This window comes from Talpa europaea, assembly GCF_964194135.1.
Source record: "Talpa europaea genome assembly, chromosome: 9".
Lineage (NCBI taxonomy): Eukaryota > Metazoa > Chordata > Mammalia > Eulipotyphla > Talpidae > Talpa > Talpa europaea.
Window position 1 is genome coordinate 16,893,432 of NC_140076.1, and position 142,634 is coordinate 17,036,065.

The 142,634-nt window shown below is 50.0% G+C and overlaps 1 protein-coding gene across 4 annotated transcripts; it reads left to right on the forward strand.

Moving 5' to 3' along the window:
* Window positions 1-6,254: 6,254 nt before the first annotated feature.
* On the forward strand, window positions 6,255-83,367 carry PTPRU (protein tyrosine phosphatase receptor type U; the record flags this gene model as incomplete). 4 transcript variants are annotated; one of them, XM_084243152.1, is made up of 31 exons in its annotated part: window positions 6,255-6,327; window positions 19,470-19,601; window positions 22,361-22,632; window positions 23,142-23,223; window positions 23,315-23,430; window positions 23,787-23,961; window positions 24,511-24,804; window positions 35,638-35,946; window positions 43,138-43,247; window positions 43,571-43,772; window positions 44,298-44,400; window positions 46,510-46,783; window positions 47,342-47,378; window positions 48,153-48,291; window positions 52,332-52,361; window positions 54,939-55,096; window positions 62,412-62,602; window positions 63,251-63,326; window positions 63,845-63,921; window positions 69,175-69,211; window positions 69,846-69,943; window positions 70,028-70,144; window positions 71,174-71,328; window positions 73,671-73,806; window positions 74,295-74,444; window positions 74,583-74,756; window positions 79,268-79,408; window positions 81,489-81,614; window positions 81,752-81,909; window positions 82,937-83,072; window positions 83,305-83,367. In XM_084243152.1, 31 exons carry the CDS (start codon window positions 6,255-6,257, stop codon window positions 83,365-83,367), a joined length of 4,341 nt encoding a protein of 1,446 aa, XP_084099278.1. The 4 variants fall into 4 exon arrangements, with proteins under 4 accessions (XP_084099278.1, XP_084099279.1, XP_084099280.1 ...); XM_084243153.1 differs by lacking the exon at window positions 52,332-52,361 and adding an exon at window positions 65,474-65,491 and having other exon boundaries at window positions 81,758-81,909; XM_084243154.1 differs by lacking the exon at window positions 52,332-52,361.
* Between the last annotated feature and the right edge of the window lie 59,267 nt (window positions 83,368-142,634).

The following is a 142,634-nucleotide window of genomic DNA, read 5'->3' on the forward strand; positions in this document are numbered from 1 at the left end:
GACTGATTTAAGCCGTGCCCACAATCTGCTGTTCGGTGTTTGATATGGAGGGAGTCGTTAACCCTACCCTGGCTTCCGAATCGCCTTCTTAGCATTTACTGAGGGCTCACGGTGCCAAGACCTTTAAGACATTCAGGCGTAATCATTTAATGCCCACCATCCTGTAATAGCAAAGGAAGGCAAGATTTACTTCCCTCTACAGTAGAGTGAATGTAGCTGGCGTGGAGGCAAAGGTACTGGGGTTGGATTTAGAAATCTTGGAAGATTTAGAATCAGATTTTAGCCTTGCCATTTCCTGGCTTGGCCACCTTGGGAAAGTGAAACTGAGTCTGTTTTCTCATCGGTACAATGGGGATAATATACCTCCTCTAACATTGTTGTAAGGATTGGATGAAACAATAGAATACTATTATTGTGGATGGGAAAGCACGTTGTAAAAACAAGTGTTCTCAGACAAGAGAGGATCACAAGGAGAGTCCCCTCTCAAAATGCTCACAGAAGGTGACTGAGTGGGACAAGCACGGGGGAAGTGCTTTGTGAAAAGATGTAGCCCAGAAGAGAATTTAAATCTATTTTTAGTGGAGGGGAGAAAGCAACTATAACTAGAATCCCAGAACCCCAGTTGGAGGGTAGAGCATGAGAACAATTTTGGAGTCTGGAGGAGAGAGGTGCTCTGGGATGGGGGTGGGGTAGGGGCTATTGGAGGAGGTGCTATTGGATCCAGTCCTGTGACTCAAAGTATTCAATGTGCATAAAAATCACCAGAGCTCCCATCTCAGATTTACTGAATTAGAATCTTGGGAAGGGGTCCAGGAGCCTGCATTTCTCACAAGCTCTCAAGAATATTCTAATGCAGGTGGCCCAAGGAATAGGTTTTGAGAAACACTGAGCCAGGGCTTTTCAGGATAAGGAAGAATTCTTTCTCTGGGTTTAATTGACCCAAAGCTTGCCTCCCAGCCTTTGCTCTGAGGAAGAGAAAAAAGCAAAGTCCTGGGATAAAGGATGAAGGTGCTGCATTCTGGCAAACCTGGCTTTGACTCTATTTTCCAGCCATTTGATTTTTGGACAAGTCACTTGGCCTCACTGTGTCTCTGTTTCCTTATCCTTAAAATGAAGGAAATAATAGTTTTAAGGTGAGATATTATCCAGTGAGATATTACTCACTTGAAACACTATAGCACAATGCTTGGCCCTTGAAAGCATTTGATAAATGTTATTAGAAATTATTGTGAAGATTAAATGGGAATGGTCAGGCTCATAGTATATGCTAAGAAAGCATTTGCACTTGTGTTCATTAGAAAAAAAACTGGTGTCCCATTGTTAGGGGGAAAAGGATGTCCCAAAGCTAATTCCATACAGGCTTTGTGGACTCCACCCCCACCCCAGTTCAAAGCCAAAGACACTGGAAACTCCAAATCCCATCACCACCAAAGGGAAGGTAGCTGGGACCTGAGGGTGGGGTTAAGCAGCCAGGTGGATATAAAAGGCAGACACTTGGGCTTTGGGGGATCCCCCATTTTGGCTCTCCGCCAGCTTGCAGTGCCCGGCCAGCTCTAAGAGTGACTTTGGGTTTCCAGGTCGTCGGATCGGGTAAGACGCATTAAAGACTTTATTTCCCTATTTTCTCCCTGAGTTGTACATTTTCCTTATTTCCTTTTCTCTTGTAAATAAACCTTTTAATAACCTTTTGTGTGTGTCTGTAGTAGAGTATTCATAAGTCCCTTTAAAGCGCGCGGGTGAGGACCCATAGCCAGGAACCCGTTCAATATCGGGGCTGTCCTATAACACCATGATGGGGAAAAGACTTGGTTTTACCCATGTGTGAGCATATGTGTGCGTGCACACGCACACTTGTACACAGGAATGATACCTTGTCCTGCTTACTATCTATTTTCATGGTCATACACAGGCCTACTTCTGTAGGGAGATACAAAGTAATCCTCTGTTGGGAGACTTCCTAGTGATACTGAGCTGTTGACATTATCTTCTCTGCCATATTGACCCCTCTGAATTCCCTGGGCAGCCTGGCCAGGAAGCCTGGAGAATCATCAGCAGGTCTTCCTCCTGGGGGGCCAGATTTAACCCTCAGAACCACCCTTATAATTGTCACTTCCAGTTCAGGTCATCAACTCTTATTTGAACTGTGTCAATAGCCTAACCAAGATCTCTTCTCTCTCTCCTTCCCAATTCTTTCTTCTCAGCTCTCCAGAATGATTTTTAATTTTAAAACACAAACATCAGATTTTGCTTTCCCCTTGCCTAAGTCCTTCCATGACTCCCTGATACTTTTGGAGAACTGGAAATCACAATTTTTTTGTAGAAGACTGTGAACTAATATAAGTTTACACTTATATTAAACCTAAAATGGTAAACAAAACTATGAGTCTATGTTCTATCATTTTCTCATACTGTCCACATGTCTCAGTTTTCAGAAAAAGTGCATGGGAAAAACACCAGAAAACTCTTCACTGTATGAATCTGCCTTCTTGCAAATTAGAAAAATATGACCATGGTTTTCAATCAGTGACAGAACTCAGTGTGGCTTGAAGAATACCTAGATTCCCCCAGGGGCATACTTTGAGAATCATTGATTGAGGGGTTCAAGACTAATTACCCTGCTTTGCATTCAAGATGCTTTGCATTTTGCATCTTCTGACTCCACTCTGTCTTTATCACCTGTTGTTGGACCTCACAGCTTATCATCCTACTGTACCTGAAACTCATCTTTCCCAGCATTTTCATGTGTCATGCCTTTATTCCAGCAGCTGCTCCTGCCTGATGTCTCTTCCCTGCTTTGCCTACTGGGGGAACTTCAGGTGCTGATACCATTTCTTTGATGTTTCCTGAACTCCTTTGCTGCCTTTGTGTTTTCTCTGGGCTGGTGTTATGGCCTTTGGGACCAGGCTATTATTTATTGATGCTCCCTGTCCCCTCCAGGCAAGGGTGGAATATGTTTGGTGCATCTCCCTGACGCCAGCACCCAACATGGGGCCTGGCCCAGGGTAGGTGTCATACATATTCCATGAGTTGACAGTAATTGTATCTCCTGATGGCCTGGCCCTGTCTGTGGTGCTGTCTCCTTTCCCTAGATTTGGGTCAGTCACTCCAGGCCAGGACTTTCCTTCTCCTGTTTCTCTTTTCTCAAAGATCACAGGAGACTGTGGTCTTTTTCAAGTGAAGTGGAATGTTCTCTTTCTTCTGTCTACCTAATGCCTGTGTTCTCTTTCTCCCTCATCATAGTTTCTGCCTTGTAGTCTTCCCTGCCCAAAGAGCAGAGGAACGTGGAATCAATCAGCTCTAGGTTTGAATCCTGGGCCCACCGTTTACTAGTTGTGTGACTGTGTGTAAGTGACTTATGCTTTCTGAGTTTTGGTTTCTGATCAAAAAATGAGACTCCTGCAAGAGTCCTCTGCAAATAGCAGATGGCCTTTTGGTTGCTTCTTCTCTTTACCAGATTTCTCTCCTGGAGTTTCCTTTTCTAGGTGGACCTTTCTGTATCTTCTCTGCTCTAGCACCTCTCTGTCACCTTTTTCTTTTTTTTCTCTCTGTTTAATTCTCTGCTTCTGGTTTTTTACCTGCTGGATCAGCCTGAAGCTCATCAGTATTTATAAGAGAGAAGACCAAGAGCCCAGGAGACCTCAGCCCTCCTCAAGGCCCAGGGAAACCTCAATTTTGCCAGCTGGGGATGGAGGCAGTGTACGAGGAGGACCAACTGCACCCTGAGCCTCTGGACTGTGTCCCACTTAGTTAGATTCACCCGCCCTAAGTCCCTCTGCCTCCATGGTCTGTTCTCCCAATCACCTGTTTGGGGAACTTAAAAAAACAGAGAGAGCAGAACTCTTTACTCTTCTCCTTAATGCTCTTGGAGCTTAACCCTAAGTCCCAGAGTTTCTTATATTACCTACAAGCCCTGCTGGCTTCTCCTGCTGTACCCCACCCACTGTCCCCTCTTCCTTCACTTTATTCAACTTCACTCTGCCTTGCTGTACTTAAACCACCCACTCCTGCCTTCAGACACACTGATACCCTGACCCCACTGATTGCATGAGGCTGACTCCTCTCATACTTCAGTTTTCAGCAAAAATGTCACCATGTCACTTCCTGAGGGAATTCTTCCCTGATTACCTTAATTAAAGTAGGACTCTCCCCCACCATTATTTATCACAACACTCCATCTGTTTCCATTAGAGTACACGCCTCAGACTGTTATTACATGTGTGTTTGCATGTTTGCTGCTGTTCTCTCCCCTTAGAATGTAAGCTTCATGAAGGCAATGGCCATGTTATATATTCATTCATTTATCCATTCAAAATGTATTGAACACTAACTACATGCTAGACATCAAGCACTGGGATACAAGACAAAAGTCTTTGCTTTAGGGAGTTCATGTTCTAGAGATGGAGACAAATAATGAATACATTATATAGTAGGTACTCTGTTTTAAAGAGAAACAGTTAATTCCCTTCCCTTTCATTGTCTCAACCCTTCCCCCAACCCTATCCACTACCATTTCTCTGGCATGTCAATATCTTACGTACTAGAGACATGGCAGAATTCCCCACATATTCGACAACATTCACAGCAATATTATTTACAATATGGAGGACATGAAGGCAGCCTAAATCTCCTCTAGTGGATGAATGGATAAAAAATATGTGGTACATACAAACCATGGAATATTACATAGCCAGAGGAAAGGATGAAATTCAGCCATTTCCAACCAAATTGGAGGGAATTCGAAAAAACTGTGTGCAGCAAAACAAGTCATAATGATAAAAACAAGCATTGGGCATTAATATAACAGAAATTCTACAGGGTAAAACACTTTCAAAAACTACTGGACAAACATACTGAGAGCTCTGAGGTTAAGAGGGAGGGGGAGAGAAAGAGACAAGGGTATACATGGGATGGTTGTGGGGAAAAAAAAGAAATGAACGTCCAGCAGGCAGAAAATTACAAAGGACATAGCTGAAGTTAACAACACCATCAATAAGCTGAATATAATGGATATCTATAGGCCATTTCATCCAAGCATGGCAGAATATACATTGTTTTGAAGCTTATATGCAACACACACCAAGATAGACTATATTCTGGGCCATAAAACACACTTTAATATATTTAAATGAATGGAATTAAACTAAGAATCAGCAAAAAAAGATAGCTGGAAAATTCCCATATACTTGGAGATGAAATAAAACACTTCTAAATAACACATGGGTCAAAAAAGAAATCTCAAAATAAATTTAAAAAATAGGTTAAGCTAAATGAAAATGAAAACACAACTTATCAAAATTTGTGAGATGCAGCAAAAGCAGTGCTTAAAAGTTTGTAACACTGAGTGCATATATCAGGAAAGAAGAAAGAAAATCAATCATCTAAGTACCTGCTTAGGAAGCTAGAAACGTAAGAGCAAACTAAAACCAAAGGAAGCTGAAGAGAAGAAAGAATAAGTACAGCAGAAATCAGTGAGATTGAAAACAGGAAATCAATAGAGAAAAATCAACCAAATCAAAAGCTCATTCTTTGCAAAGACCAATAAAAATGGCATGCCGTTAGCCAGGCTACTAATAAGAGAGAGGACATAAATCATTAACAACAAGCATGAAAGACGGGACATCACTACAGATCTCATGGACATTAAAAGGATAATACAGGGATACTATCAGCCACCGTAAATGCCAGAATTTCCAAAGATTCAGTCACCAACTGCTGGTAGATGATGCGCTCTAAACAAGTCATAATGATAAGTATAAATGTGGCCTAAGTATAAATGTGCATTTGGGGGTCACGCGCACTGAAGAGTCACGGTGGATGGGATTCAAACATCGCATGTGACAGCGTCCTGGAGTCCTTGGGTCTCTGTCTCTGTGCGGGAGCTAGGTGTGGCAGCGATCAAGCTCACCTGAGGCTGTCGGTGGCTGGTCCGTGCGGAGACAGCGAGGCGTCCAGCCCAGGCTGGGGACTTGCAGGCAGGGGTGCGGACGTGGAGGAGGGGCGCGCCCGGACAACGGGGGACCGGAGCAACCTACCGCTTGCCCGCGCGGCTGCCGGCAGGGGGCGCCCCGAGACCGCAGAACGCACGGGCGGGCCTGACGTCAGCGCCCCGCTTGCTTGGGCTCCCGCTCTGGACTCGGCGCCAGTCCCGCTCCGCGCCGCGCCGCTTCGCTCCGGCTCCGGCTCGCCTGCGGCTGGGCTGGGGCTCCGGCCGCCGCGCCCCCTGCGCTGGGCCCCGGGGCGGGCGGCGGCGCACCATGGCCCGCGCCCAGGCTCTGGTTCTGGCGCTCACCTTCCAGCTCTGCGCGCCCGAGACCGAGACTCCGGCAGGTAAGCGCGTCGGTCGGACCCAGTTTGCCCGGCGGAGCCCTCGGGCCCGTGGCGTATCTCAGAAGAAAGTGTGAGTGTCGGTGCCCGGGTGTTGCCAGCTCCGTCCCCGTGTGTGTCCGAATGCTGGATGTGCGATCCTGTGCTCGGGGTATTTTGCGTCTGCGAATGTTGTGTGTCCGCGAGTTTCGCGTGCAAGAAAAGGTGCCGAGTACCGGGTTGTGTGTCTCCGAGTACGTTCCCGTGAATGATGTGTGTGCATCGAGGCATCGCCGAGCGTCGGTGTGTAGTGTCCGTGCGGCCAAGTAGGGTGTGTGCGTGTTGTGTGTGCATGAGTTGGTTGTGTCATCAGAGTTGTATCTGCTAATGTGTTGCATTTGTTTGCCTTTTGTATGCCCCGGTGCTGTTTGTTTTGTGTCTGAGAATGTGTCGTGTGTGCGTTATGCGCGTGGCCGGAGTGTTCTGTGGGTTCTGCCCGCGTGTGGCTCAGGGGATGCGTGTGTAGTGTGTGTGTCGGGAGATCCGTGCACACATGTGTGCAGGCGTGGGAATGGGTCCGGACTGTGTGTCGGTGCGCTGTGTGCACGGTGTGTGCGTGTGGGAGCGTCTGGGGCTGGTGTGCACCGCCGGGCACTGCGTGGGTCCGAGTGGCTGCCAAGTGTGCCAGGAATGCGCGTGCAGGAGCGTGTCTGGAGTGGGTGCGAGTGTGAGTGTGCCCGTGCGCGCTGGCTGCGTGTCCAGGAATGTTGCGAGTGTGGCGCGCGCCTGGGCCAGGGCTGAGTGTGTGCTCCGGGCCCGAGGCCGCCAGAGGGGGCGGTGGCAGGATGTGTGTGTGCGTGTGTGTGTGCGTGTGTGTGTGTGCGTGTGTCCCGCATGTGTGGCGCGCGGGCCCGGAACAAGTTGTCTCCGCGGAGCCCCCTCTGCGCCGGGCGGGCCGGGCCTGAGGCTCCGGGGGGAGGACCGGGGCCCCCGAGGCCGCCGCCTCCGACATGTCGGGCTGTTTGTTGTTTCGCAAGTTCCGCGCGGCGCGGGCGGGCGGCTGGTCCGCGGCGGCGCCGGGGCTGCGGGGCGCCGGGGCCGGGGCGGGGGGCCCCGGGGCGCTCCTGCGGGGCCGCCGCGGGTGCCGGGCGCGGGGCGGGGGTCTGCCCGGCGCGGCCGCGGCGTCTGGGCGCGGGCAGGCCTGGCTCTCCGACGCCGGGCGGCGCCACCTCCGGGTGCGCGCGGGGGGCGCCGCGGCCGCCGGGGTCTCCCGGGACGCTCCTTGGGGCGACTCCGCAACTTTGTGCGGCCTCCCCGCCCCCCGGGACCGCCGCGTGTGCCGTCCGCGTTGTGGCCGCGCGGTCTCTGCGGGTGCTCGGCGTCTGGCGTCTTTTGGGGTGCGTGTGTGTGTGGGGGGTTAGTGTGATCACGTACACAAATGTGTACCCAGAGCTGGCGTCCGTGGGCCCGTCCGTGCTGCGGCCCGCGTGTGCGGCGTGGTGGTGTGTGCGTGTGCCGCTGGCGCCCTCCTTTTCGCCCCCACCCAGGCCCCACATCCCTCGCTGAGCTGTGGGGAGCTGCGCCCGACCCCTCTCCTGAGACGGGGTGGGGGGGCGGGGGTTGTGTGGCCCCCCGGGGGAGGGTTATCACCCCGCCCACCCCCACAGGTTGGGCAGCTCCAGCCCAGTCCTGGGGCGCCGAGTAACGGGGGCAACGGGAGGCGCCCGGGGCAGGAGCCCGGCCGGGCCGCCGAACCGGCTTCCCCCGGATCGAGTTCGCCGCGGCTCCTTCAGCCTCAGATTGCAACTCCCGGGCGGGCGGCGGCTCCCGCGGAAGCCTCGGGCAGGGGCCAGGCCTGCCCAGAGGGAACCCCGAGGCGACTTGCCTCTGTTAACCTCCCACCGCGCCCGGGCCCCCTCCCGCAGCGCGTTGCGTCCTTCCTCCACCGTCGGGTCAGACCCGAGGGGGCACTATGAGGTCTCCCCCCACCCCCACCCCCACCCCCCCATTCTGAGAACCCTGCTTTGCTTCAACTTCTGCAGCAGGGCTGATGGATTGTCAAGAACTGAGGCGTGGGAGTGAGACTTGAGAGAGTTACTTCCATCCTTGGGGGCTCAGTTTCCTCATCTCTCGAATGGGCCTCATAGTAATGGTTTGTGTGTTCGCAGATGGTGAGACTCCATCCGTGAGTGCAGGGGGACAAAGATGTTGGTGAGGACGTTGCAGAGCCCCAGGCCGTGACTGCATGAAGCTGGGGAATCTGGGTTCATGTGCTGCCTGGACACTTGCTGTCCTCGTGGCCTTGGGCAAGTCACATCACTTCCAAAGTTTCTGGTACCCTGCCTTTGCCCCCAATCTGGGTAGAGTCAACCCAGTTCCCTGAATGCCCCCTGCCTCCCCCTCTTCCCCGCCCAAGGTGGTGTGTGATTTCTCTGAGCCTTGCAAATCTGGCAGTAATTTATTTGGCCCTGTTCTAGCTCATTCTGTCCTTTTGGTTGCTGGAGTTTCGAACAACAGGAATGAGGGAGAGGCTGCCCAGTGGTTTCAGGTTGGGCAATAAAGGCTTCTCTGGGCAGCTGGCCCTTCTTCCTGGGGCTGGGGGAGGGGACGCAGAAGGAAACAATCAGAGTGGCCAGAGTGGGGGTGCTGAGCTTCACTGGCAGCCTCCTGCCCAACTCTGGTGTCAGAAAATATGGGGTGGGTGCTGGGCTTGCTGCAGGCATTCTGCCATCCTGCCCCGCTTTTATCAGCTAAGTTAGACTTGTGGGGTTGCCTTTTCATGCCTGTCTGGGTTAGCTAGAGTGGTCGGGGGTGTCTTGCCCCCTTCCTCTCTCAACCTCCTTGCCTCTTTGGAGCCATACATCCTCTCAGGATCTCTCTCTGCCTCCTTTTCTTCATCCTTAGCCATCTCTCACCTTTTCCCTACATTCCTTCCTCCACGAGGCCAGGAATCTTCCTAATACATGTTTGAAACTCTGGTTTGAAGTCCTTTGAAGGATCCCTGTTGTCTTCAGAGTTAAGTCCTGCCTGTTGCCAGTCTAGCCCCAGACCTATCTCATTTGGTGCCACTGACTGATGCAAGGATGCCCTTGCATCCTACGCTCTGTCCAGTCCGATCTGCTCGCCAACAGCCCCTCAGTGCCCATTACCTGCGATCTCCTCTCTGGTTCTTTGCACAAGCTGTGCTTTCTTCCCAGAACTCAAATCCACTTCTAACCCCACTGGTGAACTCCTGCTCCTTCAGCTCTCAGCTCAGACATCATCTGCCCCCTGAAGCCTAGCCTCCCTTAGTTACTCCCTGTTCAGCCCAGGAAGGGAGGGTGAAGGTTGATTGAAAGTGTAATTACAGCCTATAGGTTTGGTCTCCTTTACAGATTGCGAGTTCTCTGCAGACAGGAACTGGTATTTAGTCCACCTCTGAATCCTTAGCAGACAAGGATGAGTACACAAGGTCCCACAAGGTCCCTCCCTGGCTCACTTGTGCTCAGTAAATATGTAGGACATGAAAGAATGAATGAAGTCCAGTGGGTCAGCTTTTGGACTGGAGATGCCAGATGGGGGCGCACTGACTCCACTGAAAGTAGAGATTAAAGAAACAAGTTTTCCCTCCAGGAATCTGGAAAATTCTGCTGGGGGATGGTGTGTTGTGGAAAGGGCACACCAAGAGCTCCTCTGGGAGCTGTGAGTTGAGGAGGTTAAGTCTGGAAGGAACAGGTCCTCTGCCTGCCAGCCCCTCCCCCCAGCTCCCAGCACTGTTCTCCAACGCACCCAGCAGCTGGTGGGGGCTGTCCTGTCCTCAGCCCTTTGTGCCGAGGCCTCAGCAGCTGGTGAGAAGCATCAGTCCCAACCGTCAGGCTGAGCGTCTGGGAAGGAGGGAGGGCGGACCTGCGTCAGGAGGGGCAGGGAGGTTCTGAGCTCACTCTGCCTCAGTCCTCTGTCCCAGGTCTTGGAGCAGGCGGGTGGGCTCACAGCTCTGTTCTGGTGCTTGGGAGGGAAGGGAGGCAGGAAAGGACCTGTGCGGGTGGGCTTGGAGGAGGACAACTGAGGTGTGAGCAGGTGTGATCCCAGCATCTGGCTAGTGTGTGCGCGTGTGTGTGTATTGTGTGTGTGTGTGATTGTAGCTTGGAGCTTAGGGTATATGAGTGGCCTGTTGGGGTGTCTAGCCAACTCTGTGTAGGGAGTTGACTGCTTTGGCCCCTGGGGAGCCTGATACTACTAGGGTGTCTGGGCATTTAAGTGGAGTTTGGGTGCAGTGCTATTTGGGTGGGTGGTCTCTCAGTATCTAGGTGTGGGTGTCCACATACTAGCATGTGGGAAGATCAGGGCATGCAAATCGTGTCTGGAGGTCTGGATGTGGGTGTGTCCTGGTATGTGGGAGTCCTCAGGCTAATGGGCGTCAAGTGCCCAAGTGTTTGTGTGTTGCATTCACATATGGGGCTGTCCAGGAGCCTGGTATCTGGGTGAGGATCTCCCGAGTGTCTGTGTGTGGGGGTACCTGTGTATCTAGCAACAGGGTACCCATGTGTTGGAGTATCTGGATGTTTGTGAGTCTGGTTGTGGGGTGCCTTGTGGTTGGTGTATCTAGTTATGTTCAGGTATCTGTTTCTCTAGGAAAGGGGTGTTGCCTTTGTGTGAGTGTCCTGGTCACTCTGCCCAGCTGTGGACCAGGGATTACAGCCTGTGACGCCTCCTTCCCTGGGGCTTGTATCCTGATCTCCCTTTAGACTTTAGGGGCCAGGAGCCCCACCTGAGTCAGTCTAGAGTTGCATTATCCAAAAGAACTTTCTATATGGATGGAAATGGTCGCTGTCTCTGTACTCTCCAACACTGTTGTAACCAGTTCCCTGTGGCGATTACATTTAAATAGCTAAATTCATTAAGCTAAAAATTGAGTCCCTCATGTGCACCAGCCGGATTCAAATCCTCAAGTGTTGCGTGTTGCCAGCGCCTATCGTATGGGTGGGTGTGGGTAGAGAGCATTTCCATCATGCAGGAAAGTTCTCTGGACACTGCTGGTCTTGAAGTGTGAGGTCTGTAGCATCTTCAGTGAGACCTGGACACCTCAGGGCTTTGAATTGGTCTGGGTGTACCATCACTCAGTGGACTTTGAAGGAGGTTTTGTTGAATCCATGCCCACCTCTTCCCAGCCCATCATTTCTTGCCCAGATTATTGCACAGCCTCCTTTTTTTTGGCCTTTATTCTGCCATCAGCTCTCCAAAACTTACAGCACACTGTGACCAAAATGACCTCTGTCAGGCAGACATAGGGTGCTGCCACTCCCTCATCCCCAGCTGAAGATGCCCCAGCTCCCAGGGGACAAAACCCAAGCCCGAATAAGGCAGGAGAGGCTCCCCTCCCTGCATGACCCACCCCAGCTTCCTGCCACAGCTTCAAGTTTATGCCTCTTCTCCCCTGACCCACCTGCTCCCCACTCTCCTTATGAGCCTCGATGGATGACCAGGACAGTGTTAACCCCACAACCTTCGGGTCCTTTTGTATTCTTCTTTGAACCTCTGTCCCTCTTTCCTCTCAGGGGGGCCTGCCCACGCGCTTCAGAGTCCAGCTCTGAGGTTGCTTTCCTGGCGAAGCCATCCTGACCCTCCTGGTGCTGCTGGCTGGAGTCTCCCAGATACTGCACATCCGTGTGCATTCGGCTGCCTTCTGGCTCCCCTGCTCATTGGCTGGGAACCCCTAGCGCTGGCCTTGGCCTTTGTCATCTCCTGTCCCCAGGGCCTTGTACACAGCAGGTGCTTGCTCAGTGTTGGCATAGTTGTGAACCACTGGCTACATAAGGAAGCCTCACAAAGGATGGAAGGGGGTACCAGGGCTCCCCAGAGCAGTCGGTTCCCTCTTGGCTGACTTAGGGCAGAATGGCTGAGTGGGGGGACACCTGGGATGGAAAACTCAGAAGAGGCTGTTAGTTGGTGACCTGGGAGATCTTGGGCAGATTCCCAGGGACAAGAGGTTGCTGAAGTTTATTCCAAAACGTGGAAAAGCTGGCAGGAGGGTTGGAATGGGGTATCAGAAAGGGTATTGTTGGGCATATTTGATGGGCAAAGACTATGGCTGGGGTGGGGGATGTCATGCTGGGGGCTGGGGGGCTCTGGGGAATGGCAGATAACTAGCAGTGAAGATCTCTCTGGGAATTGGGGTTAGCTGGGAATGAGGCGGTGTTGGGGGAACTGAGGGTTGGGGGACAGAGGGAAATGGAGAGAACAGAGGGATGTGGGACAGCTGGGGGATAAGAGAGGACAACTGGGAGGTGTGAGATTCCCATCTGGACAAGCTATGTGAACTCAGCAGAGAGGGGAATACATTGCTCAGAATGTGTGCACATGTATGTGACTATACGTGAGCTCCCTTGTGGTTGTGCATGTGTGCGCATATGTGTTTTAACAAGTGTGGTGTTCGAGAGCATGGGCTTGGGAGCCAGACCACCTGGGTTCTGTCATTGGCTCCACCCACTTGCTGGAGCAAGTTACGTGACATCTCTAGGCCTTTGTCATCCGAGAGATGGAGATAACAATAGAATATGCTGCCTGGGGTTGCCACGAAGATATAATTGACATAGATATAGTTTAGGGCAGATTCTGGCACATAATAAGCACTAGAGGTGCTGTTATTAAGTATATGTGAGCGCAGGATTCCTGTATGTCAGAGAAGAGTTGTTCTTGGCTTCTGATGAAGTCCTGGCCTGAGAGGGGTGGATGGAGGTGAGGAGTGACCAGCTAGGTTGGTGGGGTCTGGCTCCCCTCCACAGTCTATCCCTGTTCATCCCACTTTCCACCCACCTGGTACCAGGGTCTAATCCAATAGGTCTCCCCCTCTGCTGTCCTCTGTCTTGCCCACATTGCCCTGCCCTGGGCAGGGGGCCAGGGGATGTGCTTTAGTTGTTCAAAAGCTTTTCAGCAGAATCTGAATTCATTGTGTGCCTGCCAGTGCACTGGGGCCCTCTCAGATATAAATACCTGGACAATGCGCTCAGTTCTGGCTGCCTGTCCAGGGGTGGCCATGGCCTTATCCTGTGCCCTTGCAGAGTCACTGGGGTGGAAGATGTTGAGGGTGGGGGTGGAGTGGAGGGAAGCCCATAGGAAAGATGAGGCCTCGGCTCCCCAACCTGTGGGTAACCAGCCCAGCTGGCAGAACTGCACACAGAGAGGGTTTTCCAGGAGTATGGGTGTCTCTGCTTTCAGTGCATGCCAGGGGGGCATGTGAATTCCTCCCTCCAGTGCTTCTGCAGTGTGCCACATCTCTGACTTCACTCTGCAGTGTGCCACACTTTTTCTTCACTCAGTCCAGTCACTCTAGACTGCCCTGGGTGTGTGCTCTTGGGTTCCTAGAACCAGAATAAGCCAGAACTGGCCTACTGCATTGTATCCTTGTGCTACCTGTGTCTTAGCCCTACGCTGCATGACTGTGCTGGATTCTGCATTGCATTGGCTGTGTGGATTCTCTGGGGTGTCTGCATTGCCCCATTGTACTGTACCATCTTGCAGTTGTAACCCCATCTGTTCCTCTTCTATGCTGTGGTGTTGGAAAGGTAGACTCGCACGCTGCCCCACTGCAGGCTTTCTGTGGCCACGTTGCATGCTTGCCCCTAGAGCATTTCTGTTTTAGGCTGTGCTAGCCCATTGGGCAGTCTCCATCACCCAGGGTGTGGACTCTAGCAATGCACCACTGCTCTGTGCCTGCAGATGGCATGCCACTATGCATCGTCGCATCACGTGGCATCACAGCTAGGGCATTGCATTATTGCAATGAGCATCTGCATTATATTGGGGGTTGGACTCAAGTTTCTGGGCCTAGCCCCTCTGCCTCCCACCATTGTTCTGTACCAACACAGTGTACCTCTGCCCAGCAGCACTTCTGTCCCGCTGCTTCACCTCACTGCATCTATGCCTTCTCATGGCCCAGTCCTCCCCATCGCGCTCTCCTAACTTAATGCTGTCCCTGAAGATATCTTGGTCTTTCTTGATGTTTCTGTTGGCAACCCCAGCCGACCAACCTCCTTGCATCTTTGCATCACGGCTTACACCTCTGTCCCTCTTCCCTCAAACTTCCTCTCCCCCTCCACTGCACACTGCACCTGTAGTCTCTCCCTACTGTGCAGCTTGGGGACTGCTTTGGGACTGGGTTTGCAGGTAGCACCTTTGCACAGAATCTAACATTGTATCTGTGCACCGCATGGGGTCACTGCCTGGGCCTCACCCTGCCCGGTACCTGTTCACCATTGGGTTGTGCGTCTCCATTGGATTTCAGGACCAGCCCTTGCCCTGAATTCACTGTTTTGCAGACATCTGTACTGGCCCCTTTTCTGTCACTTTGCCCAATGCCCGCCAGCCTGCATCTCTGCTGCTCCTTGGGACTGTGTTGAGCTTGTATTCTAGACTGGCTTCCCACACCTAGCAGTTCTTCTACACTGCACCACAGGCTCCTCTTCCCTGGATCTCCATTCTGTTGGCCACCTGCTATACACAGACGGGGCTTGGGACAGTCCCTAATCTTAGGAAGGGAGATGTGGGGGTTAGACGGGCCTGAGATGGAGCTGTAGCTGCGGTGGAGCATGTGGGATAGGGCTGGGTTGTGCAAGAAGGTCTGGGGGTGAGGCAATGTTGGCTCCAGGTTGGGTTGTGCTATCTAGGATCAGGGCATGGCTTTGGGTGGTGAAATAGTCCAGTGTTGTCACGAAAGTTGTATTTGGGTTCCCTAAGCCCTGGTTGGGGCTGTGCCTGGGATTGGGTATGATAGCAACCATGAAATTCAAAATTTGTTGAGAGTTTTATTTCTCCTAGGGCCTCTCTGGGGAATGGGTGTTCAGTTGACTAACCAAAGGGAAGAAGAATCTCATTGCAAACACACTGTGTACCTAGGGTCTTCAGAAGACCTTGGTCACTGCTGGCAGCTGCAGTTGGTACAGGCGAAAGGAAGGTCTGGTGTTCATATGCTTGTGCTCACATGTACACACACACACACACACACACACACACACATCCACCCACCCCTGCCTCACCTAACCCGCAGGCACATGCTGACCACTGAATGTGCCATGTCCCTCTGCATGTGTCTTGTGTACCCACACACCCACAACTTCATAGCACACTGCCAGGGAGGCCCACACTCTCATACACCCATACCCACCCTCACCTGCCTCTCCCCATAGCATCACTCTCTGGCCCTCCCATTATTCTGGCTCACATGCATACTCACACAGATGGAATCAGACTTCTAGAGGTAGAAGCAGCTTTAGAGGTCACTTGGGTCCCCATTCTCATTTCATAGGCTTGGAAGCAGGGGTTCAGAGAGGGAGCAAGTCACCTGCTTATGGTCACATAGAAAATTAGAGGCTCAGCAAGAATTAGATCCAGGTCTCCTGCCTCCCATTTGAGTACTCACAAATCAGCACCAGGCTATCAACCCTACAGTCACGTGTGCATGCACATGTGTGCATACGCACCCTCCCCTCCAACATATGGAAACACACATATGGAGGGGTGGAGGCCCTCACACCAGGGGGACCCCCGCCTCCCGCATTCTGGCTCCTGCAGAGGTTGTTTTGCCCCTTATATCACCCCATCCAGACTCCAGCGGATGTGGATAAGCCATCTTCCTGCCTTCCAAAATTGTGGCTGACGGTTGCTCAGGCAACCGCCTTCCTGATTGGGGAGATTAGCTGAGGAATGTAGCTGGGCTAGTTTGTGCTGAGGTTGGGGGAGCGAATGGGGGTCCTGGTTGCTTCAGCCCATTTTCTCTGGGCGTCCTGGCAGAGGTGGGGCTCCCAGGGAGGGTTCTGGTCACCCTGTTCCCAGTCCAACTGAGACTGTGTCCCTAAGACTACTCTGGGTGTGATGGGACTGTGTGTGTAAACATGAATGAGTATGAGTGTGTTGTGTTATGCAGCACTCTGGGTGTGATGGGAGTGTGTGTTTATTGCATGCAGGATGCAAACAGGGGGCACCATCTGACTCTGGACCCCCTGGGGGCTCCCTCCTGCTCCCATGGTGTCCTCTGGAGAAGCCATCTGCCCTCCTCATGGTTTATAGGATGTGTTGCTTTTCTCATCTGAATCTAGACTCTCCCTTGTTCAAACACTGACTGTGTCTTCCCAATTCCAAACCAGGCCACATTCATCCTGACACTTACCGCCCTCCATGGCCTGCTCTCAGCCTCCCTCCTTCCAATCTCATCTTCCTTGTGGACAACCTGGGGTCTCCTCTTTACCCTGGGCCACCTGGTCTTTACTACTGACTTACTGTGCTGCTTCCATGTCTACTGGTCAGATGAACCCTGTCCTTCCAGACTCTGCTCAGGGCATTCACCTCCAGGAAACCGTTCCCCTGCACTCCCCTCCTCCCCAGCCCCTCTTTTGGCTGGGCATTTGTCTCATTCCTGGTCCCCCACCCCCTTCCCCCCCAGACTGGGAGGTCCCAGAGGTCAGAGCAGTCCTAACCATCCCTGTGCCTCTAATAATGCTGGATTGGAACCTGCTTTGTGCTGTCAGTGAGCATGCTTCCTGAGAATGGGACTGAATTTACATGTGGCCCCTGGTACCCAGTATACAGAATTAAAATCATGTGCCATACGCTAGGTTTAATCCAATTATTTACACTTATCAAACTGGTGGTAATATTTAATGGAAAAAGGCTGCTTAAATTCAAGGCTGGAAAAAAACTGAAAGAACTCAAGTTAGGGATTAAACTGCTGAAGTTCATGGTTGAGGCCACGTTTGGGTCAAAACCACACCCACAAGAGCAGTATGCGCGGAGAAAAAAAAAGAAAAGACTTTTCAAGACGTGAAACAAAGAGTTTCACTGCGAGTCCTGCAGACCTAATGCGCTTTTATGGTGACCAACGCAAGAAAAATTACTTTGGGCTGGTCAATCACGGGTGAAACTTGCAAAGCACGTTGGGCGCCAAGCTGTTATAGAGCAGCCCCGATATTAAACGGGTTCCTGGCTGTGGGTCCTCACCCGCGCGCTTTAAAGGGACTTATGAATACTCTACTACAGACACACGCAAAAGGGTTAATAAAAGGTTTATTTACAAGAGAAAAAGAAATAAGGAAAATGTACAACTCAGGGAGAAAATAGGGAAATAAAGTCTTTAATGCGTCCTACCCGATCCGCCGACCTGGAAACCCAAAGTCACTCTCCGAGCTGGCCGGACGCTGCGAGCTGGCCGAGAGCCAAAATGGGGTCCCCCCAAAGCCCACGTGTCTGCCTTTTATATCCACCTGGCTGCTTAACCCCACCCTCAGGTCCCAGCCACCTTCCCTTTGGTGGTGATGGGATTTGGAGTTCCCAGTGTCTTTGGCTTTGACCTGGGGTGGGGGTGGAGTCCACAAAGCCTGTATGGAATCAGTTTTGGGCATCCTTTTCCCCCTAACACCAAGTCTGCTTGAATAAAGACAGGTGGCTTCAGTCCCAGCTTCCAGGTCTTCAGAGACGGCCTTGGGCGAGCCACCTCATCTCTGTGCCTCAGTGTCCATCTGTAAAATAGGAATAATAATAGCACTGACCTTGGGGGTGACTGAGGGCTCACCCACCCGGTGGTCACGGTGGTGAGAGGGAGCCCCTTGGTGGAGGTGCTGAGTGTGTGCATGTCTGCGTCCATGGAGTGTCCTGGTTGCTTCAGCCCACTTTCTCTGGACTGTTCTGGCAGAGATGGGGCTCCCAGGGAGGGGTCTGGGAGGTGCAAGGTCTGCTAGATGCAGGGTCTACCTGCCACCGTTTTTGTCCTAACTGATGTCTGATCTACTGATGCAGTTTCACTCCCACCCCCACTGCCCTCCACTCTCCCTCCAGGGTTGCAGCCTCCAGCAGGGGCTGGGTCTCTAGCAGGAGTTAGGACTTGACTTTGGGGCTTCTGGCTCCTAAGTCATCCAGACTAGAGGTGATGGGGTTTCCCCTAGAACCTGAGAGGGCTGATTATTCCTCTCCTGGGGTGGAGTTCTTCTTGGTGGCCCTGGCCCCAGAGATGTTACCCCTGAGTTTGTAGCTGGAATAATGCCTGACTCAGTGACACAGGGCTGGGGGTGGACAGAGACTAGGGAGAGGGGTCATTCTGGATGGGAAGGTCCATCTGGGAGGCCTCCCTGGCAGTCACCCAGGACAGGGCCCGACAGGATTTGTGCCACTTCCTTGCCACTTGCTCAGGCTTTCTCCTGGTCTCAGATGCTTTGGACTATTCCCAATGGGACCTTAAACAACAAGATTCAGGAGAGAGTGCAGGGACCAGTTTGCAGTTACTTTCTGAACCAGAGGTGTTCTCAGGTTTATTAGCTGCCCAGCTCAGGGCTTTGATGAGCTGCTTTGATGAAAGCTACCTTATGGCCAAAGGACTCACATCTGTTTCGACCCTCTCTTCCCACCTCCCCTTCTCCCCATCTAAACGATAAATATTTGGTTCCAGATCAGAGGAATTTGCTTCCTCTAGTCACAGGTGTGTGCATCACATACACAACTGCTTTTGCACGTCACATTCCTGCAGGCAGACACATGAGTCAGTGACTTAGGGCAGTGACTGAATCCCCATACCCAGCTGCCAAGTGGGAATAATAGCAATACCGCCTCCGAAGACCCTGCACCTAGCAGGCTTTAGCGCTGTGCGGCGCTGTGCAGTGCTGTGTTGGCCTGAGGCCAACAGTGGCAATTGCTGGTATTTTGGGGAGCTGCTGTGGTGTGGCGTGTCTTAGGGCATTCATGACCCCCAGTCCCAAGGCCACTCTTTGTCCTCTCTGTGAAGATGGAGGGGCAGGTGATTAAATACAGACCGGTAGGAAGGGGTGTCTTGGTTCTAACACCTCTTCTCCCCCGACTGCCACTCAGCAGCTGTGTGACCTTAAGGAAGTCACCTGGACTCTTCTCACTTGGCTTCCTCATCTGTAAAGTGGGATGATTCTAATCATGCTCTGATGAGCCGGGGTGAGGCACAGTGATCTAGCAGTAATGATAATTAGTTTTCATTGAGGAGGGTCTTTCATGGTGCTTGAGTGGTGGCGGTGTCCTGGGAAATACTGAGGGCACAGGTGGTGCATGGAGGTCTTGGTATTGGGAGGGGCAGTGTGAGGAGGGCTGGGGAGGAGGAGGGTGGGCCTGGGGTGGGAGGGGACAGTGGGAGCACCTGCAGGCCAGCCGCCCACCCTGGCTCACAGACCCTGCCCTCACAGCCGGCTGCACCTTTGAGGAGGCGAGCGACCCAGCAGTGCCCTGCGAGTACAGCCAGGCCCAGTACGATGACTTCCAGTGGGAGCAGGTGCGGATCCACCCTGGCACCCGGACACCTGCGGACCTGCCCCATGGTGAGCTACTCTCATCACCATTTCCTTGGGGGCCAGCTCTGCCCACTGCTGTGTGACCTTGGGCATACCCCTTATCTGCTCATCTGCTTTCGTGTCCTTAATGACATGTAGACGCTGCTAATGTGGGACTCTGGACCCTGTCCAGTTGTGGCTGGGAGTTTTACTTGTGAAATGGGTGCAGGTTCTGGTAATGAAAGGCCCTCATAGCAGTCAGCTAAAACCCACTTCGATTCTTCCACTTGCTTGTTCAGAATCCACCCTCCTCCTGCCAGGCCCTCTAGATCCTCTACCTGCTGGGAGGTTCTCTCCTCCCTGAGACCTTCTGAAGCCTGGTCTCCTTAGGACTAGAAGATGCGGTGGAGGCTAGACATGTATCAAACCTTCCTTCCTCTGCTCCCTTCTTCCTGAAAGTGCAGATCCTTCCCAACTTCTAATTGGCTCTGGCCCTGTTTTGGGATAGAGCACTTTTGGTGTTGTGCGCACTGGACTGGGTGTGAGGAGATTCATTATGTGGCTTCTAGTGCTGAACTCCTACTCTGCTGATGGCTCCAAGAACACTGGGTCCAGAATCGTGGACACTGGGGCTGAAATCCTGGTTTCACATTACCAGCTGTGTGAACTTGGGCAAGTCCCTTCACTTCTATGAGCTCCCATTTTCCTGGGTGTGAAATGGGAAGAATAATTCACTTCATAGGGTTATAGATAGTAACTATGAAGTGCATAACGTGGGGATGGCGTGCAGGGGTTCAATTTATATTGAGTTGCCATTGTTGGAGGTTTTTGAAGGAATGTCTTGACCAGCACCCCTTTCACTGGGTGCAGAATCAACTGGGAATTAAGAAAAGTACAAGACAGATGGAGGCCAAATGATCAGCCTTATTACTGATAAAGGTTGGGTCAACCTTTAGTTCAGTGTGAGAACCACTTGCTGAGGAAACCCCCAAATTGGGCAGCCTACAGACCACCTCCTAGTTTCTATCACAGTAGTGGGCCAAGACCTTTGTCAGCAACCCACAGCATGTCCGAGGTTGTACCTGCAGTCAAGCGTGTGGGGGTGGAGGCAGCAAAGGTTCTCAGGGTTCAGGCCGCACTTGAAGGGACAGGAGAGAGCCCTCACACCTGGCAGAGGTGGCTTCTCCTACCTATTCACCTTGCCTCCTGGAGGCCTCCCCGCCACCATCTCTGTGTGTTTGCTCACACTGTGCCCTCCTGGGGGCATTTATCCCTGCCTTCTCTGGGCTCTCAGAGCCTTGTTTGACCTCTGTGCTAGCCAGTGTAAAGTCTGACCCATCTGGCAGTGATCTTTCAGGGTGCCCACCGTGGCAGGGATCCTATGTGGTCCCTCTCCATACCCCTAAGGGCCCTGCCTAGGCCTGGTTCACAGGTGAATATACTTCTTATAGCCCTGACCACCCTGTGTGGGCTCTGCCCTCTCCTGCCCCCACACAAGCAGGGACATGCCCAGGAAGAAAGGGGAGAGAGACGTTTAGTATTTGTTTAGTATTTAGTGTGAGCCTCCTGCTGGATCTTAGGGGGTGCATTGGTAAACAAGGTGCAGCTGGGCTTTGCTCTCTTGTGCTCACATTCTGGGGAAGGGAGATGGGGTGGAGAGAGTAGGAGGGAGAGTCACATTCAGAGAGCGCAGGAGAGAGAAGGAAGAGGACATGAATGAAGGCAGTAAGTGTCAGGTTGAAAGGGGGAGAAAGACACACGACTGCTCACAGGGAGAGGAGAGAGGAGGGACGGACGAGGAGTGTGCCAAGAGAGACTATTGAGGGCTGGGATGTGCGCCTTCCTGGGTAGGGATAGGTACCTGGAGTTTTGTTTACTGCCCCACTAGGTCTGGTCTGGGACCTGTCTCCACAGGCTTCTGGCTCAGAGATGAATGAGATCCCTTCTAGCAGACTCCCTGGGGAGCCCTCCCAGAGCAGGGAGCCTCCTGGTTTGGGATCTGAATGAGCTTGTGTTGGCTGGCAGCCAAGCCAGGAGAAGGTGGTGCTGGGTGGCTGCAGGCATCTCCTTAGCAGCTGCAGGGGCCTCTCTCCACAGAAGGGAAGCCAAAATCTCCCAGCCAAGTTGTGGAGTCCAGCCAGCTCCCGCCCCCACCCCCAAGCTTCTGGAGCTCTGGGGAAGGGGCAGGGCTACCTTTCTCCAGGTTGGAAATCAAGCGAATTCTATCCCAGGAATTTATACTTGGCAGTTGGGGTGGTGTGCGGAGGGGAGGGATGGGGAGGGGGGCCTGGAAAGGGAATCAGAATCCTTCATCCAATTTCTGTTCTAAGAGTTCATTCAGCTTGGGTTTGAAGTGTGTTCTGGGGACACAGTGGAGCCCAGGGGCATGACAGGCTGGTGGGGAGACAGACGCACACTTTATTAATGATTCAGGGGCCATAGAGGGACAGGGAGGTAGGGCTTCAGAAGAGGGGGCCTCTGAGGGCCTGTCATGTGTCAGCGTCTTGATTCCTGCAATGAATGACCTGGCCCCACCTCCAAACACAGCTCCGAACTATGGATCCGCCTGGGTGTGGATTGTGCTTGCAGGTGATGAGGATGCCAGAAAGGGTTTCGAAAAGTCAAAACTCTGACTCCCTCCTCTGGGAAACAGAGGCAGGGAGGTGCAAGGACTTGCCCAGTGAGCCAGAACTGGAACTTGAATTCAGAACCCCTGACTCCTCGTGGGTCTGAGTATCTGGAGTCCTTTGTTTTGTCCTGTCCCCCAAGCTCTCCTCAGCTCCTGCCTGTTCCTCCTCTCTTTGCAGGTTCATACTTGATGGTCAACGCTTCCCAGCATGGCCCAGGTCAGCGGGCCCATATCATCTTCCAGAGCCTGAGCGAGAACGACACCCACTGTGTGCAGTTCAGTTACTTCCTGTACAGCCGGGATGGGCACAGCCCGGGCACTTTGGGCATCTATGTGCGTGTCAATGGGGGTCCCCTGGGCAGTGCTGTTTGGAATATGACTGGATCCCATGGCCGTCAGTGGCACCAGGCTGAGCTGGCTGTCAGCACCTTCTGGCCCAATGAATATCAGGTGGGCTGGGTTCAGTCTGCGGTAAGCCTGTCCTGGGTGGGAGAGGGATGTCAGCTAGAGGTCAGAGTAAGAGAGTGGCTGTGATTGGAATTAGGCGGTGTTCAGCCTCAGGAGTGAATGTATGGCCAAGGTCAAGGATCAGTCTGTAGTTAGCCCTGGGTTATTTAGTCTAGGCTCAGCATCAAAGTTCATTGATAATGACCTCCATCATAGCCTATGGCTGAGTTCAAGGGAGTTGGAAGAGCGCTGACTTTGAAAGTGTCCAGGAAAAGATTTTTGCTGCTTGAAGGTAGCTGTCCAGGATTGGGATAGAACCTCTGATCTTGCTGTTGTTAGCTCAAGGCACTGATAGCCCCTTCCACAATTAGCTGGCTTGGTGGGGAGGGCCATTATGAGCTGGGCTGGACTATGCTGGTTGAGAATGATAGGGCTGGAGACAGCTGAAAAGGGGCTCCCGAGGCAGGACTGGAGAGATATCAGCATGACAGGGACCCTCCCGCCTCCCCCAGGTGCTGTTTGAGGCCCTCATCTCCCCAGACCGTAGGGGATACATGGGCCTAGATGACATCTTGCTTCTCAGCTACCCCTGCGGTGAGTCCCAACCCTCTGGGGTGCAAGGCGAGGGGTTTGGGTGGCCACAGTGGGCACAAGTCCTGTTCACACCCAGGCTCTATTCCTGCAGCAAAGGCCCCACACTTCTCCCGCCTTGGGGACGTGGAAGTCAACGCAGGCCAGAACGCCTCGTTCCAGTGCATGGCAGCGGGCAGAGCAGCTGAGGCTGAGCACTTCCTCCTGCAGGTGAGGGGGAACTTCTGGGTTTGACTCCCTTGCAGGGTGCTGTGTCCTTCCTTCATATCCACACCCAAACATACCTTGGGGCTTTCCCTTAGGGTCTGCTCCAGGTGACCCTATTCCCCCAGGACAGACTGTAGCTCCAGGACCCCCCAATCACACTCTCCATAAGAGACAGAGCTGCCACTTTTCTTAAGCACCTTATCCTATGTTTTCCTATGGCAGAGCTGGTTCCAGGAGCCCCATATGCCCCCAAGGTAGGAGGGAGGGCTAAATGGGGCCAGGACATTTACCACTGCCCTCACCCCAGGCAGAGCAGAACCGGAACCCTCCCTCTGACCGTGTCCCTTCTCCCCACACAGAGGCAGAGTGGGGCACTGATCCCAGCGGCCAGTGTGCGGCACATCAGCCACCGGCGCTTCCTGGCCACCTTCCCGCTTGCTGCGGTGGGCCCTGCAGAGCAGGACCTGTACCGCTGTGTGTCCCAGGCCCCACGTGGTGCTGGTGTCTCCAACTTCGCAGAGCTCATCGTCAAGGGTCAGCACGCAGACACTCACAGAGGGCGAGAGGAGGGAGCTGGGTCTGCCTGCATTAAGCCCCCCCCACCCCGAAAAGTCTGGTTGCGGATGGGTTGTGGAGGGATGGGTCCTGGCTGGGTCTGACTGGGGGCAGGGGTATGGTCTGCCAGGCGAGGCCTGAGTCTCTGATGGGAATTGGTCTGATAGAAGAGGTGGGGTCTGAGAGGCAGATGGTTAGGGGGACAGGGTCAAAGTGTGAGCCCGTCTATGGCACTGGAGTTGACCTGAGCTGGCTTTCGGAGGTGCAGAGTTAGGGATCTGGAAGGGAATAGAAGCGTGCTGAGGTGTGAGGGTAGGGTCAGTCTTGGAAGCGGTGAGCTCTTGAGGGCTTGAGGATTTAGTGGGCACCAGAGAATTGGTCTTGCAGGCTTGAGAGCTTGCAGGCTGCATGGGGATTCTGGGAGGACAGTGAAGCTCTTGGGGCTTTGGATTTGGTGGGATGCAGAGTTGGGACCCGGGTCTCTCAGTGCCATCCATCGGTTCCACCTTTCCCCCTTTCATCTGACAGAGCCTCCTACCCCCATCGCGCCCCCACAGCTGCTGCGCGCGGGTCCCACCTACCTCATCATCCAGCTCAACACTAACTCCATCATTGGCGACGGGCCGATCGTGCGCAAAGAGATCGAGTACCGCATGTCTCGCGGCCCGTGGGCAGAGGTGCACGCAGTCAGTCTGCAGACCTACAAACTGTGGCACCTGGACCCTGACACCGAGTACGAGATCAGCGTGCTGCTCACGCGCCCAGGTGACGGGGGCACTGGCCGCCCCGGGCCACCCCTCATCAGCCGTACCAAGTGCGCAGGTGGGTGCTGGACTCACTTCTCCCCAATCCTGGGTACAGGGCTCAGCACAACTGAGGGACAAAGAGCTGCACTTCTAGAAGTGGTGTGGCCTGGATTTGTGCTTCTAAAACAGTGTGAATTCCCCTCAATCCATGCTGTGGTAAAAATATAATAAGGATAGCTAGCACTTATTTTTGTGCCAGACATTTACACGTATGTACATACACACATTTGTTGATTTAAAACTCACATCACCACCATAGTCTTGGTACTCTTGTCATGTCCATTTTACAGGAAGGGTGACTGAGGCACAGAGATGTGAAGGGATGGGCCTGAGGTGGCACAGCTAGTAAGACTGACTTGATTGACTCCAGAATCTGTTTTCCTAATTTTACATGGAATCATCTAGATAAAACAAGCCACTGAAAACCATAAAATAAAGTATGTTATTAAGTTCTAGTTGGATTCTCTTGTGTGGGCATTTGAATGTGAGGCACCTACACCGCAGGAGATTTTTGTTGTTGTTGTTTAATCCGAAGATTAATCGAGAACAGAACAATTTTCTTATTCTGTGATTTCAGTGTTTTTATTGAAATTTTTATTGTGATAATTGTAAATTCACAAGTAGTGTAAGAAAAAACAGATTCCCTATATCCTTCACCCTATTTGCTATCATGGTAACATTCTGCTGAACTGTAGTTTAATATCACAGTGGAGAGACTGATGTTGTACCGTCCACAGATTTTTTTTTTAAAGATTTATTTATCTATCTATCTATTTATTTATTTATTTATGCAAGCACTGGGTACAGTCAGAAGCGTGGGAGGGTGAGAGAATTCACCAGAGCCAGAGCGGGGAGCAGAGCAGGCAGAAGGACCGAAGTACACTGCTGAGGGGAGCAGCGGGTGGCAGGAGAGGTCTGCGCGCCACGTGGGACCCTCCTCCGGTGGCCGGGGAGCAGCCGGGGATCGAACTGGCACTGCAGAGGCTGCGGGCAGCTTCGCAACCCAGTGCTCAACCGCTGCGCCACCGGGGAGGTCCACCGTCCACAGATCTTATTCAGATTTCTCCAGTTTCACTTGTGCTCACTTGTGTGTACTTGTGCATATTCAGTTCTACAGCTTATCACGTGGGTAGGTTCCTATATTTACCACCATGGTCAAGGTAGTGAACAGATCAGTCGCTTGATGCCCTCCTGCCTGCTGCCATTTTATTTTATCCATACTCACCTGTCCCTTCCTCTGCCCGCAAACCCTAGTAACTCCTAAACTGTCCTTCATTCCTAAAATGTTGTTTTCTCAGAAATATTGTAAAGATCATGACATCTTGAAATCATACATCATATAAACTTTTGGAACTGAGCTTTTTATTTGGTAGCAACTTTATTGAGATAGAATTCAACCCTTATACAGTTCACTCATTAGTGTGTACCATTCCATGGTTTTTTAATATATTCCCAGAGAGTTGTGCAGCCAACTATCACAATCCATTTTAAAACATTTTCATCGTCCAAAAGGAAACCTTGTACTTTTTAGCAGACTCTCTCCTCCCCGCCCTTCCCCTTAACACCACCAGCCCAGGCAGCCAAGAATACGCTTTCTGTCTCTCTAGATTTGCTTCTTTGTGGACATTTCAAATGTACGGAATCATACAATATAAAGCTTTCTGTCACTTGTTTCTTTCACTCAGCATGTTTTTGAAGGTTTACCCATTGTAGCATGGTTAGTATTTTATTTGTTTTCATTGCTGAAACATATTGCATTGTATGAATATATCACAAAATTTATTTATCCATCATCGGTTGATGGACTTTTGGGTTGTTTACACTTTTTGGTTATCATGAACAGTATTGCTACGAATATTCGTGTGCAAGTTTTCATGTGGACATGTTTTCACTTCTTCTGGACATATATCAAATGGAAACTATGTTGAACCTTTGAGGAATTGCTGGACTGTTTTCCAAAGTGGCAGTGCCATTTTACATTCCTATCAGCAGTGAATGAGGATTCTGATTTCTCAACATCCTTGCTAACACTTGTTGTTCACTGTCTTCTGATTACAAACCTTCTAAAGGGTGTCTAATGGTATCTCATTGTGGTTTTCACTATTATTTCTCTGATGTTTAATGATGTTGAATGTTTTTTATGTGTTTATTGGTCATTTGTATGTCTTCTATGTATCAAATCCTTTACCATTTTAAGTTGGGTCATCTGTCTTTTGTAAGAGTTGTAAGAGTTCTTATCAGACACACCGGCATCCTTGCTTTTATTGAGTTTTGCTTCACTGTGCATTGCCAATATAGCGCTTTTTATAAATTGCAGGTTGTTTGTGGCAACCCTGAGTGGAGCAATACTGTTGGCACCAGGTTTCCAAAAGCATGTGCTCCCTTCATGTCTTGCTGTCACATTTAATCAAGGTGTAGTCATTGTTTGTCTCCACATAATACTATTGCACACTTAATAGACTATTGTATAGTGTAAACATACTGTAAACATACATAACATGGTATGCACTGGAAAACAAAAAAATTAATTTTATTTCAACATTCACTTTATTGCTGTGGTCTGGAACCAAAACCACAATATATTTGATGTATACTTGTCTTTCCAAATATTTTCTTCTATTTTTGTGGGTTGTCTTTTAATTTTTTTAAAAATATTTATTCATGCATACAAGAGCTGGGGTACAGGCCAGAGATGAGGGGGAGGGGTGGTGGTGAAAGGATTCACCAGAGATAGAGTGGGGAACAGAACAGACAGATTGACCGAATTACACCGCTGAAGGGGAGCAGCGGGTGAGTCAGGAGAGATCTGCTGTGCCATGTGGGTTACTCCCCGCCTGGGGATCGAACTTGTGCTGCAGAGGTTGCAGATTGCCTCTTAGCGTGTGCTTAACCCCTTGCCCCACTGGGGGGCCCCTGTCTTTTAATTTTTTTGATGGTGTTTTTCTAAAAACAAGTTTTTAATTTTGGTGAAACCCAATTTATCTAATTTTTCCTTTGTTGTTTGTGCTTCTGTTGTTATATCTAAGAAACTATTGCTTAATCCAAAGTCATGAAGGTTTACCCTTAAGCTTTCCCTAAGCATTTTATACTTTTAGTTCTTACAGGTCCTTGATCCATTTTGAGTTAATTATCTGTGATGTGAGGTAGGGGTCAACTGCATTCTTCTAAATATGGCTATTCAGTTGTACTGGCCTCATTTTAAAAAAGACTCTTCTTTTCTCAGTGAGAATTGGGGATTCCCTGGAGATTCATCCAGGTTTTTGTGCATATTAGTAGTTCATTCCTTCTTCTTGCTGAGTGTATTTGTTGTGGAGTGTTCCATGGTGTGGATATACCAATTTTAACTATGCCATGTGTTGAAGGACATATGGACTAGTTCTATTTTTTGCCTATTACAAGTGAAGCTACTATGAATATTTGTGTACAGGTTTTTGTATAAACATACATTTTCATTTTTCTGGAGTAAATGCCCATGGTGCAATTGATGGGTCATATGGTAATTATATACTTAGTTTTGTCAGAAACTGCCAGAATGGCTGTAGTGTTTTACATTCTTACCAGCAATGTGTGATTCGTCCAGTTCTCTGCATCCATGCCAGCTTTTAGTGTCGTCATTATTTTTTCCTTTCAGCCATTCTGAGAGCTAGTGATATTCCATTCTGGCCTTAATTTACATATCCTTAATGCTGAGTGATGTTGAAATCTTTTCATGTGCTATTTGCCATCTGTACATTCTCTTCTGTGAATTGTTCATATCTTTGCCCATTTTTCTAATGGGATTATTCATTTCCTACTATAGAGTTTTGAGAGTTATTTACACATTGTAGATACTAGTCCTTAACAAAAACTACCTATACATACCCAACAGGATATGTAGTTTGTAAATATTTTCATCCAGCTTTTAGCTTCTTTTTACCCTCTGCCTGAACCTTTACAGAGCAACCATTTTTAATTTTGCTGAGGGCCAATTTACCAAAATTTTTTATGAATTGTGCCAAATTTGTGCCTAATTTTAGGGTTCCTTGCTGAGTTATAGGCCCCAAAGTTTTTTTTCCTAAAAATGTTATAGTTTTACATTTAAGTTCATGATCCAGTTTGAATTATTTTTGCATAAGGTATGAGGTTTAGGTTGAGGTTAATTTTTTGTTGAGATTTATTAATTGTTCTTAGTGTGTTTAAAAACTGATTGGGGAACCATCTAAAATTCAGTTTACTGCTACATTTGGGGAGATGCATAGGTAGTGGGTGGGTGTGTTCTGGAATGCTTTCTAGTTCAGGAACCTGGGGCAGGTTACTTAACCTCTTAGAACTTCGGTATCCTCATTTTATAAAATGGGAATAATAATGATCTTTGTATTCATAGGGCAGGTGCGACGATTCATTGCTTATTAAGTCCTGTTATGTGGGACTACAGTCAAGACAGAAGAAGGCCATTAGCATGAGAGTTCATGATGCAGGAGCTCTACCTGGGACTTACATTCGGGTGGAAGGAGACAGTAAGCAAGTGAAATAAATAGTGCATGAGATGATGCATACTGTGAAGAATAAAATGGGGTGGAATGGGGTCCAGGGGTCCAGGGGTAGGAAGAGTGCTATTTTTTTTTAAATTTATTTATTGATGCATACAAGAATTGAGGTGTAAGCTAAAGATGTGGTTAGAGAGAGGATTCACCAGAGAGAGTGGGGGGCAGAACAGGGAGATGTACTGAAACACACTGCTGAGGGGAGCAGCGGGCGAGTCAGGAGAGGTCTGCTGCGCCATGTAGGTTGCTCCCTGACTGGCTGGGATCGAACTTGTGCTGTTGTGGCTGGCAGTAGCTTGATAGCATTGTCTTTAACCCCTGCGCCAACCAGGGAGGCCCAAGATTGTAATTTTAAAAACCTAACAAACCATTTATTGAGAAGGTGACATTTGAATAGAGACTTGAAGGAGGTGAGGGACAGAGCTGTGTAGGAAACTGGAGGAATTGTTGAAGAAGAGGCATATGGCAGACCACACAGTAAGTCAGAGGCCTGGAGACTGGAGCGTGTTTGGGTTGGTGAGCAGAGCAGGGAGACCAGGGTGATTGTGATCTAGTGACTGAGAGGGGTGCCAGGAGAGGAGGTCGAAGTTGTGCTGGGGTTGTGGGACTCACCCACCCCAGGGTTTGGAGAGCAGGAGGGACATCATCTACTTTGTTCAAAAGACTCACTCTGGGGCCTCTCCTAGTGGTGCAGGTGGTTGAGCGCAGTGCTGTGAAGCTGTCCGCAGCCTCTGCAGTGCTGGTTTGATCCCAGCTGGCTGGTGAGAATCCCACATGGCGCTGCAAACCTCTCCTGTCTCTCTTGCTGCACCCCTCAGCAGTGTATTTCAGTCAGTCTACCTGTTCTGTTCTCCACTCTGTCTCTGGTGAATCCTCTCACCCTCCTGCGCATCTGGCCCATGCCCGGGTTCTTGTATGCATGAATAAATAAATCTTAAAAAAAAAAAGATTCACTCTGGCCCTTTTGTGGGGAACAGACTCTAGGAGGATGAGGAGATCACTGCAACAACTTTGTTCAGAGATAGTGGAAGCTGGGAACTGGGAGGAGGTGGCTAGATTCTGGGCTTGTTTTGAAGGTAGAGCTAACTGCCTTTGCTGATGGATTGGTTATGCAGTGGGAGAGGGAGATAGAAGTCAAGGATGGCTCCAAGGTGTTTTGCTCGAGCAGCTGCAAGGATGGAGTGTCATTTACTGCCAAGGAGCAGACTGCTGGAGGAGCAGGCATGATACGGTGTCGTAGATCAGGAGTTCGGTGTTGGAAATGTTGACTCTGAGATGCCTATTAGACGTTCAAGTGGCGATATCCATCAGGCAGATGGATTTATGAGTGTGGAGTTCAGGGAAGAGGTTCAGGCTGCAGATATAAATTTGAAAGTCATCAGGGTAGACGTGGTGTAGATGGTATTTAAAGCCATGAGACTGGATGAGATCTTTTACACTGATGGTTTCCAACTGGGGTTGAGTTGTCTCCCAGGAGACATTTGCAGTGTCTGGAGACATACTGGTTGTCATAACTGGGGGTGGGGTGCTAATGACATCTAAAGGGTAGAGGAAGCCAGGAAACTGCTAAGCATCTTATAATGTGCAAACAGCCCTCCACAGCAAAGAATTATTTAGTCCAAATGCCAGTAGCGCCCAGGTTGAGTCCTCAGATTTTAGGGAACAAGTGTCGATGGAAAAGAGTTGTGAGGCCTGAACCCTGGAATCCTCCAGTATTTTGAGATAAATGCAGGTAATATGAATACATTAAGTGCATGTCAGTGTAGAGCCTAACACATAGTAAGCACTTAGTAAATGACCACTGTCATTATTATGGTGTAATTAACTTTTCAAAGCCAGTGCTGGCTGGGTACTTAGAATAAAGAAAATCAGAGCTGGGATTGGGGGTTCCACAGAGACTCTGTTCGACTCCCCTCCATGTGCAGATAGGGGAACTGAAACCCAGTGAGGGAAAGGCACTTGCCTGTGGTCATACAGTGGGTCAAGAATGCATGTTTCATGGTGATCACTGTCCATTGTTACTATTCTACATAGGAAGAAACTGAGATTTAGGGATTTAATTACTTGCCTATATCTAGACAGTGAGTTCATAGCAGACTCAGAACCAAAGGGATTGAATGTCCTGATTTCCAAACCAGTGTATAAAATAGCAGCAGCACAGCAGCAGATGCTGCCCTCAGAGGCTTGATTGACAACTTTGTGCCAGGCCCTCTAAAAACTTTCCATAGGCTGGCCAGGACGGAAGCACTGGACAGGGACCAAACAACTCTTGCCCCTCTTAATTGCATACTTCTCCTCATGGACATCACCACTCCCTCCTTGATGAGGTGCCTGGGCAGTAGTTTTGCTGTTGGCCAGCTGTGTTGTTAGCTCCTTAGCCCCCTGAAACTCTCCTTCCACAATATTATTTACTGTAAAAGCAAAAATATAATGCCAGTACAAGGCATTTAAAAAATCAGTCTGAATCTCAGCATCCTAGCCCAACAGCTGTTTGAGTTTTTCTGTCTTCAAATCTCTGCCCATATGCCCACAGTACACATTTTTACACTTTTGTTCTTGGGATGTAGAAAGCATTCTGTCTTCTGCTTCCTTTGCTTGGTGTTGTTACATGTGTTATCTTGTTTATAATTATGTTTATTGGCAGTAGAAGTCCATTAAATGTCTCCATATTGCTGAACGATTTCTTTCCAGATCTCTATTTTTGCAAATAATACTGCATGGAAATATGATGTTTATGATGGATTCCCCTGGGTTATTTCTTTAGGATAGTGAGTAATGGTTGAGGTAAGGGCTTTGCTATAGATTGATTTAAAAAATATTTGCATTAATTTACACTACTACCAGGATCTCACCTTAGCACACACATATTTCTCTATTGATTACAATGGGCTGGCTCACATCACCTTCGGTAACTCTCACACTTGCTCTTCCAGGTAGAGCTCATAATCTCCATTTTTTTCTTTTTTAAAGATTTATTTATTTATTTATACAAGCACTGGGTATAGTCAGAAGCGCAGGAGGGTGAGAGAATTCACTAGAGCCAGAGCGGGGAGCAGCACAGGCAGAATGACGAAGTACACTGCTGAGGGGAGCGGCGGGCAGCAGGAGAGGTCTGCACACCATGTGGGACCCTTGCCGGTGGCCGGGGATTGAACCGGCGCTGCAGAGGCTACGGACAGCTTCGTAGCCCAGGGCTCAACTGCTGCGCCACTGGGGGAGGCCCTCCATTTTTTTTTTTTTAAATTCAATTTAAAAAAAAAATTTTTTTTAAATAATAAATTTTATTTTTATATTCCCCATACAATTGCAACCCCCCCATTTTGACCCCAATCCCTCTCCTCCTGCCCCCCACCCCCCACCTCCATTTTTTTTTTAAGTTGAGGAACCTGATGTTGAAAGGGGATTAAGTAACTTGCCCTGGAATCTCAGAGAGACTGACAGTGGAGATAGGATTTGAACTTTGTGGATTTGACCCCAGTCCAAAGCTCCTTCCATAAGAAATATGGAAAGTTCCAGGGTTACTACATCCTTATTAGCATATTAAAATCAATGCATTTTGACCTCCTTTACAGATGTTAACTATCAGTCTCTGTATTTTTTTTTTTTTTATTTATGCATGCAAGAGCTGGTGTGTAGGCCAGAGGTGTGTTGGGTGAGAGGATTCACCAGAGGCAGAGTAGGGAGCAGAGCAGGCAAATCTACTGAAAAATACTGCTGAGAGGAGCAGTGGGAGAGGCGGGAGAGGTCTGTTGTGCCATGTGGGTAACCCCCTGGCCAGGGATCGAACTCATGCTACAGTGGCTGGTGATAGCTATAACGCTGAGACTTAACCTCTTGTGCCACCGGGGAGGTCCAGTCTCTATGTTTTAAGGTGCATTTTGACCTTCGATCTCTGAATTGTCTGCAGTCCTGTGGAATTTACAGGGATGGGGCATTGTGGCCCCCAAGTTTGTTTGCCAGTCTGTATGTTGGAGTATGTCTGGGTGCCAGATGGTTTTTGGAAACAGAAAGACTCATGAATTCACACCCTTCAATCAACAAATCAGTCTGTAGTCAACAAACTATTTGGCTCCCAGATCTGCCCTGATCAGGATGGGGGAGAACAGTGAAGGGTGCTTTCTTTTCAAAGACCCCTCAGTCTAGCAAGGCAGATGGGCCTAGCACAGCTATTGGAGAATGGGATACCCAAGCATGAGGTTGAAGTTTCATCCTCTAAGTTAGAAGTCGCTATTTTATACCCTGCAAGGTGGTTTTAAAATTCCTGAGTAGGTTGCCAGTATTTATAAATCTGGAGATTTCACTTAAAAAATCTGAATTTCTGGCTTCTCTTAAAAAATGGCAGGATTTGGCAACCCTGAGCCAGTAGTCCTGCATGGCAACCTTGCCTGGAGCTGAGTAGCAGCTGCCCCTTTTGGATGGGAACTTACTGTCCTGTGTGCCAGATCCCCCCACCCAGCCTGTGTCTCTAGTTAGCACTTCACTTTTCATGGTCTTCTTTAAATGCATTAGGAGCATCTCTGTGGGTCAGGAATGGGAGAGAAAACCTAAGTATGGCAAGTGGGCTTGCAACCAGCAGCCAGCCTGTAGGTTGCAGTGAGCAGGAGAAGCCAGTCCTTTAGTGTCCTTGTTGGATGAGGATTGGGTCTGCCTTGGGGGAGGTGGGAGACAGACTGTAAGATGTCAATATGCCCTGCTCGTAGCAGCTGATAAAGTTCTTTGGTGGCCCTATCTGTGATGTATGACTGGAGACATACTTGCCTCTGACCCAAGCAAAGAAAGGAAATGCCACTTGTCCCTACCCCCACTCCCACTCCTACCCATGCTGCCCTTGGGGCTGACATGCAAAGTGGTGCAACCCAGGCATTCCAGAGTTGAGAGCAACCCAATGATTCCCTTTGCATCTACTTGTAAAGTGCATCCTGAGCAAATTAATCGGAATAAACAGTATGAGGTTTGCACTGAATCATAAATGGCCAAGCAGCACTGCTTTCTCTTCTGTCCATTAAGGCGTATCCTGAGATTCTCTAACTGCACATGCTTTGCAGGTGCTCACAGGACTGGAGGGCAATGAGTGTGCATTTCAGAGCCAAGAAAGAAAAGCATCATTAGTAGTCGTGACTTCTTCATTTACAGATGAGGGGATTGGGGCCGAGATTTGCTTAAGATCAAACAGCTGGGCCTTCCTGGTGGTCTGGGGGTTAAGTGTAAGCGCCATCATGCTATCACCACTGCAGTCTGAGTTCAATCCCTGGCCAGGGAGCTAACCTACATGGCACAGCAGACCTCTGACTCACTTGCTGCTCCCCTCAGTAGATCTGTATTTCAGTAGATCTGTCTGTTCTGCTCCCCACTCTGTCTCTGGCGAATCCTCTCATCCCTCTTCATCTCTGGCCTGTACCCCAGTTCTTGTATGCATAAATTTAAAAAAAAAAAAATAAAGAATGGATTCTGGGACATTCTGGGACTTGTCCAGGTTTGGATTCCAGATTCACCACTTACACTGTGTGACTGTGGTCAAGTTACTTAATCTCTCTAAATCTCCATTTCTACATATGTATGACAGGGCTAATAATAACACCTACCTCATTGGATTACAGAGAAGATGAAATGAGATAAAGCATTTTAAAGCCTCTGGCACTCACAAAGCTCCTAATACCCATAAACTGCCACTATTATTATTATTATCTTTATAAGAAATTTTCTCCCTTTTGCTATGGCAGCCAGGGAACTCACCACCCAATTTGAACCTTATTTTTAGCACCTAATGGCATGCATTTCTGTTTCCCTAACACTCTCCTGGCATTATTTAAGTATTTGGTTTTCATTTTCCTCATCATGTGTTATTGTATCATATGTATTATTATAAGCTGTTTCAAAACAAAGTTGGAATTAAGAAAATAGAGCAATAGGTTGATTCAGACTGGCCACACTGGCCAGATGTCTTCTAGGATGATCTTGAATTATGTTATTTAAAAAAATGATAGCTAATAATATATTTTGTCCTAGATACTGTCACATGTACATTATACACATCACCTTAAAGTTTACAGTTATCTGATAAGGTGAGGCCTATTATCCCATTTTTGTAGTTGAGGAAAGTAAGGCTTGGAGAAGTGAAGCAACTCAGCAAGTGGTTCACCAGCTGCCAGGGCAGAGCTGGGATTCAGACATAGCCCTGCCTAACTCCAGAACACACCCTTTCCCTCTGTTTAATGTTCTGTTGAGATCTAGAGAGGAGAATGGGAATGATTTCAGTCTGCTGACTGATGTTCCTCTTCTTCTTTTCCCATTTCTCTGTCACCTTCTTTTCGCTTCTGGGGACCCAGAGCCCATGAGGGCCCCCAAAGGCTTGGCTTTTGCAGAGATCCAGGCCCGCCAGCTGACCTTGCAGTGGGAACCCCTGGGCTACAACGTCACACGCTGCCACACCTACACCGTGTCCCTGTGTTATCACTACACACTGGGCAGCAGCCACAACCAGACCATCCGGGAGTGTTTGCAGATGGAACGGGGTGTCAGCCGCCACACCATCAGGAATCTGCTGCCTTACAGGAACGTTCACGTCCGACTCATCCTCACTAACCCTGAGGGGCGCAAGGAGGGCAAGGAGGTCACCTTCCAGACGGATGAGGATGGTAAGCATCTCTACCTTCGTTTCCAGGGCCCAGAGTGCCTCTTGTAAACACCCCATGTCTGAGACCAATAATTATATGATTTTTTTTTAACATTTATTTATGCATAGAAGAACTGGGGTATAGGCCAGAGGCATGGGGGGGTGAGAGGATTCACCAGAGAGAGAGTAGGGAACAGAACAGGCAGATTGACTGAAATACACTGCTGAGGGGAGCAGTGAGCCAGTCAGGAGAGGTCTGCTGCACCATGTGGGTAACTCCCTGGCCTGAGATTGAACTCATGCTGCAGTGGCTGCGTATAGCTTCATAGGTTGCGTCTTAACCCCTTGCGCCACCAGGGAGGCCCTATATGACTTTTTTTTTTAAATTTAGGATTAAGCCAACGATCTAACAACAAAGCACTATAACTAATATTTATTCTCTGGAAGACATTGGGTTAGATTGGAATGATTTCTTCCTCAAATGTTTGGAAGAATTCAGCAGTGAAGGACTTTGAACCTGGTGTTTTCTTTGTGGCAGGGTTTTTTAATAATGGCTGTAATTTTTAATATAGATCTTGGAATATTCAGATTTTCTATTGTAACAGTTTTGGTGTACTGTGTTTTTAAGGAATTTGTTTATTTCATCTAAATTTTCAAATTTCTTGACATAAAGTTGGTTATAGTATTCTCTTATTTATTTAATGCTCATGGCATTTATAGTGATATCTCTTTTTAAATTTCTGTTATTGGCAGTTTGTGTCTTCTCATTTTTTCCTGTTCATTCTTTTTTTTTTTTTTTTTTAAAGATTTATTTATTTATTTATACAAGCACTGGGTACAGTCAGAAGCGCGGGAGGGTGAGAGAATTCACCAGAGCCAGAGCGGGGAGCAGAGCAGGCAGAAGACCGAAGTACACTGCTGAGGGGAGCAGCGGGCAGCAGGAGAGGTCTGCAAGCCACGTGGGACCCTCCTCTGGTGGCCGGGGAGCAGCCGGGGATCGAACCGGCGCTGCAGAGGCTGTGGGCAGCTTCGCAACCCAGCGCTCAACCGCTATGCCACTGGGGAGGCCCTTTCCTGTTCATTCTTACTAGGGGTATATAAATTCATTAATCTTTTCAAAGAGCCAACTTTTAACTTAGTTGATTTTTAATTGTATATTTCCTATTCTTTATTTTCTTTTTTATATTTTCTTTGGATTTGATTTTTTTTTAGCTTTTTGAGAGGAAGTGTATTAGATAATTGATTTAGAGGCTTTCTTCACTTATAACACATGCATTTGACACTATCAATTCCCTCTAAGCCCTGTTTTAGGTGTTTCCAATGAGTTTTGATGTATCCTATGTTCATTATATTCACTTCAAAGTATTTAAAAATTCCTGATACAATTTTTTCTTGACCTAAAAGTTGTTAAGAACTATATTACTGGGCCTCCCCGGTGGCGCAGTGGTTGAGCGCTGGGTTGCGAAGCTGCCCGCGGCCTCTGCGGCGCCGGTTCGATCCCCGGCTGCTGCCCGGCCACCAGAGGAGGGTCCCACATGGCGCGCAGACCTCTCCTGCCGCCCGCTGCTCTCCTCAGCAGTGTACTTCGGTCCTTCTGCCTGCTCTGCTCCCCGCTCTGGCTCTGGTGAATTCTCTCACCCTCCCGCGCTTCTGACTGTACCCAGTGCATGTATAAACAAAACAAACAAACAAATAAATAAATAAATAAAACATGCCTCTATTAAAAAAAAAAAAAAACTATATTACTAAATTTCTAAGCTATTGGCACTTTTCTAATTATGTTTTTGTTACTGATTTCTAACTTAACTCCACTGTGTTCACAGTGCCACACTGAAATTACCAGGCTCTAATTTAGGGCTTACGAAACTTGATCCTTACTTTATGAATGAGCATATGGTTAAATTTTGGTAAATATTTCATGTGTGCTTGAAATATTTGGTAAATATTTCATGCAATGCATTTTGTCATTGTTGAGTACAGTGTTCTACTTATGTCAAGCTAATACTTATTAAACATTTGCTACATGTCAAGCACTGTTCTGAATGCTTTTCACATATCAATGGTATAATCCCCATGACAACCGTTTAAGAGTACAGGAGAAAATTTCCCCTGCCCCTCTGAGGTCCTTTTCAGGCTGGTTGAGCAAATAAATTAACATCAGACATATTACTAGGAGAAAAAGAACAAATTTAATTGCATATACATGTTTGCTCAACCAGCCCAAGAAGGACCTCAGAGGGGCAGGGGAAAATTTCCCCCTGTGTCCCAAGAGTTCGGCGACTCAGATGGGACCTACTTCATTGACTGGACACTGCTCCTGGTTGCTGCAGAGAGAGATCCTGGAACCCCAGACAATAGCTGGTAAAAGGTAAAAATTTTTTACCTGTCAGTCTTCTGGATCTCTGTTTGCAGGGGTCCAATGGAGGTAAAAGTGATGAGATTCTTTCCCTCTCTCTTTTAAAATCAAGACTGCTAGGAGAAAAGTATTAGGGAAGCTTATTATTTTAAGTATAGAGACTTGTTTTGTTAATTCGAGATTGTGTGCTCTGGTTTGAATATTCTTGTTCGAATCTTTTCTCTTAGAGAACATCTGAGAGAAAAGTCCGTCTTTCCTATATTTTTATAAGGAGGGAAAACCTTGAGGTGTACTAAAGTAAGGCTATTGCTAGGGAAATCTTGGAAACCAAAGAACTGCAAATTTGATGGACTTGGGTCAAACATTTTAAAGCTTAGCACTTTAAAAAAGTTCTCCACGACTTCTTTAGTCACAGAATAGGCTAATTAGCATCCACCAACCATAAACAAAAATAAATGCAACTAGACAAGCACTCTGTAAAAAGAAAAAAAAAAAAACAACCTCAATCCTGTGGCAAGTCTCTCTTAGGTCCAAGTTTGATTCTAAGAGACCTAAGGCATAGTTGAAGTCATTAATGTTCATTAAGTCTTTCCTTTTTTTGCATTTTATATGACTTTGTGACTGGGTTTTTGTGACCTATATCTCTGTCCTTTGCTGACTGAAGGATGAATGTGCCCATGTGCATTATGTGGGCAGCTATAAGATGTTTTGAGAGAGGAATTTTTATGACCACATCAGGTTCTTTTCTGGAAGTGAACTTTCCTGGATCTTGTGATGTTTATTGGTCTGAGTCACTGTTGAATTGGAAAATTTCTAAATTGAAAAACTGTAGAGACTTCTTAGTCTGAATACTCATCTTGTTGGTAGCTATGAAAGACTGACTTGAAAAGAAAATGTAAAGGATTATCTTGGCTTGCCTCAGGGAATCTCTTAATAAGATCACACTTAAAATTACACCTTACAAAAGGACTGTCTCTCCCCAGCCTTCATAGCTCCTGTGAAATAATCTTTATGCCAAAGAGACATTTTTGGGATAGTAGATTCTTTCTCTCTACAACCCTATGTGGTAGGCACTATTACTATCTCCATTTTACAGATCAGGTCACATAGCTAGGTAGCAGATTTGGATTTCATATCTGGCCATGTGGCTTCAGAGTTGTCATTATTAACAGCTACACTCTAATGACAGCATGATTCCAAAGCCATCCTTTAGATTCCTGCCAGTCTCCAAGTACCCCAAGCTCCTTAATAGTTTATCTTGCCTCCCTAACATGTGCAGTTTTCTGCTCTGCACAACAGTGGCTCAGACACCAAACTCAGTTCCTTGATTTCCATAAAACCCCACTCACTCAAGGCAGCATGTACGCTATCTGCCCTGTGCCGATGTGCTGAGGATTTGCTGGGGATGGGAGTGACTATCGGAAGGGTTTACTCTGAAACATTGCAAATATAGAGGAAAAAACTCAGCATTTTTTTCTTCTACTCATTTTAGCCAGGTCCCTGTAAATTAGACATAGATAAGACAGATTAACAAGGATAAACAAGCAGAAGTTTATTAACATGTGCTTCACACATACACATGGGAGTACTCAGTGATGAGTAACTCAAAGGGGTGGTTAGAACTGGGGTTTAACCAAAGGACAATGCATTTATTGAGAAATAAGAAGGCGAAACAAAAAGCTTTGAGCTTCTAGGGGCAGCAAATTAAGGAAGGATAAATATATGGGGAAACTAATGGTAGATGAAAGCTAGTTAGTTAAGTTTGTTTTATAGATTCCTCTGGTTCTGGAGCTGCCTCAGTGATTAACTTCTGTCCTTACTGATAAAGAGTTGGTGTTAGGGAGAAAGGATGTCCTGAGCTAATTCCATGCAGGCTTTGTGGATTCCACCCCCACTCCAGACCAAAGCCATCAAGACATTGGGAAAGACAAATCCAGTCACCACCAAAGGGAAGGTGGCTGGGACCTGAGGGTGGAGTTAAGCAGCCAGGTTTGGTATAAAAATCTGACACGTGGGCCTTGGGGGGCTCGCTCTCTCCTCACCTCCTGGCTTCATGGCTCCTGGCTTGTGGCCAGCTCTCAGAGTGCCATTTGGGATTCCAGATCAGTGGATCGGGTAGGATGCATTTAAAACTTTGTCTCCCACTTTTCTCCCTGAGCTGTACATTTCCTCATTTGCCCTTCCCTTGTAAATAAACCTTTTATTAACCTTTCGTGTGTGCCTGCAGTAGAGTATTGATAATTCCTTTTAAGCGCAAGTGAGGACCCACAGTCAGGCAACCCGTTTTGTATCGGGGCTGCCCTATAACAGTGGGAGGCCTCCCTGGTGGCGCAGGCGGTTGAGTGCAGCACTATGAAGCTGTCCGCCACAGCCTCTACAGTGTGGGTTCAGTCCTGGCAGGCCAAGGAGATAACCACATGGCACGGCAGACCTCTCCTGTCTTGCCTGCTGCTCCCCTCAGCAGTGTGTTTCGTCAGTCTGCCTATTCTGTTCCCTGCTTTGTCTCTGATGAATCCTCTCACACTCCCGCACATCTGGCCTGTACCCTGGTTCTTGTATGCATGAATAAATAACTCTTTAAAAAAAAAATAAAATAGAGAGAGAGGAGGAACCTTTACAAATTTATGTCCTGCTTTTAGTCAAGGGCTTTTTGTACCTGCTTCTTAATTCAGCTCAAAATAACCCTTATGCCAAGGTGGCATATGCTACTCTTCACAAACAACCTCAAGCTGAATGTCATACCATTCCGTTTTTAAAGTCTGTTGACGCTGTTGACCCTGCCTTCTTGTGACCCCAAGATATGTTATGGCCTCTTCACCCACCCTGGCCAAGCCTCACTTTGGCTGCTTGGCCCTCTTTCTTCTTGCTTTTTTTCTCTCCTTACCCCTCCCTCCAATAACTGCTTCTTATTTAATATTTTTTACTTTTCATCTGTTGGGCTCAAAAGAAATCATCCCATACCCCTTTGGGCCTTTCTAGGTTGGCAAATAATCAATCTAACATCAGACAGATTGAGAAGAGTTAAAAAAAAGAGGTTCAATGAAAGAGACATGAAAGAGAACCAGGAAAACTGAATAACCCACCACATGTCTTCACATACCATCTTCAACAGCTAACTAAGACAAGGGAAGTTAGAAAGAGGAAGGTCAGCTACAGAGTTTACCAAGGAAGAGAGAGTAAATATGGGTATGCAGATTTTAATTCTGCTTTTTCATTGAAAAGTGATAAGGAGATTAGATCTTCCTGTACAGTGAAGGAGTTGCCCTTAGAGAAATTTACATATAAATGTCTTTTTCAAAAGCTTCCACTCAGCTTGCAGAGCCCCTCCCGTGAAATCAACCTTTTTGCCAAAGACATAATTTGGGATGGCAGATTTTTGCTTCCTGATACATCCATGTATTAGTATAATAATTACAGGAAGTGTGCTTATCTTAAATGGTCAATTCAGTGAATTCTCATAGACTGGACACATCAGGATGAACCACACCCAGACCAAGAAGGAGTGTCACCACAACCCCCTAAACCCCCCTTTATGTAGTTTCCCACTCACAACCTCCCAATGGTAGCCATTATCCTGATCTATAATGCCACAGATTAATTTCTGCTTGGTTTTGAACTTTTTATCAATGGACTCATGCAGTGTGTTTTTTAATAATTGGCTTCTTTCTCTCAATTCTGTGCTTGAAAGATTCAACCATGGTGCATGTGCACTTCTGGAAAATCTGTTCTCACTGCTGAATAGTCCATTATGTGAATATAGCGCATTTATTTATCCTATTGACTATTGTTGGGCATTTGGGGTATTTCCAGTTTTCAGATATTTTAAATTGTGCTGCAAATAAATTCCTTGTAGTTCTTTCTTTCTTTTTTTGTAGGCAGACACATTTATGATGGGTTTATGCTTAGGAGCAGATCAGCTAGGTTGTAGGATATGTGTTCAAAATAAGTAGATGATAATATCCGGACAGCTTTGCCTATGGTGTTATAAATTTACACTCCCCACTAGCAGTGTGTGACAATTTTGGGATTGCTCTGCATCCTCCCCAACACTTCAAATTGTCTTTTTCATTTTTGCCTTGTGGGGGGGTGGATAGTGGCGTTGCCTAGTTAACTGTTCATTTTAACACAGTATTTTCACTTCCTTTGATTATCCATTGCTTTCCCCTATTTTAGGATTTCAGCTTCCCCACAATGGTTGATCAAGGTGTTTAACCAAAGACCACTCTTCCTAGAAGAAATTCCTTGTGCCTGATGTTAAGATAATACATTAAAGCAAAAGCAAAATGAAGCAAAACTGTACCTGAAAGGGTTTCTGCTAAAATGTTAACAGTATTTACCTTTGGTGATGGAATTGTACGTGCCATTAATTTTCTCTCTGCTCAGTTTGATTTTCTGCACTGAGCATATTGTTTATGCAATTAGAAATTTTTAGAGAAGAAAACATCTCCACCCATAATCTTGACACCGTAATGCAATTGTTGTTTTCACTTCTCTGGCAAATGTCTATATTTTCTGAAAACCACTCAAGTAGAACAAAATAGGAGCATTCAAACATTCTATACTGAATGTGACCTGCTCAGTAGTGAAAATGCCAACTATACTTCTGGAGAACTCAGGAATACGTTGAACCAAATGAAATCGCTGACATTGGCCATGGGGTCTTATACTGTATGCCATCATTCACTTCTGGTGAAGGGGAGGGTTATCATCACCCCATTTCACAGATGGGGAAGCCGAGGCTCAGAGAGGTTGAGTATTCCAAGGTGTCAGCCAGGAAATGGCAAGACTGGCACTATAACCTAGGTTTCTGGCTCCAAAGCCCACTTTCCCCTGGCCCATGCTGCCTTTCCCTCTCAGTGCCTGGCGGGATTGCGGCCGAGTCCCTGACCTTCACACCACTGGAGGACATGATCTTCCTCAAGTGGGAGGAGCCCCAGGAACCCAATGGCCTCATCACTCAGTATGAGGTGGGTTTGGACCCTATTACAGCCGGGGCCCCTTGTGGAAGGTGGGCACGCAGCTTGGAGAGGGAGGTTCATGGGGGAGGGGACAGAGGAGATCATCAGGGTTCCTTCAACTATGGCCAGGGTCTGGCCTGCGGATTTGGGAACTGGAGCCCTGAAGGCAATAGAGAGGTGGAGGTGTCCAGAGGCCTGAGCTCATGTGAATCCACAGTCCCATTGAACTTCTCCCCTTTGCCCAGCTGAACCCTGACTGGGGGAGGCTATTGGGCCAGTGATGCCCTTCCTCCTCCCACTGCCCACCTCCTGCCTGCCCATCCTGCCCCCAGATCAGCTACCAGAGCATCGAGTCATCAGACCCAGCCGTGAACGTGCCTGGCCCACGACGGACCATCTCCAAGCTCCGCAACGAGACCTACCATGTCTTCTCCAACCTGCACCCAGGCACCACCTACCTGTTTTCTGTGCGCGCACGCACAGGCAAAGGCTTTGGCCAGGCGGCCCTCACTGAGATCACCACCAACATCTCAGGTGGGTCCCACCTGCCTCCAGTCTGGCCTCTGTGGAGGTGGCCCAGAATCCCAGGGTTCTGCGGGCAGAAGGGGAAGAGGGCTCATCCTGGGGGTGGTTATAGAGGGCCCTTGGCTGAGATGCGTGTACTATTTATTTACTTATTTAGATTAAAAAGTATCTTTCTGCTCTTCTTTTTTTAATGGTGATTTACTTTAATGAACGTTTTGGTGTTTTGTATTTGAAGACAACTGCATGTGTTTGGGTTTTGTTCGACATTGTATTTCCATAGCTGTATTTTTCTACTCGACTTTCTGCTTCTTTAGGGATTGAGGTCAGGGGCCAGGGAGGCGCAAGTCGGAGGGATGAAGACGCTTGATCAGTGGCATCACATCAGTGGCTGAAGTCAGGGGTCGGGTCAGAGGGGACAAAGTTGCTAAGGCTGAAGGGAATGAGCTTTGAGGACAGGGGCCAGAGGAGACCCGAGGCCTGGCCTTCCTGGCCCGGTGTCCCGTTCCTGTGCTTACATCCCTGTCCCTTTCCCAGCTCCCAGCTTTGATTATGCCGACATGCCGTCACCCCTGAGTGAGTCTGAGAACACCATCACCGTGCTGCTGAGGCCGGCCCAGGGCCGAGGCGCGCCCATCAGGTGGGAAAGCCTAGATGGAGGAGGGAGGTCAGGGTCTAGGGAAGACACCCCTCCTCTCACCCAGAGCCCCTCACCCAGGCCACCTGCCCTAGTACTCTCTCAGTCTCCCACAGATCTCGGAGGGTCTGGAGGACTGTCTACTTCTGGGCAGGTGGAAAGCTGTGGTCACTTCCTCTGAGGATGTTTGGTGTCTGGCAGTGATTGTCATCAGACCCCTGGCCAGTGTCTAGCCTGGAGAGGGTCTGTCCAGGCCTCTTTGGGGGGGGGGCGTTTCTTCAAAAACCTTGGAGAAGTGAAACTCTGACAGTCTATTTCTACTCAGCTTTTTCCCTGGAGAGTCCTGCTCAGGGAGCCATGGAAGGCTTTCTAGAAGGCCAGGTGATCAGTCAGATAAAGCGATCCCTTTGGGTGGCCAAGAGCTTGTTCTCCATTTTCTTCTTCCCAGAGGAAGCTGGGGTCCCTGCTGGCATGGCACTGCCTCTGCTGGGGAGAGGGTGCTGGGACAAATTGGTGTGTGTGTATGTGTGTGTGTTGATAAAGATGTGATGTGTGGTGTGGAGGTGTGTGTGTGTGATTCTGAGGGTGTGAGTTGAGAGTGCAGTGAGTGCACATTCTTACTGTCAGCCAGATGCCCTGCTGGGGGGGGCAGGGGTGCTGCCTGCAGGAGCCACTCTGTAGAGTCATGGCAGCCTTTGCTGTAGGTACTGACACCCTTATTTTGCACATCAGAAAACATGCTCCCTAAGCCTAAATAACTGGTCCTTGAGTCCACACAGCTGCTGAGTGATAAAGCTGGGATTTGGAACCCAGGTCTGTCTGCAAAGTCTACCTTATTGTGAAGCCCCTGCCCGTCTGGCCTGCTCACTCCTTCCACAAAGGTGCATGTTTTAAGAGAGGCTGACAGCCTGTGTTTCAGCAGGGGAAGGTCCTAGCAAGCCAAGGTGCTCTTGACACCCCTCACTTCCACACTGCCTCCTCTAGCCCACTCTTTTCTCCTGCTTTGTCTCCCAATATTTACCACTGCAAAGCCTGTCCAGGAGAGACTCGAGGTAAAGCCTGGGTGCCCGAGGGGCATTTTTTATTTTACAGGAGTCTCAGGGGCCGTGTGCAGTTGACTCTGAGGACCTAGGAAACCCAATTGTGTCTTCTCCTTTCCTTGTCTTCTTGAGGGGGCATGTGAGGGCCCCAATCAGTGTCCCAGGGGTGATGATGATGCAGGCGGGGCAGGGGGCAGGGGGTGGAACATGGCGAGAGGGGAGAGGCATGAAGGCTGTGCGACCTTTGGCCTGTTCCTTCACTTCTCGGATCTCCCTTCCTTATCTGCATATCCGGGATCCTCCCAGCTCCAGACCCACTTTTTTCATGACTAATGTTGATTATTATCATTCCAGAGCTGGGGGAGACCTGATCTCAACCTGGGGAAATGGTGCCGTAGAGGGCCTAGGTGGTGTTTGGGGATCAATGAAACCCACGTGGCCAAATCCCAGGGTGCTGGGTGACTCCCCCACAGTGTAGAAGCTCAGAAGAAACAGCGGGACAGCAAGGCACAGGTGTTTTTCTACTTCCTTTAGCCTGGGCTATCAGACTGGGGTGTCTCTGTTTGCTGGCCGTCTCCCCGACGAAAGGTCAGTTCAGGACATCTCCAAGTGCCCGCAACAGGGTGCACGTCTGAGCTCAGTAAGCAATTTCTGAATGAATGAATCTTGTCTAACTCTGGTAGATGGAGCTGTAGGTAACCAGGGGGTACAGGCCAGAAGCTTGGGGTCCCCAGGTCCTGGGCCAGTCAAGGAGGACACACTGAGGAGTCTGGATGGGAACTGAGGACTATTGAGCAGGACCCAGTTTCTTGTGGCCTCACTGACAGTTAATCACAGTGGATGGATTCTGACAGCTTGTTACACTTGCCTTCCTGTTGTCACTGCATGCAGCAGCTGGCCCTGTGGTCACCCCCATCTCACAGAGACCCAGGGAGGGAGGTCCAGGGATTTGCCCAGCTAGAAAGAAGAGCAGTGATCATCCCCCAGAGGGCCTTGACCCAAAGCCCATGCTCGTGGTCATCAGATGGTCTCCCCTAAGTCCCACGATCACTTCCCTGCCCTCCCTGTCCAGTGTGTACCAGGTGGTTGTGGAGGAGGAGCGACCACGGAGGCTACGGCGGGAGCCAGGAGGCCAGGACTGCTTCCCAGTGCCACTGACCTTCGATGCGGCCCTGGCCCGTGGCCTGGTGCACTACTTCGGGGCTGAACTGGCGGCCAGCAGTCTGCCTGAGGCCATGCCCTTCACCGTGGGTGACAACCAGACTTACCGAGGCTTCTGGAACCCACCGCTTGAGCCCAGGAAGGCCTACCTCATCTACTTCCAGGCAACCAGCCACCTCAAGGGGGTGAGAGATGCCAGGGTTGTGGTGGGGGCAACTGGGGACACCTTGGAGATGGATGCTCTGGGCCACGCCTCCTCTTCTGATCTCACCCCTTTTGATTCCTGCTCTCTCGTAAGACCCTCTTCACCCCCCGCAACCCCAAGTCCTCCTGACCCTTGTTGTCTTCCTGAGGTCCTGGTCCTTCCTATCTCAGGAGCCCAGAGGGGTTCCATCTCAGGCCACTGCATTCACTGGACCTGGGACCCGCCTCCTCCCTGAAGCCCACCCTCGCCAAGCTCTTCTCTCTGATCTAGACTTAGGTCCAGCCCCATTTCTGGAGCCTCTCCTTTTCCCTGTTCTGCTGGCCTCTTTCCCTTTTCCTAAGGCCTCACCCTGTTTGCAGACTCCCACACCTTTCTCGATCTCTCCCTCCCTCATTCCCCCAGGCCCTCCTGGCAGATAGGTGTGTTAAGTTACACTCTGCGCTAGACAAGCTCTGACCCGGCCCAAGACACCCCAGGTTTCCCCAGGAGGGTCAGGTTGTGGTTTCAGTGGTGCTAAGAGCCATATCTGTGCCTCCAGGAGACCCGGCTGAATTGCATCCGCATCGCCAGGAAAGGTGAGTTCCCCTGGGTTCCCTCAGTCCTTTGCTGGCGGGTTTCTCTCCCTCCTGGGCTCTGGGGAGGCAGACTCTGAGGGCCAGGCTTGTGAGAGCAGAGAACATTGGTCCGGCACACTTAGGGTGAGGAAGCTTTTCCCTTCTGGGCCCCTGTGTGCCCCACCTGGAGGATTCCTTCTCCCAGACTGGGTAGTAGGGGCAGGGCTTAACCCGTACCCACTCCAGCCCCATAGTCACAGAAGGGGGTGGAAGAGGTCTGTGGAGGGAGAGCCATATGGCTGGGTCATAAGGGGGATCCTGGGCACGGGCTGGGTCTGGGCATTGGGCTGTGATCAAGGCAGGTGGGGGCAGTGTGGATCCTGAGGTGCAGGCATTGTCCTGTTCCGAGGCAGAAAGGATGGTTGGTTCTGCATCCTGAGATGCCCAGCCATGGCCCAGGTACATAATTCTCCCCATCACCTCCCAGGGGGGGCAAAGGGAGGGTCTGATGGTCCCAGGTGTCCTCCATCCCCATTCACTGAAGAATGGAGGGTGGGATTTGAGAATGTGGAGGGGAGAGGGAAGCCAGTCTTGTTAGGGGAAGTTGAAGGGGGGCTGCAGAAGGTGTGAGGCAGGTGTGGAGTCGGGTCTGACGGCACGTGGCAGGCTGGGGCTGTTGTCTTTGTGCACGTGTGTGTGTGCAGTCTGGCTTGCTTGGTGGCTCAGACCCCTGCAGACATGGGGCAGGTGGTCCCTCCCTCCCCTCTGATTCTTGTCCTGCTTTGTTCTCCTCAGCTGCCTGCAAGGAAAGCAAGCGGCCCCTGGAAGTGTCCCAGAGATCAGAGGAGATGGGGCTTATCCTGGGCATCTGTGCGGGGGGACTTGCCGTCCTCATCCTCCTCCTGGGGGCCATTATAATCATCATCCGCAAGGGGTGAGTGAGGTTGGTGCTCTGGCTCACCCAGGCTTCTGCTGCTCGGAGGCCTGGTGGGCACAGAGGGGTAGGGCTGGGGGCTGGTTGTAGTGGCTGGCAGATGTGTGCAGGCCTGCCAGCCTGGACATCAGGCCTGTGCATGGACCATGCTGGCAGTGGGGAGCCAGACTCTGCAAAAGGAGCTGGGCTGGAGCCCAGGTCTGGCTGGCGCTGGGTGCCGCTATCCAAGGAAGGGTGCTCAGTAGCTGCTGCCAAGGAGCTGTGCTGGACATAGGCACCTGCCTTCCTGTGCCTGCTTGCTTGTCCCAAAGGGGAGTGAGTAGAGGTGACCTGACTTTGAATCCCCAGCTGTCTGCTGACTTGTGTGCCCTGACCGCGGGATTGTGGTGTTTCCCTTGAGTAGTGGGGGTGCTGCACCCTCCCTTTCACCCCAAGAACCCTGAGCCATGGTTCTTCCCAGGCCTCACCCTCCCTTGGGCTCTGAAGAATCTCAGAATTTAGAATTTAGGCCTCAAACACCACTTGCAACGTCCTAAAATCTGACCCCCCCCATTGCAGCCCTCTCCATCTGCCCTGCCCCCTAACCCCCCAAGTCAACTCCCAGACACCCTGCAGGGTTCTGAGCCCAGAAAATGAGAGCTGCCAGGCAGTTCAAGGACATCTTGTCTAGTGGGGTTCAAATCATTTTAAAAAGCCATAGAACCTGTCATCAAAATGCCGAATAAATCTCTTCTGTGTCCCAGTACACCAAGTAGCTGAAGGCTGAACCTCTGGTTGGAGCTGGGTGTGGGCTTTTAAGACCCCTTTGCTTGCCCCCCAAGCCCCCTGCCCATCTTCCCCACCACATTCCCTACCAGGCAGCCCCAGGTTACCCTAATTCGAGCACCTTAACTGAGGGTTGCAGATGCTGAGGCCCAGAGGGAGCATGGACCCAGCCAAGGTCACCTGGGGCAGAGGCCCACCCACTCGGGCTCTGTCTTCTGTAGCCCCTGTGGCTGGGCCACATGGGTGAGTTGGTGCTGGGTCTCATGGCTGCTGGGAGCAGAGAATTAGGATTCAGGAGAGCGAGGGAGAACTAGCCAGGCACTCGAAAGACAGAGACTTCCAGAGAGAGTCTGGGTTAGGGTCTGCCCACTGTGCGGGAGCAGATGGCTTTTAAGAGTGTTAGACTCTTGATTTTTCCTTCCCTTGTTCCGGCATAGCTTCATAAGACAAAATATCTTAAATGGTTATGTAGTGAGTATCACTCTGTGCAGGAGCTTCACACATCACCTGCTAGAACATTAGCGGTGGAGCCCCTGCCGTGTGCCCTCCCTGGGACACATCAGAGAACTTTTCCTTCTTGGCTCCCGACCCATGAAGCAGGTGTGAGTCCCTTTTCAAGGGCGAGGAAACTAGCTGAGCAACTTGCCCCGTCCCTCTGCTGACCCCGTCCCTCTGCTGATATGGGGTCTGAGCCCAGGGCTTCTGCAAAGCCTGAGCCCCTGGCCGGGTGTGAAGGGCCTCGCACCTCTGTGCATAGTTGTGCTGGATGTGCCTGGCCCTGTCCTCTTCCACAGGGCCCTGCCCCGCAGGGTGTCTGGGAGTTGACTGTGGGGGGGTGGGGGCACGGCAGCTGGAGAGGGCTGCAAGGTTGGGAGGGGTGTCAGATTTTGGGAAGTTGCAGGTAGTGTTTGAGGCCGTAGAAATCTAACCCTCAAGGAGAGAAGGTGGACCAAGTGGGTGATGTCAGCCACGGTGACAAGAGAACCCGGGGCCCAGGGGCGGATGGGGAAAGATGCTGCCAGGGTCTCCCTAGGAAACCCTACACTTTATGTAGCTGCTACCCCATAAAGCCTGCTAGGCCACCCCAGAAGCGTCTAAGATTCCCACTGCCCCTCCTTACCTCCTCTAAAATCATTCCGCCCCAATTGATAGACCTCACGACATCCCCGGGATCCTACCTTGCCTTCACTGTGCTCTTCAGGGCTCCCCTAAGTGTGTGCAGGGGTGTGAAGGGCCTCGCACCTCTGCACAGGCCCCTGCATTGAGGGGTGTCATGGGACAGAGCAGCTCTGGCAGGGATATGGGGGTGATCAGATCAACTTGAAGTATGAATGTAGTGGACAGTTAGGAGGTTGCTGAAGGAGGGCAGCTACATAATTGCCCCCAACCCATGAAGGAGGAAGCCCGGGGGGGTTAAAGGAGACAGGGAGGGGGGAGGGGAGGGGGACAGCTGAGTGCAGATGTCATGTTCTCTATCTTGCCTGCCCCTTTGGACAATCAGAGAGAGGCACCTGTTCCTGGGGAGCTCCAGGGCCTGAGAGAGGAGGGGACTGGTCCCTGGTCCCTGTCATCCTATCCTTCTCTTTCTTCTCCCTGAGCTCTTTCTCTTCCTTGCTTGATGCGTGTCTTCCTTGCTGGACTGAGCGCTCCCTGAGGGCAGAGGAAGTTGTTTCCTGGCCAGTGTAGCCCTAGGGTCTGACCCAGGAGTCTAGCCCTGGAAGGGAAGCCAGGGGAGGGAAACCCCACTCTGCCGTGGAGGGAGGCAGAGTATTCTTTCTGTTGCTGAAGTCGAGAGCCCCAGGGGTTATTATTAACCTCACCGTTCAGAGGAGGAAAAGGAAGCTCACAGAGGTGTGTGCTTTTATTGTTTTATCCTCGCTTATTGATGACTCAATTCAAAAAATATTTTTGGAGAGATTACAATGTACTGGGCACTCTCCTGGGCCCGGGGGTATGGCCGTGAGCAACAGAAGCAAGGGGGCTGCCCACTTATGCTTTTGTCTTGGAGCTTGGCATTAAACTAGAAAAAGCACAAATAGATGAGGTGATAACAAATAGTGTAAAGAATAAGGTGTTGGGTGGGGGGGACAGAAAGAGAGAAAAGGGGGATGTAATTTAGTGTGCATGTCGGGAGTGGTCGGGGAAGGCCCTTTGAAGTCATGGCATTTCAGCTGAGACCCAAAGAATGCCATTCTTTCAGCCTCCCCTCCCCCGGGCTGCTGATCAGGCGCAGTGCCAGGCCCTTCCCTCTCTTCCCCCACTCCCTGCTGAGCCTGCCTCGGGCTCCTGCCCTGGTTGGGCCCAGTCCTCCACTCGCCCCTCTTATTCCCTTCCCTCAATCTTTAGGATTTCCTTGTGGGAGGCCATTCCTTGGGGTCCCGCTGATGGGATGATGTGGGGGCAGGTGAATAGAGGTCCCTGGAATGAGCCTGGAAGGGCCCTTGGGAAAGAGTAGAGGTGGTGAGGGGCCAGGGTCCTGGGACAGGTGTCTGGAGGCCGAGGGCCTGCCCTGGGCACCCCCTGACCCCAGAGAGGCCATGGCATACGGCGACTCCGGCTCAGCTTCCTCACCTGCTCTGCCTTCTCTGTGGGGCCTTTGTCTAGTATTGGGACTCTTGACTGAGCCTTGCTCGGGGTGCCCACGATGGGGTGAGCTGGCTTCTGAGTCCTGCTGGAATCAACCCCACCCTGCCCCCACCCCTTGGTGCCTCCCAGACACAGGTGTGTGGAAAAGGCATCCCTGCAGGGGCAGAGGATGGAGTGTAGGGGACAGTCTGCAGGGGTGAGTGCAGTTACCTTTGAGGGTGTGAGTGTGTGTCCATGTGTGAGCGTACACTTCTGTATGTGTTTGTGAATAGATGTTTCTGTGTGTCTGTGTGTGTCCATGTGTGTTTGTCCTGTGTGAATGAGCGTCAGTATGTGTGTCAGTGGGTATGTGTAAACTCATGAGTGTGTCTGTGTGTGTGCAAGTGTGTGCACTTCTCTGAGTGTGTGTGTATAAGTCTGTGTGTGAAAGCTTTGCTTTTCCTACTTCCTCCCCACTCTGGCAGTAGACTTGGGGAAGGTTGCAGAAGGGGCCTCAGATCTGGCCTCAGTGACTGAGCCAGGCCTGCCCATGGAACAAGGAAGGCCCCTCTGACCTGGCCAGGCCCTGGTCAGCCCCCTCCCCAGCTCGGAGAGTACAGGCCCCTCCCTGCTGGCTGGGTGGTGCCCTTGGCCCAGCCTTGGAGAGGGACCCAGGTCCCAACTGTGCTGTTCTCTTTGCATGCTGCCAGGAGAGACCACTATGCCTACTCCTACTACCCGTAAGTAGCCCTGCTGGCCTTGAGTACCAGCCCCTGCTGGGCCCCTCCTCCACCCCGTTGGCCAGGCTTGGACGCCCACACCCCTGCCTGGCCATTCATGGCTGCCTCCTGTCTGAGCTCCCCTCCCCAGCTCTGTCTCTCTCCATGTCATGGAGTCCCCAGTGCTGGCTGGTCCTCAGGGTCTTGGGTTCAGACCTGGCTCTGTTGAGTCATCAAGTCACCTGCCGCCCCCAAGCCTGGGGAGCTCTGGGTCCCCAGGCAACTCCTCTTGTTCATGAGCCCTTGCTGCTCCCCAGCTTCCTGCCTCCAGACATGGTCCATGTCGAGGGAGGTCATCACGTGGCCCCACTCTGGGGTCCCCAGCCTGTGCTGTGTGCATGTGGGGTGGCCGTCCCTGCACAGCAGGTGGCCCCAGCCCACCAGGAGCCCCATCTCAGTTGGTGGCCCATGCTGCTGACAACCACCCTTCCTGTGGCTTCCTCTGGGTTTAGTTCTGTGTCCAGAATCCTCCCAACAATCCCAGAAGCAGGCACTGGGGTCACTCCCATTTCACTGACGAGGAAACTGAGGCTCAGAGAGGTCCAGGCACTTGTCAGAGGCCACAGGAAGTGCCAGAGCTGGGGTGACAACCCAGCCCCCCCCCATCTGACTCTACAGCCTCTGGATGTTTCTGTCTTCTGTGACTCTGTAAACCTTCCAGAACATTCCCCATACCTGTGCTTGGTCTCCCTCTTTGCAGAGCAGGTTCAGGTGGCCCAGGCCAGCCCAGAGGATTGTGGTCTCTCACCTCTGCTCCCTGTACCCTCTATTTGCGTGGAGGTCACCCAAGGTCACTCTAGCTCTTCCAGCAGCCACCCCCTATCAACCCATGTGGAGCCTCAGCCTGGCTTCTGCAGGAATCCCTGACAGGGCAATTCTCCCCCATCTACTTGTGCAGTGGATTTTGGAACCTAAAGGCAGAACTTTTCCAAGTGTCTGGGTTCCATTCCCCTGAAATGGGCTGGAGGCCGCTGTGTTGGGGTCCCTCCGGGTCAGTCTCGTGTAGGGTCTGGCTGGATGGTGTTTGTGGCCTGGGTGGGAGCAGAGCCCTCGGTGCCACTGCAGACGCCTTCTGGGCTGTGGCCTCTCATGGCGATTACTTTATGGGCTCCACTGTGCAGCCAGCTTCGCCTGCTGTCCTCTGTCCATGGCCCTCTGTCTATCTGCCCTGTGGTTTGCTGGTGTCTGGCCTGTTGCTCCCTCTCTCTGTCCCCTTCCTCATCTCCTCCTCCTCTTCATCTTAATTCTCTCATTTCCTCTTTCCCTTTCTCACCTCCCTTCTCTTCCCTTCCCTCCCTCCTCCTCTATCTATTATGTTGATGGTCAAGGTCACAGCCACAGAGGCTTCTCAACTGCCTGTACAGGGACCTTTGGCTCTGCTCCTGGCCAAGTGCGGGTGAAGCCTGGAATCTGGAGGGTGGGGCTGGGGTTGGAGGCCGAGCTGCTGGAGCTGCTGAGCTGTCTCGCCCACACAGACAAGTGCGGTCCCCCCGCACAGGATGGACACTGTGGTCCGGGTAGGAGCGGTGTACAGAGGTCATGCTTTCCTTCCCCCGCCCCAGGCAGCTCTTGAACCAGGCCAGGATGGTTGGAGTTTGCCTGTTTGGGAAGATATGCTCATTGGCCTCTACATCTCCGTGCATGCTCAGTGTCCTAGAATCTTCATAACTTGGAAGTCCTTCCTCGGGTCTACCTCACGTCCTGCATGATGTAGGGTCCAGCAGGTGAATGAGTCTCTTATCTGGAGACTCTTGTCCACTTTTAGTGTGGATCTATAGTCATTCCCTTTTGCCTGTTGCTTGGCCCCTCAGTCTTGGAATTGTGCCTCCAGCCTCCCCACCCCCTATTTTCCGACAGCTCCCTTCTAGTTTCAGAGTCACAGTCTGTCTTTCCCACCTAGAAAGCTGGGCTGGAGCCCTGGGCCACATGGGGCCTTTGCTCAGGGGCTGGGTGGGCAGGAATATGGATCCTGTGTGGCTCTCTACACATCTAGAGGCCTGTGGTGCATGGAGCTTCTGAGGGTAGGAAGAAGCTATGGTGGGAGTTCATTTTGGGCCCAGGGGAAGACCCCTGAACTCACTCCTTGCCACACCCTCTGCCATGGTGGGGCATTGCAGGATCCTGGGCACATCTCTGGTGGGGACAGAGAGGATAGATATGGGATGCATTGGGCTGGAGCTGGGGCAGCCATCTTCCCAGTTTGGGGTAGGGTGACTGTTGAGACACCAAAATAGTGTAGTGACTCATTTCCGGGACTTGTGGGAGTTTTGGAGCCACGTCTCATCCCCAGGCTGCTACTCTATCCCTTGCTTTCTGTAAAGGTCCCCAGCGTGGGGACCCTGGCAGCCTCTTTTGGGGGAGGCAGCAGTTCTCTGGGTCTGGTGACTGAAGGATGGAGGCAGAGGCCCCCTTAGCATCCAGAGACGCTTCCAGAGTTGCTTCTAGTCTTAAGGCCCCCTGACTGCTGGGCCTTCCTACCCAATTGTGGGCACTCTTCTGCCTGCTGAGGCCTGTATCTCCTATTAACTGCCTCTGCAGGAAGCCAGTGAACATGACCAAGGCCACCGTCAACTACCGCCAGGAGAAGACCCACATGATGAGCGCAGTTGACCGGAGCTTCACAGACCAGAGCACCCTGCAGGAGGACGAGCGGCTGGGCCTCTCCTTCATGGACGCCCACGGCTACAGTCCCCGGGGTGAGTGCCTGATCCTCTTGCCCCTTCTTCATGGCCCTGGGGCCTCCTCATCTGACCCAGAAGGATGGCGCCCCTCTGGGAGCCCCCACATTAGGTGAGTTCTGTATACCCTGACGTTGAAGCATCCATTGTGCCCTTGTTGGGTACGAGTGCTGGCACTGGAAATGCAGACAAGGCACAGGTGGTACCTTTGTAGAAGGAGCTTAGGAAAAACGGCAGACTTGGATGTAGACTGATAAGGGGAACGTGAGGTTAATTGTGTTAAATATGTAAATTGTGGGACGTGCTCCAGGGACTTGGAAGAGAGTGATACTTCATGATCAGAGGGGATCAGGGCAACTTTTTGAGCAACTGCCATGTGAGAGGCAGACCAGTGGCCAAGAGGGGAGACTCTGGATTCAGACAGACCTGGCTTAGTTGTGTGAACTGGGCAAATCACTTAGCCTCTCTGGATGTCTGCTTCCTCATGACCGAAATGGGGATAAAGACCACGTCTGCCGGTCGGGCTGCTGAAGATCGTCAGTTTGTGGAGCACTGGCATGCGGGGATTGTTGGGTGGATCCCAGCAATGTGTGCTGGGAGCTGGTTGTCAATTGCTTCCTCACACACCTTTTCATTCTATCTAGTGTTGATTCATACAAGAGAAAATATGGAATGTTTATGAAAATCATAAAGTGATAATAACCCAACAAACTCCAGTGAAGCTCCCTAGTCAAATTAGAACATCATCTGGGCGCTTCTCTCTGACTACATTCCCCACCTTCCTCTTAGACAGAAATATTCCCCTGCAATGTGTATTTATAATTTTCTTGCCTTTTTTTGAGTAATTTTACCATGTGTGCGTGTATCCCCAAACAGTGCTTTGTATGGTATTGCTCATTTTTCAGCTTCATAAAGTTGAAATCACTCTCTGTTTCAACTCAACATCATCTTTCTGATATTTACCCAGGTGGATGTTTCACAGTAATTCTTTTTTTCCCCTCCGATGTATCATTTTCCATTGTGTGACTAGATCATAATTTATTTCTCTATTCAGCCATCCATGGACATTTGATTTGTTTGTAGTTTTCTTGTTCCTACAAATGAGGCTGCCATGGACATTCTGATGCCTCTCCAGATGCACCTGCACAGGGGGTTCTGAAAGTAGAACTGCTGAGTTATCGAGTGGGCGCCTGTTACACTTTACAAGACAGTGTCAAATTGTTTTCCAAAGTGGCTTTGCCCATGTTCACTCCTAGAAACAGTGTTTAAGAGTTTTCGTTGCTTTACATCAAGATAAAAATTTTCCAGGCTCCTTCACTTTTGCCAACTAGTTTGTATAAAATGGCAATTCTCTATAGTCTTCATTTGCATTTCTCTGATTACTAATGAGGTTGAACATATTTTCAAATCATTATTGGCCATTCAGGTTTCTTCTTCCATAAAATGCCTGTTCATGCCTTTTACCTAATTTTCTGTTGGGTTTTCTGTTGCTTTCTTAGTGTTTTTTAGGAGTTCTTTATATATTTAGGGTGATACTCATTTGTTCCTTATGAATTGCAAATATCTTCTCCCAATTTGTGGCTCATCTTTGCAGGTTATTTTTAGAGTGTTTGGATGAACAGGTTTTTATTTCAGTTCAGTCAAGTTCATCCATCTTTTCTTTTTGATTTCTGCTTTTCGTGTTTTCTTGAAGAATTCTTTCTTATGCAAGGTTGTAAAGTATTAAATTTTTTCCCTGAAGCATTTAATATTTTGTATTTCACATTTAAATCTTCATGCTATTCTGTAATTGATTTTTGTGTTTGGTATGAACTAAGGCTTTAAAAACTTTTCTCTATTGGGAGGCCAACTCTTTGAGGATTCGTTATTAGAGTTCATACTTTACCCCTGTATGGTGCCTCCTTTAATCATCTATCACATTTCCATATATATGTGGATTGTTTTTTGGCTCCCTAATCTCTTTCAATGGCCAATTCAGTGATTCTTGCCAATACCACATTGCCTGATTACTGTAGTTAAATAAGTCTTGATATCTGAAACATTAAACCCTTTCGACTTCATTCTACTTTAAAGATGTCTTGGCTGTATTTGTCCTCATTTGATTATAAATTTTAAAATCATTTTTTCAAGTTCCTTGAAAAACCTTGTTAGATATATGTGTATTGAATCTAGAGATCAATTTAGGGAAAATGACTTCTTACGAAATTGTCTTTTTTGTGAATATGACGTATATGTCACCCTGTTTATTTAGGTCTTGAATGTCTTTCAGTAATTTTCTCCATAAAATCTTGCACTTAAAATCAAACACATCTTTTGTTAGCTATACCACCAGGTATTGTCTGTAACAAATGTATTTTTTATTTCCATTGCAAACTGTATTTTTTTTTTTGGTGGTAAAATACACATAACACAGAATTGACCATCTTAACCATTTTTTAGTGTACAGTAGAATTAACTACATCCGTACTATTGTATAGCCATCATTACCATATGCCCCTATAGCTCTTTTCATCTTTTATTTATTTATTTATTTATTTATTTTTTAAAGATGTATTTATTTATGCATACAAGAACTGGGGTACAAGCCAGAGGTGGGGGGAGGTGAGAGGATTCACCAGAGACAGAGTGGGGAACACAACAGGCAGATCTACTGAAATACACTGCTGAGGGAAACAGCGGGCAAGTCAGGAGAGGTCTGCTGCACCGTGTGGGTATATCCCAGGCCAGGGTTTGAACTCGTGCTGCAGTGGCTGTGGATAGCTTCATAGGTTGCGTCTTAACCCCTTGTGCCACCAGGGAGGCCCTCTTTTCATCTTTTAAACTGAAAATTTATCCCCATTAAACAATATCTCCCTAATCCCCCCACTCCCTGCCCCGGCACCCCATCTACTTTCTGTTTCTATGCTTTTGACTAACAATCTCACATAAATGGAATCATACTATATTTGTCTTTTAGTGACTGGCTTGTTTCACTTAGCATCATGTCAAGGTTCATGCATATTGTAGCATCTTTCAGTCTAAATAATATTCCTTTGTGTGTATAGACCATGTTTAGCTTATCTATTTGTCCATCCACAGATAACTTAGGTTGCTTTCATGGTTTAGCTATTGTAAATAACGATCACGGGTGTACAAATATCTCTGAGACCACGCTTTCAATTCTTCTGGGTGTATATCCAGAAGTAGAGTTGCTGGCTATTTACCAGATGGTAAATCTATTGAAAATATTTTGAGCAGCTGTGCTCAAAAACCATTTTACATTCCCACCAATAGCGTACAAAGGCTCTAACTCCTCTATATCTCACAGATACTTGTTATTTTCTCTTTTTGATATCAGTTATCCTAATAGGCATGAGGTGGGATTGAGTTTTGATTTGTATCTCCCTAATGATGAATGATGTGAAGTTGAGCATCTTTTCATGTACTTCTTGGCCATTGTGTATCATCTTTGGAGAAATGTCTATTTGACCCCTTTGCCCACTTTCGAATTGGGTTGTGTGTGTTAGTAGTTCTCTATGTATGCTGGGTGTTAATTAATCCTTTATCAGATATATCATTTGTAAATATCTTCCCCCACACTGTGAGTTGCCATTTTCACTCTGGATGATGTCTTTTGATGACAAAGTTTAAAACTTTTCGTGAAGTTCAGTTTGTCTATATTTTCTTCTTTGCTTGTGCCTTTGGTGTCATAACCAAGAAATCATTGCCAAATCCAATGTCATGAAGCTTGGCCCCATGTTCTTTTTGGAATCATATAATTTTATTTCTTCCATTCAGATCTTTGATCCATTTGAGTTAGTTTTTCTGTATTTTGTTAAATAAGGGTGTAACTTCATCCTTTGACATGTGGACATTCAGTTTCTCCAGCACAGATGGCACACTTTTAAAATAACACATTTCTAATTGTTGCAAGTGTAGAGAAATGTAGTTGATTTTTGTATGTATATATTTTGGTCTTCTATCCATACTCTTGATAAACTTATTAAATTCTGATTTGTCTGTAGACTCTTTCAGGTTTTCTGAGTGCAATCCAAGGATCTACAAATACTGACAATTTGTTTTTTTCTTTCTCATTTCTTATTTCCCTCCCCACCCTGTCCTCCTTGTCTTTCTGCCTGACACTGGCTGGAATCTGCAGGACTATGTGTAATGGAAGTGGTTATAAGCCAGAATCCTGGTTTTCCTGATTTTAAAAGGACTGTTTCTAACATTAAAACATGGAGAATAGAATTTGCTGTAGGTCTTTGGTAGAAATGCCTTATGAAGTAAACAAATTTCCTTTTGGTTTTTAGTTTGCTAAGAGATTTTATTTTAAATGGATATTCCATTTACCAAATGCTTTTTTCTGCCCTTACTGCGTTATTGTATTTTCTCCTTCAGTTTGTTAATGAGGTGATTTTTAGATTTTCTGATATGAAAATAATCTTAAATTCCTGGGATAAATCTAACTTGGTCAAGATGCATTTTTTTTTTTTAATGTATTGTTTGATTCAGGGTAATTATACTCTTGTTCAAGATTTTGGCCTATAATTTTTTCTTTATCATGCTATTCTTATCTGGTTTTTAGATCAAAATTCTTTATAAAATGCATTGAGTCTTCTTTTCTTTTTTCCTTATTATGAAACATTGGATATTTGACACCTTGAAAGCTTGGGGGAATTCACCTACAAAACAATCTTTTTCTGTTGTTTTCTTTATGGAAAGATCTGTGGTCGAACATTGTTCGTAGAACATCTTGTGTTGCTCTCGAGCTCAGCTGCAAGCTGTCCAGATTTGGCTCTGGCTTTCTCCTCAGGATTCCAATGAGGGGGGATTTTTTGCTTGTCTGGATTTTTTGCTTGTCTTCAGTCATCACAAGCTGATCCCCCACCTGCTTGTGAGGCTGTGTCTGGATGAGCTGCCGGGGCATCCTTAGCCCCTTTCTCCACCTGGAGAGCTCTCTGTGGTGCTGTCGACCTGGTTTCCCCAAAGAGCACTAAGACTCCTGGCTGAGAGTTCTTCTCCGAGCAGAAATCTTTTTTTTGGTGATATCTTAGCGCTTGTCTTATGATTGTCATAGTCAATTCTTTAGAATTATCAAGTTCTGGGCCTAAATCCTAACATGGAGAAGGGCCAAGACAGGAAGGCTCCTCTTGTCAGTCCACTGCCCTGGCCTCTGGACTCCAGGGGCCCCTCCCTTTCCTGGAAACGACCAATGTCAACAGCCCCGTCTGCAGGTGCTCACTGAGTGCTCGGCCCTGGAAGGCTGCTTGCATGCTTTGTCTTTCAGTGTTTATGTCATCATATTGGAGGGTTACAGTTTTATCTTCTCTTGACATGTGAGAATGGAAGTTTAGAGAGAGTAATTAAAATCCTCAGGGTCACATGCAGAGAGCTGGGATTTGATCTGGGGTCAGCTGAGCCCAGAGCCTGTCTCTAATCATATTACACTGTGCTGGCCTGAGACTATTTCATGAAACAAATAAACAAACGAACCTCACTTATTGCCACTTGCTCTTTCCACTCACCTCCTGGAGATTTAAATGCACCCTAACATGTTGGAACCTTGAGTGGTCTGAAAAGAAGCACTTATTTTTGTTTAAACCAGAATTTCAGAGATTCCTCTGAAACACTGAGACCCTCCTCATCCTCCTCATCCTCCTCTTTTTCTTCTTTTCAATGGAATACCCACCACTTAGTCATTTGGCAAGACTAGTGCTTTCTGGAACATACATTGGCAACCAGCACATTATATCTTTGGACCTTGGTTTCCCCATCTGTAAAACTAAAGATTTGGCATCTGACCACGAGGGTGTGAATTGCCTGTGATTTGCCCTCCAGCATAGGAAACAGCTATTTTCAGGCATTGAGGAACAGCAACTTGGGACTGGCTCCTGAGGAAGGAGGAACAAGGCGAGCACTGCTGTTGCATCAAATTTTTTTTTTTATTAAACTTTTTTTTTTTAATAGAGGCATGTTTTATTTATTTATTTGTTTGTTTGTTTGTTTTGTTTATACAAGCACTGGGTACAGTCAGAAGCGCGGGAGGGTGAGAGAATTCACCAGAGCCAGATCGGGGAGCAGAGCGCAGGTTCGATCCCCGGCTGCTCCCCGGCCACCGGAGGAGGGTCCCACATGGCGCGCAGACCTCTCCTGCCGCCTGCTGCTCCCCTCAGCAGTGTACTTCAGTCCTTCTGCCTGCTCTGCTCCCCGCTCTGGCGTTGCATCAACTTTTAACCCTGGTGCAGACAGGGGGTGCAGGTAGGGCACACAGTCTCCCAGATTTAAAAAGACAGAGGTGGGAGCCTGGGAAGTGAAACTGCACTGGGCTCTGTCCTGGTGCCCGTGCATTCATTCTGTCACTCAGGTGTCATAGATTTAGAGCCCAGCACTGGGGAAGGTTCCCCCAAGGAGGGCTGTTTTGATTGTGACCTGGGAGATAAGTATACGTTCATCAGACCAAAAAAGGAGGGGAAAGGTGTTGGAGGCAGAGGGAATAGCGTGTGCGAAGGCATTAAGACAGGAGGGGGCTGGCATCTAGGCCCCAGTAGGAGTCCCCCAGACCTTGCACCTTCTCCAACAGGGAGATGAGTGTTAAGTGTGTATGTGGGATCCAGTGTCCCAAGGTGGGTGTGACTTGAATGGGGCTGGTTTCTCAATCTCAGGACCTGATCTCAGGCACCCGGCTGGGATGTCCTGGGGATGCAGACCCTGAAGAGCCAGAGAGTGGGTGGGCCTGGGGGGAGGGGCAGCTCTCCCTGATGTGGGGGCACTGTGACCCTCTTAACCTCCCCCATAGGCTGAGGCTGCTGCACAGGCTGACAATGGAAATGCTTGCGCAGGAGAAACGCCTCTATTCAGGTGTCTCGCATTTATCTGCAGAGGGGGTGGCGGCAGCTAATTTCGGGATTTGCTTGTCTTTGAATGGGAGTAATTACTAGGAGTTGCCAGTGTTCCGGACTGTTCCTTTGAAGAGGGAGAGGCAGGGAGGTGGGGGAGGGGATCCCTCCCGGCTTCTGCTGAGTGCTGCCCCCTGCAGGCAGCGTGGTGAAGTCAGGGATGTGGTCCTGCTGGGGAGCAGTGGGGTGGAAAGAGGGGGGAGCACAGGATCCCAGCAGGCAGGGCTGGGCTGAAGGACCCCCAGAGGTGATGTGATCCGACCCACATTTTTTACAGAAGGGAAAACGGAGGTGCAGAGGCCAGGCTCACCCAGGCTGGGCGCAGCTAGCCTGCTTGGCTCCAGAGAACCACCCAGCTGGCCTGCAGGGTGGCAGTGCTCCCTTCCTTCCCTTGGCCCTGCAAGTCCATCTGGGGTCACCGAGGCAGGAACTTCTTTCCCTTTCTCTGACTACAGGGGACCAGCGCAGTGGTGGGGTCACCGAGGCCAGCAGTCTGTTGGGGGGCTCACCCAGGCGTCCGTGTGGCCGGAAGGGCTCCCCGTACCACACGGGGCAGCTGCATCCCGCTGTGCGTGTGGCTGACCTTCTGCAGCACATTAACCAGATGAAGACGGCTGAGGGTTACGGCTTCAAGCAGGAGTACGAGGTGCACGGCCCCAGCCCGGCCAGACTGCTGCCAGCACCTTGGCCAGCTGCTCCTCTCTGCGGACCTGACACTGGCAATGGGTGGACTCTACTCTGGCTGCCCCCAATTCATCCCAGCCCTTTTGATCTTCCCTTCATTCCAATCTCAGACTGCCCTGATTTCTACTTTCTAACCCTGCCTTGAAATCTGGCCTTGAATTCTATCTCACTCTGCCTCTGGATCTCGATCATGATTCCATCTTCACCCTCCCTGGAACACAGGCCCTGATTTCCACCGTAACTGCAGTGGACCTTAAGCCTCCTCCTGAGCTGGACTCCTGTGCCACCTCCATCTGGACACCAGCACCCAGCCTTATTTTTGTCCCCCACTGTTGCCTTCTTTTCAACTAAACCTGACTCTCATTCTAAAATGTCTCTGAACTCTGCCCCTCTTTTCTCATGTCCCTGCCCCCACCCTTGGTTCTGAACTTGGTCCCTCTCTGATAAAAGATATCCAGTGACTTTCTCTCCGGCCTCAAGCTTGTCCCTGAACCTGACTTTACTGTTGTCCTGTCCCCATCCTGCCATATCATGCTGGCTGAGGGGGAAGGGGGGTTCTTATGGGTGAGGGGGTTTCCTTCCTACTGACTACCACTTTCCCTTCTGGCAGAGCTTCTTTGAAGGCTGGGATGCCACAAAGAAGAAAGACAAGGTCAAGGGCAGCCGGCAGGAGCCCATCCCTGCCTGTGAGTCTTGGGGAAGGAGGGCCCTGGATGTGGGGCAGTGGGCTGGAGGGAGCAGGCAGAGGCGCACAGCGAGCGTGCACACTGGGGCCCCACAGAGATGAGTTCTGGACCTACCCCGTTCTTGAGGACCTACTACCTGTCAAGCTGTGTGCTGAGCTCACACCCATTAGGTCACTCATTCTTCTCAATGTCTCTGGGAAGTGGGACATGTAAACTCTACAGATAAGGAGACTGAGACTTGAGAGGTTAGACCCCTTACCCAAGCTCACTTAGCTAGTCCTTGCCTCACACCACATGCCCCCAGGCCTCCTTGACTTCGTAGCCCAGACCCTAACCCTTGGGCACCCTGCTTCCCGAGGTGCTGAGAGCCTGCTGGTCAGCCCTGAGCTTCTAGTTTCCCTGGCCACCAGGCCTGGCCCCATCCCTGGCCTCCAGGAAACGTGTTCTGCCTGCCCCAGCTCCGGGCTTCTTATTTCTGCCCCTGCCCATCCCATGGCACCTGTGCTGTGTTTTTCCAGATGATCGGCACCGAGTGAAACTCCACCCGATGCTGGGAGACCCGGATGCCGACTACATTAACGCCAACTACATAGACGTGAGTGCTGAGCCCGTCATCACCGCTGACCCACCCTGCCCGCTCCAGCTTGCAGTCCAGGCAGGGCAGGGGCCTGTCGGGGAATAGATGAAGCTTCACATGCTGGGTTCCTAGCGCCCCTGCCTCTAGCAGTCAGTGCCAGGAACCTCAGAGGAGGGGTACCAAGTGGGCATGGCCATCAGGAGGCTTCCCAAATGGGGAACTTTACCTCAGCAATGGGGCCTTCAGTGAAGCAGAACAGTGGGAAGAGGGTAGATGGCTAGGCCTGGAGGTGAGGCAGGGCCCCCTCTCCATGAGGGGCCCATGGGCACGGAGGTAAAATTCTCTGATACATGGTGAGGCTGAAGATAGGTAGGGGCTGGACTGTGAAGGCCTCACGTGGCAGGCTAAGGAGTTTGGGCTCCTTCCTAGGGACACAGAGAGTCTCTGAAAGTGTCTTGACCATGGCCAGGGTGGAACTTTGAGAATAATAACTTGTGTTTATTGAGCAGGTACTGCGTGCCAAGTACTGTGTTAAGCACTTTATATCACATATATTAATTTTATGTAATCTCTACCCTACAAGGTAGCATTATGACCTCACATTACAGGTGAGGAAACAGGCTCAGAGAGGTGAAGCTACTTGTCCTAGGTCACGCAGCTAGTGAGTAGTCGAGAAGGCACTCAAATCTTAGCCTCTGTGTCTGCTCCCCAAGTATGGATGAGGGTGGAAGGGGCCAGGAGTCTGGCCACACTCCCCCTGCCTACAACAGACCACATTTGAGAGAGTCATGTATTCATTGATCAGATGTACTTTGAGCACCTGCTATGTGCCAGGCAGTGTGCTGGCCACCGGGGTTATATCAGTGAGCAAGACTCTGCTTTCCTGGGATATAAAGATTCTAGTGGGGGACACACAAGCATATCCCCAATAAAATAACTTCAGAGTAGATGGAGAAAAACAGGTCAGGAAAGACCTGTTTCCCTGGGTCACACAGCAAGTAAGTGGCAGTGGCAGGGCCTGGGGGCGGAGGGCCTGAGCTGGCGCTGGGTGCCTGGAGAGGAAGGAAGCAAGGAAGGAAGGAAGGAAGGGATGAGCCAGGCAGGAGCAGCCTGAGCAAAGGCCTGAGGTGCGTAGGAAGAGGAAGGTGTGTATCTGGGAGCTGGGCTACGCAGGGACTCTGGAGATGACCTCCCTCTTCTTCACCTGCTCCTGGGGCCAGACATGCTACCCATGGTTTCCAGAATTGCTCGCCTTCTCCCTCGCCTCCCATCCTCTCCCTCGCCTGGGCTGTGGGCTGGGCCTGGCCTCTCAGACTTGGGCAGCTTTGGTGACAGGGGACTCTCCTCGGTCTCCTCAAGGCCCCAGTCGGCTTCTTCTTGGGCCTCGGCAGGGACACACCCTCGCCCCCTCCAGCCCACCAGGCCCTCCCGTCTCTGCTCTGCCTCCACTGCTCGCATCGCCCCTTCTGGCCACTCCTGTGCTCACTCCTATGCTCTGTCTACCTCATCTGCCTCTGGCCTAATAGCTGTCTCTTTTGCTTTATACTGTTCCCTCACTGGAATCATTAAGATTCGGATAAACCGTGAAGTAAGTATCTCTCCCCGCCTCCTCCCACAACTCCCACACCTCCTCGTCCTGTCTGTCTGACCGGCTGTGTCTCAGCCTCTCACAGTCTCTGGCTGTCTCTCTCTCTGTCTCTGTCCTCTTTCCTCTCCACCTGTGCCCAACACCGGCCGTCCATTTCAGGCGCCTGGCCAGGGGCCACCCAGGGCTGAACATGCGACACTTTCCCTATTGTAAGCGCTTCCTTCCCCTCCTCCACTGCCCTACACAGGGCAACAGTGTGGGGGTGCTCCCCGGGGCCCCATTCTGTACCGACTACTGCCTCTGTCACCTTTGTCCCCAGCCCTTCTCTTCCTGAGTCCTCACTAGCTACACCTGCTGTGGGCCCGGGGAGGGCTGGGCGGGAAGCTGCCCTGGACGCCCAATCTCTTCTGCTTCCAGAAGCATGATGGACTGGCCAGGCCCCCGCAAACTTGTTTCCCTTGTATTCAAGCCCCTTTGTGATCAGTTGAAACTCAACTCTAACCACTCTACCCTCAATTTAGCCCTAATTTGAATATTTCATTTCTAGGGATCAACATGGATATTCGATTTTTTATGAGTTTGTCATCTATTGACTTTTTTAAGAATATTAAAAAAAAACCCTAGTTCATTTAATGAACCTCTGACTTGATCCTTAGCATATGTGTTTTTGATGTAGTGCCCAATGGCTGAGGGGGAGTGTCTGTTCTTTTGTGGGTACCTTCTCTATTTTAGCTACTTTTTTCTTTTCAAACTTTTGTCCTTTTGTGATTGTAAACAATACAGTTCATGATGAGACTTTTAGACAACACGGAGGTGCTCAATCTACAGAGTGATAGGTCCCCGCAGTGACATCTCTCAGAGATGCCCGTTATCAGATGCACCCCAGACTGCCCTCCTCCATGTGAACAGTTGGTTTGTAAAGTTCTCAAATTCAGACAGGCTGTCAGGCCCACGAAGGGCGTGCACCGCAGCCCAGTGCCCGAGTGGGGGAGGAGGCATTCAGGTGGTCACACTTTCCATCCAGTTTCCACGCCACACACCATTCTCTCCCATTTGGCTCCTTGTTGTCTTACAAATGCTCTTGGGAGACTTGGCTTCCTTACTACAGCCGAGCATCCCTCTGGGCCAGGCCCCTTACCCTCTTCATCTGCAGCACTGCAAGTGGGGTCCCATGTTTGGCAGACGAGAAAAATTAAGCGACTTTGTCACAACTGTACCGCATTTAACTGACAGAGCTGGGCCTCAAACCCAGCCCAAACCCTCCACCAGGGGGTTGATGCAAGGGTCAGCCCCCTCAGCTCCTCCCACAGACCCCAAGGAGGGCTTGGGAGGCAGCCCTAGAGCAGGCTCTGTGACACGCTAATGCCGACTGTGAGGACCAATGCTCCTTCAAGTTGGCCTCTGAGTGTGCTCAGGCGATCACTTAGCGTCCTTTTTTTTTTTTTTTTAAGATTTTTATTCATTTATACAAGAACCAGGGTGCAGGCCAGATGAGCGGGAGGGTGAGAGATTTGGGGACAAAGACAGATTTGGGGAACAGAACAGGCAGATAGGCTGAAATACACTGCTGAGGGGAGCAGTGGGCAAGACAGGAGAGGTCTGCTTGCCATCTGGGTATCTCCATGGCCGGCGGGGATCGAACCAGCACTGCAGAGGCTGTGGACAGCTTCACAGCGCTGTGCTCAACTGCCTGCACCATCAGGGAGGCCTGACATTTATAGTCCTTTAAAATTACATCATTTTAAATTTCCAGTTCAGTGTCATCTATGTGATAGTAATCGTGCAATAATGCATGGATGCAATGAAAAAGTTAACATGCAGAGATGAAGGTTTAGATCTATCTAAAATCTTGTCTTCCAGCCAGCATTTTGGGTGGTGGCACCATGCCGGGCACAGCTAGGCAGGGACGGGTGAGTTAGAGGAGACACTTGTTCTCATGTGGAATTCTTAGGCAAACTGGTTTTAGGTGGAGTGACCTGTCCTTCCCCCTCCCCCGCCTCCCGTGGCCAGCGCTGAGCTTGGAAGGGCAGTCGCTGGCAGCACCTTCAGTGGGCCCTCCTCAGCCTCCACCTGGCCTTTCCCTCTGACCCCAGTCGCTCACCACCTCTGCGGGGGACTTGGAACAGAGGCAGCAGCTGGGGAGACAGTAGGAGGGAATCAGGCTGGAACTGAAGTTCCAGGAGTGAGGACTCCCCAGTGACTCTGGGAGGCTTTTTATCATCGGCAGATTTTACGTGTTGGTCACTTTCAGGGGAAGGGTATGGAGGTGCAACAGACTCTGCAGTGCATGCCCTGCTGCTCTCCTTAGGCTGTAGAGGACAGGGCTTTGGCAAGGCTGAGGGTCTGGCTCTGCAGTGTTTTGAGGCCCAGTTTTGCCTGCACCTGGGAAATGGTAGGACATACACAACCCCAGGCCCCACCCCAGACCTTTTGAATCTGAATTTACCTTTTAACAAGATCTGGGGGAGTGGGGGGTCCCATGTGCACATTCAAGTTTGAGAAGCACCCCCTTAGTACCCAGAGCCACATGGCTGCTGCTTGGCCGAGCTCCACGGGGACCCAGGTCAACTTGACTCTAAGACTCAGATTTTTAACTTCAATGTCCCAGGAATCCTCCCCAGAAATCCTCTGTTTGGATCTTCGTGGGTGCTCTCTGGCTCTTTGGCCTGTAAAGGCACAATAAATGCTGACCCTTGCTTGCCACAGTTGCAGACCCTTGACATACGTTACTTTATGTACTCCTCCCAGCAGCAGGAGAAGGTTGGAGCTGTCCCTCCATTTTAGTACCATAAGACTTAAGGTTTCGAGAAGGGAAGTTTGCCTGAGGGCATAGGGCTAGTGAGAGCAGCCGGAGTTGGGATTTGCACCCTGGCAGTCTGACTCCAGGGCTCCCAGGGCCTGGGATGCTCACAGTGCTGGAGGAGTTTTGGGGAGCTGTGTTGAGGTGTGGCTGAGCTTGGCTGTTTTCTTGTGCTGGCTCTGCAGCCCTTCTTTCCTATCCGGGGGAAGGGGGGGGACCACGTTACCTGGGTGTGGGCTCTGTGCCCCTGAGGGATGAGGCCATGTGGGCAGGACTTCATGGCAGCTGTGGCACTAGGGCTGGCATGGGAGTCTGGCTGGCTCCTCTTCTCAGTCTGAGGGCTTTGGGGATGGAGGATAAAGCAGCTCTTGGCCTCTCTTTTGTGGGAGATCATGCAGGTAAAGTGCTTAGCACAGTGCATGACCAAAATCATTCCTTTGAAAGATTTAACAATTTATCAGAGGATCATGGGCAACCCCAGTGCTCATTTGTTCCCAACCTACCCCAAATTAGTGCCTCTGGGGCTTTGGGGACAGGGCAGGGTCACCCTGCACTTTGTCTCCAAAGAGCAACTGAGTTGTAAGCAGGTTTTGGATAATTATCCCCAGTCTGTGGACAGGGAGACACTAGACCCCTAAATGAGTCTCCTTCCTAGGCTACACACAAAGGTGGGTTTATACCTGCACCACTGATGTCCCAGCTGCACTTTCCCTCCTTACTTGGGAATGGGAGGACAGTGTCCCCCTGGCTAGGAGTCCCCGGGGAAGCAGTGGGGCAGTTCCCTGGGGTGTGTGTGCTGCTTCTGGGACAGGAGGGCAGAGGAGACTGAGGGAGCGAGGGGCTGCCCCCTGGAGTCTTAACATACCCTCTTTTCCTGTTCCAGGGTTACCACAGGTCCAACCACTTCATAGCCACTCAAGGTACCTGGCACCTCTGCCGTCGGCCCCCATCTGCCTCCGTGTGCTGGAATGCCCTCTGCCTGCCCTGTGGATCTGCTTGATTCCCTGTCTGTCTGTCTGTCTGTCTCCCTGCCTGGCTAATCCCCACTCTGGCTGGGTTTTCTGGAATCTGGCCATCCGTCTCTACCCCCTCTTGTGTGTGCATCTCCCCAGTGTGCTCAGGCCATCTGCACTTCCCCTGGCATCTGTTTGTCTCCAAGGTGGTGCATGCAAAGGGACTGGCCAGGCTGGTCTTCAGGGGTGGGGCTTGTGCCTCTTAGTCTGGTGCTGCCTGATCCTTCTGGCTGGATCCCCCTGACTGTCCATCTGTCTCTCCCTCCTGGAGACTTATACCATGGACTAAGGGTCTGGCCCTTTAGCTCTGCCTTGTGGGCTCTACTTAGGATAACTGGGGTCTCCAGCCAGGCCCTTCCTGATACTTGCCATTCCCAGGGCCCTCCAGGGATCAGTTGGTGGTAGGGGTGTGTATGGGGTGAGCACAAAATCCCCACTGGGGTTCAGGAACCTCCTGGCCTGGGCTGGTGGTGCTGGGCAGCAGATGTGCCGGCTCTTGGTGGAGACCTTATGACAGAGACAGGCCCCTATGTGCCCCCAGGGCCGAAGCCCGAGATGATCTACGACTTCTGGCGCATGGTGTGGCAGGAGCACTGTTCCAGCATCGTCATGATCACCAAGCTGGTAGAGGTGGGCAGGGTAAGCGGGGCTGGTGGGTGTGGGGAGGCAGGGTGGGCTGGGGCCAGCGAGGAGCCCTCCGAGCTTGTGCTGTGGGGGCTCCAGGTGAAATGCTCACGCTACTGGCCGGACGACTCGGATATGTACGGAGACATCAAGATCACGCTGGTGAAGACGGAGACGCTAGCTGAATATGTCGTGCGCACCTTTGCCCTGGAACGGGTGAGTCTCCTGTCCCCCATCCCTCCAGATTGAGCCCACCTTCCCACCACTCCTAGGCCCCCCCAACTCCGAGCACGAGGCTGAAGAGGGTACTGCTGTACTCCCCAGCACAGTGGCTTCATGGTAACCACAGGGAGTGCAGTGGAAGAGGGATGGTGCCCGCTTCTTGACTGGAAACTCTAAGAGGAAGTCAAATGATGACGATGATGACAATAGCTGCTGGGCACTATGCTCAGCCCATTGCACGTATTGTCTAAGCCTTGAAAAGCTCTGCAGGGTCAGGGTTTACCACCAGCCTCATTTTACAGATCAGGAAAGTAAGGTTCAGCATGGTGATGCCCCCCAGGAGAGCCCATGGGGCCAGTGATTGGCAGGATCCTGGCCATGATCCCATGGGATCCACATAGAAAGGACAGCTTTCTCCCTTTACACTAAGACCAGAGAATCAAGACCTTCTCCTAGGGTTCACCACAGGGGGTGGCAGAGGTGGGCCATTAATATCACGAGTTTAGACATCAGGCAAATCCAGGCCCACATCTGCATAGCATCTGTTTGTCTAACCCGTCCAACCTCAGGCAGTGGTCCCCCTCGTTGAGGCCTCGTTTTCTCTCCAGTACAATGAGGCATTAATGTCCTCTGCATAAGTCTATTCTTGGGATTTTTTTAAAATTTATATAATAGCTGGGGTATAGGCCAAAGGTGCGGGAAGGTGAGAGGATTCACCAGAGACAGAGTGGGGAGCAGAACAGGCAGGCGGACCAAAAGCACTGCTGAGGGGAGCAGCAGGCGCAACAGGAGAGGTCTGCCGCGCCACATGGGCATCTCTCTGGGAGCTGGGAATCAAACCCGCGCTGCAGAGGCTGTGGACAGATTCACAGCGCTGTGCTCAACCCGCTGCACCACTGGGGAGGCCCTACTCTTGGGACTAATTGAGACCCTGGGGTGAGGTGCTCACCTCAGTGCCTGGCACACAGCGAGTGTCTAATAGATGCAGTAGTGACCCTGTAGTTACTCCTTTTGTCTCCCCAGAGAGGCTACTCTGCCCGGCATGAGGTCCACCAGTTTCACTTCACCGCGTGGCCGGAGCATGGCGTTCCCTACCACGCCACTGGGCTGTTGGCCTTCATCCGGCGCGTGAAGGCCTCCACCCCACCTGATGCTGGGCCTATTGTCATCCACTGCAGGTGGGGAGCTGGGACTCCCAAGGAGGGCTGGGACTAGGGGTGGGGTGGATTCAAGCTCCCTAAAGGAGACTGGGCTTAATTCCTCGTGTTAAGAGACAGAGGACAGGAGCCAATGGCCCCTAAGGAGCTTTTGCCCTTTGAGCTTTGTCTCTGAGATCTGCCCCTGTGTATGCTCCCCAAAGCCTGTGGAGCCCCAAGATCCAGGAGGTGCTGGAGACATGGAGGGGATGGGGCTGTCCAGGCACAAGGCAGGATGGGGTTCGCTTGCTTCCATTCAGCATGTGTTCTGGTTTGGCCCGGGTGCTGGGAAGGACTTTGCTGTCCTCCCAAACACAGTGGGCTTTCCTTATGCCTTGGCCTTTGCCTCTCAGCAGCCCTGGCTTCCACTCCTTCCTTTGCCAACTCCTGTGAACCCAGCTGCCCAGTTTCCTGTCTCTGCTCCCCCCTCCATATCTTCCTTTTATTTCTTAAGTGGGGCTCAGCACCCTGTCCTGTCTCCACTCTCCCTCTGGAGAGTTTGACCTCTAACCCTGCGACTTTGAGGACTCTCCTTGTCCTGATGCCTCTACTTGGGTTCTCATTGGTCCCCATGCCACATGACAGATCCATTCCTCCCCCTGCCCTGCCCCCCACAAATCAGTTTCTTTTTGATTTCTTATTTTTTAAAGATTTATTTATTTATTTATGCAATCAAGAGCTGGGGTCTAGGCCAGAGGTGCGGGGGTCGGGGGTTGGGGTGAGAGGATTCACCAGAGACAGAGTGGGGAACAGAACAGACAGATCTACTGAAATACACTGCTGAGGGGAGCAGTGGGTGAGACAGGAGAGGTCTGCTGTGCCATGTGGGTCATCTCCCTGGATGGGGATCAAACTCATGCTGCAGTGGCTGTGGATAGCTTCACAGTGCTGAGACTCAACCCCTTGCACCACCAGGGAGGCCCTTCTTTTTGATTTTTTAGCTCTCTTTAACATACTTCCTTTTAATTTTGATTTTTAAAAAGATGCTGTCAAAAAAAAATAAAAAGATGCTGTCTTTTTAGATTAAGACTTGATTGATGTGTAATATACTTAAAGTGAAGAGCACAAGTAATACGTGTATGTGTAACTGAATTTTCACAAATTGAACACACCTATGAAATAACCAGCACAATGCAGACTAAGAAATAACATTAATGGCTCCCAGGAGCCCCCTGAGATCCCCTCCAGTCTGTGGCTTATCACTCCCACCCTCCCCAGCAACTGTCCTTATTTCAAAACCATAGATTTGTTTTGCATATTTTTGAACTTTGTATAAATGGAATCGTACAGCAGGTGCTCTTTGGTGTCAGACATCTTTCCTTCAGCCTTATGTTTGTAAGATTCATCCAGTTGCATCATATTCCACTAGATGAATAAATCACGATGTGTCTTATGCATTCTGCTGCGGAGAGGCATTTGGAAGGTTTCTAGTTTTAAGCTATTGTGCTTAGTTGCTGCTGAGCAACATTTTATTTCATGTCTTTGGCCAACATACATTGGCTTTTGGGTGGGTGTGTACAGGAGTAGAATTGCTGTCTGTGCAAACATCCAGCTTAATAGATACTGACCGTTTTCCAAAGGGGTCTTCTGAATGTCAGCCCCCCAGTGTTTGGGGGACCTGGTTGTTATATGTCCTCAACATATAGTACCACCAGTTTCAAGCTTGAAATCTTGGTGTCATCATTGTCTGCTTCCCTTCCCCTGAACTTGGCTCAGTCTGGTGCTGAGCATGGGGATCCTGGAGTTGGACCTCACACAGTCCCGCTGCAGTGAGCTCCCAGTAGCTTCTCAGCCCAGGAAGGCCAGCAAGGTGGCCACAGGAACAGCAGGAGGGGGGTTGATAAGAGCCTGTGCAGATTGCTCTGGTGGCAGCGCAAAAGAATGACATCTGCTGGGAAGGATGGGGGCAGTGTTCCACCAAGCATTTAAGTGGGCATGAGTGTGTGAGGCTTTGAAGGATGCACAGGAGATCTGGGGAGATCCAGGAGGCAGGAATGTTCTTGGATTAAGCTCTGAGCCTCCCCTTTGTCCCTGTGTCCTGTTTGAAGTTGCTGAGTGTCCTCTGCACTCTCCCAATGGTTGCCCTCCTCTCGTTCCTCAGAACGCACCCCAGTTCTGTTCTCTACCACTTTTCACCTGCACTCGCCAGCACCCTTCTCCCTGGCTCCTCCTTGCACAGCATGGGGTCTTTCTGTTACCCCATCCCTGGGTGGTATAGACGTGGGCAGGTCTCCACTGTTCTCCAGGCCTCCCTGTGTGTGTGTCCAGTGGTTCTGGGCTCCCTCCTCAGACTCTGACCTGGCCTGGGGCTGCTTTCTTCCCAGTGCGGGCACCGGGCGCACAGGCTGCTACATTGTTCTGGATGTGATGCTGGACATGGCGGAGTGCGAGGGCGTCGTGGACATTTACAACTGTGTGAAGACCCTCTGCTCCCGGCGTGTCAACATGATCCAGACAGAGGTAGGGTAGGGGCACGGCCCCCTGCCCACATGCCCTCCAGGACTTGGGTCCCTCGTGGAGGAGTGCAAAGCTGGTGGAGCATGTCAGAGGGTGTCCTTTGCTCTTCTCCTCCCTCTGAGCCCCCCTTCCTCTCTCCTGGCCCTGACTTGACCTGCTCACCTCTCAGGGTCTTCCCAAACTCAGTTCCCCTATCTGTGGAGTGAGGTCAAACAGCAGAGGGCCGAGGCCATAGTTCTGCAGCCCAGAGGTGTTTGTATCTTCACTAGACACGTGACCCTGGGCTGTCCTCTTGCCTTCAGGTCTCCTCACGGGGTTGATTGTAAGGATGCAGGTGGCTTCAAGTGGGCTTCATCCAGCCTATAGAAACACACGGCCAGGTGCTACCTCAGAGCACCCCTCTCAGCCTTAAGCTTGCTCCCCGTTCATCACTCCAAAATCTCTAGCTTCTAGTCCCCTCCTGACTCCTCATATGCTGCCCCTCATACTAGGAGCAGTACATCTTCATCCACGATGCAATCCTGGAGGCCTGCCTGTGTGGGGAGACCACCATCCCTGTCAGTGAGTTCAAGGCTACCTATAAGGAGATGATCCGCATTGACCCTCAGAGTAATTCTTCTCAGCTGCGGGAGGAATTCCAGGTGGGGCTCTACTGCATATGTACAGGTGTGCAGTGTGGTTTGTGAGTTTGTGTGTGTGTGTGTGTGCATGCACTGGTTATTTGTGCTCTAGGAGTCATTGAGGGCCACATCACCCCTGTTCCTCTCGCGCTCCCGTAGACCCTGAACTCAGTCACCCCGCCACTGGACGTGGAGGAGTGCAGCATCGCCCTGCTGCCCCGGAACCGCGACAAGAACCGCAGCATGGACGTCCTGCCGCCCGACCGCTGCCTGCCCTTCCTCGTCTCCGCCGATGGGGACCCCAACAACTACATCAATGCGGCCCTGACTGACGTGAGGGCTTGGGGCAGGGCGTGGGCTCTGGGATGCCCCCAGTTTCTGGGAAGGTCCAGGATCCAAGGGGAGGAGCCGAAGACTCTGTGGGTGTCACCCTTTGTCTTTTCTGGGGGCCAGCCCATCGGGTGACCCTCTTATCCCCAGTGATGTTTCATTCAGGGCATTCAAGCCAGTGGTCCCCCTACCTTCCCAGGTGTTGTCTTTGGCCCGAGTGGGGGACTGGGTGGTGGAATTCCAGCGGGATCAGGTCCATCAGAGCCTGAGGTGGGAAGAGTGATTTGGGGGGCATGGTGGGGAGAGGCTCAGAATGAAGGGACTTGGAGCCAGGGGAGCTTGTCCTGGGTGATTGAACTGGAACCTGCCCCAGACCCTGGCCTGAGATGGTCACTTATTACCTGCCCCACTCACCCCTGCCATGGTCTGAGGGTTCAGGAGCCATTAGAAACCCCTCTCTCGCTTCCTTTATTGGGCGTTGCAAGTGGAGCAGGGACTTTAGGGGTCAAAGGTGCTGCTGGGGAAGGGTTCATGAGCATTACCCTTATGCCTCTCCCAAAGTGAGCCAGTGGAGAGAGAGGTGCAGGAGACAGGTGGAGAACAAAAGGTTAAAAAAACCTCGTAACGCTGGAATGTGGCTTTTGCCCAGTGATTAAGTGGACTGGCCACTCCTTGCCCTGCAGTCAGGTAGACTTGTCCTCGTGGATACAGCTGTACAAACTGGCCACCCCCTCGCCATCCAGGATAGGCCTCTACACAGGGCAGGGACAGGAGCAGTTAGAATGAACTGCTTCTAAGGATGGCTGGTCTGGGAAAGGCTGGTCTGAGGAAGGAGCTCAACTGAGCATGCTCAGCCCTTGTTCTGAACCTGCCCTTGGGAGGTGTGAGCTAAAGGGGCTGAGACCACTGGACGGCTCTCCACATGGAATGAGGGCAGTGGAGGGAAGGTCCTCCACAGCAGGTTCCTGGCCAAAGCCCCTGGGGAGGACAGTAAGGGGACAAAGGGGCATCTCTAGAAAGGGGAACTCCCACTCTGGCTTCCAGGGGCCTTTTCTGGTGTGCCCTGAAAGCAAGGGGAGGAGCAGCCCCAGCCACTGGAGGGAGTGGTAGGGGAGGGAGTCCATCGCTGTTGTTGGCGTGGGTGTGAGTACAGCTGTGCACATATCTGGGGGTATCTGGGCCTGCTGAGGGTGTTGGGGCCCTGCAGAGGTAGTATAGGTTGCTGGAGAGTTTTTTTTTTTTTTTATAAATTTTATTGTTATATTCCCCATACAATTGCAGCCCCCCCATTCTGACCCCAATCCCTCCCCTCCCGCCCCCGCCCCCCTAAAAGTGTCTCTGGTTCATAGTTTTTTGTTGATTTTGATTTTCACTTTCTTATAGTTATTCATTTTCCTGGTCCCTTATTTAAGTTTTCTAGATTCCTGCTATGAGTGAGACCATCCGGTATTTTTCTTTTTCTTTTTGGCTTATTTCGCTGAGCATGATCCCTTCCAGCGCCATCCATGTTGCTGCAAATTGCATGTGTTTATCTTTTTTGAATGCTGAGTAATATTCCATGGTATATATGTACCACATCTTCTTGATCCAGTCATCTATTTTTGGGCATTTGGGTTGTTTCCAAAGCTTAGCTATTGTAAACAGTGCTGCTATAAACATAGGGGTGCAGGTGTTCTTTGGAATTGATGTTTCTGTGTCCTTTGGGTAAATACCTAGGAGTGGAATTGCTGGATCATATGGAAGCTCTATGTTTAGTAGGTCCAGAAATCTCCACACAGCTTTCCACAGTGGTTGGACCAGTTTGCACTCCCACCAACAGTGCAGAAGAGTTCCTTTTTCTCCACACCCTCGCCAACATTTGTTGTTGCTAGTTTTTTTAATATGTGCCATTCTCACTGGTGTGAGATGGTATCTCATGGTAGTTTTGATTTGCATTTCCCTGATGGCAAGTGATGTTGAACATTTTTTCATATGCCTGTTGGCCATTTGCATTTCCTCTTCAGAGAAGTTTCTTTTTAGCTCTTCTGCCCATTTTTTGACTGGATTATTTTCTTTGTTGTTGTTGAGTCTCATCAGCTCTTTGCAGATTTTTGTGATCAGTCCTTTATCATTAGTGTGGGGTGCAAAAATGTTCTCCCAGTTGGTGGGGTTTCTCTTTGTTTTTGTTATTGTCTCTTTTGCTGTGCAGAAGCTCTTTAATTTGATGTAGTCCCAGCTGTTTATCTTTGCCTTCACTATCACTGCTTTGGGTTATGTGTCTGTAAAGATGTCTTTGATGTGCAGATCACGTAGTGTTTCGCCTATATTTCCTTCTATATATTTTATGGTTTCAGGTCTTATGTCTAGTTCTTTAATCCATTTTGAGTTGATTTTTGTGTATGGTGTGAGGTAGTGGTCAAGCTTCATTCTTTTGCATGTAGCGACCCAGTTTTCCCAGCACCATTTATTGAACAAACTTTCTTTGCTCCAATGCATATTCTTTGCTCCTTTGTCAAAGATTAGTTGACCATAAATCTGTGGGTTTATTTCTGGATTTTCTATTCGATTCCATTGGTCTGTATGTCTGTTCTTGTTCCAATACCATGCAGTTTTGATGATTATGGCTTTGTAGTATAGTTTGAAGTCTGGGAGTGTGATGCCTCCATTCCCTTCTTTTTTTTTCAGGAGAGCTTTGGCTATTCGGAGTTTTTTGTGATTCCATATGAATTTCATCAATAATTGTTCTATTTCTTTGAAGAATGACATTGAAATTTTGATTGGAATAGCATTGAATCTGTATATTGCTTTTGGAAGGATGGCCATTTTAATAATGTTTATTCTTCCAATCCATGAGCAGGGGATGTCTCTCCATTTCTTTGTGTCTTCTTCTATTTCTTTTAACAGTATTTTATAGTTTTCTTTGTATAGGTCCTTTACCTCTTTTGTTAGATTTATTCCCAAATATTTGATTTTTTTTGTTTCAATAACAAAAGGGATGGTTTTTTTGATTTCTTCTTCTTCAGATTTATTGTTTGTGTATAGGAAGGCTACTGACTTTTGCATGTTGATTTTGTATCCTGCCACTTTACTGAACAGTTTTGGATGGGCACTTAGGAATCTGAAACCTGCCTGCTAGGCCTCTCTTTGGGCCCAGTGTGCTCATCTTCAGATATTGGGCTCATACTGGGGCTCTATGGCCCCTGTATGAAAATGGGCCATCGGATGGAGAAGCTTTCCTGGAGTCCTTGATACCTCAGGCAGTTGTTGCCAGCAATGTAGAGCCTGTTGGCTCATGAGCCAGGAAGCCCAGCAGCCAGAGCCTGGTCTGCAGTGAGCTAGCTTATCAAGGGGCCAGCTGCAGTCTGATTTGGGTGGTCAGGTCAGGCCTGAGTTTTGGAGTCTGGCAGGGCCTGGCCTTGAGAGCCTGCCAGTCAGTCTTTAGAGAGTCTAGGGAATGGGGTTGCAGGAGACCACCATTGGGAGAGGGAGAGAGTGGGGAAGTGAGATGCCAAGGGAGACTTGGGGCTGGAACATTGATGGGGCGAGGCTGGTGCCAGCTCACCTGGCCCGATGAGGTCAGAGCACAAGTAGAGTCAGGGCCTGGGTTGGGGTCTTAGACCCTAACTGGGGGCCAAGAGATTTCTTCATTCAGAGATATTTGTGAACTCCTACAGTGCGCTGGGCGCAGGCCCACCCCCGATATCTCTGCTCCTGAGCCTTGCATTTGGGGGACAATTAGTAAATATGCAATGAAATGCCAGACACTGGTAATTTTACAGAAAGCAACCAGACAGAAGTACTTAATTTTTTTTTTTTTAAGATTTATTTATTTATTTATTTATACAAGCACTGGGTACAGTCAGAAGCACGGGAGGGTGAGAGAATTCACCAGAGCCAGAGCGGGGAGCAGAGCAGGCGGAAGGACCGAAGTACACTGCTGAGGGGAGCAGCGGGTGGCAGGAGAAGTCTGCGCGCCATGTGGGACCCTCCTCTGGTGGCTGGGGATCGAACCGGCGCTGCAGAGGTTGCGGGCAGCTTCGCAACCCAGCGCTCAACCGTTGTGCCACTGGGGAGGCCCAGTACTTAATGTTTTTAATGTGTGTGGTTATTTTTGATGAGGTGATAAGGAGGATCTCTTAGAAGGGGCGACCACTATGCAAAGACCAGAAAGAAGTGAGGAAAAGAGCCATGTCACTATTTGTTCTAGGCAGCAGGAATAGCACATGCAAAGGCCCTGAGGCAGGGAGTAGGGTTGGCCAGCCTCTGCCTCCCACATTGAAGTTCCCATTGCCACCATTTGGGAACCTGTTGCTTTTAGTTCCCAGGGGTAATGGACTTGGGTCTTAGAGGCCTGGGAATTCACCCTGTCAACTTAAACCTCAGCATCTCGGCCAGTCTCTGAGATGGGCCACTGGAGGCAGCCTGGTCCTGTGGGACAGAGTGGTGGTGGGCCGGGTGGGTGAATGGCCTGCAGCAGAGGATCGGGCCATGTCAGGGGTGGTGAACAGGCCCTGCTGAGTCTCATTTCCCTGCAGAGCTACACCCAGAGTGCGGCCTTCATCGTGACCCTGCACCCACTGCAGAGCACCACGCCTGACTTCTGGCGGCTGGTCTACGATTATGGGTGCACCTCCATTGTCATGCTCAACCAGCTGCACCAGTCCAACTCTGCCTGGGTGAGTGTCCCACTGGCTGGGCAGGCAGGCTGCCTGCTGTCCAGGGCCCCAGTGTATGCACAAGCTTACCCCCAAAGTCAGGGACTGGACTCTGCCATTCATTTGTTGAGTGACCTTAAAAGGGTCACCTCCTCCCAGAGTCTGGGTTTCCTTTTCTATAAAATGACACTGTCAGATTGGAGAAAAGCTGGTGTTCTTTATTGAGCACCTGCTGTATGCCAGGGATGTTGCTTTACTTTCATTGGTTTCAGGTATCAAGCGAGTGCTCACACAGAGCTGGGAAGTAGCCAAATTTTGCCCTCACCCCTGGCCTTTCTCAGAGCCTCTGCTTTTCTAGTCCCTCAGCTAAACTGCCCATCATGGGGGCCTTTGAGACAGAATGAAATTCCAGCTTCCTTGCTTTCTGACTGGTCAGTTTCCTTTTTGTGAAGTGGGGGCCATCACAGTTCCTGGCCTCGTGGTTACTGTCAGGACCATGGAGGTCAGATGTAAGATGTTTAACACATAGTAGGCACTCAGTGCATGGCAGGGGTGGAGAAGATGAGGGTTACAGTTGCTTCTGAGGTTGGTTCAGACACTTGCTTGGTGACTTTGGCTTAGGATAGCCAAAGGGGTACCCCCATAAGCTTTTGGGGGCTCCAAAGCTAGAGATCCCTGGAAGTGCTGATGTTCAGCCCTCCTGCCCTGCATGACCATACCCCATCTGGATCTCCTCCCTCCCCAGCGCCCTGTTTCAGGAGGCCAGGAGGGTTTGCTGTAAAATTAGCATGATGGTGCCTGGCGTAGACTCTTAGTTGGTGCCTGGTGTGTAGACTCGTTCACATGGGGCACTTGGTGTAAGTGACCTAGGTCTGCAAGGTAATGGGCTCCAGTCCCTGGGCAGAGATCTGGAGGGAATCCCACACAGAAGAAGCTCACCCTGGCTGAGGCATGGAGGGGAGGGAGCCAGAGAGAGGCTCATGTGAACATTGTGCTCTGGTCACTGGCCACTAGCTCTTCATTTAACCACCTTTGCCCATGCTCTGCTCCCTGGAAGGCACTGTATCAGCCGTGGGGAGACTGAGGGAGGACACATGGTCCTTCTCAGATCTTGCAGTCCAAAGGGAAGCAGCTACAAAAACCCAGTGACAACACAGAGGGCAGGAGCTATCACAGAGTCATTACAGGGGCACAGAGGAGGCCAAATGTATCAGGGAGGGCTTCTTGGAGGAGGTAGTGTCTGGACTGAATTGTGTAGGGAGAGTACAGTTAAGTAGGTGAAGGAATGAGGTTATGAGTGATCCATGGGAAGGGAGCAGCATGTGCCCAGGTCTGAGTGTAAGGGGGTGTCAGGGCCCCGGCCATAAAGAAGAAAGTGGTAACTTCTTGTGAGGCATGGTTCCAGGTGGAAGCATGTGGAGCATGGACTCTTCTGGGAGGATCTTGGAGGTCATTTCACAGATGGAGACATGGGGGCCAGGAGGAGGAAAGATTCTTGCCTGGACTCCATGCAGAGCTGGGGCTCTGGCTCTACTAGCCTGGAGGCCACAGGGATGTGCATGTGTGTGGGCTGAGCTGCCTTTCTCTCAGCTGAGTCTGTGACCTGGGGGGCACCATGCAGGACCCTGACTGTGGTGGAGTCCTGGGGCAGGAGCTGGTGCTGAGCTCCTGCAGCATCAGGGCCTCTGGCCCTCTGTGAGCTGATGCTGGACGGCAGAGGTGGTGAGAGGAGACTGGGGGTGGGGGTGCTGGGTGTGGTCTGAGGCTTGTTTCTGGAAGAAGGCAGCCTCATATAGTGTGTGCACTCACAAGTGTGCTGGGTGTGTTAGGTGTAGCTTAGCTGCAGGCAGGGTCAGTGTGCCAGTTGTGCAGGGATTGTTTCGGCTGCTCGAGTGTGCAGAGCACAGTGGTGCAGGGGTGCACTGCTGTCCGATGGCAGGTGGTGGCGACTGGGGGTATCTCTGGAGGTGAGTCGAGTGAGCAGGTGGATCAGGGTGTGTGGGGCCCCGGGGCAGGTGTGGAGGTCTGGGGGTGTGGGAATGAGTGGAAGCTGCCCTAGACTGGTCTGCTCAGCTCCCCGTCTCTGTGGCCGCACCCCCAGCCATGCCTGCAGTACTGGCCAGAGCCGGGCCGGCAGCAGTATGGTCTCATGGAGGTAGAGTTCGTGTCCGGCACAGCTGATGAGGACTTGGTGGCCCGTGTTTTCCGGGTGCAGAACATCTCTCGGGTAAGTGATCCGGGAGCCCCAGAGTGAGAATCTGGAGTGCCTGGGATGGCCTTTAGTGACCCTCTTAAGGTCACCGGGGTGGGGGGTCTGGTCCCACCGGTGCTCATGTCCCCCCTGCTGGCTGCCCACATCCCCAGCTGCAGGAGGGGCACCTGCTGGTGCGGCACTTCCAGTTCCTGCGCTGGTCGGCGTACCGGGACACGCCTGACTCCAAGAAGGCCTTCCTGCACCTGCTGGCCGAGGTGGACAAGTGGCAGGCTGAGAGTGGGGACGGGCGCACCGTCGTGCACTGCTTGTGAGTGCTGCCCTGCCTCAGGCTGGGCAGGGGTCAGGGAGCTGGGCTCCTGGGGGAGAGAACCCTAAGGCTGGCACCAGAGCCCCCGGGCGGACGGTCACCTGCCCAGGCTCTGCCTGACCAGGCAAGGCAGGACCTGACTCTTCTGGGGGAACCTAGTCTGTTTCCACCCTGGAAACTGCCCTCTGTGGGGTGTTTGACTTTCCAATTTAATTAGTCTTATGTCTTTATTTTACCCTATGATATGGTAGCACACTTTTAAAGCCAGTGGAATTCCATCTTGGTTCATGCAGCTTTCCCATTACTTCATTCACATGCCTCCATTCATAAATTTACCTATTCGCCCATGTCTGGGTGTGCTCCCGCCCCCCCACTTTTTCATGCTTTCAGTGTTACTGCCCCTTCCCAGTGCCAGGCAGGGCATACTAAATGCAAAGTGGGGAGCTGAGTCCGGCAGTGCCTGGCCCTGAAGGGCTTAGGGTTCTATTGGGAGAGACCCCTCATGAAGGGGGCTGAGGGCCTAGCCTAGCCTAGCGCCATTTCCTAAGAGGAACCCCACAGAGCAGGGAGAGAGACAGGAGGGTCCCTGTGTGTGAGAGGCTGAGGTTTGACTTGGCATGTGTGCCTGTACCTGTGTGTGTGTGTGTGTGTGTGCGCACGTGTGCGCGTATGCGTTCTTGGGGTTCATTTCCATCCTGCTCTCCCGGCTTTTGCTTGATCCCACTCGACCTCCTTGTTGCTGTGTTTGTCTCAGTGTCTTTCTCTTGGATTGTGCCTGGCCTCCTTTCAGGTGTGCTGGCTGCTTCTCCTGGAAGCTCTGTCTTCCTAGGTGCCTTTGGGTGCCCCCTTCACCTCAAAGTCCTATTCTTACCTTTGGCTCCTCCGCCCTCTCCCTCCTGAGTCTCCGGCCCTTTCCCTACTGAGGCCCCTGCCCCCTCCCTCCTGGCTACCCTGGCCCTGCCTTTAACCTTTGACTTGCCCCCACTCCTCCCAAACCCGACCCCAAACATTTCTCTCTCTCATGAAGAAACGGGGGCGGCCGCAGTGGCACCTTCTGCGCCTGCGCCACGGTCCTGGAGATGATCCGCTGCCACAACCTGGTGGACGTTTTCTTTGCTGCCAAAACACTTAGGAACTATAAGCCCAACATGGTGGAGACTCTGGTGAGAAGCCTCGTCCCGTGCCCGGCCACTTCAGTGCCCATTCTATGTCCAGTGGGTCCCTTGGTGCCCACGCTTCCATGTCTGGGCCCCATGATTGGGCCTTGGGTTCTAGTCCTGTGGTGCCCAAATGGCTACCCCCGCCTCCCCCTCCCCGCCAAGGTTGGCTCCTGCTCGCCCTCTCTCCCTGGTGCCGGGGCGGTGCAGTCTGCTGATGTCCTCTCTTCCTCCCCAGGATCAGTACCACTTTTGCTATGATGTGGCGCTGGAATACCTGGAGGGGCTGGAGACAAGATAGCGGGGCCCTTGGCCTGGGGCATCCCCGGCACACTCAGGACCAAGCCCCCATCCCAGACCGACGAGGACGACCTGCGCCCCCATCTCTGCTCCACCAGAACCCCCACAGGGAAATCACTGGAGTGGGCACTGGGTCCACATGGTGTCCCCTTTCGCTGTGGGTAGGGCCTCTCACCATGGCAGGTGGGCAGGTGGAGCGACGAGGCGGAACTTTGCAAGACGGCAGCCTTGCCCCACTGCCATCGGGTCTTGCAGGCCTGTGCGGAGGCCTGGCACTTCCTGGCAGAGTGACAGGGGCTCAAAACGACTGGCTCTGGAGGGCCCAGGCCCGAGCCCCTTGATTCCCAGTCTTGTCAGAGATGAGTAAGGCCCAGTATAGTGTGTGCCAGGCCAAGGTTTCCACCCCACCTGGCTTCCTCTGGACGTGGGTAGACAGGGCACTGGGACTTGGCATCTAGATCCCATCAGTCCAGCCCCTGAAGGCCTGGGGCAACTGGGCTCTGCTCTGATTCGTGAGTGGATACGTCAGACTGACCCTCCCCAGGGGGGAGCCAGAGCTCCCTCCTCCATCACTGTCCCTGCAGCCCTGAGGATGTTTTGCTTACCATCCCTCCCACTTCTGCTTCCCTGACTTGTGTGCTGAGCTTCCTGACACAGGATCTGCCCACCCTGCCCGGCCCTATGTGGGGCCCCTCCCTGCCCGAGCCAGTCCCTGCAGAGTGAAGTCACCTCAGCCCCTGGCCTCTAGCTTTCAGGCCTCACCAGCCAGGTCCTGCTCTGCCTTCGCCAGTGACAGTTATCCAGGCTGAGTGACAGCCCCGGGAGTTGAAGTCTCTGTGGGAGGGGGCACTGCTAGGTTAGGGGTGCTCACCACCTCCAGAGCTCCGAGGAAGACGGTGTATTTTGGGATGGAGGATCAATGTTTTTTGTTTATTTTGTAATTTTCTGATGGGTAGGTGGGAAGGTCTCTTTAAAATGGGGCAGGCCACACCCCATTCCGTGCCTCAATATCCCCATCTGTAAACTGTAGATATGACTACTGACCTACCTCGCAGGGGGCTGTGGGGAGGCATAAGCTGATGTTTGTAAAGCGCTTTGTAAATAAACGTGCTCTTTGAATGCCACAGAGCAGCCCTGCGTGTGTCTGACCAGCCTGGTGGGGGCCCACCTGTCCCCAGCCTCCCAGTGTGGTGGGAGGGCCATGGATGGGATGCAGGGGCCTGGTTCTGGTCTGGCTTTAGTTTCCCAGGTGGTGTGGACCAGCACATGGCTCAGGGTCCTCCCTCTGTAGAGGCAGAGACCAGGGCTCTTCATGCTGCTGCTTCACCCAGGCCTGTGACGTATCCCCACCAGCAGGGGCCACCTCAAGGGCCCCAGAGCTGCCTCACCTCCAAGGACCTGGATCTAGGTCCCACTCTTGGGTGATCGCCTGGGAGGCTCACCTCAGTGTCAGGACCCAGCCAAGTGACCCAGTTGCTCTCGCTGGACCCTGGCTTCTCATCTGTAAAACAGGAGTGATCCTTTAGGTTCAGATGAGGATGTGATTAAGTGGCTTGTGTGGTGCCAGGTGCACCGAAAAGCCTCATTTAAGGAACAGCAGAGCCTGGCGGAGACACACCCCTGCTGGGATATTCACTTAGCTCGAGATAGTCCAGCCCATCACCAGCCTCAGCTTCCTCAGCGGATAGAGTGGGTTTGGGGTGGGCTGGCGGGTGGAGACCCAGGGACCCAGGCCAGCCCTGGCTCTGTCACAGGTGTGCTGTGTGGCCCAGGGCAAGACACTTCCTGCCTCTGAACGTCGTGTTCTTCCTAGGAAAACTCATTCTCAAATGAACTAATTTGCTTTATATTCTCTGCCTCAGCTTCTCTGTTAGTTCACCTAGGATCCATTCTCACCACCTCACAGTTGAGTGTCCTTGAATCTGAATTTGAAATGCATTAGATCCTCATGGGCCCAATGAGCTAGAGCAGAACAGAGCCCACTCGCTTGGAACTGACCTCTGAGCCTTCCTTGATGGGTCAGAAATGTCACATACCACATATCAGCACATGACTTGCTTTGGCTGATTGATGTGGCACAAGTGATGTCAACTCAGTTCTGGACCTGAGACTTTGAGGAGCATTGCAGCTTTTGTGTTCTTGGAACTCTGCTTACTGGGGGATTTGCGGGAACCAGCGCACCATGTGAACAGCAGATTCAGTTGTGAGTGAGGCCATCTTGAGCCTCCAGCTTGCTGACCTGTCAGGTGAGTGTAGCTGCGTGGCCAAGCTGAGAAGGAACTGCCCGACCAACCCCCCAAACTGGAAGAGAGACCACATGTTCTTTCTTGGAAACCAGTAAGTCTCGCCCCTTGTTAAAGCTAACTCATGCGCGTGTCATGGGTATGAGGGTGGTGCAGCTTTCCTCTTTGCCCCTTCAGCTGTTGAGCTCCTTGGGGCTGGAAGTGCATCTGATTTTACTTCTGAATATCCATCACCGAGTGAGGGGCTCTTCTTGGGGCCTGGGCTTAGGTGGGGTTGGCATGAGTAGGGGAGGTAGTGGGGGTATGGTGCTGCTGTGTGACCAGGGGCCTTGGGAGCTGGGGAGGGTAGGGGGCCTTAGGAGGAGAGTTGATGCCCAGGGCCCTGCCCCTGCCCCCACCCACGCCCCACTAGCTGGGACCACACTCAGGTCATGGACCTACCCGGCTTCCCATTCCAGGAACTCAGCACATCAGTACCTGCTTATAGGGCTGGTTGTGGGGTCTGGAGATAACATCTCAGAAAGACAGGCCTGGCCCCCTATGAGCCTATCATACCTCAGCCCTGCCCTCTCGTGTCTGTTACTGGATCCCCAGGTAACAATGATGTCACCACTGACCCTCCTGTGGCACCTGCACCTCCATGTCTTCTGGAACCCGAAGTGCTGCTCTTTTAGTAGGACCAAGGAAGCAGGGTTAGTGGGGCTTCCTTTGGGGTGGTGGCCTCTCAGACAAGGGGCACAAGGAGCAGGGGCGACCAGCTGGCTCTGCCTGGGGTGTCAACATCTGAGCAGGTGTGGAGCAGAAGCCCCCCACCCAGTTCCCAGCAAATAGCATTTCTACAAGCGCAGAGGGCCAGCTGCCTGTTACTGCCAGGAGCTAAATTAGTTTCTTTATGTCAAATAAATCTGGCCGCAGGAGCCGGCTAAGGCCATTATTACCTCTCACGACCTCTCTGCCGGCCCCTGATTGGGACGTGCTGTATATCCTGAGCGCCCAGGAGAGGGGCCGTGACGTTGATGGATGCCGAGGCCGTTGGCGAGGCCCTAATTGAGAGCGGGTCTGTCTGCTCCTCGCCCCTGGGCTGTGCTGACCTCCCCTGGCTGACCTCTGATGGACAGGAGCTTAGGAGACACCAGGTGGCCGAGGCAGTGCAGAAACCAGGGTGCGGTCGCACGGGCAGGGACTCTGGTATCTGAGGCCCCCAGTCCGGCCTTCTCCTGAAGGGGGCACTGAAACAGGTCCTCAGTGAGCCTCAGGGGTCCCATTAGAGAAATGGGAGAGCAACCACGGCTGGGGCGCCTCCAGGGTGGTGGGAAGCGAGGTTGGTGCTGATAGGGTTGGAAGAACCATTGGTTTCAACTGGTCTAGGCCAAGCAGTGTCCTGTTGGTGGAGGACAAGGGCTTTGGGTGCCATGTGCAAAATAGCAAAGCTGTGCTTGCCTCTCACAGTGGCTGGAGCACGTTGCTAGGTGTTGCAGGCTGTCACACATCAGTCTGTGATCTTGAGGTGGATACAATTATCCCCATTTTATAGAAGAGCAGATCGAGGCTCAGCGAGTGTAAGCAACTTGCTCAAGGTCACAGAGGCACTGAGTGTCCCACAAACAGCAGAGTGATCATTTGAAAAAAGTAAGCTAGTGACCTCCTGCTGTCTGAATCAGGCTGAGCTCCTGGCCACGACCTCCGAGGCCCTTCCCTCTCTCTGATGAGTCCTCCTGCTCGCTCCTTTACTCTCTCTACCTCATTTTTTCTTATTACTCTGAACTCTGCCCGGATGCCCTTCCTGTCTGTGTGGCTGGCTCCTTCTTGATGTCCAGATCCCAATGTCCAGTTCAGATGGCCCTGCCTTGAGAGGTCTTCTCTGAGTGTCCTGAGGCGGCACATGGGCCTTGTTTCTCTGGGTCCCCAGCATTAAACATGGTGCCTAGCACATGTCAGGACTCAGTGAATATTGATTGAATGAATGATGGTGCAGAGCCAGCACAAAAACGATCTTTCTCCAATGTCTGTATAATAAGCATGTTATTTTTGTTCTTCCAGTTGGTCAAAAGCCTGATGCCCTGAAGCCAGTTTCCAATGCTGGTGTGGCCACCGTGATGTGTGGCCTTGAGCAAACACCTTCCCTCTTTGGGGCTCACCTCCTGATCTGTCCAGTGAGGAGGCTGGACTAGGTGCTTCCTAGGACCACATTTCATGTAGGGCGCCATTGGTTCAACATCTCTGAGTGACACTGGGCCAACATCAATGGTGTCAGGCTACTGGCCTAAGCGTCTGCTATCTGAGTCTGAAACTTTGGGTGTGGTTTAAGCTTTGGCCAGGTGGGCACCCTCCCTGGCAGGCCCTTGCATTCTACAGACACTGTCCCTAATCTTCCCAGCAATCCTGAGAGGTAGATATTGTCAAAAACATTCGATATATGAGGAAACAGTTTCAGAGAGGTGAGGCAAATTGCTTAAGGCCACACAGCTAGAAAGGAGCTACGATAGGATTAGAACCATGTCACTTGATACCAACGCTTTTGCTCTTAGAATTTTCACAGAAATACTGGCAAGTCCAAACCTGGACCATATCAACTTCTGGCAATTTCTCTCATCGGTGAGTAAGTCTGCCCCCTCAACACTCGCTCAAGCCAGCCCAGATATATAGCTGTAGACAGGTTGAGCAGAGGCCCACTGTCAAAAGCCTCCCAGACTCAGTGCTTGGCATCTAGGAGGCCTGCCAAAAATGCTGTTGAAGGATGTTTGATTGTCTGTTGAATCCAAAGTTGATGGGAGTGTCCTGAGTCAGCAGGAGTGGCGGAGCTGAGAAAACCTCTTCAAAAAAAAAAAAAAAGAAGAAAGAAAAGAAATGCATCTTAACTCACTTCCTACTTACTCCTAGTGGTGGGAAGAGGGAGGGAACCTGTCCAGGAATTTTATTTTCTGTTCATTTGAAAGCTGAACAGCGTGGCTTTTCTGAGCTGGGTTTATCACTCGATTGTATTCTCTTTTTGAAGAGAACTGGGGACCAAGTTCTCTCAGGGCTCCAGCCCATGCCTGTCTCTCCTCCTCTTACTCCTGTAACCTCTTTCCTTGAAAAATTCCCTGCTTCCTTCTATGTCTCCTCTCCCCCATGCAAGTTATTGATTTATTATCTCTGGGCTCCAAATACACCCTTCTTTGCCATGCCTGGAGATACTGGAGCTGGACCCTGTAGAAGTTCTCTACTGGGACAATGTTAGGCTCTGTCAGTAGAGGGCACTAGAGGGACACTGTAAGGTGATAGCACCAGGCAGGCCCTTTCCTTCCAGGTCTGGTCCTCCTTCCATCTTTTATTTTTTGACTCAGCACAGGAGCCAAGACCTCACTGGCCATTATGGACAGTGCCTAGATGCTTCCTCAGCCTTCACTTTAGAGAGGGCCACTTCTACCGATCAGTGCCAGCCCACACTTCCTGGCAGTTTCTTAGACTCTGGTCATTCCCTCACTGAAGACATCTGAATCTCACTCTTCTTATATTTAGTTCTTTCATTATTTGCTCCCCCTTGGTCTAGACATATGAGCTGTTTTATTTTCCCTCTTTCTTACTGCTTCTGGGTCCTTTAGAGTGCTCTTTTACCTACTAGTAATTAACTATGCTTTGCTAATGATTCTTTATATTAAAATTTCCTTGTTCAAATGATGGGTTATGAACTCTGTCTCTTGACTGGATTCTAATCACTATAAAATTGGAAGCATGGGGTGTTTCCAAGAGGAAGTTCTTCAAAGGTGGGACTTTAGTTGGTTTCATTGTGCCCTTGGGCTTGAGCACAGAGCTGAGTTCCTTGCCAGTGGGGCATGAGATACCGGTAATCCACAGCACCATGACACCGTGATTACACTCTCACCTGTGCTGGATTTTGACATAACACCAACTGAAGCACGTATCTTAGGAGTCCCACTGCACTTGGCCATCACATCAGTAATTGTGATTGCAAAGACTGTGGTGTGGGATGGACTCCTTAATGTGTTGGAGTCATTACTAGAAAGAAAATGGTGAGTTCAGGTCATTTAATTCTCAACTCAAATCACAGTTTGAGAACCATAGCACTTCCATGGCATCCTTTAGAGAATCTCTATTTCAAGCAGGGCTGATATTGCTGAAAATCAAACATAAAATTTGTGTAGGTTGCAGAATTTAAATGTCAGTTAAATTTACAGCATTGCCAAACATCTCATGTGAGAGTTTGGGTATAAATTAGGAAAGGCGGGATCCTGAGCCTTGGAATAGAGACATCTGGTTGCACTCAGATGAAATGGAGAGTCACTTCGAGCTTCCCTTTGCCAACAGAAAGTACTCGACCTCTTGTTTCTGAAAGAACTAGTTTTCCTTGGTTTGAAACTGTCGTGAACTTACAGGGGACACATGATTTGAAAGGGTATGACCATTCTCTTTAAGACATGCCATGAGCACCCTTTGCTGCCATTAGAATCATATCAAAGGTCAAATCTCAACCTGCTCCAAGGGGTCAGGTATGATGACACTATGAACCGGGAGGAGACAGTTTACATACGAGAAGAATGGCAAGGTTTTTGCCAATGGAGAGATTGACTGAATCCTGAGGAATATATATGGCACTTAACTCCAAGGGTGGGAGAAAATTCGAAATGATTTTGAATTCGTGGATGTGTATTTGGACTTAATATGTTTATTTGTGCAACTGAACATGTCTCTACCAGGTTACTTTGTTAGTTGACTAAAACTTGGACTTGAAGACAGCTTATGTTTAATGAGTGGAGATTCCTGAGTTTCCATGGAATAATGTGAAAGGGGGAATTCAAAGGCTAAAGGATGTAGGTAGGCTGTTGGAGTAGATTTATCATGTGTGACCAAACCATGTTCCATGAAAATTCTCAGAAGGCGCTTTCCTAACTAAGGCATAGAGAAATGTGTCAATGAGGCAAGAACTTAAACCCTTAAGATATCCCATGGATAATCACCTTTGTAGGCCAGATATTACTAGGAGCATGATGTAATGCAGATGGGCTCTCTGATTTCATGGGGATGATGGGGTCCTGGAGTGGTAGAGGCTAAATGACAGTGCTTAATGACAAAGCCCAGGGGAGTGCATTTACCATAAAAAGCAGCAGGGATGTACCTGCAATCAGAGGCCTTGACCCATAGGGCACTTTGGTGGGTCTAATTGATCAGTGCATCCCTAGGAAGGAAATAGATGAATAGCCTCCTATAGTATTGCTTGATCTTTATAACAGAGAAACCAACCAATCAACCAACCTTTGGAACTGGTGACCCAAATTTGAATTGAATGTCCACATCAGAGAGTTGTGGCCTTTAATCACTTTCCAGACCTAAGCTAATTTACAGATCAAAGTTTTTTTAAAAAAAGATTTATTTTATTTATTTATTCACACAAGAGCTAGGGTATAGGCTAGTGGTGTGGGGGGTTGGGGAGAGGGAGGTGAGAAGATTCACCAGAGACAGAGTGGGGAGCAGGACAGGTATATCTACTGAAATACACTGCTGAGGGGAGCAGTGGGCGAGACAGGAGAGGTCTGCTGAGCCATGTGTGTTAGCTCCCTGGCCAGGGATAGAACTTGTGCTGCAGAGGCTGCTGATAGCTTCATTGTGTTGAGACTTAACCCCTTGCACACCAGGGAGGTCCTACAGATAAAGCTTCTGATTGAAGAGGAGGTCAGGCCTCTTGCAAAAGATTCCAGTGGTAGTGCTATAATCTCCCTGCCGACCCTCGCCAAACAACTTGTGTCTATTTACTAGAGTGATTGTACTTGGGAAGAGAAGGTACCCAAACCTTTGGAGATTACTAGGTACTTCTCTGAATTTATAATTCCTGGGGATGCAAAATGCCACTGTGATCCACCTGTTAAAGTGACAACTTAGGTAGCCAGGTGCTAGATACTTAGCCCATGTGTGTCTAGTCAGTCATTTTCCTGATTTCTGAATGTATAAATGAAGTAGACACCCTTGGTAACTAGAAGAATCCCTAGACTTTGGGTCTCTGACTCAATAAGTGAGGGAATTACAAAAGGAAGGAATAAATGAAAGTTTCTGGTACTTCCTCTCCACTTTGATAGTAAACTGGAAGCACTTCTCTATCCCTGTGGAAATTGTAGAGATTTATGAGGGCATTTGATGTACCCTTTTGGCCCGTGCAGAGTTGGATGGGTTTTGGAGAGTGACCAGATTATGGTTTGGTTCATTAGGTGGTGACTCCAATTGCAGCTGACATCCGAGATACTCTTATTTTCACTGTAGCAACTGAGAATAGCACTTGGTATGTAATCTCTGACCTAGCTACTTTCTTTTTCTCCATACCGATTGGTGAGAACCACCTGAAAGAGTTTGCTTTACCTGGTAGGATCAACAGTACAGATTCATAGTCTTGGTTCAGAGCTATCACATATAATGTGACTATCTTGACATTCTACAATGTGTAACTCTGGTGCACTAAACAGATGACAGACTTATCACATCTGATGAACAGGAGGCAGTAAGCACAACATATGTGAATAAAAGAGTAGGCAATAAATCCTATGGAATTTCACATGTCTACTCTCTCAGTGAAATTACCGAGGGTTCAATGGTATGGAACAGGTTGATTTATCCCCTCCAAGGCAGAAGTCAAATTGCTGCAACTCACACTATCTACCTCAAAAAAAGAGGTATGACACTTATTAGGCTTTTGGATTTTGGAGGAAACATATGCTACATTTTTATGTGTTACCTTGACCCATCAACAAAGCCCATGTAAGACTGCCTGTTTTGAGTGGTGACCACAGCAAAGGAAGCTCTGCATCAAGTAGATTTCAGTACAAGACTTTCTACCACTTGGTCCTCATAATCCAGTAGATCCAATGATCTCTAGGGTTTCATTGCAAATATGGATGCTGTATAGTCTCAAGCAAACCCTTAAAGGGGACCGCAGTGCAAATATTTAGGATTTTAGAGTAAATCTATTCCTTCTTATGCAAATGACACTTTTTTCTTCTGAAAAACAGCTTCTAATTTCCTAGTGGGCTGTGGTAGAGACGGAATGCCTAACTCTAGGAGAACAAGTCACCAGGTAGCCTGAGATTTCCATTTAGGATTCCCTCAACACAGCCCGCTCTAAATTTAGCTTTGTGTAGCAACCATCTATCATCAAATGGGAGGGATATAAAAGCGACCACGCTCGGACAAGTCTGGGAGCTATGAGTGATTCAGACTCCTGCTTCACTGCCTCCTTTCTTTCAAATCATGCTTATGGCTTCCTGGGGAGTTTCTTGTGATCCATTGACTGAGGAATAAAAACTCAAGCCTGGTTTACAGATGTTACTGCATGATATGCTGGTACCACCCAAAATAGAAGACAGCAACATTACAACCCCAGGGGGGGTGACCCTGAAGGTTAGTGCTGAAGGCAAAGCTTTTCAGTGGGTTGGACCTTAAGCAGTACCTTTTGTGGTCGATTTTGGAATAGAGATGGCTGGAGAGTGGATAAGCACTGATTTATGAGTAGTTGCTAATGGAATAGTTTGGTTAAAGAGTGAGTAAATGACTTAGAAATATGGAAAGTTTGGTGAGAAGGTATTCTTGGGAAGAGGTATGTGAATGGATTCTTCATAATGGACAGACTGGGAAGATCTGTGTCCTTGTGAATGCTCACTAAAGGAAGTCATTGCAGTGGAGGCTTTCAGCGATTAGGTGAGCAGCATGCTTTGTGGTTACTGGTTACCTTCTTTATCTTGCTGTCCCATGCTTATCCAGTGAACTCATGAATAAAGTGACTATAGTGGCAGGGATGGAGACTCATTGCTGAGCTCATGGGCTCAAAAACATGAACTTATGCTTCCTAAGGGTTGTCTTGGATACTGCCACTTCTGGGTGTTCAGTCTTCAACAGAAAAGATCAACCTGAGCCCACAATATGCACTATTCCTGGATGGACCAGCCACTAGCTTGTAGCAGGTTATTTCCATGTACCTCTTCCATTATGTAGGGGGGCAGAGATTCTTCCTTCCTGGAATAGAATCATCTGTAAGTGGGTTGATCTTATTCTTCTTATTACTACAGTGTTCTCAGCTGGGTGCAATTTTGCTTCTCAGAGGACATTTGGTTGTCACAATGGTATGTGTGCATTACTGACTAAATGGATAGAGAGAGGTAAGGCATGCTGTGAAATATCCTATGAGTGCATAGGACAGCTCCCCATAATAAAGAATTACTTGGCCCAAAATACAAATACTGCTGAGATGAAGAAGTCCTGAATTAATAGGTAGAGAAATGAAGGTCCAGCGAGGAAAGGAGCCTTGACTAGGATCACAGAGAAAGTGAACAACAGAGCTCAGATGCCAGCCCAGGTCCCCTGACTCCCGGCAGGGGTATTTCAACCCTCACTGCCTGCATCCAGGAGTACTGTGTGTGCAGGTGGCTAGCGTTCTCCTCTTGCCACCTCTTCCCTCCAACCCAGTGCAACCATCTGCTTTCTCAACTTGTGTTCTGAGCTGCCGGGAAGCTGTACTCAATGCAGTCAACTGCAACGCTGCCCTCGCCAGGTGAGGGCCAACATAAGCTGGCTCCATCCTCACCACCTTCCTCTGACCTTCCTGTGGTCTGCTCCCACTCCTCCTGCCTTCAAAGACCACTCAGGCCCTTCACCTTCTCAAGCCCCCTCCCACCATCAACTTCTTCACTCCCAACAGGTCACTGACTTTCTCGAGAAGTCCCTTTTGTCCTACAGTTCAGGAAGAGAATTCTTAACTATCTCAGGAAAAGAATTTTCCCTTTCTGGCTAGAACACCAACCTCTTATCTCTTTCCATCTTCTGGATTCATTCTTTTCCACCTTTGCAGGGGTTAGGGGGTGAAGGGCTGTCCTATCTGTCCTCTGTCCTCTCTCCCTCACCCTGTCTCATTTGTCACCTCCAGCCCCACCTCCTGATGCCTCCCTGCATAAAAGGTCTCAAATCTCTCCCATAATTAATTCTAAAATAAGTTCTTTTCTTGAAGTCCTCTGACCCTTTGAACCACTTTAACTTCTTCCCCTCCCGTCCACTGACTGTTCCAGCCCCCTGGATTACTGCTCCCCATGACCGCTCCAGCTCGGACCTGCTCATGCTTCAAATCCAGTGCAAATATCAACTTTTCTAAGGTGCCAAGGCAGATGCTGCTGATGTCCCACCTTATCTCCTCTTGACTTTCTGCAACTGTAGAGCGTTCTGGTCATGCTAACTACTCCCTACCTCAAATGCCTTCTTTTTCTAGTCTCTGGAGAACTTGCTTGTTGTGTGTGTGTGGCAGGTGCCACCTAGAAGTACAGGGGTCTGGGGGAGCCAGTGCTCTAGGAGCAAGTGCCCATCCCCCCTTCTTCCAGGGGGAGGGTTCTGAGGCATCTTCCATGAGGTCCTCAGAGGACCTCCAGCAGGACTGAGCCCCAATACCCATCACTGTACCCCACTTACTGATACATGATTTGCTGGCTTTCTCTCTTCTCTGCTCAGTCTCTCTTTCCTCAGTTGTGCTCCCTGGGGTCACTCTCAGATAACAACTGGCACCTGACTCCTTGTCTCAGGGTCTGCTTTGGGGATGCCCACCCCAAGACCTAGTTCTGCTCCCTCCTCCTGTGCCCTGGTGTCTATTGCATTTCTTGAAGCAGAATTTCTGTTTCTTGGGCGAGGCGGTGAGCCCCTTGAGGGTAAAGGCAAACTATTAATCACCTCTGTATTCCCTTAACCTGGCACATAGCCCCAACATCTATGGCCTGAAGTGTTTGTTGAGTGAGTGAGAAAGGAAGTGGGTGAATGATGAACTGAATCTCCAGGGCCACCATGCTGGGGGACAGGCCCCCATGCAGCAGTGTCCCATTGGTGTGGCTGTTTCTCCCATGGAGACTGGTGCTTGCTTGCCCCGCAGGCTCATCACTCTGCCACACACTCCTATTCTGCCCTCCAGAATGCACTTGGCTCCCCAGCCAAGTGGCCACCAGTCAGGAAAAGTCCCCAGTCAGGGAACTGGGCCTCCCTCACCCTGAGCTTCATGACTTAGGCTGAATAAAGTTTACAGGAACCAAATGAGTAAAGTGCTATTATAATGTGACATAATCCAGTGCCTCCTTCCTGCAGACGTCACTTGGGAGGCATGAATTTGTCCCAGCTGGACTCTGGGGCTCGCTCAGAAGCACTAGGAACAACCTGCTGCTACTGACGTGAACAGCCCCAGGAAATGGTAATTTCTACAGATCAACTTATGCAGCCCAAATGCGGGAGCTGTTCCAGCAGGAGCAGTGAAAATGGTTCCTGGGGACGTGAAGTCACTGCTGCTGGGCCATGAGATTCTGGAGCCATGTCCAGCTCTGAAGCCCCTGGGGGTCAGCTGGAATGAGCACATACAGAATGCTGGGGGACTCACATTCAGTCTCCTGCTTCTGTGAATGATGAGAAAAGCCAGGTGCGGAGGCAAAGGAGAAGCTGCCCAAGGTCACATACTGAGTCAGTGGCAGACCAAGGTGTCTGGGCCTGAAGCCAGACAGGCCTGCCCCACCTTCCCCTGCTTCTTGGAAGGGCAGGCAGGGTGGGGATTGTTTGGGAACTGAAAACAAAATAAAACAAATAAGCAGTCAACTCCTGGACTGACTCAGGTTATGCCTGCCATTTTGTTATAGACACTGGCCTGAGAATTAAAGACTCTGGGATCTGAGGCTGTTTCTGCCCCTCACTCACAGGCTGACCTCATTGAGTTTTAGTTTCTTTGTCTGTAAAATGAGAAAATTATCTCTATAGTTTTTTAGTTTTTAAAAAAAATCACCCCTAGCCTCAGTTTTCCACCTGTCAAGGGGTATCATGCTCTACTTCCTGCATGCTGTGAGGATCATGTGGGGTCCAGAAGAATCACCTTGGCATAATTCTGTGAAAGGTACCTTGGGGACTATGCTGCCATCACTCACACAGCTGCCGCAAGGTGATGCTGAGGGTTGTCCTATATCTGAACCATTAGAAGTAAAGGGTACACCAATGTGTCTCAACCAAGTAGCTTTAGAGCCAGAGAAAGGACCACAGGATGGGTTAAATTTGGGGGTCTGGACTTCATCCCCAAAAGGTGGAGGTGTTGATAAAGCTATATTCCCCTTGAGGTTCCAGCAAGTGACATGGCCTGTCAAGTTTCAAGTTGCCTGTCCAAAGGGGCCTTGAACTATGAGCAAAGGGGAGGGAGAAAGAGGTTATTTATGAGGGGTGGGGAAGAAGAAAAGGGAAGGGAAGAGGAAGATAAGGAAGAAGAAGCGAGAGGAGGAGAAGAAAAATCTGGAGCAAGCTGGTTATCTCCATTTTATAAGCAGAAAGTGTGGGCACTGGATCTGAAGGTCAGACCTGGAAGACCTGAGAGCAAAGGCTGGCTCCACTTCTCAACACATGGGGGACTCTGGGCTAATCATTTGACTACTTCAAGCATCAGTTTTAATATCTGCAAAACGGGCATCAGAATGGTGCCTCTTAGCACCATGCCTGGTCCAGAGAAAATTCTCAGTACACAAACTAGAGCAGTAGCAGAAGCGAGATAAGAAACTGTAAATCTACAATTTAGTGTGTTCTTTGGGGAGGGGCTGCAGAATCCACCCCACTTACTGGATGTGGGAAGACAAAAGGACTTGTCATGCCAAGGAACCCACTGGGTTTGCCCAAATTGAGAGAAGATTGAAGAGGCACAGAAACCCTGTTGCATATGCAAAGAATGTAGTTAACATATTTAGTGTGGTGGCGTGGCGATAGCAGGTGATTTTTGTCTAACAGTAATTGTATTAGGACAACAATTCTTGTGCTAATGGTGGCTAAACTTATTAAAAATAAGAAACAAGAAATGTTTTATGCCAACAGGTCTATTAGGAAGAAATGTCAATGGAGAGCTGTCATCAAATGACTACCATGTGTATAAACGATGGACATTAGAGAGAAATGGGGTAGGTGAACAACTTTCCCCAAAACTGTGGTGGGTGAGTAATGGAGCCCATAATCCAATCCATCCATCTGATGCCCAACCACTCATCAAAGATGGCCAACAACATGTCTTTGGGCTGAATCTTCCTGATGTCCCAGGCCCAGCAAGATTTGGGGACAGAGCAGCTTGGGAATGAAAGGTATAGAAAGCTGTGGGAACTTCCCTTTAGTCATGATGGCTATACAGGATATATAACCAGGAGCAGTGTCTGCAAGGCCAGAAGACTGAATGAACTGAACTGTGGGATTTCCAGCTCCCTGGGATTATGAAATCCGTGTATATGCTCCTCAACCTCCACCAAGACAGGAACCACTCCTACATGGGTGGCAGAGCTTTCTCAGCTGATCTACATGGTTATGACCACAAAGCTGTGGGTGGAGATGAAACAGCTCAGGATGCACACATTTTTTTATTTGCCAGCTAAATATTTGTCCTATATTTCCCCTCTTGAGTAACTGAATTTTGTGATGACTTTTAATGTGAGATGTTTCATCACTCAGAAACTATTACATGCATAGTCACACATACACACATGCATGCGTGGGCACACACACCGATGTACATGAATATGAGACCCTTGAAGACTCTTTTTTTCCTTCAAGAACACAGGGTGGTCCTTGAGAACCAAAAATCAGAAAAAAGTCTCCAAACTCAAGAAAATATTTTCACTGGAACCTGTGAGTGCCACACATAATAAACGTCCTACCCTGAGGATTCCTGAACTGAAAGGGAAGTAGTAAGGAATATTTATTCACTGGATCTCAGGGGTACTCAGATTCTTGGGATCTTCGCTCAGCCTCCCCATTTCATTTCCTTCCAAGAGATGGAAACAATACACACTTGAGCTGAAATCATGCATCGAAAAGGTTTCATCCTGTTTCAGCACCATGGACAGTCATCTACCCTTGAAAAGGCTGAGACTAGGATTGATTAAACTTGGAATTCATTTGACAAGTTTAGGGAGGAGACATTGGGAGCTTCCTGCCAATGGCATCAAGATGTGGGGACACCAAGATTACCGAACTAGCCTCATTCAGACAGTGTTTCATCTAGACTGCAACCACAAGTTCAGATTCTTTGAATTTTCAAATTCTTACATATTTTGTCCTCTGTAATGTCCATGATTATTTTAATATAAAATGCAAAAAGAATGATATTTTCTATGACAGAGAGGTAGGATGCCCTATGCCTATCCTATGGATTCTTTTTTTTTTTTAAATTTTTTTTTTTAAGATTTATTTATTTATTTATACAAGCACTGGGTACAGTCAGAAGCGCGGGAGGGTGAGAGAATTCACCAGAGCCAGAGCGGGGAGCAGAGCAGGCAGAAGGACCGAAGCACACCGCTGAGGGGAGCAGCGGGCGGCAGGAGAGGTCTGCGCGCCATGTGGGACCCTCTGCCGGTGGCTGGGGATCGAACTGGCGCTGCAGAGGCTGTGGCGGGCAGCTTCGCAACCCCGTGCTCAACCGCTGCGCCACCGGGGAGGCCCAGATTCTTATCTTTCTGTGTACAATGCCAATTTTTTTCTGGGGTGTGTGTGTGTGTGTGTGTGTGTGTGTGTGTGTGTGGTAGGAACACTGCCCACAGGCTGAAAGGTTGAAGAACATAAGCTTGGAATTCATGTCAAAATCCACTGCTTTCTCCTTTTCCTCCCCCAAGCTCACACCTCACAAAAGAACTACACGCCACACACACACACACACACACACACACACACACACACATCCCACTCATACATAGGAGTCCTTTGATTCCCAGACTCACCCTCAGTGCTCTTTGGGTTGTATCCTTTCTTCCTGGGAGAAAGTGGGTCTTCCTACACCTGCCTTCCCTGCCTCTGCCTGTATTCTGAGATGTAGCTCATTCCACCCAGCAGGACTGAACTGTGACTCTGCTGTTTTTAAAGAAAAAACCTGGGCTGACCCTCATTGATTAATTTTACTCTTTGAATCTTGTCCCCCAAAATGCAGTCTTTCATCACTGCCTACAATGAGAAGACTGAGGACAGTGTCCTAGAGCTTTACTGTTCACATCAGCTGTAACTGGAAAGTAAAGCATTGGGCTTTTGGAGAATTTTTCTCACCTTGTGGCATACTTGTGACTCAGTGAGCTTTCAATAGCACTGAAGGTTCTGTGTGAGGTGAGGCCTCTGCCATGCAGCCTGCATGCTAAAATCTCTACAGCATATGGTGTGTGCTGCTTTAACATGGGGTTAGGGTCTCCAGGAGACACTTGAGGGTGGACAGAGGAGCAGCAGCTGGCCCCTGTCAGCATCATCCATGGCCCTGACCCTGGGAAGTTAGAACTTTAGGTATAGTTCCCACAACGATTTGTCAACAGCCTCATTGACTGTTGACTTGGTCGATGCCAGGCCTGTCCTGGGCTGTGGGGCCATGGGGCTGATTTGGACATTGCCTATACCCTCAGGGAGTTCATTCTGGAGGTGGGTGGATGAATCACAAATGGAGGTAGAAATGAGGCTGCTCTGGGTCCCTCAGTCAGACAGCTGGCTGGGTTAGGATAGAATCTAGGATTTATGATTTCCTGGCTGCCCAATCTAGACTTTCCATCTAGGTATCCAGGTGCCAGGCCAGTGTTTGAGGTCTGGGGAAAGATCATGACTCATGACAGGAATTGTACATGGAAATGAAATCAAAAGGATGGGACTTGACAAATCCACCCCACTCCAGGTTCCAGACAGATCCTTGCCTGTTCCATTCATTTCTGACCTGCAGAAATGTCCTGTACCAGTGAAGAAATTTGCACTTGAAAGTAACAGCATACATGGGAGTGTACTGCCTTAGCTAACTGAGAGCTGCAGAAGGAGGTCCACCCAGGCTCCATTTCTCTGACATCCTCTCCTCTCTGCTGTCTTCCAGTGTTGCTTCATCCCTGGCCCTTCACACTTTCACTCCATGGAGTCAAAAGAAAAGTGTGGGTTCCTTCTGGGTGTCCCCTCAGGTACAGAAGTGAGGCTCCTCTTTCCTAGAACCCCCAGGGGCACATCCCCCACTTTCATTGGCCTGAACTGGGACATGTGTCCTTCCCTGAAACAATCACATGCCAGCAGGATGGGATAGACTGCCTGCATAAGGCAATCAGGCCCCGACCTGGAGTTGGGGGGGGGGCTTTCAGGCCACAGTGACTGGATGTGGGGCAGACAGTCTTCCAATAGAGAGTGGGGGACTTGGTGGAGGAAGTGAGATGGAAACTGGGGGGAGGCAGCAAAGACTGACAAATGCCCACCCGAGATGATTAGTAGCATTCCACTAATAAGTCCTCTGTGCTGTTCTAGCCTCATCTCCTCTGTCCTGCCTATGTCCAAGCCTGCTGGAGGTGGGGGGGGACTGTGGACCCCTGTCTGCTACCACACTGGTTCCATTCATTTACCTTGGCTGAGTGTCCATCTGGGAAGCTCAATACTTCACTCTACCCCCTTCCTCCTTTAGATTGCTCCTCAAGCTTCACCTTTGACAACTATGAAGGGAGTCCTCTGCTGGGGGCTCCCACCTCCAACATTTGCTGTACCACTATGGTCAGAATTCCCATTGTCCCCCTCCCTGCCCCCTACTCTCCTGCTCCTCCCCCAACCCTCCAGAACACAGAACTTCCCTGTTCCTTGAGTTGTTGAAATAAAATGACTAAGCCCAAAATGGAGCTGCTCCTGACCAGGGTGCCGTGTCGACCCACTGAAGCTCAGGTAACTTTCATGTCCCTGTAAATGCTCCATCTCACCAGAAACAGTGTGTCCTCTCAGCCTGCCCCCAGCACCAAGCCAGCTCTGGGATCTATGTTCATTTCCTTGTTCCTTATTTGTTTTCTATTTTGTCTTTGTCTTCCCTTCCTTATTCTTTGTCCTATAAAAACTAAACATTTCCTGTCTTCTACTCCATTTCGCAGTTCTGGACTCTTGGAAACTGACACTACCTGCTTCTTGAAGTGTTAATTAAAGTTTGTTTGTGTCACCTAAGCTGTCTTCTTCAATCATTGCTTAACAAAGTTATAGACCTGGACAAGTCACAATTAATCTGTCTATTCCCAGCCTCTAGGTATTGCCTGGTTAAGAGCAAGAAGTCAATAAATATTTGTTGAATTAATGAAAATAAGTCTTTGCTGAAGAATGACTTCTGTGAAGTTTGCATTTTAACAAAGGAGAAAGCCTTAGGCTATAGGAAGGAAGCTTCAATGGTAGAATTTCAGGCGGCAGTAAACTGGGGACAGACGCTTCCTCTCTTGTTAGGTGCCTGGAGGAGGAAGGGCAGGTGGAATTTTCCGTTCCTGGCTTTCCAGAGCAAAAGCAATCACCTGGCCTCCTGAAAGCATAAGTGTGTCAAGGAAACAAATGTGTTTCCCGTTGGCTTTCCGGTGGGAGGGACGTTCTCTAGTCCTGTCAGGTTTCCTGCCCTGGTTCTGGTTGACAGAATGTTCCTTCCTGACATCCTTGTGGATTGTGAAGTTGATGCCCTGATTGATTCTCAGCTCTCTGACCCCATGGCCACTGAACCCTACCTGCCGGCCCAGCTCCACCTGACCGTAGAGACCCATTCCACAACGCATGTTTCCACATCAAGCCCACCTGCCTGGGTGCTTCTCCTGAGCTGATGTGGGGCCTTCTTGACCACTGGCCCCTCCTTAGCGTCTAGCCCCCTTCCCCCATTGCCCCACTTTGTACTGACTGCCTCCCTGCCTCCAGCATGTCCCCTCTAGTACTCCACTCTGCCCAGAGCAAACTTCAGCAGCTGAAAGCTGACTGGGCCCCTTCCTCCTGGAAACCCGAGCCAGGCTCCACAGTGTCTGGGGCCCAAACTCCTTGGCCTTGCAGAGGCCAGGCAAAGGCACACCATTAGCCAGCGACACCCCAGGGCAGTTGTGACCCAGGAGGGGAAGTGATTCTCCCCAGATAATGTCTCCCTCTTTACCCTGATGCTCCTCCTTTCTGCCAGTTTATTAAGCAGCTTCTTCCTGCCTCAGACTCCACATGGGGTAGGGGTGGCTTGGTCCCTCTGAGATCTCTGCCAGGCCGGGACAGTTGCAGATTCCCACACCACAATCACTGCTTACCCAGCATGGAATGAAGGTGCCAGGATGGTGTAGCCCAACCCCCCCCTTGCAATTCTCACAGCCCTGGTTTGCATTTGAGGACCCTGAGGCCAAGAGGGGTTGGGCCATCTGACCAAGCCACCCAGCTAGTGATGGCATTATCTCTTCTAGTGGCCCTTGGGACTGTTCTTAGTCCTGGCCCCAATCCTTCCAGCCTTCCCTTCAATTCCTGCTTCCAATCAGAAAGCTTGGGAGCAAATACCTGCTGTTCCATATTTCCCACTAAGTCTCTGTCTTCCTAGTCTTTTTTTTTTTTTTTTAAATAGAGGCATTTATTTATTTGTTTGTTTTGTTTATACATGCACTGTGTACAGTCAGAAGCGCGGGAGGGTGAGAGAATTCACCAGAGCCAGAGCAGGGAGCAGAGCAGGCAGAAGGACCGAAGTACACTGCTGAGGGGAGCAGCGGGCGGCAGGAGAGGTCTGCGCGCCATGCGGGACCCTCCTCCGGTGGCCGGGAAGCAGCCGGGGATCGAACCGGCGCCGCAGAGGCCGCGGGCAGCTTCGCAACCCAACGCTCAACCGCTGCGCCACCGGGGAGGCCCCTTCCTAGTCTTTTGATCTAGCCTCACCCCTGCTTTTTCTGACTCAACAGATTATTGTGCCCACTGCACAGATGGAGAAACTGAGACTCTGCTGTGGCCCTGCCCTCTGCTGATCTGTGTGCTAGGCTATGCATGGCACCGCCATGGGGTGGGTTTCAAAGGAGACACATGAAAAGGGGGTGCCTGGAGCGGTAGGACATCCTGGCCTCAGCACTGGGCTTCCCTGGCTCTAATCTTAGTTTTGAGATCCTGAATGGCCACCTGGGACTCTGTTTCTCCACATAGCAATCGAGGAACTGGACCAGATGACCATCTAAGGTAAATGCTGCTCCAGGTAGAATAATAAATAGAAAAGAATGGAGAAGGTGGAATAAAACCTTGTTGAGGAGGACTCAGGGTCCAGGCGGGGCAGGATCATGAGAGCAAGGGTGGGTTCCCTGCGGTCAGCTCCCAGGTGAGAGACCCTGCAGAGAGACAGCGGTGGTGGTGGTGGTGGTGGGTGATAACCAGCATGACAGCAAAAATAGAAACACGGGGGAGCAGGACGGCGGGGTGGGGTGTGGTTATCAGGAGTCTGGCATCATTTATGTGTGCAAGTCTTCCCAAGACGCCGGAGGTGTGGGGACAGTGACTCGGTTGTGTAACAGGAAGGTGAGAAGTGAGGGATTGCTCCCAGGGATGCAGGGTCAGGATTTAAACGAGAGGGTCCACCTGTTATAGAGCAACCCCGATATTAAACGGGTTCCTGGCTGTGGGGCCTCACCCGCGCGCTTTAAAGGGACTTATGAATACTCTACTACAGACACACACAAAAGGGTTAATAAAAGGTTTATTTACAAGAGAAAAGGAAATAAGGAAAATGTACAACTCAGGGAGAAAATAGGGAAATAAAGTTTTTAATGCGTCTTACCCGATCCGACGACCTGGAAACCCAAAGGCACTCTCAGAGCTGACAGGACGGCTGCGAGCTGGCGGAGAGCCAAAATGGGGTCCCCCCAAAGCCCACGTGTCTGCCTTTTATATCCACCTGGCTGCTTAACCCCACCCTCAGGTCCCAGCCACCTTCCCTTGGGTGGGGATGGGATTTGGAGTTCCCAGTGTCTTTGGCTTTGACCGGGGGTGGGGGTGGAGTCCACAAAGCCTGTATGGAATTAGCTTTGGGACATCCTTTTCCCCCTAACACACCCAGTGCTGGTCCTCCCCAGGGCAGGATGTTCAGGGGCTGTCCTAGGGCCTGGAGGACATGGGCAGGTGGGTTGATTTGTTTTTGTTCACAAAGAACCACCACGAGTTGGGTTGGGGATATGGGATTCGGGTTTGGCTGGAAGGTTGGGAGCTCCCTCTGTGAGGGGAACAGGATGAGGAGCGCTGTGGCCACAGCGCCCCCTGCCGCCGGGGCTTGGAACGCCAGGAACCCTGGGAAGACAGGCCTGGAGCTGCGCTTCCAGCATCTTCAGACTTCACAACTCCCGCAGGCAGGCCCCGGTGTGCCCCACTTCACCTGGGAGCAAGCTGAGGCCCCCAGGGTGAAGCAGGGTACCCAGGCCGCTCCGCTTGTAAGCAGCAGATCACGTGCAGGCCTGCGTGTCCTAGAAGCTCCTAGTCAGTTCCTGTGAGTTCTCATTTCGGGGGAAGGCAGCCAGATTGATGCATGTGTCTGCAGCCTGCCCCACTGTTCCAGCTCCCTGGACCCGAGTGACTGGACCAGCAAATGTTTTATTACTTAAATCGCATCCAATAATCATTACCCCTTTGGCTAGACATTGAGCAATTGTCTCAGCCACGAAGGTGGAAGGTGAAAGAAGAATTGCTGGAGAAGTGGGGAAAAGCAGCTCAGCTCCCATAGGCTGGGGTGGATGTGGATCCTGAGGCCAAAGAGGCTGGCTGGTGGTCCAGGGCAGTGGGCTTCCAGCCCAGTGATCCCGTTGCGACTCCTGGGGGACCCCAGCAGGCCCAATAGCTTCTAGGCCTTGGCTTCTTCTTGGGTAAAATCACTGTAGCCAGCACAGCCTCTGGGAAGCTGCATTCCTGGAATTTTCATTGACCCTGAGCTGCTGGACGTTTCCTCCTTGCCCTCTACCTGCTTCACTTGGACATTTGCTCTCTCCTCCCATCCTTTGCATGGCTGGTGGCCCTCCTGAGCCTCTCCTTCCTTGTGGCTTAGCTACCCCTACTTTTACTCCTGATTCCTGCAGAAACACCACTTCCTCCAGGAAGACCCCCTGACTCCCCCATGCTGGACTGTCTGTCCTGCTTTGCCCAAAGCCTCTGCCCCTGTTCCCAGGGTACTGAACCCGTGCTGCTGGGTGCTTTATCCCAGGTGCTTGGGACAGGGGCTGGCACATAGTAAATGCTTAAAAGAGTGATGACATTTATTTATTTGACAAGTGTTATTGAGCACCGGCTGCATGCCAGGAGTAACCTGGGTGTTAGGGATCCCAAGGTGCAGGGGGAACAGGACTCCAGCCCCAGATAGGTGAGGGGGATGGAAAACAAATAGAGACATCAATGGACAAGACAGCTGATATGGGTTGTGGAGATAACACCAGGTGACAAGTGACAGAGGGAGCAGCTAGGGGACATACCTGCTTGGGTGGTAGGCCAGGAACAGCCTCTTTGTGGAGGTGACGTGAGAGCTGGAATCAAATGGACAAACCTGGGGGGTGGGTACACAAACAGAGACTAGGGTTGAGACTGCCTAGGTAAACAGAATTGCCAGCCAGTGGGATAAGAGTTGCCCAGAGTCCTGTTTGAACAAGTGGATTGAATTGCAGGGCGCATTGCCCAACATCCTGTTTGAACAGGTGGACTAAATCTCCAACTGGTGGGCCCGACATCCTGTTCAAACAACTTGGCCCCCCAGACCCACCAAAGACGCCATACTAGACAAAAGGTGTTCTATCCTGACTAGTGATTGTTTCATTTTCCTGGAGGGGGGAGGCAAGGGCCCCGCATGCTCAGTTGGTGGATACCGATGAAATGTGGCATGTGATGGGATATGTAACCTGTCTGTGCGTGCCCCTGCATGGCTCAGCCCAGAGCATGCTGCTCCCCTCCACCCCACCTCATGGTCCTACCCCTTTAAAGCCTCTTCTTAGCTCCCATTAGGGAGACAGGCTAAAAATTTTCCCCTTCTGACCCTGGCTCTCTTGCATACAAATCTTTAATTAAAACTTTTCTGGTTTAGCTGGTACTTAGGTGAACTCTTTCTCCTGGGGGGTCCCTGGACCCACATTTTTGGGGGTGTCTATAAGAGGATGGCCAATCATCCTGGCTTGACCAGTACTAAGGGCTTTCAGTGCTAAAACTGCAGACCTAGTTTGGGGTGGGTTTCAGCTTTGAGGGGCTGCTTACATTTGTAACCCCCCCACCCAGCACTTTCTGCAGACCTGCTCCCCACCCCTGGGCACAGCAGAGCCTCTCACAAGCCAAAGCTTCCAAATCTCCCCAGGCCCCGAGTCTGCATAGCTATTCTTTGTCCCCCTCCCCACTGGCCCTATTTTGTTTTGTGGAACATCATCTTCCTTGAGTTCCCTTTGTTTTCCCTTCATTGTCAGCTATCCCTGCTCACCATCATGTGCGTGTGCACACACAGCAGAGACCAACTCGCAAAGATGAAGCTCTCATTTAGAGGACAGAGGAAGGGCAGAAGGTGGCTGGGTGAAGATGAAATTCTTGTGTGTGTGTGTAAGGTTGCAAATGCACACACCCGAATGAATCCACTCCCGCCACAGCAGGTGGTCAGGGAGTACCTGAGGAGGCCCTGCAACCCTGAGAAGCTGCGATTCCATGAATTTTAAGTTGCAGTCCTCAGGGGAAGGGGCTGTACTGCAAACCATGACCTCACCAGTGCTTCCTGGGTACAACCAGCTCTACCTCTGTGACAGAAGCCAGGCCGCCAGCCAGACAATAGTCTCAGGTGTGTCCGTGTGGGGAGAGATGGAGGGCCTGGCTCACTGACACCTTATCCTGACAGACCTACTGCCAGGTCCTTGTTTCTTCTATCTTCCCGGGACCTCTAGGGCTACAGCCAAATCTGTATCATAGACGTTTGTGTGTGTGTGTGTACACGTGTGTGTGTGTGTGTGTGCACACGCGCGCGCTAGGCATCAGCAGCCCAGCCTGCAGAGAGAAGAGTCAGAACCTATACCCTGGGGAGAGCCAGGCACTGGCTTTTGAATGCCCTTCCTCCCTTCATTCAACAAACAGTCCTGCTTTGGGGTGGGTATTCGCCTCAAAGGTGGGTCCCACCTTCGGAGTCCCTGGTCTGGGTGGGGAGGCAGGCAGAGACACAGGATGGTCAGGGCTCCAGTGAGATGCACTCAGGATGTGGGAACCTGGAGGACACCAGGTAGTCTGGGGATAAGGAGGTGGGTGAGTATGGGGTGTGGTGGGGGGTTCCAGGCTAAGGCCACACCCCTCCCCCAACACCCCCCAGTTGTTCATTCCTTAAATCTTCATTCTGCATTTCTTGTGCATGGACTGTGACTCTGGGAAACAGGAGAGCAGGACCCGGTGGCTGCAGCCGGCAGAGGAGAGATCCGGAATGAATCACTGCCCGTGTCCTCAATCCATCACACCTGCCGCACAGGAGCGGGCTTGGAGGCCCTGAAGGAGACTCAGTCATACAGACTTGACCTGCCCAGAGGGGTGAGGAAGAGCCAGGGTCAGGAAGGTGGCCTGGCAGAGAAGGACATGTTGAAGACCCCGTGGTGGACGGGAACCTGGCGTGTTCTAGAAGCCCGAGAGAAGGCTTCAAATGTTGGGAGGCAGAGGAATGGTATGGGGCCACCGGTGCCTGAAGGAGGCTGGGGAACTGGAGGTGGAGGGGCCTCTGGGGGAGCCTCCCACCTGGGCCACCGCTGTCAATCCTTCACCAACCTCAAGCTTCAGGGAGACCCTCTTGTTGCCATGCTCAGTGCCGGGTGACAAGGTTCTAGGGATGACAAGATCCTACCCTCCAACACCCACAGCTGCTGACTCTGCTCTGGGCACCATCTTGCTGGCCCCTGAAGGGGCCCTGGACTGTGGCCAGAGGATGGGGCACCTACACTGACCATGTGGCGCGGGGCAGGTGCCTTCACCTGAAAATGGAAAACATGACCGTATCCTCTTGAAGGGTGGGTGTGAGAAGTGAGACAGTGTGGGAGGGGGACAGAGCCCCAGAAACCCAGCTTTGAGCCTCCTGCCTCCTTCTCCAGTCTCGCCCCCAACAGGGGGCTTTTCTCCAAAACATCACTGAGCTCACGCCGAAGCAGAGTGCGCTCCCCTCATGGGGGTGAAATGATCCCCACTGATGGGATGAGCATGTGCGTTCCCAGAGGGGGGCCTGATGGCGGGGTGAGGACTCCGTCACTCCTGGACCAGGCCAGACCAGGCTGCCCTGACACCCCTGACGTCAGGAAGGAGGAAGTGGGCCGAGTCACTTGCTGGTGGGCTTCCCCCCCGCTGACTCCCAGGGAAGAGCACAGGTAGAGGCCCATATTCCTAAATATTGAAAATGCTAAATCAGGCCAGTAAACTAGTAAATAAGTTATATTCTATTTGCTACCTTGACCACAGTTTCATAACGGCCTGGGAGACAGGCTTGATTAAGGTTTTCAGGCCCCCAGTGTTCCAGGCCAGATGTGGAGGTGTGAGGAGAGAACCTGCCTTGGTCTCTCTTGGACAGATCCCTTCCCTTCTGATCCCCAGGCCTCTCCCTCACTGTCAGCTGGGGTGGGCACCCCAGCACACATGTCTAGATCCTTCCACACTCCCATAAACAGCTGCTCCTGGTATCCCCCAGGCCTGTGGTCCTCACCCCACTCTTCATTCGTCTTCAGGGGACAGGCCCAGGGCAGAGGCCCACCTGGGGTGCGGAACTTGGGTGGGGAATTCTGGGGTCCCAGGTCCCAAATTGTGGTCTCGGATGGTGGCTGTGTCCACAGTCTCTGGGGGACTCACTTCTCCTTTGGTGCCACAGATTTCCGTGCCACAGGGAGGCCGCGGACAGAGCAGGGGCCTCTATGGTGTGGGGTCCTGGCTCAGCCTCTTTCCTGGGTCTGAAGATGGTAGGACATCCAGACCATTCCCCGCGCCAGGCCACTGCCTGGTTCTGCAGTGGGAACGACCCAGGAGGCTGGGCCCCATTATGGGGAGCAAGACTCAAAGATCCCAGGCCAAGGCCAGAGACAAAGCTCCAGAGACAGGACCAACTTCAGGCCTACAGCCAGGCCGGGGCAGTGAGAGAAAGGCCGGGTCTACAGGGAACAGGACACAGGAGCGGGTGCAAGCAGGGCCTCCCTGGCTGCTTACAGGAGAGGCAGGGCTGGCAGACCCAGACAGGTCTCAGTTTCCTACAGGTCGTGACTAGAAACAGAGCTGAGAACACAAGTTAGGAACAGGTAATTACAGGCAGTTTTACAACAAAAGAGATTTAACCTGCACCCTAGTGGCCCGTGCCTTGGTCTACACACTCACACTCAGCTGGATGTCATGCCAAAAAGGGATTTTTTTTTTTAAAGGAGTCATAGCCTCCCAGCAGTTCATACATTTACTAGTTTCTTCCCCCTTAACAGATTATTTACAAGAATGGATTGTCTTAGCTCAGGCGGCTGTAACACTTGTGACGCCACTGACTGCCTGACTTAAACAATGAAGTTATGGGATTTTCCCTCACACTCACCAATTCTCTGACACCAGCCCAGTGTCCTATAATGCAACTCAAAGCTGACACACTACCTGGAGTCAGCTTCAGATTCTAAAGGCTGCCCCCACTTCTCCGCTACCCCCTGCCCCCACCCCCACCCTTCAGGCGCTGATTGCAAGGACAGGTTGTACCTGTGCTTTTGATTGACCATCTATAGATTAGAGGTTATAACGACCCCCACCCCAGGTATAACTCAATTCCTAGAACTCAGGAAAATATTTTACCCACTAGATTTCCAGTTTATTATAAAAGGATGCAAATCAGGAACAGCTGGATGAAAATATAGGTGGGGCAAGGCACGGGGCAGGGCCTGAGCTGCTGAGTTTTCTCCTGGACCAACCCAGAAGCTCTCTGAACCCAGTCCTTTTGCTTTTTATGGGGAATTCTTAGCATAGGCATGATTATGTCATTGGCAATTGATTCGACCTTTAGCTCTTCTCTCCTCCTGGAAGTCAGGGCGTGGGGAGTTTTGACTGCTAATGGCAAGGTTGGTTCTCCAGACAACCAGTCCTACCCTTAGGTGCTCCAAAAGTCAGCCCATTCACCATCATCTCTTTCATCATGTATGGAATTCCAAGAGTTTTAGGAACTCTTTGCCAGAAAGCGGGACGAAGATCAGATTTATATTACTTGTTACACATCACAATATCACAGTAATTGCAATCTTTTTTTTTAAAGATTTATTTCATTTATTTATGTATACAAGAACTGGGGTGTAGGCCAGAGATGTTGGGGGGCAGTGAGAGGATTCACCAGAGACAGAATGGGGAGCAGAACAGGCGGATCTACTGAAATACACCGCTGAGGGGAGCAGCAGGGAGACAGGAGAGGTCTGCTGCGCCATGTGGGTCAGCAACCTGGCCAGGACCGAACTCAGGCTGCAATGGCTGGCGATAGCTTGATAGCACTGAGACTAGGGAGGTCCAGTTATTGCCATCTTAATGCTATGTAAACACCACCTAAAATATAGTAGCTTTCAGAGAAGGCATTTATTTTGCTTGTTCCCGGATCCGTGCACTGGCTGAAGTGGCGTCTGTGGGCCTGGCTCCAGGCATTCAGTTGGGTTTGTCTACTCCCTGTGTCTCTCATCCTCTGTGATCAGTAGCTTCTGAAGACATGTTCTCCTCATCAGAAATGGCACAAGCACAGGAGGGTGAGCAGAAATGCAGGATGCTTCTTAAGGACTTGGCTCAGAATTGGCAACTGTCACATCCACTCACATTCTCTCGGCTAGAACAAAGTCTTATGGCCAAGTTCTACATCAGGGGGGTAGAGAAATATATCCTGTCTTGGAGGAGGGCTGTGAATATTTGCTGAAAAGAATCCAACAAATTGCAGACACTTTGGTAAGTAACTCCTTATCTCTCGACCCGGAATTTCTGATGTTATTTCCAAGAGCTCCCCAGCCCCAACTCTATGATTCTCTGACCCTGGGACGGTGGGGTTTCATTCCATTTCCTTAAGTCAGGTCAGGCCAGGCTACCCTGGGGCAAGGAGCCCAACAGAGCTGGGGCTGGGGAGGAGGGCTAGGAACAGCCAGGCTTTCACGACTTTTAAGTTATTAGTCCCCTCACACACCTGAAACCAGGTAAGGGGAGGTTCCATGTTCCCTGCCCCACAGAGAAGAGGACTTGGAGAAAGGACTTGGAGGAGGCATGTAGAGCAGAGTGAAAAAGCAGCCCTTGCTTTCTCAGCCTTGGACGTGCACCAGAGACTTGGGGGACGTGGAAGGAGACACTTGGAAGAGATGTGGATGAGACCTGTGGGGAGGCTGACAATGGCAGCCTTTACCTAGACTTGTATGCTGATTTTGCTCCTTTCCTTCCAGACTTGCCTGGCCCCTTCTTCCCCTTTCCTGTGGTTCCCCACCAGAAGGTGCCTTTGACTGTGGCGAGCTTTCAGGCCTCAGTGGCCCTACTTTGGGCCAACCCTGTTTGGCTGGGCATTTACCCACGAAAGGATGGGTAACTCTGGGTGCTTCATTGGGAAAATATATCCTTTCTCTTCTCTCTATGCATAACCATTCTATTAAATTTCGTTCTATTGAAGGTCTTATGCACTACCAGTATGTTTGGTCTTTATGTAGCTGATGGCAGAACCTGTTTAGAGTGTTCAAATTTGGGGCTCTGGGCTATCTCTCATTCCTCCTGCTAACACTCCTGTTCAGTCTCACTCTGTGGCTTTTGCTCTGAACCACCCTGCTCTCAGTTCCACCTACTCCTGCTCCCTGGAGCCCTCCCACCTGTAGCCAGGCTCACGCCTTGATCACCTGTGCCTAAACCATCTCCCAGCTGCAAATGCCCTGCATCTTTGATTGTGACTCCATCTTCTCTCTCACCCTCAGAAAAATTCCAGCCAGATCAGACCCAGATCCCAACATCTTCCCATTCCAGGTGCAGATGCTCTGCACATCGTTGATGGACACATCTGTGTGCACTGATGAACAGCCCCTGCACCCAGGACTGAGCACGTCTGTGTGCGCTTGTGGACACAACTGACCCCACCGGCCCAGGTTCTGGCAGCAGCTATTCTGGACCCAGCCTGGCCCTCCTGCCAGTCCTTGGGGTCGGTGATGAATTCACTCTCTGGCTCAGCCATGAAGGCTTCCAGGTTGGTGAACCGCAAACTAATGATCTTGTTCTCCAGATGTCTGCCCCCTCCCTGATGACCTGGGAACCCCAGGAGGCCCCCAAACCCTGCTCCCTTCTTCCCACTCCTTTCATCTCATTTGCCCATTTACAAGCCCCCTCACGCCCACTGCCTGGCCGGGACGCCAGCCTTCCTCTGCCACAGAGGAGGATAATTAATTGCGATCGTTCTGGCTTAATCAGTTGCAGCGAGGGGAAGGCAGTCATCATGGAAGGAGCCCGAGATTCGGGGATGTGAATTATGTTTCCAGTGCTTCATCACCCTCTGTTACTGTCTTATCTTTATTCATCCTGGCAAATTATATTAGCACTGTCTTTCCAGTCTTGTTCTCCAGGAGGAATTAAACAATAACAGCAAAGACCATCATGGGGGTATTGAGCACTTTTGAGCATCCAGTGTCTTAAAGGTCCAGTGGCCTGGAAAATACCAGGCGACCAGATCTCCTGGGATGGCGTTAGGGGCACTCAGGGTCAGGCATTTTCCTCTTCCTTGTTCCACACAGGCATGGGGTTCAGTGAAACCAGGTCCAGGGGAGCAGCATTCTGAGCCTCAGTTGTCCCATCAGGAAGATGGGCCCAATGGTAATGTTGGTGTGAGACGCACAGGCCTAGATTATGGAATTCTGAGTGTGGCCGGGATCAAGCTAGACAGAAGACTTTATAATTCTGCTCAGGCAGCATTAAGGATGCAGAGAGGAGAGCAAGCCACGGGGAGGTTTCTTTAGCTTCTAACCCAGGAGGATCTCTGAGTAAGTACTAACCTTGGGATCGGGGGACCCTCCATCCCAGGGGGTTGCCAGATCTGTTCTGCACATTCACCTGTGGACTTTTTAGCCACATAGATTTCCAGGCCATAGCCCATGACGCTAAGAAGGGTGGCCGGGGAACCTGCATGTCCCCCAAAGCTTTCAGAAGAGTGTGATCAATGGGGTCTATAAAGCAGAGTTTGGGACTCACTGCTCTCACCCTAGTGTTCCTAACTCTTCGGGGGTCCCTGACATAATTCGTGCTCATGGATATCAAGTTCTCTTCCCCAACCTGTGTGCATGGGAGTCCTGGCTCCCCTTGCAGTCAGGTGCTCAGGTGGCCAGTTACGGCGAAGGAGCAGTGAGTTGAGTAGTTGTGGTGGGCATCGCTTCTGGGCTGTGGCAGTGACAAGTCCCACGGGTGTCCCAGCTCTGCTTCTGTGCTGGAGACCCGGAGGCAGTGTGTTGAGAGGGTCGAGACAGAGATTCAAAGCAGCAGGAATGTCTGGGTGACTTCCCCATCCTGACTAGTTCAGACCTCTGAGAATGGTCAAAGCTGTATGCCCCCTGGGGAATGTGGTACCTGGGTAGAATCGGTAAATTTGGGCTACCTTCCTGGGGACTCTTTTCTCCCTGTTGTGCCACCAGAGAGCCCCCCCCACCTCTCACTTTTATTTATTTATTTATTATTATTATTATTTTTAAGATTTTATTTTTTTTTATTATTTATTTATACAAGCACCGGGTACAGTCAGAAGTGCGGGAGGGTGAGAGAATTCACCAGAGCCAGAGCGGGGAGCAGAGCAGGCAGAAGGACCGAAGTACACTGCTGAGGGGAACAGCGGGCGGCAGGAGAGGTCTGCGCGCCATGTGGGACCCTCCTCCGGTGGCCGGGGAGCAGCCGGGGATCGAACCGGCGCTGCAGAGGCGGTGGGCAGCTTCACTACCCAGCGCTCTACCGCTGCACCACCAGGGAGGCCCCCCACCTCTCACTTTTAAATACTCTCTGTTCCTCAAGGTTTGGCTCAAATGCCAACTAGAATGACCTCTCCTTCCCTAGGCTCCCTGATCTCACTTTCTGCCTTTATCTCTGTATTTTCTAGACTTTCCCAATGAGAGTCATGGAATTCCCACTACCTGCCAGGTTTTGCCAGGTGCTTCACCAGCATCACTTGGGATTTTCTCATTAACCTGAAACTAGGTGGGATCATCCCCATTTCACAGAGGTGGACGTTGAGGCTTGGAGAGGTCAGGTGGCCAGCACCATCCTGCAGCATTTGAGCCCAGCGCAGCCTGCCTCCCCCGTGAGGGCTCCTGGGCAGGGGCTGCGCTGCCCAGGGTGGGCGTCCTGTGGGTGTTTGCCATGGGGATGCGGGTTGTGCCCACTCCAGCCCCCACGGTTCAGAAACGAGCCGGAGAAGCAAGCGGCTCTGAGGCTCGGCCTCTGGGAGCACATGCTGGGCGGGTCTCTGCTTCCATCCGAGCAAGAGGTCAAGGTGCAGGCGGGGAGAAAGCCCCGCTCGGTGCCATGGATCTTCATCCGCCTCTTCCTTGAGGTCACGGAGTGGAAGGCACAGTGAGTTTGGGACGCTGGGCCCGGGAGGGGTGTGGGGGATTAAGTTCTCCATCCAGGGCCCTGGTGAGCCTAGGTGGCAGGTGTGGAGCAAAGAAGGGTGTAGGCAGGGGAGGGGAGGGGAGTGTACACCCAGCATCTGCTGTTTTGGGGCTGCCAGGTCCTGCCTTGACAGCTTGAGTGAGTCTCCAGCTTTCTCTTGCTGCTGCTCCCCCTCTCCCCACTGCGCTCGCTCTGTTACTTTCTCCCGACCTCTCTGCTTCACGGGGACTTTCCTGTCTCCTGGGCTGTGTCCCCAGGTCTCTCTGAGCCTCTGTCTCTTCTCTACTTGCATGCTCTCAGCGCCACACTCTCTTCACAGGCATGTTTTTGATGTTACATGTGCTTTTGTATCAGTCTGCTGCTCTCTTCTCTCTTTGGGGATTTCTTATGCCTTGTTTTTCCTTTCTGGGTGAATCTGCTTCTCCTCTTTTCTCTTTATGTCTCTTATCTCAGCTCTGCAGCCTCCCCCTGCCCTCATCCCTCCCCATGCGTGTTTCTCTTTTCTTGTGTGTATGCACGCCTGGCCTTTGTGTGTTTAAAAGACCGTCTTGGTGTCTCTGTTTCTCCATGAATCAGCGAGTTTTTCTGTCTTCCTCTTCCTCGCTCACTCTCCATTCCAGACCCTGGGCTGGACCCCTGGCTGCATGTTGTGTCCAGCGTTGTTAGTAGCACAGGCATGGGAGACAGACAGTTACGTGCAAATGCCAGCTCTGTTACCGAGCCCTTGGGCACATGACTGCCCTCCTGAGCCTGCTTCCCATCTGGACTCAGACATGATACTCAGCGTCAGGTGGGTTAATGTCTCTGTCGTGCAGGAAGGTGTGGACAATTCCATACCATGTGTGGGGTCCCCCAGGGCCTGTCATCAGTGAGAGGGTGGGGTGGTGGCTCAAAACAGCCCACAGGGCCTCCCCTGGTGGTGCAGCGGTGAGCGCTGGGATGCGGGGCTGCCCGCAGCCTCTGCAGCGCTGGTTCCACAAAAACAAAACCAGCCCACAACCCGCATAGTCCTCATAGTCCTTGGACTGGCCCTGCCCTGGGTCTGCACAGCTGAGTCTTTTACAGACTTTTCTCTACTTTGCTCCCGTGTTCTTGGGTTTCAAGTTTACCTGAAAACCAAGGTGAAGCCTGACTCTGACCTCCTGAACTGTCCAGGACACTGGGGGTAATGGACACTTAGCATAGAAAATTTGGGATGGAGGCGCCACAAGGCCATAAACACAAGGCCATAGAGGTGAGAGTAGAAATGATTAACACAGCCCTTCAACCAGCTCTGTAAATGAAAACTCCATGGACACAGGGAATCCTTAGACTTGGACTGCTAGAGAAAATATCCGTGGGCGCAGACCAGAGGAGGGAATATGGAGACTGAGGGACCTGGCAGAGAATCACACCTTGCAAATTAATCCAATCACACTGCAGAAGTGATTCATTTAATAACAGATAACAATTACACAAAGGAATGAACCCCTGCCTCCCAAAAGAACACTGTATCAGCGCAGTTTCTGCCCTAGCAAAGGGCAGCTCCTACTGCCCACAGACACAGGCTTTTCCTAATAAACTTGCCCTTTTTGGATGCAACCAAACAGTATCATCTCCTGGGCAAACTTGCTGCATGCCGCTGAAAGGGGACTCAGCTGAAACTTTTCTCAGAGGTAACCCAAGGATCCGGCTCATCTGAAACCCAGCATCTCATCAGAACCCCATGGGGGGTAATGAAAGTAAGGGCAGGGTCCGTGGGAAGCTTGGCCTCCAGGGCCTGCATGGTCGGTTTCCTTCCCCCCCTTCCTTCCCCCATCCTCCAGCCTTTGCCCCCACCCCCGTTTTCAGTCTCCAAGGTGCCGGGATCTCTCTCCACCTTCAGACCTTCCCTGCTCCTTCTGCCTGGAATTTGCTCCCTTTATGCTTCCCCAAAACCCCTTCTCTGGGTCCACAGTCACTTGGGCACCCCGTACCCCACCATAGCACATAAATGTGGAGTTGCTGCCCAACTCTCCTGTCCCCACTCTGTGTGGGGCCATCTGAGGGCCAAGCCAGCCCGGGCCTGGTGCCCAGAGCGGTGGGTGAATGGATGGGTGGATGAAATCACTGATGGCTCCTTCAAGTAAACATCCCTGAGAGAAGGAGCATGTGGCCAGGACCATTGTCCAAATATTTAAAGAGTTGCCACAGGAAAAGTGGACTCAGCCCTTGGGACGGCTTTCTGTTTAGTCTAGGGGGGGCGTGGTAATTGGGGCTGTCCTGCTCCCCGTCCCAGGAGGTATGTAAGCAGAGGCATGGAGCGAGGCTGGTAGCAGTGCCCTTGGGTATATCAGGACTGGACTTGGCCATCTAGAGTCCTGGCATCAGGAGGGGCCGGGCCCACTTGGAGTGTGTGTGTGTGTTCATGTTCCCCTGACTTCTGGTGGAGACAGAACACAGGAGATCTTGCTGGAGGTGGTAGAGAGCCAAAGGGACCACACAGCTCCATTTGCCTGGTGAGCTCTGACCTTTGGCCTCCCAAGACTGAGGACAGCATGGGGTTGGGACAAGAGCTGTCACAGCCTCTGGTTTTGGGGGGAAGGGGGAGATATGCAGAGGGAAGGAGGAGAGAGCCTGGATCCAGGGAGCCAGTCTGTGCTGGGTCAGAGAAGTCCTGGGGGAAAGGCCTGGCCATCCCCGGCATCACCTGCCCCTGGGCTCATCACTGCTGCTCCCTGAGTCTGATCTCCCATCTGTCAAAGGTGAGGGGACTCAGTACCCAGGAGACAGCTGCTGCTGTGTGTCCTTGAGCAGTTTTCTTAACCTCTCTGAACTGTTGCTTCGTTGTCTAGAAAGTAGGGATAACAGCAGCTGTCCTCAGGGCACACTGGGAACCAAGTTGTCTCTGAATGGGCTGTCCTCCATCCCTCCAGAAAACCTTTTGTTGTTGTTGTACACCCACTCTGTGTAGGTGACTTTGAAAAGTCAGCACTGTCATCCCTACTCAGGCTATTGTCTGAGTTTATACAACTCGAGGTGGCTCCACATTGCCTCCCAAAACAATGGGCCTGTAACTCCTGCTCCCTCTGCCCTGTGACCTGTGGGTAAGGATGGGGTGCAGCCTCCTGGCAGCGGTGCCCTTGGAACTGTTTCAGGGACCCCAGGTCCGAGTTCTCATTAAAGGTTTACTCCTGTCTGCATGTTAAGAGGCCTGTATTTAAGAATGAAACATCAAAAAGTTCATTTATCAAAATGTTTTCTGAGGCGATAGAAGCAACAGCTAGATCCGACTCCATGTGTGCTCCCTGGGCCCCCTGGATGCCCTTGGCCCAACGCGATTCTGCCCACAAGCATCTCCCTGAGCGTGGAGGGTCATGGGGGCCATGTCCTGACCACCTACCTCGTGACTCACTGGCCCCCAGGGGTGGTGGTGTGACAGTCCTCATTAGGGAAGGGGAGCTCAGTTACAGAGAACTGGAAACAGGGGCTGGGGACAGGGGTGTGGAATAAGGCTGGGCAGAAAGGGGGGACGAGGAGGAGAAGCCCCAGGCAAAGGGCAGGGATTCACACTCTCACTCTGTCCTGTGTGCGTTCCTCTGACCTCTCCCCACCCCAGCCCTCTCTACCTACCCCCCCCATTCTGTTCCCCAATGACTTCCAGTCTCTCTCCACCCCTTTCCGCTGCCTGGGCGCCTGGCCCTCCTCTGGCAGCTGCTCAGCGGCTGGCCAGGCTCCAGCTGTCTGTTTTGCTCTGGCCCAGGCACAGAAGCAGAGCAGGAGCCTCGAGGTGGGGCAGAGAGCCAGGACCCAGCAGGAGGGTCCCTGCCTGAACCTGAAGGAAAGGTTTGGTTTTCAAAGCTCAGGCTTGCGGTGGAATGTTTAACTTTGAAATGTTTTCTTGTTCCTTTTCGCTGCCTGCCACCTCCTCAGGTCACGAAAAGACTTTCCATCAAGACCAAAGAGGTGAGGGAACAGTTGTCAGTGACAAACTCTACCAGTGTGATCGCATGGAACCCTCCCCATGACCAAGGCTCAGAGGTGGGATGTGCATTGTTTGCAGCCGCAAGCTCATCCACTAGAAAGTGACCCAGATTTGCCTGACCCCCAGCCCCCCTCTTCCTCTCCATCCCGTGACGGTTCTGGATGGCTCTGTGTGTTTTATTTTTGAAGATGGTGATAATCCGTGCAGCAGGTTAGAGAGGTGCCGGGGAAAGGCCAGGCAAGCGAAGGGAGGCTGTCCCTGCTGGGGTTGCGACATGTGTTGTTGATGAGCAGCACTGGGGCCCAGGACTCTGCTGAGGACAGGTGAGGGGCAAGATTAAGGGGTGACCTCTGACCTTCCTGGGCTCAGTCAGCTGCCTTCTGCTTCCTGGAGAGTGATCACATTCCGGAATTTTCTCTTACCCAGAAAGCTCTGGCTACTCGCTTGACTAACGGCAGGAAGTCTCTGAACTTCTCAGTGAAATTCCTTTTCAGGGTCATGGAATCTTCAACCCATGGTCCAACCCATAGGATGCAGGACTTGCTTCTGCATCACCCCAGCACCCACTAGCTCCCCAGTGCAGCTGCTGGATCCCTCACATCGGTGGGACTGGGGCTCCTTGAGGGCTGGATATGGTTCACCGCCCACAGGGATGGCTCCGGGGAGGCTCTGAGGACCGTGGGGAGGGGGCTGGTGGGCGACAGCCCTTGTCCTCCTGTGGAACTGTGTGCTCAGCTGGGCCAGAGCTTCCCTCTGGACTCTCAGGAGACAAATCCAAGAAAAGTCTAGGGAATTGATGCTAATAAGGTCGGTCTCCTGGGTCATTATGAGGATTCAAGAGTCAGTGTGTCTAGTCCAGTTCTGGCTCAGCCATCATGGACTGTGTGAATTTGGACAAGTTTTTTAACCATTTTTGTGCCTTAGTTTCCTCACCTGTAAAATGGGGATAATAGTTTCTTTCTCATAGGCTTGTTGTGAGCAGTGAATGAATTTCCACATGTGAATTGCTTAAAGCAGTGCCCAGTAATTAAATGATCCAGGTGTTGTTACTATTATTTGATGCTGCTTTAGCTGGTGCTCCAATTTTTTATTGTGCTAATATACATACAACATGAAAATTTCCACAACAACCATTTTGAACTGTATAGTTCAGTGGTCTGAGATACATTCTTCATGTTGTGCAACCATCACCGAGTTCTGTCTCCAGAAGTCTTCTCATCTCATAAATTGAAACTGTCCCCATTAAACATCTTCCCATTTGCCTCCCCCAACCCCTGACAACCCCATCCTACTTCCAGTCTCTATGATTTATACTACTCTAAATAGCTCATGTAAGTGGAATCATAGCAGTGTTTATCTTTTTGTGACTGACTTATTTCACGAAGCATGTCTTCATGTCCATCCATGTTGTAGCCTGTGGCAGAATTTTCTTTTTTAAGGCTGAGTAATATTCTACCATAACATAAACCACATTTTCTCATCTGTCCTGTGGAGCAGCACTTGGGCTTCACACTCTTGCTATTGGAACCATGCAGCTATGAACATGGGTGCACAAATCTCTTCAAGACTCTGCTTTTGGCTCTTTTGTGCTCTGCTTTTTGAAGCACAGGTTGCAGGATGACAGCTACGAGAAGGAATAGTTGGAGCTTTTGGTTTTCAGTTTTAACACATCTAAGTTTAGGGCTTGGAGCAGGAGAAAACATCGCCATCTGGAGGGAGAGACTCAGTTCTCTGCATCTGATGGAGACAAACTGAAATATTTCCATGGGCATCTGGGGGGTGGCAATGAGGATGGTACCATATGGGGCCCCCTGGAGATACGGGGAAGAAGGGGAGGGGCATGGAAGAACCACAGCAGGGGTGAGGTGGCAGGCAGCTGGGTAAACTCCCAGTCAAGGCCCCCACTTCCTCTCAGCCAGTGGACCAGCCCCCGGCAGACCCCGGAATACAAAACACTGGAAGGGAGGTTGGTGTCTAGTAGGTCCCTCATTTATAGATGAGGCCCGCTGATGTGAATTTCCCCCACAGCGCCAAGGAGTTAACTCAATTCTGACATTATTTGCCAGGAGATAGCGTCAGATCCCACAGTTTAAGAACTCAGTTCTTAACACCCCCCAGACCTTTTGCTTATTAGATTACAGGCTTACACTCTAAAAGGATATAACTCAGGAACAGCCAGATGGAGAGATGCTTGGGGCAAGGTGTGGGAAGGTGTGCCAGCTTCCACGCCCACTCTGAGCACCCCACCCCCAGCACTGACATGTGTTCACCAACCTGAAAGCTCTCTGAATTTGATCCTCTTGGGTTTTCATGGAGGCTTCATTCCTTACACATAATTGATTGAATCAATGGCCACTGTTGATTGAACTGAATCTCCAGCCCCTTTCCCTTCCAAGTCATAGGGATGGGGCTGAAAATCCTGTGGTTGGTTCCCCAGGCAACCAGCCCCCTTCCAGGTGATCTAGGGGCTTCCCAAAAGTCATTCATTAACATAACAAAAGATACCCTTTCCACTTCCACCTAGCCCTTAGGAAATGTCAACGTTTTCAGGAGTTTTGTGCTAGGAACAATGGACTAAGACCAAATATTTCTTAATCTAAATCACAGGTCCCAAGAGAGGAAGACCCTTGTCTAAGGTCACTCTCCAGGCTGGGCTGAGGCTGCAGGTTTTCTGACTCTCTGTCAGGGAGAGTGGAAGCTGGGTGGGATGCAGCTGACCCCAGGGGGCTCCTCAAAGGCCCTCAGCCCCAGGATGTGTGGGTGGAGCTTCATTCTGAGCTGGACCTCATCCACTTTCTCCATGCTGGGTAGGTGCAGAGGCCCAGAGAAGGCTTGGCCGCCTCTGGTGGTGCTGCATGCGCACGACAGTGCAGGGATTTACGAGCTCTTGTCTGCAAGCCCAGTCCGCATCCCTGAGCTGATCCTGTCACTTAAAATCTCTTCCAGAGCTTTGGAGCAAAAGTTGATTTTATGACAGCTTTTGTGTCCAGCTCAAATGGTGCCCACACACCATGGCCTTGTAATTATTCTCTCACCTCTCTTCGTCGGCAGCTTCTCCAGTCTCCTCCAGCTCGTCCCGCCTCTCTTCCCACTGCCAAGCTCCAGTGCTGGCCGCAGTGTGGCACAAAGTGCCTGTGCTATTTATTTCCTAATAAAAAGACAGCCTGGGTGGCCCAATGGGAGATTAAAGCAGAGATTTACTACAAGATGATTAACCATAAAACCACAGGTTAAATCAACATTAGACAAGGCGGGGGAGGCTGGGAGCTGCCAGGAACAGTAGCCGGGGGCTTGGCCGTCCAGCAGGTGACCAGGTTATCTGTGGCCTCTAGGCTTATGTCCAGAGAAGGCTGAGCTGGGGCCCAGGCTCCACTCTGGCCCTCTCACTGTGTCACTCCAGGCCTGTCGCTTCCACTCTCTGGGCCTCGGTTTCCCCATTGATCTAGTGCCCAGATAGGACTTGATACTTCTTCCTCTGCACAAGTGCAGAGAGCAAGGCCTGTGGCACCAGATGAGCTGGGGTTTGGAGTCCAGTGTCCTGGGTGGCCCTGGGCAGGTCACTTCTCTAAGGCTGAGTTTTCTCCCCCTGGGGAGAGGATGATGGTAACGAGGATGGTGAGGGTGACAGCGAGAGCTGACCGTGTGGACAGCTTCCCCACATGTCAGTGCACTCAGAAAACCTCCTCACACGACCCTGTGGTCTCTGTCGCTATCTCCATCTTGTGGGGCAGTAGGTTTTCCAGCGACGATGGGAGGCACCTCAGAGAGCGGAGGCTTGGCAAGTTCGTGGGCCTGAGGGGGGCCCTTTCCTGCTTGCCGGCCTCAGCAAACTTCTTCACCACATCCTCCCCAGTGGAGTCTGAATCCGGCCCTGGCAGTGAGTGGTTCTTTCAAAGGCGTTTATTCCTTGAGGGGATGCTGCCTCAGCTCCATATGTTGGTGATTTCAGCTTTATTTAGAGTTCTCTTCTTAGTAGTTCATCCCATGACTGGTGGATGGTTCCTTTCCCTCGTAAATCACCATGTGATCCTTTCTTCTGTTTGGAACCTGACTGATAGAGAGTTGGTATTGGTACTGGAACTGGCCCCAGAAGATAGACCAGCAAAGGCTGGGTATATTTCTATTATATATAACTATATATATGTATATATACTATATGTACATAATATCTTTGCTGGTCTATATCCTGGGACCGTAAATGTATGCATAAATATATATCACACACATTTACACGTATACAACACACACACACATATATATATACACATATATACATAATCCTTTAAAATGTAAAAACCATTTTTAGGCCATGGCTGTACAAAGATGGGTTAGGGCCAGACCTGATGCACAGGCCATAGCTTACCCATCTCTGTACTAGAGGGACTGACCACTGGAGATGAGGAAGACCCAGACCTTTTAGCGATGACTGGATCCTGGTTGTGAGCTGATGCTAAATCCCAGGGACCCGTCATGCCGCTGTGGATCACCAGGTGACGTGAGAGTTTACAGTGGCCAGCTGGCATCCTATATCAGGCTCATCTCACAACAGTTGTGTCCCTAATTTCTGAATGTGCCATTGGCATAGACACACGCAGTGACTGGTAGCATGCCTGCTCTGGCTTTCTGGCCCGGGAAGGGCTGGGTGGAAGTCCCTGGACGTCCCTTCCCTGGAAAGGCACTGAATCTGAAATGGCTGTAGGTGTCCTCTGAGAACCAGAAGAGTCGCTCTGACCTGAGGGCCCTGCTGCCCCAACCACCTCACCATGTCCTATTCCCTCTAAGCCTCAGTTTCCTTGACATCAAAATGGAGCTAAGAAGATAACAACCCTTACTCCCGAGGCAGAGATAGGCAAGCACAGGCAACATAAACCATCCCTCTGCAAATGTTAACGTGCTTTTCATCTTCTCTAGCTTCTAAACACTTAGGTGACTCCAGTTTTCGCTGACACTAGGATTGGGTCAGGATGTGGGACTGCTTCTGTGTCCCCTCATTCCTGCCCCCTAATGTGGATAAGGGACAGGGATGGAGTTCACTTGAAATGCCAGGATCCTAATTCTGCTCTCCAGGCTGGTAACAAGGGAGAGGATTGAGGTGGGCTGCCTCAGTTTCCCCAAGGTGGTCTGTAAGAGAGGCTGTGGCTGGAAATACACTGTTGGCTTATTGACCAGCTGTCCTGGGAGACTGCTGGAGCCCTCGGTGTGGTCAGTGCACTTGGACAGCAGGGCCTGGGCCCTCTGCCCATGCCGGCCGAATGGAAGAGGTCATCTGGAGAGGATGGAGGCACCTGGCCTTTGGAGTAGGGTACCCCTGAGGTCAAACACGGAGCTACCTCAGGATCCCCACACAGGGCTGGGAGAACCTCTGGCATGGGTGAGTCAGAGCTCTTATCTTAAAGTTACATTTACTGTAGGCAATGATTTTATTTAAGCTTTGTGGGGTGATGATAGAGATTATCTGAATCTTGGCACCGCGCGTCTGTCACGTCCTGTGTAACCTCAGCCTGTTACTTCTCTGAGCCTTAACTTGGGCATCTATCACATGGGGCTAACAATATCTAGACAATGTGTGTGTTATAGACAACAATCAATGCAATAAATAAGTAGATGATATTGTATGTTGGAAAAAAGATAAAAGCAGGATGTGTGGGGGAGTCTTTATATTTTTTTTAAATTTTTCTTTTTTTTAATTGAGGCAACATTGGTGTACAATGCTGTATACAGTTGAGAGGCAGAGGATCACACCCTTCAGGTATATGTCACTATACCACACCCACCGCCAAGGCACCCATAGCAACCACAGTCCTTTGCACCCCCCTCTCCAGGGTCTTCAGCTTTAAGTGGGGGTGAGCTTGCAGAGGAGCCTTTGGAGGGGAGCCTTGCAGGAGAAACGGGAGGCCGCTGGGTGAGTGGTGATTTCCCTCTGATTGTTCTGCATGTGCTAGGAGCTTTCTGAACCCAATTCAGGCCTCTGACTCCTCCAGTGGAAGGGCATGGAAGCTTTTGTCTGTTTTCCCATTTCCTGTACCTCTCCCCTTCAGTCCTGTCTCCCCACAGCAACCAGAGTGGTGGTGTTCCCCACGAGTCTCATCACATCACTTTCCTGATGGAAACTTCTCTAGATTCTCCGTTTCTTTAAGAACAAAGTCCAGAGTCCTGATGCTGTTCAGCTCTGGTCTCCCCTGATTCTCTGGCCCAGCCTTGGCCTGGCTTGCTGCTCTTCAAAGTGCCCACCTCTGCCTCCTCTAGGAAGTTCTTGCTTCTCTGTCCACCCCACTCCCTGCCATTTTGGAGAGTTCCCACAGAGCTCTGGGCAGCCCCCAGCCCAGCGCGTGGTCCTGGGTGGTCTCTGCCTGCTGAAGCTCTGACTGCAGTGGGTCCACGAGGAAGGAGTGGTATTTGGCAACATGTTCTCAGACTCTTGGCTCCAGGCACAGAACGAGGCACACAGCAACAGTGCAACAGGCCCCTGCTGACTGCAGAGTGACCAGGCAGGGAAGAAGCACAGTGAGCCCGTTCATCATCGTCTCCCTGGGGACAGGAGGAAGGGATGTGGGCAGGAGAGAAACTACTCAGCATCCAGAAACTCATTTGATTTAATTTCACGATTGTTTAGGTCTTTTTTCTTCCTTGACAACTATGGATTGGGAAATAATCTGAAAATCAATCTTTCTCTTTCCCTCTCAGTTCACCCAGCCCCCTGCTGGGCTCCATTGACAGTGTCCACGGGAGCCGGTGGCTGTTTGCACTGTCGTGTTGGTGACCTGGTGCTCCTGGTGGGAGCTCAGCGCAGGCCTGGGCATTGCATGGGGGAGTAGCCAGTTGCCTGGAGAAGCTCTGAGTGAGAAACTGGGAGGTGATATCCTCATGGGCACATTGCTGTGTCCCCATTATTCTGTGGGTTCTCCAGCATCTCTGCATCTTTCAGACCACTCTCTTTCCTGTGGGGCCATCTGCGGATTGATGCAAGGGCTGGTAAGGCCACCCCCGATGCAGGTGGGAAGTTTCACGTATACACTGCGAGCAGAATCGCTAGGAACTAATTTTCCCGACCCATTTCTTTCTTTCTTTTTTTTTTTTTTTGTAAAGAATTATTTTATTTATTTATGCATACAAGAGCTGTGGTGTAGGTCAGAGGTGCAGGGGGTGAGAGGATTCACCAGAGACAGAGTAGGGGGGCAGAACAGGTGGATCTACTGAAAGTCCTTGCTGAGGGGACCAGCAGCAGAAACAGGAGTGGTCTGCTATGCTATGTGGGTCAGGTTCCTGGCCAGGGATTGAACTCATGCCGCAGTGACTGGTGATAGCTTGCTAGCGCTGAGACTTAATCCCTTGCACCACTAGGGAAGCCCCCAGACCCATTTCTGAATCCTGCCTCCTTTCTCACTTCTGGCCAGGGAAGTAGTCCCAGGAGGGCAGGGCTCACCAGCCCTAGTAGCTGGGGAGGTGGGTGGGTAATGTGAGTGAGGGAGGGGTGAAGACAGAGGAGGTGGGCAGTGAGATAGGCTGGGTCCCTCAAGAAGGACCAGAGTGAATGCACCGATAGTGCCTCTGAGTACTGCACATGTGGAGGATGCTTACTACTCACCGTGACTTCAGGGCAGGCACTGAAGATACACCCACATATAGCTGGCCGGTCCTTTGCTCAAGGTCACCTGGGTATCTGCCTCTAAATTCTAAGTTGCTGATGAGTCTCACCTGACTCTGAAACTCTGGCCACAACCCCCTCAGCTGACTCTGCCTCTGGGAACCACTGTGTCTAAACAGTCACAGTCATAAGGGACATAAGTTCTGGCAAATAACACCTGCACCCTCCCCCCCCCAGGCTAATTCTCCTGAGCTCTGGCAGCAGGTGGATTGTCACCCCCTACCCCCTGACCTTCTCTCCCAGAGATGGGTGCACTTTGGGGATTCTCAGCCCAGGGTGGGTTCCCTCCTGGGGATCTGATCTGCACTATGAGGAGGGAGACAACAGGTGCAAACCCCACCTACCCCCACAGCCAATATAAAATATTTTTTATTAAAGCCAAGATGGCTACAACATGGAGCTGCCTGCATTTTAAAGACAAACAACAGCGTTCAAAGAACTTTCCCGTTGCTCCTGACTCATGGTCTCTATGAGCAACCCAGGGACAGGGACAGCAACTCACATTTGAGCCACCTCCTGAGCCTCAGTTTCTTCATCTGTTAACTGGGCAGAGGCATCCTGGATGCCCAGGGCTGGGCCCAGGTCCTCGACCTGCGGAGTTAGACATGGTCTCCAGCATCCACATGCATCGTTGAGGCCCATTGGACTAACGGCAAGAGGACTTTGTTTCAGGAGGCCGATGGCTGGAGATTAGGAGAGAAGCGTGAACATGAGGCACGTGCATACTCCGAGCTCCTCTCCCCTCCCCAGTTTTCCGATTCCCTGGGGCGCAGGGCAAGACCAGATCTGGGCTGTGTTCACGAGACTGTGTGGGGCGGCTAAGCACCCCAGCAGCGCTGCCAAAGGGGCCCAGGGCGCAGCTGGGGTCTCCCGCAGGACGCTGCCCCGGGGCCCTGCCCCAGCCCTCTGAACTCACTGCCCAACAGAGCAGGGAGGGAACCAGTCCCTAACCCCCAGCGGAGGCGCACACTCCTGGAGACACCAGAGCCATGGCAGAGGCGGGAGACCCCACAGAGGCGGGAGACCCCACAGAGGCAGAGAGGCCTGCACGGGAGAAATCCGGGAGACACCAGCAGGAAGTGAGGCTCTGTGGTCACAGGCGGGGTGGGGGGCAGGGATGGCTGTGGTCTGATGTTACATGGCCCCTGCATTTCCTGCAGGCTGGGGGAGGCTGAGGCAGTCTGGTTGCAAGGAGAGTAAGCTGCCCTGCCCAGCAGGTACCAAGGGACTCTGTGAGTGAAGAGACTCTAATAGGTTTTTTTATGGTCAAATCAGTTAGCTTAACTGTAGTGGTTAGTATTTTGCTACACAATTGGTTATAATAGCCAACATGTGTTTTCTTGCTCACTGGGAGGTGAGACAGCACTTCTCTGGTGCGAGAACCGGAGCTGTCTCTCCTCAGCCAGCAGCTCCCTGGGCCTGCTCTTCCAGGACCACCCATGGGCGCACAAGAGGGCTGAGCAGGAATATCGAGTGACTCTGCTTCACATGTAATTTGGTCTTAAAACTTCAAAAAAATGTATGTACAGTGAAATCCACCTCTTTGTGCTGCACAGGTCTGAGTTGAACAGATCCCGGAATACAGAACGGCCAATCACCCCAAGTTCCCTTTGTGGCCACACTCTTTGCCTCTGAGAACCCCGGTCTGTTCTCTGCACCCTTAGTTTTGCCTATTCCAGAATGTCAGACAGATGGCAGCATCCAGCATCCAGCCTCTGGGACACTCCACGTGGCTTGTTGGGCTCTTTCCATGTTATGCGTTTCTGGCCTGGCCCTCTTTACTGCTGAGTGGTATTCTAGGGCAGATGAAGGTTTTCCATTCACTGGTGGAAGGATATTTAGGTTATTTCCAGTTTGGGGCCGTTGTAAATTCAGGTAAATGTTCATGTACGGTTTTAGTGAGAAGGGAAGCTTTTATTTCCCTGGTGTAAATACATGGGAATAGGATTGTCGGGCCATATGGCTAGGGGATGTTCAACTTCATGGAAACGGCATGTCTGTTTTCCAAAGGGATGGTGCTGATTTGCATCCCAGCCAGCACTGCGGGAATTGTGGGTCTCACCTCTCTCCATCCTTCTCGGCACTCAGCTTCTCCAATTTTTAAAAAAGTTCATAGCCATTCTAATCGAGGGACAGTGGTATTGGCTGTGGTTGTAGCTTATATTTCCCTAGTTACAGGCACCAAGGCCCTAAAGATGGACATCTTTTCAAGGACTTATTTTCCACCCGGGTGGCTTTGGTGAAACTTCAAATCTATTTGCCTTTCTTTCCATTGGGTTGTTTTCATATTGTTACATGTTGAGAGCTCTTTATACATTTTGAATACAAGTTCTTTGCTGGATCTGTGATTTCCAGATTTTCCTTCCAATCTGTAGCTTGTTTTTTTCTCTCTTACTGGTGTTTTTCTTGGAACAAGAGTTCTTAATTTTGATGAAATCCGATTTATCAAGTTTTTCTTTGATGGATTATGCTTTTGATGTCACAGCTAAAAACAAACCCAGTTTGCAAGGATTTTCTCTTATGTTTTCGTCTGATGTTTATAGGATTATATTTTTACATTGACGTCTGATCCATTTTGAGTTAATTTTTATGTAAATTGTGAGGGATGTTTTGAGGTTCATTTTTTGGCACATGGAGGTCCAGTTGTTTTTGGCATCGTTTGTTAAGAAGGTGAGCCTTTATCCATTGAATTGCCTTAACACTTATCAAAAATCAATTGGTCCTATTTGTGTGGGCTTATTTTTGAACTCTGTTCTGTTTCCTCTTCTCTGTATGTTTTCCCTCTCACCAACATTACGTGATTACTCTAACTTTATAGTAAGTTTTAAAATCAGGGAGGTAGAGTCTTTAACAATTTTCTTCTTACTTTACAAATTTGTTTTGACTCATCCAGTTTCCCTTTTCATAAAAATTTCAGAATTGGTTTTTCTGTATCTAACAAAATATTTTGTTATATTTTTATAGATGTAAAATCTATAGATTAATTTGGGAAAGAACTAACACATTAACAACAATGACTCTTCCAATACGTTAGTATGATATGTCTCTCCTCTTATTTAGGTCGTCTTTGATTTATCACTTATTCTATAGCCTTCAATATATTGATCCTGTACACATTTTGTTACCTTTTTACCTAAATATCTCTGCTTTTTTCAGCTATTGTAAATGGTGACAGGTTCGGCAGGGGAAGACGTGGAGGGAAAGACTAGGATGACCGGTTTGCAGGTAGTAACAAGAAACAGCTGTTTTCTGATGGTATCAGCAGGTCCTCATTCTCACCCCTAAGTGGGCTTCCTACCAGATGCCCTTTCGCCCTAGTAACTCTGGTTCCTGCCAGACCTCTTAAATGGTAAGTTTTAATTTTTTTGATTTCCTTCTAGTTGTTCATTCTACCACATAGGGGATTTTTTTCCTTAAAGATTTATTTATTTATGCATACAAGATCTGGGGCACAGGCCAGAGGTGCGGAGGGTGAGAGGATTCACCAGAGGCAGAGTGGGGAGCAGAACAGGCAGATCTACTAAAATACACTGCTGAGGGGAGCAGCGGGAGGAGACAGGAGAGGTCTGCTGTGCCATGTGGGTAGCTCCCTGGCTGGGGATGGAACTCGTGCTGCAGTGGCCGCGAACAGCTTCATAGGTTGCGTCTCAACCCCTTGTGCCACCAGGGAGGCCCCATATAGGGATTTTTGTATCTTGATTTGTAGCCTGTGACCTTGCTAAAACTTCTTAGTACAGTAACTAACAGGTTGCTGAAGCCAAAAGACTGTTACGGGTGGTGCCCCCTGGAGGGGTTGCTGGCGAGCATAGATAGCCCCAGGAAAATGCTAAAAAGTGGGGTGGAGCGACTGATAAGTAATATAAGGTATTGTCAAAGGGACACAGATTATTTACTCTGTGAAATTTAACGTTTTGGGATTCAGCATGAGGGGTCAGCGGATTTGGGCCCCCACCTCACGGATCTTGCAGAAGGCTGTTGTGGGCCTCTAAAGGGGGAGGCTTCCAGCAGCGAACCTCAGAGAGGAGGAGTTTGGAGGCTTTGCAAGTAGCCTAGTGGGTGAAACTCTTTTCTGGTTTTGCTGTTGTTCTGGACTGACAAAACGGCGAAGACCTGGAACCAGGCATTTTACTGAGATGCGTGAGTGTGGCCATTTGTCGGGTCATTCCGATGGCTGTAGCTGCTGTTTTGAGGGTCGCCTGTCTGGTGCTGTGCTGGGGCATCCTGGCAGCTCTGGGAGTATCTCCTGTTGTATCTTCCGCTGTCCTTGTGAGTCGGAACCTGGTCTAAGACTCCATCTTAGACATGCGGCCTATTGTTCGGGAGAGGAGCCACAGGTCCTCAGTGGTGGGAAGACGCCATTTTAACTGTTTTTGTTTGGGACTGGAAAATACTGGATATGGCTTTGGTAAGTTAAATGACCATTTTTGGCCTCAGTAACTCTGTTTTTTTTTTACCTGGTTTGTTAAATAAATCCCTTTGTTGTTGTTCCCAGAGCCTTAGTAGCCTTGCAATTATTCGCGGGTAAAGAACTCAGACAGTGACTGGTAACTATTTGGACAGTGTCCTTGGCCAGTTTTAGTGCCCTTTGCTGCTCTGTATCAGTTCTAGGAGCTATTTTTTGTAGGTTCCTTAGGATTTTCATGTCACATATAAATTGGAACAGATTTGTATTTTTTTTTAAGGCTTTATTGGGGGTATAATTGACAAACAAGGTTTGTGTCTATTGAAGGTGTACCGTTTGACGTTTTGGCATATGTACATGTTGTGAAACGATCCAATCTGTTTGTCTTCTGCTCCTTCCCTTTATCATGCTGGCAAGAGCTTTTATGAACGAAGGATTAGAATGATGACTAAGAGAATTGAGAATGGGCATCCTTGCCTGTCTCCTACCTTCGTAGAAATGCCTTCAGCATTTCAAATCAATTGTGATGCTAGCGGTAAATGTTCTGTTGTGTCCTCTACTAGGTTAACAAGGTTCTTTTTGTTCCTAATTTGTTAAGGGTATTTTTAAAAATCTTGAGCAGATATTGAATTTTATCAAATGTCTTTTCTGGATCTATCGAGATGAACATGTGTTGTTTTTTCTTCCTTACCCTTGATGAGATGGATTACATTGATTGATTCTTGAATTTTGATCAGTCTTTATTCCTGGAATAAACAAAAGTGGCCATTATGTTCTATTCTTGTTATCTGCTCTTGGATTTGATTTGCTAAATTTTGTGGGGGATTTTTGCACCTACATTTATAAGGAATATTAATCTTTAGTTTTCTTCTTTGGCCATCGCCTGGTTTTGTCACCATGATGGTACTGACCTTCTAAAACATGTTCAGAAGTGTTCCCTCCTCATCTACATTCTGGAAGAGATTGTGTAGAATTGGTGTTATTATGTCCTTTAAATGTTGCTAGAATTTGCCAGTGAAGCCATCTGTGCCTGAAATTTTCTTTTCTGGAAGGTCTTCTAACTACAAATTTAATTTCTTAATAGAGATATAGGTCTATCCAGATAATCGATTTCTTCTTGAGTGAGTTTTGGTAGTTTGTATCTGTCAAGCAATTGGTCTACTTCATTTAAGTTGTCAAATTTATGGATTCAGAGTTGTTCATAATATTAACTTATTCTCATTTTAATATGTGAGGGTCTGTAGGGTAATGGTTTTCAGGCCTTTCTGCCCTCCCACCATTAGGATTGCCCTGCCTGATGGGGCACCTGAAGTTGTTACATTGTTGTAAGCAGTGTTGTTTACTTCTGTGGGGGATGGCTCAGTAATTGAGATATTCCCGAAGAGAAGCAGAGGTAGGAGAGAGAGAGAAGGGGAAATAGAATAGCCAGAAGAGAGAAGCCCAGAGTGAGGACTTGCTGGGGGTTTGGGACCCTGCCAGCCTCCTGTCCCCTCCCACCCCTGCCTGCCATGTACCTGGTTGCTGCACTACATGTAAAAGCTCAATAAAAGCCTGAGAAAGCCAGGGAGGGCTCCAGGACTCTCCTTACCCAGCCTGCATGGAATTATGGAAAACGTGCACTGTGGCCATCCTGGCACTACAGGATCCAACAGTGAAATCCCTGTTTTTGGGTCTAGGTTTGATTTTATTATTTTTCTCTACTGTTTTGTTTTAAATTTCATTGATTTCTGCTCTTAATATCTTTCTTTTGCTGGTTCTCAGGTGGTTTTGCTCTTTTTCTTTTTTCTATTTTGTTAACATGGAAACCTAGAGAAAGGTTTGAGACTTTTCTTTTTTTGGTTTCCAGGGATTACAATATACATACTAACATACAATGAACAAACTCAATGTTTAATATTTATTCTCAAAGTTCTTTTGAAAATGAAATTTAGAAACTTTACAATCCCAATAGCCCTCTACCCTCCTTTCTTTGTGTTTTAATTGTCCTATGTTTTATATGAATATACATTGAAAACCTCACTTGATAATGTCATAAGTTTTGCTTTCAATTGTCATCATATTTTAAGGAAAGAAAGGGAGAAAAATAGTCTGTTATTCTTTACTCAGATATTTATGAATTCTGTTCTACTTTATTCTTGAAGTTCCAGTTTCTTACTAGTATCATTTCCCTTCAATGTGAGTAATTTCCTTTCCTTTAATGTTTCTCTTAGAGAAGGTCTGCTGGTGACAAACTCTTAGTTTTTCATCATCCAAGAATGTCTTTGTTTTGTCTTCAACCCTGAAGGCTTTTTTCCACTAGATAGAGAATACTGGTATGACAGCTATCCTCTTGCAAAGCTTTAAAAATGTTCTACTGTCTTTTGGCAGTATGGATTCTGGTTAGAGATCCATAGTCATTTGTATGACTTCTCTCCCATAGGTAATGATATATTGTTTTTCTATGGCTGCTTTTAAGACATTTTCTTTCTCTTTGATTTTCAGTACTTTGTTTATGATCTATCTAGGCATTGCTTCCTTTGTGTTGATCCTGTTTGGGGTTTGCTTGAATCATAAAAGTATGTCTTTTCTATACATTTGAAAAGTTTATGTCTATTATTTTTTTTCCAAGTACTTTTTCTGCACCAATCTCTCTCTTCTGTTCTTCTGGGACTCCAAAATACAAATGTCAGACCTTTAGATATTGTTTCACAGTTTCCTGAGGCTCTGTTTATTAGTTTTCCATTTCCTCCCTAAGTGTTGTTCAGATTGAATAATTTCTATTGCTCTATTCCCATGTTAATGGACTCTTTCCTCTGTCATATCCATTTCTTTATGGAGCCCATCCGTGAAATTTTAAGTATCACATTATTGTTTTCAGATCTAAAATTTCCATTTTGTGTCTTTAAATATTTTTTTGTGGCAAAGTATATATGGCATCTTAACCATTTTTAAGTATATACTTCAGTGGTATTAAATACATTCTTAATATTATGCAACCACCATTACCATCCACGTTTACAACTCTTTCCAACTTTTAAAACTATATCCATTGCACAGTAGCTTCCATTTCCCCTTCCCTAGCCCCTTCTTTCACTGTGATTTGACTATTCTAAGTACTTCATATAAGTGGGATATCAGCGTATGCCTTTTTGAAACACTTTGTGTATTTTTCCACTTAATATAATGTCCTCAAGCTTCATCTGTGTAGTAGCTTGTCTCAGAATTTCCCTTTTTAAGGCTAAATAATACCACTTGGTTCTTTTATTTTTTTAGTTTCCATTTCTCTGCTGAGAATTTCTCTTTCCATTTGTTTTAAGAGCATTTCCCCTTATTTCACAGAATATTGTTATCATAGCTGCTGTCTTTGCTGTTTGCAAAAATCTTTGTCTGACCATTTCAACATTTCTGTCATCTTATGTTGACAGTATTTTCTATTGGTAGTATTTTCCCTTGGAAGTCATTGATATTTGCCTGGTTCTTTGTATATTGGGTAAATTTGGAATATATCTTTGACATTTTGAAACTTTGGATTCTCTTAAAATTTTGTAGAGAACATCGATTGTCTTTTTTAAACAGTGGCCAATCTGGTAAGGGCCAGGTCCAGATCACTAGGTCACCTATCTTCTGTGGGCTGTGGTTTCAATTTCAGTTACATTTTAAAGACTCTGCAGGACTATTTTGTAGACATTGCAGTTCTCTCAGAACACACAACATCATCAAAGCCTCTAGCACATGGTCTCCATCAGTTCTGTACATGCATGGATTCTAAGATCTCATACACAGCTTTATCGGATGACTTTCTCAAGCACCCGTTTTGAAGTGCTTTTCTCTCACACTCTGTGACTCTCAAGGGCCCCCTTCCTGAAGCCTGAGTTTGGAACTGTCATTGTCACTTTCAGTCTTGGCCAAAGCCAGGCATGTAACCGAGCTGAGATCAGAGAACCAGGCAACCACACCTTGCCTGTTCCAGTGCTCTGGCAGGTCACGTGACTGAGGCAGAAATGGAGTGAGGGGTTGGAATAACCCTGCGGACTCAGAATTACAGAACCCCCTTCAGATTTTTCCAGTTGGGTTGCTTGAAGCTTTCCAGATTGCTGGTGTCACCCTTTCCTTTAATGGCTGGTAAACTGGTTTGAGCCTGTCTCTTGCACTGTGCAAAGTCTAGAGAATTCCTTAAGAAGTCTACAAATTCCCTAGGGTGTAGGATCTCCTGATCACTGTTTCTTCTGGCTTTCTTTTCTTGCTATATTTTATCCATCTCCTTCCTATGTCTGTTCTCTCTCCACCTCCACCCCATACTAAGATTAGTAAGTCTCAGGTTTGCATAATCAGAAACCTTTGCCTTGCTTGGCCAAGCAAAAAGCCATCTATTCTGAGCTTCTCTTTAGCATCATAAAATGCTTGCATTTTTTTTCTTTCTGTTAAGTCAGTAACACTCTGAAGCATGTACTACCTGTCTGGGTAGAGGAATAAAGTCAAGGGAAGTGACACAAAGATTTACCCCACACTGGTTCCTTTCTGGGGTGTGGTGTTGGGAGAGTATTTTCATTCTTCCTGTGGCTCAGGTTAGCTCAGATGGGACACCAAGAAATACTGTAGGGAGGAAACCATCTTTTTGAGGCTTAACTCAGTCTTTCTGAAACTGATTTGGTCTTGGGACATCTTTGTCATGCAGCATCTGTTAGCAGCTAGAAGTTCCAGGAGTGTGGAAAGTCACATAAGCTGGAGAGAGGTGCTGAGGATTAAATGAAGGAAGGTGATTCCAAGTAGTTGTCACCAGTCAATGGTGATTCCTCTCCCTCTCCAGAGACCACCTCCTTGGTGACCTTGAAAAACTGTCCAAAGGGAGCCCCTTTGGAGAGTGGGAAGAAGCGTAACTAATGATTGTACCAGGACACAGTAGGCTGGGCAAAGTGGGGTGTGTGGTCCTCTACCTGCTTGCTTTATAGGTGGTGCTATTTCAAAATCTAGACCACACGGGAACAGCTGTAAGTTGTCTGTAGTCCTCAGTTTCCCCACTTGTGAAGTGAAGGCTCTCAGTTCAGTTATCTTTTTATTTAATCATTCAAAAAGGATATAACAAAGCACCCCTAGATGTTGGCACCATGCTATGTCTTGATGAGCCAATGGTGAAATGAGATCCTTTCCATTTCAAGGGGATCACTATCTAGAAGGAGAGATAGATGATGGGGTCGTTCATTGGCCCTGCTTCACCTTGATCTTTAACCTTCAATCCGAGTAGAGACGAATCCAGAAGGGCCTGTTGGTGGTGGTTCCCGGGTGTGGATCCTGGAGAGAGGGTCCCCTAACATCTGGAAGCCTCACCTCCCCTGCCTGGTTCAGATGGCTTCCAGGATGGAGTCCTGGGGAGTTGGTGGGGACAAGGCCACTTTCTTTCCAGCAGGAGGTAATCACCACTCACCTGCTGCTCTGGGGGATGATTACCTGTCAAGGTTCATTTGAACATTGGCCTCCCAGACGCTCTCTGGGTCCCCAGCAGACAGTCCTGATGGAAGTTGCACCCTATCAGGTTGGGGCAGTCGCAGTGGCAGAGCTTGTGTCCTGCCAAGTCTGATAACAGAGCTGTCATGGTCCATGGACAGTTTGGCCCTGGGAGGTGAGCAGTGAGGTTTCCAGGAAATTGTGGAGATTGCCTGCAATTTGGGTCACCTCAAATTGGATTGCCTTGCAGAGTGATTTCAGGCTCTGCAAATTGCATCTTGAGCAGGGCCTGTTACTTTGCTTCCCTCAGCCCCAACTCCTACAGCTTTCTCAGAGTCCATTGCCATTAGAGACAATTGGACTAGGGCTTGAATCCCATGTCTGACCAGGTGTGTGACTGTAGACAAGTACTTCTTGGGAACAACAATTCATGGGGATAATAATTGTGTTAGTCAGGACCCTTTTTGTTACAAGGGAGCAGAATGCAGAAGAGGAACCATAGTCTTATTGAGTGAAAAGTCCAGGTATGTCTGGATCCAGGTATGGTTGGATTCAGGTATGGCTGGATCCAGGTGATCAGATAAGCTTTTCAGGAATCCATCTCTAAATGTAAATGGGCTCTTGCTTCCCCTCCTCATTTCTCTACCACCCAGCTCTTTTCTTCCTGGAGGCACCCAAGGTCCCAGCAGGAGGGCGAGTTTCACTAGCCCAATAATTCCAAAAAAAGTCTTTAGGTATGTGCCCACTGCTAACCCAATTATTTGGGTTGAAGGTTTTGTACAACATTTCCATTGCTCATCAGCCAGGCCTAGGTTTTGTGCCCATCTCCTAGAACCCAAACCTTTAAGGAAGGTGGTGGTGGTGGGCCCCCAAAGAAAAATGGAGAAGACAGTATTCTAGAGAAAGGTGTCATGGGGCTCAAGCAGGCAAAAACTCTCTCTTGAACAAGGGAGAGATCGAAAATGCTCACCAAACAGTAGAGCAAAGGCACAATCAGCTTGGAGGTTGTCTGTGCTGGGCAAGGCCCAGGAGGCCCCGCTACGTGGATATGAACTCTTCAGTTGATGGAGAGTAAGTAGTGGGGGAGTGGCCTGGCAGAGGGGCTGGGGAACTATAGGAGTACCTGGAAATTCTGGATGGCAACTAATACCAATCAATGAGGACATACTTCTGCATTTTACCTGCTGCTGTGACTGGTTCAGGAGGCCTGGTGAACATCACCTGCTGGCTGTTGCCCTGCCCTGACCATGTCCCTTGTTTCCTTGGGTCAGTGTCAGCTCTCAGCTTTATCAGGCACTCAGGCTTGTGTAGGCACACTTTCTCTTTAGATCTTTTTTTAAAAAAAATGCAGAAAAACAATTTATTCCAAGGGATGGCAGAAATAAGAAATTCATCCTGAAAATACACTTTGCTGAAAGTCTGTTGGGACAGATCTTCCCTCTGAACATGCTGTCCTGCCAGTCTACCCCATGAGAGTCTTATTGCCTATAAGTTTTTAAACCCTTTGCTGATTCCCATGTGGTGACCAGGAAGCAGCCATCTTCAGATTCACAGTTTCCAAGGCTACAGGAAGGCATTTCTCAGTAGAATACACCTTCTATATCAGAAGAATAGAGAAACACTTGATGCAGCATCATTTAGACTAAGAAGGCACATAATACATCAAAGTGTAGAAAAGGTGACAGGGAAAAAATGTGGGAAAAATGGTTGTAAAATAAGATACTCAAATGTGGTGTGAATGGTTAAAGGCACCTGATGACCAGAATAGGCCAGTCAAAGAAGATGGTCTGGTTTGAGGTGATCTTGCATTGAGAAGATCTTGGTGACCTCAGTGACAGAGCGCTAGAGGGTGGGTCTGCTCCTTAAGGCTAGTGATGCCCGGGAGAACAGATGGTGTCAGATGGTGTCTCTTTGGTGTAGACCAAAGAGAGGGCTGAGTTGGGCCAGAATGGCAATCAGCTGAAAGAGATAGCAGCAAACTAAACAGGTTACCAACAGGGTGATGATGTGTCCCTGATTGGGACCTTCAGGGCCTGACAGAAGCTGACAGACCCCTAGACACAGTTGTCATGATGAGAAGCTCCGTGAGGCCGCTGTGTTAACAAGTGTGCCCACTGTTCAGAGCAGCCTGGCCTCCGCAGGCCACCAGCTGGAGAGAACGACATTAGTGTGGTGCCAGTGGCCAATGACCTGTATGTCCAGCCTTTCCACATTCTCCCAGCAGTGTCTGTGCCAATGTGTTAATTACCTTGGGCCTCAGCCTTCCTTATCTGTATCAACCTCCAAAGCACTGTTGCCAGCTGAATTCAGGCCTCATCATTTTTCTGGTTTCTAGAGAGGGATGGTGATGTGGAAGCCAGCAGAGACCTGGTTTCCACATCCCACTCTTAACACATACCAGCAGTATGACCTTAGGCCATACCTCTCTATGGCTGTTTTCTCTTCTGACATGTGGGGGTGACAGGAACTTACTCTTCCCCACCTCCCAAAAACCAGTGAACCAAAACAAGCACCTCATACATAGTTTCGGAGCTAGTGAGTGTGAATGCACAGCATCACTGGGGGCCATTGTTAATGAGGAGCCTGGATGGGCTACTGTCCTGGGGCCCCTTCTGGCCCAGCTCCCTATGCCCTCTGACTTCCTGGCTCCTGCAGCCCCCTGAGAAGGTGGCCCTGGCCACTCAGCAGCCAATACCCTCAGGTGAGTAGACATGATGGCTGGCAGAGTCTCCTGGTTTGCCGGCTGTCACATTTAATGCAGGCTCCATGCCCGGCCACTCGGTCACTGTCATCAAACACCTCACTCAGAGTTGCACCCGGTCCTTCCCCTGATGAGGCTCTTCTCAGAGATGCCACCTCACCCCAATCTCGTTTCTCTTTGCCCTTCCTGTCACATCCGGCAAAGAGGGTGTTCAAGTTGTCTGTCAGCCAGCAGCAAAGTGAAGCCTAGCTGAGGTAAATCCCCTGAGGTGAATCCCCTGCCTTTGAGGGCTCCTGAATCTCGCCTGTGGCCCAGAGGTACTGCCCCCCCCCCCACCATGTGATAATGCATAGCATAACCTGCAGGTGCTCTTGGGGTCAGGGCTTTTGGGTGTTGGCTGCATGATTCCTTGTGAAATCAGCCAGACCTAGGTTTTATGCCCGTCTCCTGGAACCCAAACCATTAAGGACCTAGAAGGAGAGAACTGATAATTCACTGGATAGGCAATTTGAGACTAAAGGCAACTTGGCTGCTCTTGATGGAGACTGTGGCCAAGCTATTAGTCACCAAATAGTCCATTTGCTGCCTGCACTTCCCAGCTCCCTTGTGTTGAGTCTGCTGAGTTCTCACCACGTGCCTTGTTCTGACTGGTGGACTGTGGGCAGAAGCAGCATGTGTTACTTCCAGGCTGAGGTGGAGCAGTGCTGAGTGGTCCCCTGGCCCCTCTCCTCCCCTTCAGGGTGACCTCAGGGCTACCTGTGCAGTGTAACTGTAGACGAAGAGCTAACACCTACATCATACTGTGATGTGAATGAGAAGGAAAATTTTAGTCCTGTTAAGTCATTGAGATTCTGGGGTGTGACTGGTGTTGTCTTGAGTTCATTATCTTGACTGATGTGGGCCCCAGAAATGTCAGTTCCATGTGGGTGGGGCCTTGTCTGTCCCCTGTGGCATCAGCAATAACAAGCGTGTAGAAGCTGCTAGATAAGCCTCTGATGGATGACTGAATGGATCTCTGAATTTTCAATGACTCCTCACTAGCAACCAGAGAAAACTATCCAGGTGTGGCTCTGACAAAGGTCTCTGGTCTCCTCTTCCTCTTGCCTGGTGTAGCTCCTGTCGTTTCTGGTCAGACTGCTCTGTTTCGTGGTGTCATCTCCCTATGGCTCAGGCCTTCCCAGCGTTGTCTTGAATCTGAGTCTTCCTCAGCAACAGTCCTGAGGAGCACATTTGTTCCCTGTGAAATATCTGCTGCAGACCACTGCCTTGGGGGCCTCCCACAGCACTCTTCCCAGCCATTTTGGTCTAAGGTCAACCTGGGAATTTGACACATTGATGTCTGAACCCAGACATGTGCTGCACAAATGCTTCCAAGCTAACCCAGGTCCAATAGATGTGACCGATGCCACTGTCTTTTTCCACGAGCTTTGACATCATCACCAGGCTCAAGTTTTGTGCCCCCAATTTCCTACACTGGTCCCTGGGAGACTTTCTAAAGTCAAAACTGGCCTGTCCCCTTGTTGCTGAAGAACAAACGATGTAGTGGGCAAAGAATACGCTCTCCAGACCTCAATTCAAATCCCCTTTCTGTGTGGCTTTTGGGAATATTTACCTAATTTTTCTCCACCTCAGTTTCCACAACAGTTAATGGAGATGACAGTGAAATGCATCATCAGAGGTAATGCTGAAACCCCTCAGGCTTCCCCATAGCTGGGGTGTTGCTATGGGCCTCTAGCAGTGGGAGAGCCGGGCAGGTGTCCCCTTTCAAGCCAGGCTCCCAAAGATGGAGGGGCCATCTTTCAATGAGTGAGCTTGTCCTGTTCCTCAAACTCTCCCAGTTCTGTGGGAGGGGGCACCTCTCCTTCCTGGGGACACTAGGAGTGGGAGGCTCTCTCCCCATAACTCGACATAAGGAATTGATAGAGTGATCACTAGCTGAGCAGCTCTCTGTGCCAGGTGTGTGCTCATCACCTCACAGAGAAGGAAATAGAAACAGAAACTTAGAAAACTTAACTCACTCTCCCAACCTCCTGGGAAGTACAAGATGGGAAATGGATCCAGACAAATGATCCTCGCTCCTTCTCCCCACAATAGAAACCACACCGGCCTCTGTGGCCTGCTAGCCTCTCCTGGCCTCCTGGGGGTCCTCCTGGTGCTGACAGACTCTGACCTTCAGTCAGTTCTTCTCTTTGAATTCTAGCCTGCCTTCTGGAAGATTCTACCTTGGTAGAATCCTTGTTTTGCCCTTTGGCGCTGAACAGTGAATTTAATCTCAGAAACTGCAAAACAAATTTAATAAACTCCATTAAAGTGTGTAATCTCATAGACAGGGTACAGACTTTCTGTGCTTCAGAATTTTTTTTTTATAATTACTGGCACCATGGAAATTGCAGGGATTAGAAACTTGGTTGGAAACCGGGACGGATTGTGTCACCAAGACAGTACAAATGAACTGAAACACCCACACAATAAGGTGGCTGGGATTTGCATTAAATTAGGAAGCAGGTCTGCACCCATTAACTCCCTGGTGACTGACAGTGACCTAGGATTTGCTGAAGAAGTGAGGAAGGGCAAGGTGGGAATGTCAAGTACAGTGATCTGGTGGCAGCCTCTGTACATTGGCTCATAGTGTAGCTCAGAGTTCATCTAGGCTAGCCCCATTTTCCAGGTCAAACGCTCTTCTTCCACCATCCCTTCTGTATCACCTTTCATCCCTAGGAAGGAAAGAAAAACAAGGAAGGAAAGGACTTGCATGAAGTCATACGGCTGGTCCATGGGAACCTTTCTGATGCTTTGCCCAGTCATCTTCCCATTGCACCATTTAATCCTGGTTCCTATTGAAGTCTTATGCAATACTGGAGTTAACTCATGACATGAAATATTTGTCACACCTAGTCTCATAAGTTCCAACAACTAGAAGAAAAAAGTAGACAATTTGTGACTTTTGATTTCTTCCCTAAAACCCACTGTTGAATGTCAATCATGCACATTTGTGTGAGGTACTATGTTAGATGCATTGCAAGAACAATGACAATTCTCCAACCTTTTCTGTGAATGGGTCATAGACCTAGAAGGGTTTGCCACTGAGGCAGAGTACTGCCTGCTCTTACCTAAGGTGCCCACGCACCTTGATCTACACACAGCAGGTCCTGTAGTTGTCAGCCAGATACCACTATGCAACCTTGGTGACACAGCACTGCTCACCCATTAGAGTTGGTGTTAGCATTAAAAGAGAGAACAGGGCATACACCCGAGGAGGTGTGAACATATTTATCTAAATCATATGTAGTGTTGTAAACCAATGTTATCTCAATAAAGGAAAAAAAAGAGATAACGGGTAGAACACATTTAATTAATGGGTAAAAATGATGGCACAGGGACAGCTAAAGCCAGCGCCTCTCTCAAAATCAACTGAAGACAACAACAACAAAAAAGAAATAGAGGGGAAGTTTTTTTTTCCTTGAAATCAGAAATAACTACAATCCCAAAACAAAAATTCTGATCTTTCTGCCCCAATACTGTAAAATCTAGACCAGCACACAGTGAAAGGTGAGAATTCATACAAACATTGCTAGTGTGTTTTGTATAAATGAAAGCAGAGGCTTT